Source organism: Nuphar pumila, chromosome 1, assembly GCF_984573655.1.
Source record: "Nuphar pumila chromosome 1, dmNupPumi1.hap1.1, whole genome shotgun sequence".
Classification (NCBI taxonomy): Eukaryota; Viridiplantae; Streptophyta; class Magnoliopsida; order Nymphaeales; family Nymphaeaceae; genus Nuphar; species Nuphar pumila.
Window position 1 is genome coordinate 176,403,326 of NC_143249.1, and position 144,179 is coordinate 176,547,504.

Here is a 144,179-nt window from a genome sequence, read left to right on the forward strand (position 1 = left end):
CCAGTTCTAGACTCATCAATCAAAACAATATCATCAGCAAACAACATACACCACGGTACATTTTCTTGGATTGATCTCGTAAGCTCATCCATCACTATCGCAAATAGGAAAGGGCTTAAAGCAGATCCTTGATGTAACCCAACCGTTATCGGAAAATTGGTTGTCACCCCTCCACAAGTGCGGACATTGGTTACTACTCCTTCATACATATCTTTAATTATACTAATGTACTTGAGAGAAACACCTTTCTTCATCATTGTCCACCAGAGAACGTCCCTAAGTACTCTATCGTATGCCTTCTCTAAATCAATAAAAACCATATGCAAATCTTTGTTCCTCTCTCTATATCTTTCAATAAGTTGTCTAAGAAGATGTATAGCTTCCATAGTTGATCTTCCAGGCATAAAACCAAATTGATTCTCCGATATCATGACAACCTTCCTCAACCTAGACTCAATCACCCTCTCCCAAAGTTTCATAGTATGACTCATGAGTTTTATACCACGATAGTTTGTGCAATCTTGTATATCACCCTTATTCTTATATAAAGGCACCAAAGTACTCTTCCTCCACTCATTAGGCATCTTATTTGTTCGCCAAATCAAGTTAAAAAGATTTGTCAACCATTCTAAACCTTTCTCTCCCAAGCATTTCCAAGCCTCGATAGGTATACCATCTGGGCCAACTGCCCTTCTTGATTTCATTTTCTTCAAAGCCTCTGCAATTTCTTTCTTTTGAATCTTGCGCATGAAGTCACGATTTATCTCATGAAAAGGAATGGAGAAGTCTCCAAGATCTTGAGCATGACTATCATTAAATAGCTTATCAAAATAATCTTTCCATCTTTCCTTAATCTCCTCATCTTTGACTAAAACCCTTTGCGTTTCATCTTTGATACATCTAACCATACCCAAATCCTTCGATTTCCTATCTCTCATCTTTGCAAGCCTATAAATATCCTTCTCGCCTTCTTTGGTATCCAACTTGTCATAAACCTCCTTATATACCTTAGCCCTCGCGTTTCGAACAACTTTTTTAGCTTCCTTCTTTGCTATCATATACTTCTCCAAATTCTCATTATCACGACTCTTACTTAGATTTCTATAACACTCTCTTTTAACCTTAATAGCTAATTTGACATCCTCGTTCCACCATGATGTATCCTTACCTAGTGGTGCACCGCCTTTAGACTCACCCAATACCTCCTTAGCTACTTTTCTCATACCACCCGCTATCTTATTCCACATTGATTCTGAATCCTCCTCGAGACACCAATCAACTTCCTTAACTACCTGCTCTACAAACATTCCTTGTTTAGCTCCTTTCAGTGCCCACCACTTAATTCTAGGATCTATCCTATGTCTATCCCTTTTGCGGCATTGTCTAATTCTAAGATCTAAAATTAAGACTCTATGTTGTGTAGCTACACTTTCTCCTGGTATAACCTTACAATCGATGCAACAACCCCTATCTCTCTTTCTAAGTAGGAAAAAATCTATTTGACTCGTATTAACCCCACTTTTAAATGTTACTAGGTGAGACTCCCTCTTCCTAAACCAAGTGTTTGCTAAGATCATATCATAGGACAAACAAAAATCTAAAATCCTTTCTCCACTTTCATTTCTTTCTCCTATACCATAGCCTCCATGGATATTCTCAAATCCATCCCTACTAATGCCTACATGTCCATTAAGGTCACCGCCGATGAAAAGCTTTTCTCCATAAGATGTCTCTTGTACTACTCCATCTAAATCTTCCCAAAATTGATGCTTAATGGAATCATCTAAACCTACTTGAGGTGCATAAACACTAATAATATTAATAATATCCGTACCTAATACTAATTTAATAAGTAAAATTCTATCACCCTTCCTACGGACCTCAACTACATTATCTATAAACTGACGACTCATAACAATCCCTACTCCATTCCTATTCCTATTTATTCCTGTATACCAAATCTTATATCCCCAATGTTCTATCACTTTAGCTTTCTCACCTACCCATTTGGTCTCTTGAAGACATAAAATATCAATCTTTCTCCTACACATAACATCTACTAACTCTACCAACTTACCAGTTAAAGACCCTATGTTCCAAGTGGCTAACCTAATTTTATGGTCTTGGACTAACTTCTTTACCCCCACCCGTCCAACAAAGTGAGGGAACCCTTGCCTATTTGACACCACACCCGGGCGCCGGTGTGACGCGTCGCTTCTGGGCGACGACCTAGCAACCCTTGCACATTTATCACTGCCTCCGGGCCTAGAGAGTACAGCGCGTCGCTCAGTAGGGAACGCCCCAACGAAATTCTCATATTGGTTCATTTTCATAGGATATGACAAAGTTTTTATGCTGGCTGTCACAGGCCTACCGCAACCCTCCTCCTTTATCCGGGCTTGGGACCGGCAGTGTATAACTACACAGGCGGAGTTACCCAATGGGCTTGATCTACCTAATTTAATTGCTTTAGTAATATGAGAGCTAAAGTTAATAGTTGCATTAATTGTATTGAAACTAATACATAATTGTAAATTTTATGATATTTTATTAATTTATTGCTTTTGACATTAATTTGTTAAAACTAGTTTTTAAAATAACTTACAAATAGGTTTGGGCGGGTTGGATCAGCCTGCTAAACATTGGCCCATTGGGCCAATGGGCCAGGTCATGGGTTGCCTTTCAAACCCGAGCCCATTAAAAGCGGGGCTAAAACCTGGCCTGTTAATAAATGGGCTGGGACAGGTCACGCTAAAAAGCCAATGGGACAAACTCCAAATGGGCTTGGGCCAGGTCGGGCCGGCCCGATGCCTGACCCTACTACCAAGCTACCAGGAGAATCTATTCACCAACCAAAAATTTGAGACCTGAATTTTTGTTATTTTCACAAAAATGTAAACTGCAGCATTTTAACCAATCTCAAGTTTTTGTGCCAATATGACCATTTCCAATGTCACAAATATCGGTATTGGGATTTTCTTGGCAAGGAAAAATCCCAAGAAAATATTTATACAAACAACACATAAAAACTGGAAACTATATAAACATAAAGAAAATGAAAATTTGAAAACTACAAAAATGTGTAAATATTAAGATAGATACACTGAAGATCCCCCCCCCCAAAAAAAATACACATTTTTTTAAAGTGACTGATATTCGTGCCCTATTAGTTCCTAACTGGGGATGCTCAAATCTAGATCCACATTGATCCAATTTGGGTTGGTTTTAGGTTGAACCCACGTAGGTTGGATTTGGGCAAATAATGATCCCATACCAAGTATGTCATGGTTGGTATGGTATGGGTAGGTAGGTTAGATGTCCTTACTGATTTTGACAAATGCACATGCCCTGTAGGGTCAGTTTGACTGTCTGGACCCCAAACTAAACTTGGATGGGCCACTTGGTCTGGGCCCAAGTTCATTCAATCTGGGCCAAGCTTTAGCAAATTTTAAAAGGTGAGTTTGTTGAAGAACCCTTAGTCTTGGTCTGGACCAGCTTAGGCAGGGTGAAGTTTGGTTCCTATATAAAATAAACAAGCAAGTTTTTGACTTCTACAACTTGTAATCAAAGGGAATCTAATTGGTCCTCGTCCTTGTGATGGATCCACACTATCTTTTGTTGCATAGTCAATCGAGTTGTGTTAGGGATTAGGATGTGGTTTCCATGATCCAATCCAGTGATATGACCAGGGACCGGGATGGTTGATGGGCCAGGTCTTACCTGACCAAGCCCCATACCAATCTGACAGTGTTAGGGTCTGGGCCTAACTAAAGGAGGTTGATTAGTTAATCGGGTCAGACCCACAAGATTTGTATAGTAATTTGTCCCGAGATACAATTATATTCTTTCAATTTCACATATAAAATATTACAAAATAGAGGTTTTAGCAGGTGTGCTGGTGTGGTTCTTAGTATTCGGACCTGGATCCAGACCAAATATGCCTTGGATTCTACTCATGATCTTAATCTGAGAAATGTTTTGGATTGGAGGTCTGACAATTTCTGGTCCATTTTCTCAAAATCAAAAGACCTAGTTGTAGAGTCATGCAAATAACGTCGGATCCGGGTCCACTCAGGATCCCATATATTTTTTAAACTTTCTATAATAAGAAAATCCAGAGATGGGTGTGCATGTACTCGACTTTTCTGAATATTTTATAGTCAAACTAGAGTATTGCTGCCAATGAGTCAGGTATTGCGATCGGACTCAACACACAATCCGATACTTGTAGGGTCCTGGACCTATTAAGGCATGTCTGATTAGCTAATTGGATTGGAACCACAATATAATATAATAATAGACCTGGATCTGAATTTCGAAATTTATAAGCCATTCAGAGTCAAATCCGAGATTCGACAAAGATCCAGCATTTTACATATGAAATATTCAACAGTTTGATAATTTATCGATTTGCCTCTTACCACCTGAATATAGATTGTCTGCGTAAAGACAATAAACATTTACAACCTACAATTCAACATTAATGGCCTATTAGCTCAGTTGGTTAGAGCGTCGTGCTAATAACGCGAAGGTCGCAGGTTCGAAACCTGCATGGGCCAAAACTCATAGCTCATTTTTTGTTTTTTCTTCTTATTACCTTTGTGAGTTTTTACGTCATCCTTGAGTTTTTTTTATCACCCAGCCTTAAAATAAGATTCAGATGAACACTTGAGTTGGATACGGATATATACATCTCATTTTATCATGTCAGGATGTGTTTGGGTAGATACAATTCAGGCAGGATTTGAAATGAGTTTTTTTTAATCTCACTTAATTATTTCTGCCCAAACCGCCCATCACCTCTGCTTTTGAAAATTTCATTGTTTATTTTTGTATAAATGAATTTACTAAAATTAATTTTTTAATTAATGGTGTTTTGATGGCACGTTTTATAAAATTGTAACTAAATAATTGCATTCATAGCTGGCCAGTTTGAAAATGAGACTTTCATCACTTGTTAGTTTAAAATGCAAGTTGGCTACTACCGCAAGTAGAGTTAAAAAAAACCTTTAACCTGAGAATATTCCCCACCTGTTGTTAACTCCTTAGAAACCCTTTGATTTTTGCTGTGGTGACAAGACATGATTGGAACTTGACTTATGGGTTGATTTTGGTTCAACATATCATTGCTCCGATCATAATTAGTTACTACTTATGAAGCTCTATTTTTTAATTCCATTAATTAGAGTGCATCAGATACGTTTACATTTGCACATATGATAGCACCAAAATGTTCTGCAGATGCAAACAGATCAAATAGGTGCCCAGTCAATGGTTGGTTGTCACCTGAATGTGAATTTTAAATAAGTTCATATCCAAACAAGATCCAATAAAAAAGAGTTGAATTCAAATTCACATTTTAAGTAGTGATACTGGTTGAAGTAAAAAGAAAAGGATTGAAAACAAGCATTTTACACAAACAAAAAAACAGATTGGATTGTGTCAAAATCTGAACATAAATTGACAAAAGACTCTGTGGCTCAAAAAGGTCCAAACAGATAAACCAGAATCCGATCCAAATACAGATTCAGATCGTATTACATATCCGAGAAAATTACATAGGATCCGAATTGCACACCATATTGAAACCCTAATATCATGCACATGAACACATACAACAGCATCGCTTGGAGATTCCCTGTGATAGCACACTAGCATTTACTTGTGTTGAGAACCCTTCATCCCTCAAAGGTTCACTATAAGACTAGCATTTAACAACAATTTAAGAATCACTTATACACCCTTTATCGAAAGTCTTGGATCCAACTAATCCATTGATACAAATAGTTCATACGCAAAAAGTTATTTGGGTCCTGTGGGATTGACAAGACTAAGTTTTGCATATGAGATATCCATCCTAATCACTATGAACATGTTGGCCCAATTGACAAATACAGCTGCAAAGATAAGCGACACTCATTCATAGTCGGGTCAAATGAGATAACTGGACGGTTAGGTTGCATTATAATAATTGAGGGATCTAGGTTCGAATCCCATGGAGATAATCCCCAGGTTGCATAACAGAAAAAGAAAAAAAAACACCTAAACTTTGTGTATTAATAAAAAACACACCTATCTTTTCAATTTTGTTAAAAACACACCAAAACTATTTTAGGGTTAATTAGACAAACCCAGGGTTCCTTCTGTCAATTTTGTTAAAAATACACCTAAACTTTAAGTGTGCTTTCGAAAACTTTTTCCATAAAAAATTTATTGTTTTGAGGGTAAATCAGTAACTTTATTCTATTAACTCAACTTGGGTTAACAAGGAAATAGTGTTTTTAGTCAATGGAGCATAAATTTAGGTGTGTTTTCCAACAATAACAAAAACTTAAGTGCTTTTTTGAAAATTTTCCAGAAAGACAAAAGATCATTCATAATCTGCATCAGTATCAAAAGACAGTTTGCGTACACGACCGTCATAACTCTACCTGTTTACTTGCATAATCTGCATCAGTATCAAATGTTTTCCAACAATGGTGCTTGAGCAGCACTCAGTACATATTAAATCTACCCAACACGGGAAAAAAATTTATTAGAAGAAATAGCTTGATAAGTAGCTCGAATAGGTACCCAGATCTACCCAATTCGGGAAGGCACCCTTCAGTTTCCTTGTATCATCAACCAAGTACTGGTCTAGTACGGCAAGATCTACCCTCAGATTTTCTGAACTGTTAGCCTGCAACACATCATCGGATCAACAAAGTAACTCAGAGAGAGAGAGAGAGAGAGAGAAACTCTGGGGTCACCTCCAACCAGAAGGTCCAGTTTTCTTGACCTCTACCACTCAGTCTACAGATGTAAGATGGAGGTCCACCATTTATTCTCTCTGGATCTGCATAGATTTCTAGTGGTCATGTCATGAATAATCGCATTTTCATTAGCAGGTAGGAGAGTAAACAAGCAAATATAAACTCACCAGGTACTCCATTGTCAGCAAACGACCACCTTGATAATGGACCGGTGATATTGAGGACAGTAACCCAAACCTCCTCTAGAGACCTGGAACATAAACAGAAAGACAGAAACACTGTCATTGTCAATACTCTGAATGACTCAGTGCCAATGAAGATAACATTGCACTTACCCCAAATAGAGTTCAAGGTAGATTCTGCGCGATACAGGACCAGACTTTTCTGTTGGTTTGTTGCTGAATAAATAGGGCAAATGCGTGTAGTGCTTAAAGATATTCTCTCCGTTTGCATGAAATTTTAGATTTCCAGAAAATAAATAGGAGACAGGAAAAAGTGTCTGCAAAAGAATAAAAGGGGAAGAAAACAAGTTTTAATCCATTTGTCTTGTATAAATTTATAGGTGAACATTTTCTTCAGTGTCTTACACTGGCTTATTCTTTTAACAAATTTTTACAACTCATGTTCGCCCAAAGCTCTGAAAAGTAAAAAAAGAGTGATTCATGTAAGCCTACTTGACTATTTAGTTAATAAAACTGAAAATAGTTTTGTTACTGGGGGCAAACCAATACCAATAAAGCATACTATGGACATGAATTAGAGAAATATGAAACTCCAATATCTCAAAACATTTTTGTCTACATACATTTACACGGAAAGAAGCAACTTAATTAAATCTTTTTGTTTGATGTGCATATTTTTCCTCTAGTAAGTCATGTAAGGGACTTCTCTCTACAAGTTGTAGAAACAATTAATATTGGCAAATATGTTGTTTCCAGGGAGCACAAAGAATTAGAAGCTATATACTGTTGTAGGTCTTGGCTGCACTGGTCTCTGTATAATGAATATAGCATATACTAATCTGATCCACGCTATTTGTTGCACTTTGTTTCTTCCATGTGCACAATATCTTTTTCCTTCACCTCTCCCAGGGATAAAAACACGTTGCATATTATGTGCCATTATTTGTTCCAACTTCCAAGATATGAAGAAAAAGAAGCAAACCAACCATCAATAAAAGGTACAAATAAATAAACATCATTTGTGACGTGACAATTTATTGATGAAGAGAAAGCCAACATCAGCAACACATCTTTTAAAAAGAAATTAAAAGAGTGAACGTCAGCACAAAACTATTAGAAAATGTAACCATTATTAACAAATAACAGTTAGACTTGTGGCTTCATATCTCTCTGCATCCCACAATTTATGCATTTCTATTAATGGATTCATAATATTGGCTTCTCAATTATCCGGTAAATGAAGTAGGCTCAAGTAGCATACCACGAATTCACTTTGATCAGATGGAGAGGAATTTTCAGCAGAAAGTGCTGATCCGATCTTTAATACATCTGCTGCTTCAGGTGAATATTTGAAAAGGAAATTCAATGAATTGGAATCTACCACAGCGAAGTCATAGCTGGAGTCCACTATTTTATGTGCATCTGCCATTTCCAATCAACAAATTAATCAACAGCTAAGATGATTGCAAAAATTGTAAGAAGTCCAAAATACCAATTCATACAATCAAAACTGGTGAGTAAAAAGTTGATCTACCGATATAGATGATGCATTCTTGAAAAAAGACTTAAGCATCACATAGGAAATCCCAAGCATTTATGATGCATCCTCATTATTGTTATTATTATGTTCATGAAGAAACAAGATAACTGAGACTTGGCATCACATATATTGCTTTGCTGGTCACCCTTAATTCCAAACTTTTTAACTATGTCAGTATTAAAAAAAGGAACAATTAATTCCGGAAGATTAATACTACAGTTAGCAGACATCTGAGTAGCACTTGTTGGTGAATGATCTGATTCTGACACTATTTTCCTTTTTGCCAGGTTTTGGTTTCTACACATCATTTAGGATTCAAGAGAATGGGTGGTTTTCTTTACAAAAAGAGTTGCGTAAGCAAAAAACCTTTCATGTCAAGAATATATGTGAGAACTTCAAGAAAAGCCAAAGAAGCATCACAATTCTTCTTATCTTTCCTTCCCACAATAATCTGAAGCAGAGACAGAAACAACTAGAAATCAATTTTTCAAGGAGGCCACACTTTCCACTAATGTGCCATTGCGTTACCACTTCTATGGGAAACATGATCCCATTGCCAACTGACAGAAAACATGGCACCCAGAATTGCAAGAAAAAAAATAATTCTTGAATATAGAATGTTTTGAAGTGGACAAACTGAGAAGCTTGATCAGATGCATGAACACCAAAAGACCACATAACCGTTTCATATTATAACAGATGCATCTTGCACCGTTAACTACATAACATCGCAGACTCACATTAAGCAGTTTTTTTTTTTTAAGTTGTAGAGAAAAGAAAAAAATGGGATTGACACCATCAAATTATCTTTTATACATTAAAACAAAACCAGAACTCAGTCAAGTTGTTTCATCAATTTATAAGAAGCATTTAGACATGGAATATAAGCATGCATATTTTTATGGATTCAACAGGTATTCTAAGACAACAATATTTCTGAAGTTGATAAATTTATCAAGGATATGCATATAGTGGAAGCCACAATGGAAGAGCGATGTACCTGACAAACCTCAAAGACATTAATATAAAAAATTACGAATATCAATGAAGCAGCTTAAAACTAATCTTTTGACATTTAAATCAACAGACTTGCCAAAATTCATTAGAAAGTCAAAAAAATTAGACTAGAAAACATATGGTAACAGAGAAAGAAAAAGAGATGGGCATAACTAGCAATAACTTATTTTCATCAGTTATGATTTTATTGTAAGTTGAAAACATCCAGACAAACAGGAATGGCTAATACAATATTATTATGTAGCAGAAAATACCTGCAGTTCTATATGTATGCTGAAGCACAACTCTTTTTGGTGCATTGGTACTGTAAGGAAAGAACTGAGATGACAATGCCATGGCAGCAACACTAAAGTGCAAGAAGCACTGGATGATGAATGATCTGGTTAACCAATGGCCAACAACAGGGATTAATGGACCCATGCACCACCCAGTAACAAGTCCAACCGTAGCCGCAACTACAATATCTGGAATGAAAAATCCTGCAAGCAAATATTCCACAGCTATCATTATACAACTAGTGAGCACTCCTCAAATATATTGGAAACAACAAAGATTGCATGCATATACTAATGCAGTAGTGACGAAGTTCAGCAGCAATGACATTTTTTCGTTACATAAATAGACCATCACATGATCCAGACAAGCTATCACCAAGGAATGGATTCCATCAACCAAAAGTTATTTATTGAAACATAATTGATAAGTTCTCAATGCACCTGTGAGTGCAAATTATCACCATTAATTTAAGGAATGCCACAACTGACCGTATGGAGGAGGAAGAGAACCCATCATGCCCATCTTCTCAACCATGAATTGAACAAGAAATCCACCAAAATATACACCATATAAGAGCAATGGAATCAAGGGAATAACATACCCTGCCACTGACCTGACAAACAGCAAAGAATAGTTTACGATAAGTTCTAGTAAATGTGATTTTAATTGATTAAAAAGAATGTACCTTCAATTTGCAACTCAAATAAAAGAAACACCAAGCATAACAAAGAAAAACAATCTTCTTGGGCTATATCACAAGTTTTCATTTTCTTATGAATTTGATCTTGAATGCTATAATCGGCGTTCAACCTTTTCGATGCAATCCAAAAGTCCTCTATTGACTTCCCTGTCCATTTTAAATGTAAGAGAGTATTTAAATGCAGGATTTAAATAATATACTGCAACATTAAGAGGTTGATGAAGTTGTCCAATCCACCTATGATCAATGATGTTCCATATAAGTATAAATAATTTTTTTCTTCTCCTTCAAATTATCTCTAATGGCGTATAGTTATTTTTAACAACTTCATGCATGAATCCCCAAATTCACTTCTAAATACAATATCTACAATTTCTCTGGGCCTTTTTTTTTGTGCATGGGGATATGCATTCCACTCCTATGATGAAAACATTTTTTTTAGTGTAGCTCAATTCTTTACTACACTTTGCACTGTCAAAAAATTCGTAGCAAATCTAATATCTGCACTACGAATCAACTTAGCACCACCATCGTACTTTCTCGTTAGGCTCAAAACCCATGCATGATTGTAAATAAATTTAGTAATTTCTTGGCATCATTCAACTGTCTGCTTTATCTCATCCATGTTGTCGATGTCCTCAAACATGAGGTCTATGCAATGGGTAGCACACGGGGTCCAAAAGAATGACCCAAAATTTTCTGCCAATTTTTTACGTGTTGCCCTATAATTTGCTGCATTATCAGTAATAAATTGCACAATATTTTGAGGTTCAACCTCTTGCATAACCTGATAAAAAACTCTGAGCAATACATTTGTTGTCTTAGGCATATCAAACAAATCAATTGACTTCAAAACATAGTTTCTTTGAAAATAGACAAAGAAATTTATCAAGGTCATTGACTTTCTGTCTATCCACGCATCTGCCATTATGCTACACCCAGTTTCTCGCCATGACTACCTTATCTCATCACAATATGCCTTCACTTCTTTCACATTAGTATCTAAAATTTTCTCTCAAAGCATGATATAAAGGCATTTTATATCCAGGCCCAATACGAGTTATGACATCTGCCATAGCCTGAAAATGAAAAAAATACAAACATCATTGAACCATCTCTCAACCATGACATGCGCCTACTCGACTAAATGTTGAGAAGTCATAACAGTACAAATGTCGGGTTGAGCCCCAAGGGCAGTCCTAAGAGGGAAAAAACTCCTCTATCTCCTCTCGACGAACTCCCTTATCTTTTTTTTTGTGCCCATGACGACACTACTACTGGCACCAACCACGCATTTTTCCTTCACTGCAGAACTTCTTACTTCTGATCATATGCTAGGGCTTGTAGGATCAAAAGTAAGGAGCTCATCTTCGTAATACACATCCTCCCAGGGCTCCACGTACCCTATTTTTGCTTCATTCATCTCTCTTGTCTTTTTCCTCTCAGACCATCAAGTAATTGTTGGCATTGCCATTTCACAACATCCGGTAATTTTTTTGATGTGTATGCGGCAACATTATCATGTGTCCTGGCTAAATGATGCTTCAAACAAGAGATATCATTCGAAAACCAATTTTGGCAGTAGTTGCACTTGATTTTTAATCGGTTTTCAGTCATTACTTTAGTGCCCCATTGGCATGCCAGATCCTTTGATGTCATCTTTCCCAAAAAAAACTCAATAAGAAGCAAATAATAAAGATATTTTATCTTAACCCACTTCCTTGAATGAAAAAAATGGTGAAAATGCACTCTTACTTGAGAAAATTGCAAAAGCCCTATCCCTTGCACACGAATCGACCCTCAAATCGATCTCACGACTCCTAGAGTGTGTGGGTTCTCCTCTAACAACTTCTAGGCAAATGGAGAAGCCCGACCCTCAAGAGGCCTTTAAAACCCAAAACTTAAAAGTTTCGGGTCTTTTTAAAGTAAGCCACACTTATATCGTACGATACCCCCTGTATCGTACGATATGACACAATGCATGGGTGTATCATACGATACACTCATATCGCAATGCGAGTGTGTATCGGATTGTATTTCCAAAAAGAACCAATACGTATCGTACTGTATCGTACGATAGAGTATGATACTTACAAAACTGCCTCTAACAACCACTACCAGTAGAAACCACTTGAATGTCAGCTCGGTTCCAAATATTCCATCACGACAATACGCAACAACTTCAATGGCAGTCATAGTGACCTTTTTTATTTTTTTAAATAGGTAAGCTGGGGGATAGCCCATGTGGGATTTGAACCCAAGAGCCCTTGGTTATGATAGTGCAACCTTACATCCAGCTATCTCATTCGACCCTAGTTATCATGACATTTTCTTTTATCTCATCTATATTCTCTTCCTTAGAAATCATGACAAGCATTATTTTTCTCCAAGTCAGTTCAGTCATTATTAGTCATAATTGAGTCAGCACTCCCATATATAATAGGGATGGTGCTCAGCTTACACCCTAAGCAACCATGGCAATTCGAAAAAAAAAGCAAACCCTGGAGCATTCTTGCTTGAGTTACCTGCAATCATTTTCCATTTAAAGGTGCAATCCCTGCCAGAAATAGAAGCCTTTGCAATCAGAATGTCTTAGGTGAAATTATGTGCCTTTGCTAAAAGCCAGACAATCCTTAAAACCAAACTTGCCCAAAGAGCAAGAAGTTCACAGTCACATTCATTCATTAGACACTTGATCAAGAGAGGAGAATGTGATGCGAAAGTAGGATTGACAACACAAAGAATAAGATCCACAGTCTCATCATTGAGTGAAACTTTTTACTCATTAGTTCAACAATGCCCCTAACAAGTGAACAGTGAAGCAATGTAATGCATAAAATATAGATATAAATTAGCTTTTTAGTACAATAAGATACAGAAATCATTGAACAGGATCTATAAGAAGGGTTAGATAAAAAAGGGAAAAACTCTGGCATTTCCATTTATCAAAATAACTATTGACACCCACATTCTAATAGCCTCTTAGAAATTAGAATCAATGCCTTGAAGAGAAATCAAGAAAGTACCTCAATGAACCTTGCCCAAAATTTCTGATAGATACGTGATGTGAAATCCAAGCCATGAACATAAACATAGATACTATGAATGTCAAAAAGCCACCAAGAAGTCCAAAAGCTTGATAGGCCTGCAAATGAAGTTCACAATGTAATAAGTATGCCCAGAGGATTTAATCTAGAAATGCTATGGAAGGGTGTAGGAGAGTAAGAAAATTGCTTCAGAAAATTCTTGAAAGGATCATAGCCATAAAATATATGTTGCATATTAAAATAACCAACCAACCAAAGATAACTTGAGATTTTAAGTCAAGATTTACTGCTAGACTGCAAAAACTATCTACACTTGTTATAAGGCAATATTAAATGCATTCACTAAACATTTAGAGAGAACAAAGCATATCACCACAAAAACTGACAAACTAGTCAATGCAGACAACTAACTCCGGTAACACTGGTGCCAAGGATACTATGATTTGAAAAGATAATAAGGCAGGAAAACAACATCGGATCCTCCCTGAAACTCCTGACAAGTGTATGTTACTGCTGGTAATGCTCCTCTTGGTCTAATGTCTGTAACTTGTGCAAGAGAAGCATACAGAGTGGTTCTCTCTCTCTCTCTCTCTCTCTCTCTCTCTCTCTCTCTCTCTCTCTCTCTCTCTCTGTGTGTGTGTGTGTAAGATCGTGTATTTTTGGTACTTAGACATTTCTTTAGATTTTCGAAAATTTGTCCAGTCTGGGAGAAAAATCGTTTGAGGCTCGATTTTTAGACTGATACCTTTGAGTCCGGGTTTGACCCAGGTCTCATCGACAAGGTCGAGGGGAGCCAATCAAAACGTGGTAGAGAGTTTTATTTTCGACCTTTAAATTCAAGCGAAATTTGGGTTAATTTCGGATGGAATTAGGAATTTCATATGCGTGTTATATGTCGTTGGACGCGTCTCGGAATTCTGAGCGCAACGGTACTTTATTTTCCTCGATTCGGGATATAGTTGACCCGGAAATCGTGTTTTTTCTGAAAAAGGGAGCGATTTGTCGAAATGGATCCAGGATTGGATCGGACTGGATCCGAGGCCTACGATCCGAATTTTCATGGGTTTGGATCTTATGTAGGTCCTACTTAAATCTGGGTTTGATCTAAGCCTTGATCCATTTTCATTTTGGGTATGGGTTTGGATCTTGGATCCGGATCCAAATACATGCCCAATGTCTTTCCTAGCTTTAAATTCAGTTTAAAGTTTTATTTTGGGGTTAATTATAGTTAAAAAGCCTCTAGGGTTAATTTGGTTATTTTTGTAAAGTTATAAATAATTTTAATTAATTAATAATTAATAATTAATTAATATCAATTCCGAAATTTAATTGTTGGGCTGAGTGGGACTCTCTCTAAAAGAGTCCTTAAGCTTACCTAAGAGAGAGTTTTAGGAAAGTTAAAGTTTATAAAAGAAAGGAACAGTCAACATTAGGAAGAGTTTAAAAAAATTTGGAAACCCACTATAGAGAGGGAGTTTCCAGATTTTGGGGACTCTCTCAAGATAGAGAGAGAGAGCTGGAGGAAGGGGGGGCGTCACCCCCTCTCTCTCATGCTTTATTTAGTGAAAAAAAAGGAAGAAAAAGAAAGAGAGAAAGAGGGAAAGAGAGAAAGAGAGAGGAGGAGGAAGAAGCTTCAGTCCCAAGCCTATTCCACCATTGTTTTCACATTTCATCTCAAGGTACGGGTTTCTCTTTTGTTTCGGATGAGAAAAAGAACATGGATTGGATTTCCATGTGATGTTTTTGAGAAAAGTTCATGGGAAAAGAGTAAATCTATTTATTTACTCTAAAATACATGGATGAGGTTTTGTAAATCCTCTTTCATGGAGGTATTTTTTATTTTACACACCTAGCAACGAAGAAATTTCTGTGCATGACATATTTACACCAAAACAGAATTTTATTTTATGGTAAATACAGTTTATTAGGTGTTTTGTTCATGGTATATTTGTTTTTTCATGAATACTCTATTGAAGGAACATTAGATGTTGCGGTTTTGGGTTCATGCACGCATGTCATATTGAGAAATTTCGATTATGCATGTGTTTTTGTCCTTAGCCTAAGAGTAAATATACATGCATGAAGTATATCTATTTTAGAAATTAAAGTTGTAGGTTCATGCAGGCTGAATATGCATATTATGTGAGTTTGCAGCATGTTTTGAATCTCCAGCATTTTAAATTTGTTCGCAGGCACGTGCTAGCCTGTTTGTAACAGGCCCGATTTCTTTGTGCCGCGCGGCCCAGCCAAGTGGGCTCGGCTGGGCAGCAGGCTAATGCAGTCAGCTGTTGGGGCAGGTCTGGTCAGCAAGCCAGCCGAGTGCAGCTCGGCCAGCCTGGCGTGACCAGACCTGTGTGATCTGCCAGGCCGCAGGTCCAGCTGATTACATTCAGCTGGCCCGGCCTGTCATGCTTTTAGAGCCCAGCCGAGCGGCTCGGTTGGGCAGCCAAAAAAAAGAAGTTTTTTTTTGTGTAGGCTGGCTGTCAGACAAGCCGAATTCGGCTGGCCTGACAAGCCAAGCCTAGTGGGCAACCGAGCCCAGCCGAGTAGTCAGCTGGGCATGTTTTGAAAAAAAAAGAGTTTAATAAATATTTTTTTATTTCATGTTGGGGCCCAGCCGACCTACAGTCGTCTGAGCCATGGGCGTCAGCCCCCAGCCGACTGGGTCGGCTGGGCTAAGGCACTGACCCAGCCGACAGGGTCAGCTGGGTGGGGTTTTGCTGCGTGCCAGACCCAGCCGATGACCAGTCGGCTGGGTCATGTGTTCTAAAAAAAAATATATATATATATATGACGAAACATGTGTTGTGGGTTTTGAATTTTTAAAAACTTTTGCAAGGGTAGGTATTCTAAACACATGTTAAGGATATATACAGGTTTCATATGTGACTGTATGCTAAATGTGTGCATAAGTGAGGGTTGAATTAGCTCCTGAAACTTGCAGTTATACTTGAAAAAATTTCCAGATTTGCTATCCATGTAAAGAATAATATGGTTTACTTTCCGGTATTCGATACACTATGTTGAATCAAAGCATTATTGCAAGACCCCATCCTATGCATGTGTATACCTTAATTTGATGTGTTTGGCACTTGCGCCATTACTTGAATATTCACATGTTTAAATTAAATGGGTATTTCATGAAAGCGTGCATGCAACATGAAACATGTGAATTAAGGCATGCATTGGTTATGAGTGTGTATTGAATGGAAGCATGCACATCTCAAAAGGTTTTTTGCATACATGAGTGTGTGTTGGAAAGCATATATGTCACATGAACATGTAAGACAAAGCATGCATTTACATGAATGCTTATACTAAATGAAAGCATGCATTGGACATAGACATGTGTATGGAATGAATGAATGAAATTAAAACGAAGTTGTGAACTCATGCACATGTATAATATTGTTTCATGCACCTCTTTAGATTGTCATAAATGAATGTGCATTGGAAAGCATTGAAAGAATGCATATTGGCATGTGATTGATGATTTTTGCTTGTGAATGCATTGATGGTCAATTGGATCATCAGGGGCTGGGTGAGCTTCGAGAACAGGTTGCACTTTGTTTTAGTTATTTTGATGCATTGCAAAAAAAATCAAATGTGATATTGTTATTTTATTTCATTGTTCTATTGTTGCCACGGGCTGTGGTCCCGTGGAGAGCTTGGCATGCTGATTTGCAAGCTTATGTTATTAATTCTGCATGTTGATTTGCAAATGTAAAAGAGATGAATTAATAACAAGATAAAAGAAAGTAAAGAACAATGTAATTTATGTTTCCTGGATGACCCTTTTTTAGTGTGAGAATCTTGGATGTTGCGGTTTGGGAAAACCGTGAGGATACAAAAACTCCTTGTACGTTGTTGTTGCTCCTGAACCCGATATTGAGGAGACTCCGCACTTTGCCTGGGGTAGTGTGTTTGACACAGTTGTTGTTTTGCTATACCAAGAAAGTGGCGTCAGTGGATGTTGTTTTTCATGGTGTCCCCGACATTGGATGTTGTTTTTCAATGTTCCGATAGATGGTGATGTTTCCTGATATCGATCAAGGGCTAACTTTGAAACCCAGTAATAAAATACAAATTATGTGCTAAGCTACCCTGGAAATCTATCTTGACCTCGAAGATTTTTACCCGTTTAATGTATCCGCGGGCAACGGTAATTAAAAAGAGGAACTTAAATTGTATGCATTTAATAGGGCATGTATATAGAAAAAAAAACTTAAATGAAAGATAATAAAGGGTTCATGCATTGCAAATAAATCATGCATATTCCTGCTATGCATTAGATCATGCATGCTTACTTGTTCTCTTAGTTGTTGTATGTTGATGAATGCATGATGTTGTTCCCTAATGCATGTTAAATGCCCTTATTGCTTAAATTGTGATCCATGTTGTGTAGTTAATGTTCCCTCATGCTTAATGTTTATTTCATTTTTGCATGAATGATTAATTGTCTTATGAATTGGTTATAACTGTATCCCTCTAAAATATTACATGAATCTTATTTATATTCTTTATTCTTATTTGATTCACTAAAGGGACCTGTACGCAGGATTTTTCGGATTTTGACACCCTACTTTTATGGTTTTTTGCAGCCGCAGGTGATCAGTGAAGTCGATTAATTTCTGAGAGTATACGAGGGTCACACTTGCTTCAGACTGTTTCACTTGTGGACAGAGTGACTCTACTTTTTGTTTCTTTTAGTTCTTTTTATTTCCTGCAGTTGTTACTTCACTCTTGACTCGAATATGAGACTCTATTGATTCATTAATAAAGAGTTTTGTTTGTTTGGTTATAAATGATAAATGTAAGTTCGTTTATGGTGTGTGGTTATCCAGCTGAAATTAGAACTGTAAGGACCTCAGGTCTCTGGGAAGATTTCCGCAACTAAAAAAAAATCGTATTTTCAAGTGGGATGAGTTGGGGTCGTTACTCTCTCTCTCTCTCTCTCTCTCTTAAAGGTGCACTAGTGGAGACAAGGATTTGTGATAGGTTCTGTCCTTAAAGAATGTACGAAACTGGAGATGGACCACCAATTCATGGAAAGTGGGAGTACAATTCAGTTGTGAAACCCCACTCAGAGGATAATGAAATTGTTGGCGATATTCGGGATACGATTTTGCTCAATCAGTGGATGTGGCAATAAACAAACCAAAGATTTGAATCCAATGGGAACACCTATTGTTGTGGCAGTTGTGGTATAAGCATGCATATCAACATCAAAGCCCACAGCAAAAAAATATGATGAACAAAAAAAGAGACCCAGGAAAACCTATACCGATTATGGCATAAACAATGCATGGATATCCAAAAGTATTAACATTATTAAATACTATTCATTTGGGTACTGTTGGGACGTCGTTTATATTTATCTCGAATAACTTCCTGTCCATTTGGCTGACTTATTTTTACTTTTTCATTATACATCTCACACCAAAATAAATAAAAACCACCCATTTTGAAAAAACAAGGAAGCGGCATTATTTTTTTTTCATTTCAGTTTATTTTCTTTTTGGCCCTGGCTCTTGCCCATCACCACTCCTCCCCTACCCATCCACACCACCTGTCTCCAGCAACCATCACTTTCTTCTTCCTACAGCACCACTTCCTGACTCTCTCCTACCTCCTATTGCCATTGTCCTCCACCCACCACTGCCACCATATTCACCACCTGCCATCTTTTTCCTTTTGCCCTACCTCTTCACCCTCTCTCCGCCCACCATTGCCATTGTATCCTCTATCATCAGCTTCTTCTTATCTCACCTTGACCCTCTCCACAATCTGCACTTCTCCCAATGCCATCATCTCCCTCTCTCTTAACCAACCAGCCACCACTTTTTCTTCTTCTTGCCCTACTGCCTAACTCCTCCCCACCCACCACTTGTTAAGATATATATATATATATATATATATATATATATATATATATATATATATATATATATATATATATAAACCGAAATACCCATCATGGGTATTTCGGTCTTTTCACTAATAATAGGTGTCAGCCCACTAGGGGCTGATATTTTCATTTTCTTTTTGTATTTTATTTCTTTCTTTTTATCTTTTTTATTTTGTCTTTTTTCAACGTATGATAGGACAGCTCCACAGCTGTTGGAGCTGCCCCCTGCCCCAACAGCCATATGGAGCTGGCCCCTTTAGTCTCCATTTGTATTATAAATAGGCCTTTTGTGGCCTTGTATTCTTAACTCTTTTAAGAGTGTCGCCATCCAATAACAAATTTTATTTGACCCTTGTGTGGGTGGTTTGATTATTCAATCAAGTATTCTACTTGATTGAAGTATGTTCTTGCATGTTTATTGTGTTGAATCCATTTCATTACATGATATTAGAGCTTTGGTGCTCTAAAAGCATTTTTTTAAGAGGAAGATCGTGATAGCATCAAGAGGAGGATCGTAAGCTCGGCGAATACAACAAATCATGGATTGTTGCACGGAAAGCGCGCCATCTCTCAAGCAAATCTTGTATTGCATTCTCTCTCTCTCTCTCTCTCTCTATATATATATATATATATTGTTAAAATGTATCTAATATATATATATATACTGTATATTACATCAATACCCGATAGGGGTATTTTTGTAATTTCACATAGTTGTTTTAGAAAACAACTATTTTTCTTTTTTGAATAAATGTAATTTTATTTTATTTTTTTTAATTCTTTTTTTATTTTATTTAAGGACCTAAAGGGGCTCCAACCTTAGAGTCGTTGGGAGCCCCCAACGGTCACATTTGTGACCGTTGGGGGCTCTTGGGGGCTCCCAACGACTCTATGGGAGCCCCCTTTTGGCTCTCCTTTTGAGGCCTTTTGGCCACCCCTTTGCTCCTCTCCTTTTTGTATAAATAGGGGTGAACCCCTTGTATATTCTTCATTCTTGAGAGCTTTCTCTCTTCTCAATAAGAAGCTTTTTATATTGTTGCCTTCTTAAAGGCTTGTGCTTGTATTGTCCCTTTGTGGACTTGTGATATTGTCTTTTTTATTCATTGTTGTAAGTGCTTGTATGCACTTTTTATATTTCCGCAATATCTCATTACATGGTATCAGAGCCACTCGATTCTTGAAGGAAAGGTGTGGTTCGTGTATCTCATATTTTGTGGATATCTTCTCACTTCTTGGCAACATCATGGAGACAAAGATTGACCTATCTTTCAAGCTCAATGGAAATAATTATATGATGTGGGCATCAGCAATGGAAAATAATCTCAAAGGAAAGAAGCTTTGGGGTTTTGTCATGGGTACCGTTCCGGAACCTAAGCTTATGCTCACTAAGGAAGAAGAAGGTCAAGAAAAGGCTCTTGAAGGAGATGCTCGCCTCAAGGCCATTGAAAGTCATAAAAAAGAAGTGGAAGATTGGGAAAGCAATCACGCAAAAATCCTTGCGTGGTTTATGAACAATGTTGAGCTTAAGGTATGTGCTAATATAGCTAAATTTCGTAGAGCCAATGAGGCTTGGTCCTTTATGAAGGGTATGTATACCCAAAAGGATCTTGCAAGAGCATACTTCTTGCAAGAAAAGATTAGAACCACCAAGCAAGGTGATTCTAGCATTCAAGACTATTATAGTGCTCTAAACCCACTATGGGATGAATTGGCTCTCTTGGAGCCAAAATGGGTTTCTATGAAAGATATTGATATAAGGCAAAAACAAATGGAACAAGAGCGATTGTTTCAATTTCTTTTTGGGCTACGTCCCGAATTTGAGCAAGTGAGATCTTCACTTCTCCATAGATCTATTTTTCCTCCTATTGAGGATGCTATTGCCGAAATCACTCAAGAGGAGACAAGGCTTGACATGAGTAAGCATGTTGATGAAGTCCTTGCCGTATCAAAACCGAGTAACAATGTTAGAACCTATAAGCCTCCTCATTTTGGAAAACAAGAAAACTATAATGGAGGAAGAAAATTGATTGTTTGTCATTATTGCAATGAGCCGGGTCACATTAGACCCGCTTGTCCAAAGCTTATTGGAACCTTCAAGCCTAAAGTGGCCTCTCTTGAAGAAACCACCACCAAAGAAGATGAAGGCAAGAACAATGACATCAAAGAAACTCTTGGACAAATATCTATGGCTCTCCAACAAATGCTAAAAGTTTCTTCCTCCACATCGGGTGCGGCTATTGCTTCAACATCATCACTCGGTACGTATTCTTGGATCCTTGACTCCGGAGCTTCTTTTCATATGACCCCTCATGAAAATGCACTTATTGATGTTTGCACCAATTCAAAGGACTCTTGTGTCTCTACGGCCGATGGAACTTTTTTTAAAATTTCAAGTATTGGCTCTTTTAAAGATTCACAAAATTTTTGTGTTCCAAAAGTAAGAGTTGTTCCCAAACTAAATTTAAACCTATTTTCGGTTTCTCAAATTGCCGACCATGGATGTGAAATATCTTTCTCATCTAATGGTTGCTTTGTGCAGGATCTCCGGTCCGGGAAGCGGATTGGGCAAGGCCATAGAAAGGGAGACCTCTATTATATGGACCATCTTGATCTCCCTACAAACTATTTGTGTTTTTATGTCCAAGAAAAAAACATGGAAACTTGGCATAAAAGACTTGGTCATCCAAGTTATTCCAAAATGTATCTCTTTCCTTTTGGAAACAAATTTTGTAAGGAAAAAGAAATTAATTGCAAAGATTGCATTTTTGGAAAAATGAAGTCTATTTCATTTCCAACTAGAACTTTTCTTTCATCAAGGCCTTTTGAATTGGTGCATTCGGATGTTTGGGGGCCTTCTCCGGTTATATCTAAAGGGGGCTATTCATATTATGTTACGTTTATTGATGACTTTACTCGGTATGTTTGGATTTATTTCCTTAGTCATAAGTCGGAAGTATTTACTTTCTTTAAAGATTTTCATAAAAAAGTTCAAAATCAATTTCAAAGTAACATATCTATTTTAAGATCCGATTCCGGTGGCGAATACTTATCTCACGAATTCCAAAACTATTTAACCCAAAATGGCATTTGCCATCAAAAGTCATGTCCTAGGACTCCCCAACAAAATGGCCTAGCGGAAAGGAAACATAGGCACATTAAAGAAACCGCTAGAACATTACTTGTTTCTAGGAATATTCCAAAGAAGTTTTGGGCCGAAGCCGTTCTAACCTCAACCTATCTAATCAATAGAATGCCCTCTTCTAAGTTAAAAAATGCTTCTCCCTATGAAAAACTCTTTAAATTTTCACCCGATTTCAACCGTCTTCGTATTTTTGGTTGCAAATGTTTTGTCTTATTACATAAGAGGGATAAGTTATCTCCAAAAGCAATTGAATGTGTTTTTCTAGGATATGGTGAAAATAAAAAAGGGTATAGATGTTATGATTTTAAGAATGATAAACTATATGTTTCAAAAGATGTAACATTTCTAGAAGAAGAAAACGGTTTTGATAAAATAGAAGAAACAAATGAAATTGATTATATATTCTTATATGATCTTATTGATGACATACAAGAAGATTTTCTTGAAAACATAGACGATACTCGTGAGGTATCCCCTCTTGACATAACACCCTCAAATGATAGTGATTCAAATATAAATGTTCATGATAGTGATACCAATATAAATGTTTACTCAAGAAGAAATCAAGAAAATCCTATTAGTGCCCTCGAAAAATACTCTCAAATTTCTGAATCCACTGAGGAACCACAAGTTAGGCATTCTTCTAGAATATCAATACCCCCAAATAGGTTTGTATCCTATGATTCATTAACCCCCAACTATCGGGCATGTTTAATAACCTTACATTCTTACTTTGAACCGGCCCACTATAATCAAGCTAAATCTATACCTCATTGGGTTGAAGCAATGCAAGTTGAACTAAATGCTTTAAAAAAGGCCAATACTTGGGAAATAGTTAATCTACCCTCACACAAAAAACCTATTGGTTGTCGCTGGGTCTTCAAAGTTAAAACTAAAAGCGATGGCTCTTTAGAACGATATAAAGCTAGATTAGTTGCTAAGGGATACTCCCAAGAATATGGCATTGATTACGAAGAAACATTCGCTCCCGTAGCTCGAATGACTAGTGTAAGGACCTTAATAGCTGTCGCATCAACCAAAAATGGCCTATTTATCAACTTGACGTAAAAAATGCTTTTTTAAATGAAAGTTTAAGTGAAGAAGTTTATATGGATCCGCCACTCGGAATAAATATTAAGCAAGGTCAAACACTTCGGCTTTTGAAGGCATTGTATGGTCTTAAACAAGCTCCTAAGGCTTGGTATGATTGTTTCAGTGATATCATGATAAAGTTAGGATTTCACTCTTGTTATACTGACACTGCTCTTTTTGTTAAACATGCAGGTTCTAGTATCGTAATTTTGTTGCTTTATGTTAATGATATGATTATCACTGGGAATGATCAAAGTAGTATTATTAATGTTAAAAATATGTTAAAAGATAATTTTGATATGTCTGACTTAGGTTTTCTCAGATATTTTCTTGGAATTGAGGTTGCATATTCTCCTAGAGGATATATTTTGTCACAGATGAAGCTTGCTGCAGATATATATTCTAAGTCTGGGATTTCTAATGATAAGAAAGTAGAGACTCCCGAGGTTATTAATGCCAAATTGCGGTTGGAGGATGGGGTTCTTCTGGAAGATCCCACACCTTACAGACAACTCATTCGGTCTCTTACCTATTTAACCATCACCAGACCAGATATCACTCATGTGGTTCACTCAGTTAGCCAATTTCAGCATGCTCCTACAACTGTGCATATGAGTGTTGTTCTCCGAATCATCCGCTACATTCGAAATACCATCAATAAAGGGTTATTTTTATCCTCCTCTTCTTCCTTGAATCTTCTTGCTTATACTGATGCAGATTGGGGAGGTAATCCCAATGATCGAGTCTCAACTACTGGTTTTTGTGTCTTTTTAGAGGACTCTTTGATTGCCTGGCGATGCAAGAAGCAGCATGAAGTTTCACTATCATCCACTGAAGCTGAGTACCGGGCTATGGCAACCACGACAATGGAACTTGTATGGCTTCGCAGTCTACTTAAAGACATGGGAGTTGATATTACCGAAGCCTCAAAACTATGTTGCGACAACAAGAGTGCCATCTATATTGCGAGCAATCATACTTTTCATGAGCGTACAAAACATATCGAAATGGATTGTCACTATGTTCGTGACGAATTCTTACGAGGAACTATTGCTCTTCCATATGTCACTTCAGAATATCAGTTGGCGGACTTCTTCACTAAAGCTCTTCCGGCTCCTCGCTTCATGTTTCTTCTTGGCAAACTTTTCGTCATTTCCCCGTAAAGTTTGAGGGGGGGGGTGTTAAAATGTATCTAATATATATATATATATACTGTATATTACATCAATACCCGATAGGGGTATTTTTGTAATTTCACATAGTTGTTTTAGAAAACAACTATTTTTCTTTTTTGAATAAATGTAATTTTATTATTTTTTTAATTCTTTTTTTATTTTATTTAAGGACCTAAAGGGGCTCCAACCTTAGAGTCGTTGGAGCCCCCAACGGTCACAAATGTGACCATTGGGGGCTCCCAACGACTCTATGGGAGCCCCTTTTTGGCTCTCCTTTTGAGGCCTTTTGGCCACCCCTTTACTCCTCTCCTTTTTCTATAAATAGGAGTGAACCCCTTGTATATTCTTCATTCTTGAGAGCTTTCTCTCTTCTCAATAAGAGGCTTTTTATATTGTTGCCTTCTTAAAGGCTTGTGCTTGCATTGTCCCTTTGTGGACTTGTGATATTGTCTCTTTTATTCATTGTTGTAAGTGCTTGTATGCACTCTTTATATTTCCGCAATATCTCATATATATATATATATATATTCTTCCCTGTAAAGAAATGAAGAACGAAAGAGAAGTAATAGTCTCCATTCTTATACGCCTAAATGATACAAACTATGTGATGTGGGCATCCATAGCAAAACAAAAAATATGGGAAAAATGACTATGGGATTTGGTGGACGGTACCAAAAAAGTGCCTAAACTTATTCTCACTAAAATTGAGAATGGGAAAGAAGTTGCTCTTCAAGGAGAGGAAATGTCTAAAACTGTTTCCGATTATAAAAAAAGATGGAAAGAATGGAGGATGGATCATTCCAAGATAATTGGATGGCTCATCAATAAGGTGAACATCCACAAGTATTCTAGTTTGACGAAATTTGATTTCGCTACTGATGCGTGAAAATATCTTAAAGACATGTATAGTCTTAAAGATATTGCTCACATATGTAATGTTCAAAACAAGGTAAGAACCATGACTCAAGGAAAGATGATCATTAGAGAATACTACAATGCACTCTCTCTTCTTTGAGATGAATTGGCTCTTCTTGAGCCAAAATGGCATTGCCGACAAGATGTAGAACTCCGTAAAAACTGTAGCACTTCTACCAATTTATTAATGGGCTTAGGCCCAAATTTGAAGGAACCAAGTTCGCTCTCCTTCATAGAGGAGGTGTACCATCCTTAGTAGAAACTCTTGAGGAATTGACTATGGAAGAAAATAGATTAAAGAAGCCTTTCGCTTCAAAAGATGAAGAATTTATGCTTGCTATGTCAAAGCCCCGTAATCATACTAGAAGCTATAAACCTCCTCATTTTTTAAAAAATGAGAATGGAAGAAACCCCAACAACTATGAAAGAAACGAAAAGAGAGGTGACCATGAATACAAAAAAGGTGAAAAAATCATATGTTATCATTGCTATGAACTAGGACACGTCAAGCCATTTTGTCCCAAAAGAAAGAAGGATGATCATAGAGAAGACAAAAGAGTTACTTCGGTTGAAAGGAGTGATATAGACAACTCCAAATGTATTGGCTCACTATCTTTGGCTCAACTAATGGAGGCACTACAAACAATGCTGAAAACTCAAACTTCTTCTTTCTAGGGAGCGGTCGTATCTACAAGTAGTAACCCTAGTAAGACTTCTTGGATCCTATATTCTGGTGCTTCTTTTCATGACTCCAAATAAATCCATATAGTCTGAATGTAATTCTAACCCAAATGACTCTTATATTTCAACCGTCGATGGAACGTCCTTGAAAATCAAAAGTTTGGGGATTTTTCAAAAAACACCAATCTTTCACATACAAAATATTAGAGTAGTACCAAAATTAAATTTAAATCTTTTATCGGATTCTCAAATTACGGACCATGGTTGCAAAGTATTGTTTTTATCTAATGATTGTTTAATACACAATCTCCAGACCGAAAAGCGGATTGGGCGAGGTCATACAAGAGGAGATCTCTATATAATCGACAATCTTGAGTTATCAAAACAAACTTTTTATAATTTTGTTGAAAAGAAAAATATAGAAAATTGGCACAAAAGACTAGGACATCCTAGCATGACCAAATTACACTTGTTTCCATTTCTTTCAAGTTATAAAGAAAGAGATTTTGTGTGTGAAGATTGCATTCTTGGTAAAATGAAGTCTCTGCCCTTTGGACCAAGACACTTTATAACTAAAAATTTATTTGAGTTAGTGCATTCGGATGTATAGGGATCGGCTCCAGTTATATCTAAAGGAGGTGTATCCTATTATGTTGTGTTTGTAGATGACTATAGTAGATATTCTTGAATATTTTTTCTAAAACAAAAATTAAAAGTATTTGATTGTTTTAAAAAAATTCATTGTTATATAAAAAATCAATTTAAAACTAATATTCAAATCTTTAGAACCGATTCTGAAGGAGAATTTGTGTCAAAAAAGTTCGAAAATTATCTTGGCCTACATAGGATTGTTCATCAAAAATCATATTCATACACTCCTCAACAAAATGGACTAGCCGAGAGGAAACATAGACACATTATTGAGACCACTAGAACACTTCTTGTGTCTAGAAATGTTCCAAAAGGTTTTGGGGCAGAAGTCACCCTTACGGCAATCTATTTGATAAATAGAATGCCTTTAAAAAACATTGAAAATATCTCTCTTATTGAAAAACTATTTAAAACATCTTCCGATTATAAAAGGTTAAGGGTCTTTGGATGCAAATGTTTTGTCCTTACCAATAAGGACAAACTTTCTCCAAAAGCAATCCGTTGTATTTTTTTAGGCTATGCCGAAAACCAAAAGGGATATAGATGTTATGACATTGAAAGAAACAAATTGTATGTTTCTCGAAATGCCACTTTTCTTGAAAATGAAATTGGTTTTAGCAAAGAAAAAATCCAAGAAAGTTGTGACTATTCATTTCCTTTTGACCTTGTCAATGAACATGAAAGGTGCATGAGCGTGAAAATGAAGACACTCATGATGCGAATGGAAATGAGGATCTTAACAATATAGATATATCTCATAATAACATATAAACCTATACTCGACGTACCGAAAGTCATCCACCATGTGCTTTAGAAAGGTATTCCCAAAATCAAGATGTAGATTCTTCTTAGAAAATCCATAAGAATTTCAAAAACTCCTAATAGATTTTTATATTCCGATTCCTTTGAACCAAGGTATAGATTATGCTTAATGGCTACACACTCATACTCAGAACCAACATCTTACCATGAGGCTAAAAAACATCAAAAATGGATTAAAGCAATGAATGATAAATTAAAAGCTTTGGAAAAGATAAAAACTTGAAAAATTCAAACATTGCCCAAAGGAAATAAGACCATAGGATGTAGATGGGTCTACAAGATAAAAACTAAATGAGATGAAACATTAGAAAGATACAAAGTTAGGTTAGTAGCCAAGGGATATAGTCAAGAATATGGAATAGACTACGACGAGACATTTGCTCCAATTGCTCAAATGACCACTGTGAGAATTCTCATTTATATATCTTCAATTAAAAAATGACCTATCTTTCAAATGAACGTAAAAAATATCTTTTTGAATGGTAATCTGAATGAGGAGGTCTACATGGATCCTCCACCAGGTTTGAATTTAGCACATAGAAAAACACTTTTGTTACAAAAAGCCTTGTATAGCTTAAAACAAACTCCCAAAGCTTGGTATGATAGGTTTAGTAGAGTAATGACACAACTTCATTTTAAATCTTGTTTCATTAACACTGCGTTATTTGTTAAGTCTTTCAATGCAGGAATGGTAATATTACTACTCTATGTAAATGATATGATAATCACATGAGGTGACAAACAGGGAGTTAACCATATCAAAGATATGCTTAAAGACAATTTTGATATGACAGATCTTGGTTTTTTACGATATTTTCTTAGAATAGAAGTAGCTTATTCACCTCGTGGTTATTTTTTGTCACAAACTAAGTAAGCAGCAGAGATCATTGAACGATCAGGACTCTCGGATGAAAAACGGGTTAATATTCTGGAGGTGATAAATACCAAAATGAAGAAAGATGATGGAGAACCTCTGCAAGATCCAACTCCATACAGACAAATGATTGGAGTTTTGTCTTATCTCTCTATTACCCATCCTGATATCTCTCATGCTATTCATTTTGTTAGTCAATTTCAGCATGCTCTCACTACAGTGCATATGAGTGTTGTAATGAGAATTGTTAGATATATTAATAATTTCATTAATTATGGATTGTTTTTATTGTTTTTTTCCTCATTAGAAGACATTGCATATTCTGATTCTAACTGGGGAGGGGATGTAAATGATAGACGTTCAACCACTGGTTTATGTGTATTCATAGGTGATTCCCTAATTTCATGGCGATGCAAGAAGCAATAAAAGGTATTGCTTTCCTCCACTGAAGTTAAGTAGCGTGCCATGGCATCGACCACATCTGAGTTAGTATGGTTGCGACAACTACTAAAGGACCTAGGAATTCACATCGCAGAACCCTCCAGACTATGTTGTGACAACAAGAGCGCAATCTACATTGCAAGCAATCATACATTTTATGAGAGGACAAAACATATTGAAATGGATTGTCACTATATTCATGAAGAATTTTTGAAGAAGACCATCACACTTCCTTACGTTCCCTCGGAGTACCTGTTAAAACATATGTAATAATACCATAATACCCGATAGGGGTATTATGGTCATTTCACAAAGTACCCCATAGGGGTACTTATTTTGTTTCTCGTATTTCACTATTTTTTATTTTTCTTTTTAATTTTATTTTTGTATTTTTTGGATACCGAAAAGGGGCCCCACAATGGAGTCGTTGGGGCCCCCAACGGTCACATATGTGACCGTTGGGGGCTCCCAACGACTCTATTGGGAGCCCTTTTGGTCTCCTCTTCTTATAAATAGGGGGAACCCCCCCCATGTATGTGGTATTGCTCTTGAGAGCTCCTCTTCAATAATAGTGATATTATTTTTCATGTGTGTAGCCTTTTTATAAGGCCCTTTGTATATCCCTTAGTGGATTTTCTCTCTTATGCTTATTGCACTTGTCCGTGTGGAACATAGTGAATGCTTTAGCATTCTTGGTTACTTCCGCTTATTTCATTACATGGTATCAGAGCCATAAGATCTTCTAAAGGTAAAATCTTGTCTCTCTCTACTTCCTTTCTTTCTCACATCTTCCTTGTGTAGCAATGGAAGTCAAGATCGATCTATCATTCAAACTCAATGGAAAAAATTACATGATGTGGGCATCCGCAATGGAGAATAATCTCAAAGGCAAGAAGCTTTGGGGTTATGTAATGGGAACCGTTCCGGAACCCCAACTTAAGCTCACAAAGATGGAAGGAGATCAAGAGAAAGCACTTGAAGGCGATGCTCGTCTCAAGGCCATTGAAGATTATAATCATCAAATGGAAGATTGGGAGAGCAACCATGCAAAAATCCTAGCATGGTTTATGAATAATGTCGAACTTAAGGTATGTGCAAATATTGCAAAATTCCGCCGGGCAAATGAAGCTTGGTTTTTTATGAAGGGTATGTTTACCCAAAAGGATCTTGCAAGAGCTTATTTCTTGCAAGAAAAAGTAAGAACCACAAAACAAGGTGACATGAGCATACAAGATTACTATAGTGCTCTAAATCCTTTGTGGGATGAATTGGCTCTTTTAGAGCCTAAATGGGTATCTATGGAGGATGTGGTTCTAAGACAAAAACAAATGGAACAAGATAGATTGTTTCAATTTTTATTTGGGCTTCGTCCCGAATTTGAACAAGTGAGATCCTCACTTCTCCATAGATCCACGTTTCCTCCCTTAGAAGAAGCTATTGCCGAGATTACTCAAGAAGAGACTAGGCATAGCATGGGAAAAAGCATAGAGGAAGTGCTTGCCGTATCTAAACCCGACAATCATGTTAAAACATACAAACCACCTCATTTTGGTAAGCAAGGGAGTGGTGGAAGAAAAATGATTATATGTCACCATTGTTATGAGCCGGGACATATTAAACCCGTTTGCCCAAAGCTAAATGGGGCATTCAAGCCAAAGGTGGCTTCCGTTGAAGAATCCACCACCAAAGAAGATGACGGCAAGAACGGGGATCTCAAAGACACTCTTGGACAAATCTCCTTGGCTCTTCAACAAATTTTAAAGGTCACTTCTTCCACCTCCGGTGCCGCCATTGCCTCATCATCACCTCCCGGTACGTACTCTTGGATTTTAGATTCCGGAGCTTCTTTTCACATGACCCCTCATGAAAATGCATTAACCAATGTGCACACCAATTCAAAAATGTCTTGTGTCTCTACGGCCGATGGAACTTTTCTCAAAATAAATGGTGTTGGAACTCTTGATTCTAAAAATGTTCAAAATTTCCTTGTTCCAAAAGTTAGAATAGTTCCAAAATTAAATCTTAACCTCTTTTCCGTTTCTCAAATAGCCGACCATGGATGTGAAATATCTTTCTCATCCCAAGGGTGCTTTGTGCAGGATCTCCGGTCCGGGAAGCGGATTGGGCAAGGCCATAGGAAGGGAGACCTTTATTTTATGGATAATTTAATACTTCCAAATACCTCATTTTGTACTTATGTCCAAGACAAAAATATTGAAACTTGGCATAAAAGGCTTGGACATCCAAGTTACTCTAAAATGTATCTTTTTCCTTTTGGACACAAGTTTTGTAAAGAAAAAGATATCAATTGCAAAGATTGCATTTTTGGCAAAATGAAGTCTACTCCTTTTCCTATTAGATCATTTGTGACAACAAGACCTTTTGAATTGGTGCATTCCGATGTTTGGGGGCCATCTCCGGTTCTATCTAAAGGTGGTTATTCATATTATGTTACTTTTATTGATGATTATACTAGATATGTATGGATTTATTTTCTTTACTTTAAATCGGAAGTTTTTAACTTCTTTAAAGAATTCCATGCAAAAATTCAAAATCAATTTCAAAGTCAAATATCCATTCTTAGATCCGATTCGGGTGGAGAGTACTTATCAAATGATTTTCAAGCATATCTAAAACAACATGGCATTTGTCATAAAAAATCTTGCCCAAGAACTCCTCAACAAAACGGTCTAGCGGAAAGAAAACATAGGCATATTTTGGAAACCACTAGATCCTTACTCATTTCTAAAAATATTCCTAAAAATTTTTGGGCCGAAGCCGTGTTAACCTCCACCTATTTAATTAATAGGATGCCATCTTCAAAATTGAATAATGTCTCTCCTTATGAAAAACTTTTTAATATGACACCCGACTACAATCGTCTTCGGATTTTTGGGTGTAAATGCTTTGTTCTTTTACATAAAAGAGATAAATTGTCACCTAAAGCAATAGAATGTGTATTTTTAGGATATGGTGAAAATCAAAAAGGCTATAGATGCTTTGATCATAAAAACAATAAGTTATTTGTCTCCAAAGATGTAACCTTTTTAGAAGATGAAAATGGATTTGACATATTGGAAAAATCAAATGAAATTGATTATATGTTTATCAATGATCTTTTAGAAGATTCAAATGATGACTCTTTGAGTCATCCGCAATTTTAGAAAATACTCATGATTCTCATGATGATGATGTATCACCAACTAATGGTGATAATCTCCAAGTATACACTCGGCGTGAGGAAGCCCAACCTATTAGTGCTTTAGAAAAATTCTTGCGGCTTAATGAACCCCTAGAAGAAATCTCCCTTAGGCGTTCTTCTAGAGAATCAATTCCACCTAATAGGTTTGTCTCATATGAAACTCTTTCACCTAAATATAGAGCTTGTCTAATAGCCTTGCATTCTTACTATGAACCCTCCCATTATAATCAAGCAAAAAGTATACCTCATTGGGTTGAAGCAATGAAAGTTGAACTAGATGCTTTAAATAAAGCTAAAACTTGGGAAATAGTTCACCTTCCTCCAAATAAGAAAGCTATAGGATGTCGATGGGTCTACAAAGTCAAAACAAAAAGTGATGGTTCCCTAGAGCGCTATAAAGCTAGATTAGTTGCTAAGGGATACTCACAAGAATATGGCATCGATTATGAGGAGACTTTTGCTCCCGTGGCTCGCATGACAAGCGTTAGAACTTTAATTGCGGTAGCATCATCCAAGAAATGGCCTATATTCCAATTAGATGTTAAAAATGCCTTTCTTAATGGTCAGTTGAATGAAGAAGTATATATGGACCCTCCGCCGGGAATCGGTGTTAACCAAGGTCAAACCCTTCGGTTATTAAAAGCCTTATATGGTCTTAAACAAGCCCCTAAGGCTTGGTATGATAGATTTAGTGCTATCATGTTACAATTGGGATTTCGCTCATGTTATACTGACACTGCTCTTTTTGTTAAAAATGCAGGTAATAGTATCATCATTCTTCTGCTTTATGTTGATGATATGATCATCACTGGCAATGATGAAAGCGGTATTCTTAAAGTTAAAAATATGTTAAAACATAATTTTGATATGTCTGATCTGGGTTTTCTCAGGTACTTTCTTGGTATAGAAGTTGCATACTCTCCTCGAGGGTATATACTGTCACAGATGAAGCTTGCTGCCGACATATGTTCCAAATCTGGGATTTCAGATGATAAAAAGGTGGAGACTCCCGAGGTTATCAATGCTAAACTACGACTGGAGGATGGAGTTCTGCTGGACGATCCTACGCCCTACAGGCAACTCATAGGCTCCCTCACCTATCTGACTATCACCAGGCCTGATATTGCTCATGCTGTGCACTCTGCAAGCCAATTTCAGCATGCTCCTACATCTGTGCATATGAGTGCTGTGCTCCGGATCATTCGATATATTAAAAATACTTTGACTAAAGGGCTATTCCTATCCTCAATCTCTTCCTTAGATTTACTAGCTTATACTGATGCTGACTGGGGAGGAAACCCAAATGATCGAATCTCAACTACTGGCTTTTGTGTGTTCCTAGGAGATTCGCTAATTGCTTGGAGGTGCAAGAAACAGCAGAAAGTCTCATTGTCCTCTACTGAAGCAGAATACAGGGCTATGGCAACCACTACAATGGAGCTGGTGTGGCTTCGAAGTCTTCTTCAAGATATGGGAGTCGAAATTACCGGGGCTTCGAAGCTTTGTTGCGACAACAAAAGTGCTATCTACATTGCCAGCAACCACACTTTCCATGAGAGGACGAAACATATTGAAATGGACTGTCATTATGTACGTGATGAATATCTTCGTGGGACAGTAACACTGCCATATGTCACTTCAGAATATCAACTTGCCGACTTCTTCACCAAAGCCCTGCCTGCTCCTCGCTTCTTGTTCCTCCTTGGCAAACTTTCGGTCATTCCCCCGTAAAGTTTGAGGGGGGGTGTTAAAACATATGTAATAATACCATAATACCCGATAGGGGTATTATGGTCATTTCACAAAGTACCCCATAGGGGTACTTATTTTGTTTCTCGTATTTCACTATTTTTTATTTTTCTTTTTAATTTTATTTTTGTATTTTTTGGATACCGAAAAGGGGCCCCACAATGGAGTCGTTGGGGCCCCCAACGGTCACATATGTGACCGTTGGGGGCTCCCAACGACTCTATTGGGAGCCCCTTTGGTCTCCTCTTCTTATAAATAGGGGGAACCCCCCATGTATGTGGTATTGCTCTTGAGAGCTCCTCTTCAATAATAGTGATATTATTTTTCATGTGTGTAGCCTTTTTATAAGGCCCTTTGTATATCCCTTAGTGGATTTTCTCTCTTGTGCTTGTTGCACTTGTCCGTGTGGGACATAGTGAATGCTTTAGCATTCTTGGTTATTTCCGCTTATTTCATTACAGTACCAACTAGCGGACTTCTTCACTAAAGTGCTTACGTCACCTCGATTTCATTTTCTACGTGGCAAACTCTCGGTTGTTCAACCATGAGTTTGAGGGGGAGGTTAAGATATATATATATAAACCAAAATACCCATCAGGAGTATTTTGGTCTTTTCACTATAATAGGCGTCAGCCTATGTCACATAGGTGCAGGTGCGGCGATGCGGAACTTTAAAAAAACTTGGGTGCGGGGAGGATATATATATATATATATAACAATTTTAAGTTAACACCATGTGTATTTGTGTGTATTTATGTATTTATATAATATAATATAGATAAAAATGGACATAGGACACGACACAAATTTTAATTTTTTAATCGATAGAAAACATTTTATATTATAATGTTAAAATGCAATTTTTATTGAAATAATACTTTAAAAACATTAAAATAATATTTAAATAGTACTAAAATATTATATGTACGTGTCTGTGCCCACATGTTAGAGCATGTCCGCTCATGTCAGCCAGGACAAGCCACCAAAATGGTGTCCCCATGACGAAGTTAATAGATGCAAATGTGGTAATCTACCTAGATAAGTAGATTCCAGAAATACAAATGGAAGGGTTGGTTGTTGTCGTTGTTGGGAAGACAATAAAAGAGACTTGGATCCTCTCTCATTTCTTCATGTCTGTCTGTCTGTAAGGTGCATATGCGTGTAACATTGTCATCAATACTGATTTGACAATATATCTTCAAAGCAATCTCTCAATCCTCTCTCATTTCTTCATGTCTGTCTGTCTGTAAGGTGCATATGCGTGTAACATTGTCATCAATACTGATTTGACAATATATCTTCAAAGCAATCTCTCAAAATACTTGTGTTTTCTCATAAATCTCAAGAAAATATATGCAAGAGAAATATTGAGAAAAAACAAAAATTCAAAGATATTATTTATCAGTCTTTCCTGAAAAAAGGTTGTCAAAAAACGGCATCAACTGTTGGAACATGGCTGATCAAGGACCAAGTCCACAATCTATGATGAGAGCCATGGATCCATAACACATAAGAGTGTTGTGTCTTAGTATGTCACAGTTGTACTATATGCCATTCTAATTTTATTTCAGTCCCATACAGTTATGTATTTTGTAATCTGCCATATGTATCTTAACCTATAAAGGCATCTCAATGCAAAACCCAACCCTAGGACATTAAGGATTCTTGGACTTTGCTGCAATCATCTCTTTATCCCGCTTATTCTCATCTTATTATTTCCAATGTTTACATACAACATAGAAATAAGAAATTAATAAAAAGATTTTTAATAAAAAATGTCAGAAAACGTCTCAATGTTTTCACAAGATATTGCCTAGTCTTTCCAATGTTTCAAAGAACAAATTTATCTTACCCATCAAGAACAATCCAAGCAACACATAAAAAACTTCAACAGACAAATAGCAAATTTATCTTACCCATCAAGAACAATCCAAGCAAAACCTTCAGTGGTTTATCAAAGAGGACACCATTAAATGAATGAGCATGAATATGGCAGTAAATGAGAATGGAAAATTTTCATACCAAAGTTAGGGAAGAATAATAGCCAAATGCTCCCCAAAAACGGATCTCATTTGATAGGTCCTGGAATGTCCAAAAAAATATCAGCCACCAGAATGTCACTTGGAACATCAACCTCTCTCTCTCTCTCTTGCTATATATATATATATATATATATATATATATGAAAGCTACTGACAGAAAACAAAACAATAAAGTACTAATCCGTTGGAAGATGATGCCACCAAGCAAAAGAACAAAACAGAGCATCATCAAACACAGATGCATTTCAGTGTTGTTCGCTAGTGCTGCTGCTGTTCTTTATCCTACCTTATCAAATTCATTTGTTATCTGCAGGAACAATAGAGATTCTACCTCCTTGTAAATATGAAGAATTACTGGCCTTTGATAATTAATCAAACTGTTGCTTAATTCCAGTGTTAAGGTAATCACAGTACAGGCAGGGGTGGCTCAAGAGAAGTTGAGGCCCTAGGCATATTTCATTGGAGGCCCATATTTCTCCATATTTTTTATTCATTGGAGGCAATGTTTCATTGGAGGCGCTCAGCATGTGAAATATAAGCGTTATATTTTTTTTTCATTTGAGGCCCTAGGCGGTGGCCTCAAATATCAAAGAGGCCAGCCGGCCCTGAGTACAGGACCTAGTTTCTATAGAGAATATTGGATTCAGGCTACCATCATGCAGCTTCTAACTGGCCCGACTTTGGCATTAGTCATTGCCCTAAAAGAATGCTATTATCAGCTAATAAATATGACCCCAAAAAATGGTAAAATAAATTATACACGTACATAAGACTTCCAGAAAATGGTGCAAACAGAAAATAGTTTTTCAGATTTCAGATTTAACATTTTGATCAAAAGCATTCATCTAAAGACTTAGATGATTGATCTAAATTCAACAAACAAGTTCAAAGATGACCCATCACTTAAGATAGTGTCTCCTTCATGTCTGAATGAAGGTAAATATTATCTTTGGGTGTTTACTGTATTTTTCCATTTCCTTGTTCAGGAGAAGAATTGTGGCCTTAGGCTACGTTTATTCATATATCAATTTACACAGGCAATCATAGGCATAATATTAAGCATTTCCAAGTACCTCCTACGAATAGGTTTCAACAACGGATTTGGAGATTAGAGCTTTTCCTGTATTCATCCACTAAAAAGATTTTAAGTAGTTGAAAAATCAATTTTGGATTATTAATCATTTTTATAGTAAAAAAAATCATTCGAATGGGGAGATTAGGAATATTCAAGGTTCAGGTACAGTAACTAAGGGGCCTTTTGAATGCCCAAGACTTTTTCTCCTCAAAGGAGATTTACCCATGAATTTCTAACAAGAGTCACATCTCTAGAATTGAGACAATTTTACTGAGTAAAATGGAATGGGCCACATGCTTTTTGGGACATTTTTACCAGGGAGGATTTCCTCATTCTTGATGTGCATGAGAGCTAAGCATGGGGCTATACTTTTCCTGGTAAAGTTTCTCTTTCTTTTTTTTTGAGCAATGAAAAATCCCCACGGGAGTCTATGAATTCATAATCAGGATGAGTTGATCCCCATCAACCACTATTTCCTGAATGATGGAACTTGTCTACAGATGTCAAATTCAGCGTCTCATCTATTAAATAACAATTTTCACAATGTGGTGCCAATTGGTTTGAGCCACAAATATTTACATTAATTCATCATGCTTATGAAGAGAATCAGAAACATATATTGTTATACGAATATCCAGTAACACTCAAGAATCTTCCTGGAAGTGAAGTAGATACCCTTTCTGATGAATTTGAAGCTGACACAGCTTGTGGAAATGAGTGATCATTTGAGATAATCCTTGGAATCAGCAAACCAATAAGTGAACTAGGAATGAACATCAAGAATGCCAACCAAGGATGAGCAAACCTACATGACATGATACTATTTGTTATTAGCCAAGCATGGATTATTCTTTGCATTAGTAGATTTCAATTTATGAGGCACCAATTTACATAGACAAAGACACGAATTGCACACTCAAATTCATCACATGTACAGAGATAGAGAGAGAAAGAGCAATATAAACAAACTAAAAATGAAATTAATCATTTTATACTTTTACATATTGATGTCACACTTAAGTACCTATTCAATTAGCAACTCAACATGAACAAAAGATGCAAAAATTAATAGAGTGAAAGTATGGGGATGTCACTTTCCTACAGTAGACACTGACTCGAGGTGCATTACACTATTGCTTCTTTAAGGTGGTGAAAGTCCCCCGATTATGGTGCAAGGGTTGCACCCTGCCTTTGGGATTCAAAGAGCTAGCCTTCTAATGCTGCATTGCTTTGGGTTGCATGAAAGAGCTAGCCTTCTACTGCTGCACTTCTTTGGGCTTACACTGCCCTTGGAAGGGTAAATATATTATGCCAAGAAACACTTGATATGTCTTGTGAATGATAGCAAGTTAGAGGAAAAAAGTTAAACCCCTCTACTACAGCTTAAGAGGTAGAACCAATGTTGTTAAAAGCACACTTCCAGGCATGCTTTTTGCACCTCAAAGTGAAGCACTGCAGTTTTTGTGGCCCTCTGTGCAGATTTTGCATATCCATTTTGCCAATAGGGCTGCGTTAAATCTCTGTAAGTTATGTATGCCCAGCCCGCCGATGTCAAGTGGTTGGGACACGGTCCCCCTGTTAAAATGTATCTCTCTTTATGTAAATATTTACATATATATATAAAGAGAGATACATATACATATATACATCATGTATATATGTATATGTATCTATCTTTATATATATATGTAAATATATATGTTTCCTTTTTCTTGTAAAACCCGCAAGGGTATTTTAGTCATTTCTCTTTTGCGCATATTCATAATTATGAATATGTTGTAATTCTTTTTGTATTTTTTACTTTTCTTCTTTTCTTTTTTTCTTTTCATTTTTTTGTCTTTATTTTTTGTTGACTCAAAGTCAACTTGGAGGGCTCAACACTAGCTGTTGAGCCTCTCCAACGGTTAGAATTCTAACAGTTGGAGGGGCTCCAACAGCTAGTGAAGCCCCTCCAAGGCTCCTTTTCCTCTTATAAATAGGGGAGTTCCCCCTTTGTAAAATGCACTTCTTTGAGCTTTTGTTCTCCATTCTTCTCAATAAAATTCTTTATATTTTGTATGCCTTTGTGCATTTGAGTTTCTTTATTGTACCTTTGTGTACATTTGTTCTAAGTGTTCTTGTGCATTTGTGCACATTGGTGGTGTTGTGCTTATCGCACACTTTATCTCATTTTTGAGATATTTTCACACCCCCAACCCACTTTTGCTTTTGAGCGGTCATCTAGTTTGCCATTCCATATGAACCGCTGAAAATGGTGTTAATAAGCTTTTCCACATTGGTTGGGATTTTGAAGATTTGTAGAAATTCAGTGTTTGACAAAGGCAGGATTAATAACTACATGCAGTTTACATGAAGGCAATTATGTTACTGAGCAAATTGGCCTGCAGTAAGGTCCACTTTCACTTTGAACCAGTAAGTTTTGACTTGCTAGTGCACAAATACAGGACATACCAAACTCGTGAGAGGCATCTCCATAAAACAAACTATTGCAAACCAAAATGGCCAAAAATAAACTAGTCAAATATAGTAGTTAACTATCAGGGGAAAAAGCTGACAGGAACCAAAGAAATTTATACCAAAACATGGAGGAAAGAGAGAGATATACCAGCTCATTGCATAACCAGAGAAAAGCAACCTGCATATGGCAAAGATCACAGGTACAATAACTGCCAGAAGAATCCCACAAGCATGAAATAACACCCCTACAAGCAGGAGAGAAAAAGTGAAATCAAGGTTAACTGCACATTAAATGATAAAACAAGTGTATAAAGCACAAACACACATAAAGCAAGCAGACTGGAAGATCTCCATTGTCCTGGACTGGACAAGTACGTAGAGATCTTCACGGAACCGGCTTGCAAGTAGACTGCAAGCCACGAGCGCAGAATCCTCCTACAAGAGCAAAGCGAAGCGAGATTGACTGCAAAAAAAAGCTTCTGGCATGGACACTAGGATATGGTAAATGAGCTGTAGAGTAAGCACTACATAGTGCAGTGCACTTGGCCAGCCCTGTTGAGCGCTATCATTCAGAGTCAATATCTATGATCTTTTAAAACTTTTTTCCTGCAATATGCATTCAATGGATCCACTTAAGTGAAATAAAATGTTCTACAAGAAAAAGGAGTGCAGCAAAGAGATGCCCAAGAGGCAATAAAATATAAAACTCAACAAACTAAAAGGCAAGACTTTATTGGAAATCCAAATAAGTGATATGAGAAGTGGAAGCTAGAAGCAAGGCATTTTAAATTTTCTAAGAAACAAGAAGTGAAATTTGATTCTGAACTTAGAAGAAATGAAAATTGAACCAAAAGCTACAAGGGAATCAAAATGGAAGTAGAATAAGAATTGACTTGGAAACAAAAAGAGAATCGAATGAGAAACAAAATGAAAAAACAAATGAGAAACTAAACAAGAATGAAACTGAAAGTAAAAATGAAATCTAATGGGAATAAATATATTAACCAATTAGAACATATAATCTACTTTGTTATTGAGATATAAAATTACACACTATAATATTAAAAGTATAAAACTTAAAACTAAATGGTATATGAAACTATAATACCATAGAATACTAGCTTTCGGCTTTTGAATGACAAAAGAGTCATCTAGTTCTGTGCTACATTTACTCTTCATGACTGCATTTCATCCTTAAAATATTTAATCATATTTAGGTGAAACATTAGCATTGATGAAGTTGGTAGGGTTTTACATAAAAGAATGAATCCGAAAATCATTGGATGCCTAGAGGAGGAAAGAAAGAAAAGAATATAAAACCAAAAAAATTGATTTTATAATCTAATAGTTAACTCTTTTTAATTAAAATTGCTATTTAGCCTTTTCTTAACATGTTCTAACATTTTCTTTAACAAACTAAAAATAAAAAGGTCGATTCTTGAAAATCATGGTTTCCAATTTGGGAGAAATGCATAGGAAACACAGGTTAAGCACAAAAGGAAGCATGATACCAGATTTCAGAAGCGAGGAGTTCAACACCAATGTACCATGCTTTTGGGGAAGTGCACTTCCAGCCTTTATATGATGCTTTCGGTAACTATAGGACAAAACTTTGAAACTACAATAACTACCATCTATGACACATAGGTGCAGGTGCAAAGAGTGTGACACGGCAATTTAAAAAAACTTGGGTGCAGGTATGTGTGTATCGTGATCCACTGTCAAACGCCGAACCTATTCCAACAGCTCAAGTTTTTAAAAGTTTTAAATATTAATTTTTTTAAGCTTGGACCATTTTAGACCTATGTCATATAGGTGCCAGAGCAAGTGCGACACAAGTGCTCTGGGGGTGCAGAAGCACCTATGTTATATACATTACCAAGGGTCATAGATTTCGATCATTTGTGTTCACATACCTTTAAACAAACTGCAAAAAGCAGAAAAGCAACCTTCAATGCTCGTATCTCGAACAAAAAGGGAAAAGGGCACCAAAAAAAAGATAATCATTGGAAGACTATGCAGTACCAGAGCTGTCTTTGCCGAATAAAATACCTGTACAGAAAGCAAGTTATCTACCATATTAGAATTGAATAAAAAAACCTGAGAACAAAAAAGCACATAATTTTAGACTTGAGAATTTAAGCTATACAAAGGAAAAATTAGCTTGCTTAGAAATACATGACAAATAATCATGTACCATACATAAGAACACAACATCCTTACAATATCATTAGGCCACTGAAGAAGGAACATTTATACATGTAATTGAACAAACAAGTTGAACACTTTGCACCAAGTAAAGCTTAGAAGCCAAGATGTGGTTTTAATTGACATCAACAGGTGCATTATTATTAATATTATTAAACTTAATGAATTCATTTCTTTTCATGTTTAGTTGGGCATTCATGAATATACAAGACAATGATATCTTATAAGCCTCATAAAAATACAACATGTGTTTCTACATAAAACTCTTGCCTATAACAAGTCTAACCTCAAAAGTCAGGTTTATAGATTACTAATTTTGCAGTTATAGATTTGACCCAGTTGAGAGCATGCTGAGAGCACAAGTAGGAATCAATTTCAACACTCAAATGTAAGAATCCATCTACTGTAATCCATGATGAACACTGCCAAATACCTTTTTGATATCAAATTCCAAAATGGAAGACATGAAAATACTGCTCGTCTGTAGCAGACCTACAAAAGGGAGCTAGCAATCTGGACTGCATGGAAGAGGCTCCTAAGACATAGCATGGAAGAGCAACGATATTAAGAAGTAACTGTTAAAATAGGTTACATACATACATACATACATATATATATAAATTTATTTATATTTATTAAATATACAGTTGTAATTTGTAATGCCCCTAAAGGGCATTTTTGTCTTTTCTACCTCATGTAATAGACACTGTTCATTAGGAACAGTTTTTTCTATTTTTATTATTTTTGTTTTTTTTTGTCCTTTGTATTGAGCATGGGCTCTATGGTCAAAAGTGTTAAAATATGTATATATAAATATGTATATATATAAGTATATATATTATATATACATATACTTGTGTATATATATATATATACAAATGTATATATATAAGTATATATATACATATTTATATATACTTATATCTTTTTCTTTCTTTATATATCCAAAAATCCGATAGGAGTATTTTGGTAATTTCCCTGTATCTTTTATTTTTAGGTTTTTCTTTCTTGTATTTCTTTTTCTATTTTCTTTTCATTTTTCTTTTATTTTTTAATAATGTAAAAGGACCACATGGGGCCCCACCCATCTAGTCATTCGGGGCCCAACGGTCATTAATGTGACCATTGGGGCTCCCAACGACTAGAAGGGAGCCCCATGTGGTCCCTTCACTCCTTTTCTTTTTCCTCTATAAATAAGAGGGCTCACCCTCTTCTATTGTAAGGCTTTTCAGCCCTTTTAAGTTCTTTCTTCAATAACATTCTTGGCCTTTTAGGCACTTTACCCCTTAGTGGGTTATTTGTGCACTTTACGTGCTTGTGTTCTTGGCTGTTTGTTTGAGTTCTTTGGATTATTGGTGCTTCCGCTATTTTCATTACATGGTATCAGAGCATTTGCTGGATTTTCAATAATCTTGGAAGATCCTTGGAGCTATTTATATTTCTTATTTCTCTTCATCAATGGAGCATGAATCAAGAGTTGAGCTCTCCTTCAAACTCAATGGTGCAAACTACCTTATGTGGGCATCGGCTATGAAAAGTCATCTAAGAGGTAAGAAATTGTGGGGCTTTGTGATGGGTATCACTCTTGAACCCACTTTGAAACTCACAAAAATTGAAGGAGTTGAGAGAGCACTAGATGGAGAAGACCGCATCAAAGCCATTGAAGAGCACTAATCCAAAGTAAAGGATTGGGAAAGTAACCATGCCAAAATTTTGGCATAGTTCATAAACAATGTTGATATTAAAAATTGTGCCAACAATGCTAAATTTAGGAGAGCCAATGAAGCATGGTTCTTCCTTAAGGGTATTTATACCCAAAAAGATCTAGCTAGACAATTTTTTTATAAAGAAAAAATTAAATCTACTAGACAAGCGGACATGAGTGTCCGTGATTATTTTAGTGCTCTAACCCCTCTTTGGGATGAGCTTGCTCTTCTTGAGCCTAAATGGGTGGCTCCGGAAGACATTGAGTTAAGAAGAGAACAAATTGAAAATAAACATTTCTTTCAATTTCTACACAGCCTTAGGCTGGAATTTGAGCAAGTTCGGGCATCTCTTCTTCATAGAAGCAAAGCCCTACCTATTGAAGATGCGCTTGCCGAAGTATGCCAAGCGGAAACTCGTCTTGGCATAAGCTTCAAGAATGATGAAATTTTGGACGTCATTGGGCCGGGAACAAATGTAAAAGTATATAAACATCCACACTTTGCCAAAAATAATAGGTATAGAAAGGGTGTGATTTGTCACTATTGTAATGAACCGGGGCATATTAAACCGGTTTGTCCAAAGCTTAAAGGAAAGGTGGCCGCGGTTGGAGAAAGTTCTCCAAAGAAAGAAGAAGATGTTAATAGAGGAAATATTTAAGAGACCCTTAGCCATATTTCGAAAATCCTCCAACATCTTCTCAAAGCATCTTCAACATCAACTTCAGGAGCCACCATAGCTCATTCGTCATCACCTCCAGGTATGTGGATACTGGACTCCGGTGCTTCTTTTCATATGACATCCCATAAAAACTCTCTTTCTAATGTTTTTTTCGACCCCATATCTTCTTATGTTTCAACGACCGATGGGACATCTTTAAAAATTGAAGGTATTGGAACACTTGATTTGAAACCCTCTCAAAAAAAAAATCCTAAAGTAAAAGTTGTTCCAAAAGTTAACCTAAATTTTTTTTCGGTTTCTCAAATCACCAATCATGGTTGCCAAGTCTCTTTCTCACCGAAAGATTGCATTGTGCAGGATCTCCAGTCAGAGAAGTTGATTGGGCAAGGCCATAGGAGGGGCGATCTTTATTTTATGGATTTTTTTAATCTTCCATCCAAGTCATTTTGTAATTTTGTAAATGTCAAAAGTGTTGAAGTTTGGCATAAGAGACTTGGTCATCCGAACTTTTTAAAGATGTCACTTTTCTCCTTTTTGGACAATACTTGTAAAGACAAACACATGACTTGTAAAGATTGCATATTTGGGAAATCTAAAGCTATTTCATTTCCTCAAAGGAATTATGTTCCCACACGACCATTTGAACTTGTTCATTCCAATGTATGGGGTCCCTCTCCTATTGTATCTAAAAGAGGCTTTTCATATTATGTAGTCTTTGCTGATGATTTTACTAGATTTACATGAATTTTTTTCTTAAATCGCAAATCTGAAATTTTCTCGTGTTTTAAAGAATTTCATGCAATGGTTAAAAATCATTTTTTAGGAAACCTATCCATTCTTAGATCCGATTCGGGAGGAGAATATATGTCTAATGAATTTCAAAACTACTTGAAAGAAAACGGAATTTGTCACCAACATTCTTGTCCAAACACTCCGCAACAAAATGGTCTTGCGGAAAGAAAGCATAAACACATATTAGAAACAACAACTCTATTAATTTTAAAAAATATTCCAAAATCTTTTTCGGCTGAAGCTGCTCTAACTTTAACATATCTAATTAATAGAACACCCTCGTCCTCGTTGAAAATCTTTCTCCATTTGAAAACTTTACAATATGTCTCCCGACTATAAAAGACTAAGAATTTTTTGATGTAAGTGTTTTGTTCTAACTCACAAGAACGATAAGCTTTCTTCAGGAGCAATTGAATGCATCTTCTTAGGATATGAAGAAAAACAAAAAGATTACCGATGTTTTGACTTAGTAAATAACAAACTTTATATTTCAAAAGATGTCACTTTTATAGAAGAAGAAAATGGTTTTTCGCATAACCAAAATGAAAATGATGATTATTCCTTTCTATTTGACTTGTTACCTTAAGAAAAATGCATAGATAATCATGTTAAAACTATTGAACCTTTTGAAACTCTTGTTGAGGATCATGTTGATTCTCCAAACGATGAACAACATGAAAATATAAATGAAAATATATCAAGTCATACTCAAATTTATACTAGAAGAAACGAAAATAATCATCCTAGTGCCCTTGAAAAATTCTCTCAAAATGCATCATTAGAAGAATCCTCTCAAAGAAGATCAAATTGTATTTCCAAAATACCTAATAGATTTGTATCTTATGATTCTTTTTCTCCGAATTTTCGAGCTTGCTTATTAGTTATTCAATCTTTCCATGAACCGTCTCATTCCATGATGACAAACAATATGCTCATTGGAATGAAGCAATGGAACTTGAACTTGAACTTAATGCACTTAAAAAGGCACAAACTTGGAAAATTGTTGATCCCTCTAATGGCAAGAAACCCATTGGATGTAGATGGGTCTTTAAAGTAAAAACTAAAAGTGATGGTTCCTTAGAAAGATTTAAGGCTCGGTTAGTAGCCAAAGGATATGCCCAAGAGTATGGGGTGAATTATGATGAGACTTTTGCCGTTGTTGCTCGAATGACTAGTGTTCGAGCCCTTATTGTAATAGCTTCTATTAAAAAATTGGTCATTTTTCATCTTGATGTTAAGAATGTCTTTTTAAATGGAGACCTTGATGAAGAAGTTTATATAGAACCACCTCCTGGCATGAATTTGAATGGTAAAATTTTAAAATTAAAAAGGGCATTATATGGCCTCAAGCAAGCTCCTAAAGCTTGGTATGACAAATTTAGTCAAATTTGAGATTCATGTCTTGTTATACTGACACTGCTCTCTTTGTTAAGAAAACAGGTGATTCCATTGTTATCCTGCTTCTGTATGTTGATGATATGATCATCACTAGAAGTGACAAAAAGGGAGTAAATGATGTTAAATCTATGTTAAAGAAAACTTTTGATATGTCTGACTTGGGTTTTTTTGAGATATTTTTTAGGTATTGAAGTGGCATATTCTCCTCGAGGATACATACTATCTCAGATGAAACTAGAAGCAGAAATCTGTACCAAGTCGGGAGTTTCAGATAAAAAGAAAGTTGAAACTCCTGAAGTTATTAATGCAAAGTTGAGACTTGAGGATGGTGTCCTATTTAAATTATCCTACCCCCTATCAACAATTGATTGGATCTCTTTCTTACATATCCATCACTCGTCCGGATATAGCTCATGTGATTCATGCTACAAGCCAGTTTTAGCACGCTCCTACTACAGTTCATATGGCGGCCGTGATGCGAATTGTTAGATACATCAAGAACACTATTTTCAATGGGCTTTTCTTATCCTCTTCTTCATCTCTTGAATTAACTGTTTTTATTGATACAGACTGGGAAGGAAATCCTAATGATCGAATCTCAACCACTGGTTTTTGCATTTTTTTAGGTGAATCTCTTATCTCGTGGAGATGTAAGAAGCAGCAAAAAGTTTCACTATCATCAACTGAAGCTGAATATCGTGCCATGACGATGACAACTATGAAAATTGTATGGCTCAGAAGTCTCCTCTGTGATATGGGTGTTCTCATTTCCTCTTCCACCAAGATGTGTTGTAACAATAAAAGTGTAATTTACATCGCAAGCAACCACATCTTCCACGAGCGTATCAAGCATATTGAAATGGACTGCCACTATGTTGCGAGATGAATTTTTCAGAGAAACCATTGTTAAAATATATATATATATATATATATATATATATATATATATATATATATATTTATATATATATATATATATTTATATATATATATATATATATATTTATATATATATATGTAATACCCGATAGGGGTATTTTTGTCATTTCACAAGTACCCGATAGGGGTACTTGTTTTTCTTATTTTATTTTCCTCTTTATTTTTTGTAAATCATATTTTTTATTTTTTGTTTTTTTGCTCACACAAAAGGGGCCCCACCATGTAGTTGATGGGGCCCCCAACGACTACATGGGGAGCCCCCTAGGTGGCTCTCCTTTTAAGGCCTCTTGGCCCTCCCCCTCTCCTTCTTTTGTGTATAAATAGGGGTGAACCCCTCTTGTATTTCTCACTCTTGAGAGCTCTCTCTCTTTCAATAAGAGACATTTATATTTTTATGTTGTGTTGTCTCTTGTGGGTTTGGGTATTAGCCCTTGTTGTTTGTTCATTAGTGGATGTTGTAAGTGCTTAGTGCACTCTTTGCTTTTCCGCATATTTCATTACAACCATCACTTTGCCATATGTTACTTCAGAATATCAACTGGTTGACTTCTTCACCAAAGTGCTTCCAACTCGCGATTTATGTTTCTTCTTGGCAAACTTTCGGTCTTCTCCCTGTAAAGTTTGAGGAGGGGTGTTAAAATATGTATATATACATATACTTATATATATAGATATACATTTGTATATATATAAGTATATGTATACATATATATATTTATATATACTTATATCTTTTTCTTTCTTTATATATCCAAAAACCTGATAGGGGTATTTTGGTAATTTCTCTGTATCTTTTATTTTTAGGTTTTTCTTGTATTTCTTTTCTTTTTTTCTTTTCATTTTTCTTTTATTTTTAATAATATAAAAGGACCACATGGGGCCCCACCCATCTAGTTGTTCGAGCCCCAACGATCATTAATGTGACCGTTGGGGCTCCCAACGACTAGAAGGGAGCCCCATGTGGTCCCCTCACTCCTCTTCTTTTTCCTCTATAAATAAGAGTGCTCACCATCTTCTATTGTAAGGCTTTCAGCCCTTTTAAGTTCTTTCTTCAATAACATTCTTGGCCTTTTAGGCACTTTACCCCTTAGTGGGTTATTTTTGCACTTTACGTGCTTATGTTATTGGCTTTTTGTTTGAGTTCTTTGGATTATTGGTGCTTCCTCTATTTTCATTACAAAAAGACCATACAGCCGTTGGGAGCTCCCCAGTAGAGCCCATTGCTCTCTTGTGTGTATAAATAGGGGATGATCCCCTCTCTTGAAGTTAATGCTTTCTTAGCATTTTTCTTAATATATAATTGATCATTTTTATGTGCTCTTGTTCCTATTGTGAGCATTGTGCTTAGCCCTTTGTGGTTGTTTGTATCTTGCCCAATAGTGGCTTCTTGTGTGGTTGTGTACTCTTTATAGCCTCTTGTGACATCTCTCTTGTACACTTGAGTTTCATTACATGGTATCAGAGTCCATTGGGTTCTTTTGAACTCAGAGGCTTTGTTCGTGGTGATTGTGGATAGTGTTTTTTATGCTATCTCTTCTTCTTTATCCATTTCTCTTGTTGTTCGTCATGGAGCATAAATCAAGAGTCTAGCTCTCCTTCAAACTCAACGGATCCAACTACATGATGTGGTCTTCGACAATGAAAAATAACCTCATAGGCAATAAACTTTGGGATTTGTAATGGGCACTACTCCTGAACCATCTTTGAAGCTCACCAAAGTCGAAGAAGGTGTTCAAAAGGCCCTTGAAGGAGATGATCGCATTAAGGCTATCCATGAGCATCAATTAAAGGTAGAAGATTGGGAAAGCAACCATGATACTTAGCATGGTTTATGAACAATGTTGACATAAAAATATATTCCAACATTGCTAAGTTTAGAAAAGAAAATGGGGCATGGCTTTTTTTTAACAGTATGTATACCAGAGTTGCCAGTCGGGAAAGCAAGAGCAGGAAGCGATGCAGCAAGTGGGAGCAAGAAGTGATGCGGGAGCAGGAAGCGAGGCGGGAAGAGAGGCACTTCCAAAATTTTAGGAAGCGGGAAGCGCGGAACGACTTAGAAGAGAACCATGAATTGTCTCGAAAGTGACCTAGGAAGCGAACCGAAAGCAACATAGGATGCAAGGGGGAAGCAAATAAAAAATAAAAAAATGAGAGGAAGCGAGGGGGGAGCACTCTTTCCAAAAAAAAAAAATTTGCGCTTCCCTGTGCGTTTCAGAAACACTACATTTTGAGCTTCCGAAGTGCGCTTCCACATATTGAATGGTGCTTCCGGTAACTATGATGTATACCCAAAAAGACCTTGCTAGACAATATTTTTTTACAAGACAAGATTAGAACCACTAAACAATGGGACACGAATGTCCATGATTATTTTAGTAATTTATCTCCTCTTTGGAACAAATTAGCTCTTCTTGAGCCAAAATGATTGGTCACCGAAGATATTGAACTTAAAAGAGAGTAAGTTGAGAGAGAACACTTCCAATTTCTTCATAGCCTAAGACCGGAATTTGAACAAGTTAGGTCATCTTTCCTTTATAGGACTTTGGCAATGCCTCTTGAAGATGCCCTTGTCGAGATATGCCTAGAGGAGACTCGCTTGGCATGACTACTAAGGATGAAGATGTTTTTGTCGTTACTAAGCCAAGTAACAATGTAAAGGCTTAAGCCCCCTCACTTTATAAGAAAAAGTAACTATAATAGTGGATATAAGAAGGGTGTCATTTGTCATTATTGTAATTAATCAAGATATATTAAACCGGTTTGCCCAAAGCTTAAGGCAAAATTGCTCCTGTTAGAGAAATCACACCCAAGAAGGAAGAATCTAGCAATAATGGAGGATATATTAAAGACACTTTTAGTCAAATATCAGAGGCACTACATTAGTTTCTTAAATCATTTTTTACTTTGGGTGCCATCATTGCATCTTCTTCATCTCCTCTAGGTATATGGATTTTTGACTCAGGTGCTTCCTTTCGTATAATCCCTGATGAGAATGCCCTTTCTGAAGTTTGCACTAATTTTACTTTATCTTATGTCTTAACCACCGATGAAACCTTTTTAAAAATAAATAGTATTGAAACTCTTGATTCAAAATATTCTCACAAATTTCTTGCTCCAAAAATAAGTGTTGATGGATGTAAAGTTTTTTTCTCATCTAAAGATTGCACTTAGCAGGATCTCCAGTCAGGGAAGCTGATTGGGCAAGGCCATAGAAGAGGCGATCTTTACTAAATGGACTTGACTTGAAGATGGCGTACAGCTTAAAGATCCTACTCATCATCGCCAATTGATTGGGTCTCTCACCTACCATTCTATCACATGACCTAATATCACTCATGCGGTCCATGCGGCAAGTTCCAGCATGCTCCCAACACAGTGCACATGGGCACAGTTATGAGGACTACTCAATATATTAAAAACGCAATCTCAAAAGGACTTTTATTATTCTCCTCTTCATCCTTAGATTTAACTGCTTACACTGATGCTGACTGGGGTGGTAATCCAAATAATAGAATATCAAGTACTCGTTTTTGTGTTTTCTTAGAAGATTCCTTAATTTTTTGAAGGTGCAATAAACAACAAAAAGCCTCATTGTCTTTAACCGAAGCAGAATATTGAGCAATAACTACGACAACAATGGAGCTGGTATGGCTAAAGACTCTTCTCCAGGACATAGGAGTTTCCATCTTCAAACCTTCGAAGATGTGTTGTGACAACAAAAATGCAATTTACAATGAGAGCAACCAGACCTTCCATGAAAGAACAAAGCACATTGAGATGGATTGTCACTATGTTCATAATGAATTCTTGAGAGGAACTATTGATTTGTCGTATGTCACATCAGAATATCAACTTACAGATTTTTTTACCAAAGCTTTTGTTGTACCTCATTTCTTGTTTCTTCTCAACAACTTTCGGTGATCACACCATAAGTTTGAGGGAGGGTGTTAAAATAGGTTATATATATAGTATTGTAATTTGTAATGCCCCTCAAGGGCATTTTGGTCTTTTCTACCTCATGTAATAGACATTGTTCATTAGGAACAGCTTTTTCTACTTTTATTATTTTTTTTCCTTCTTTGTATTGAGCATGGGCTCTATGGTCAAAAGATCATAGAGTCGTTGGGAGCTACCCAACGGTAATATTGGGAGCTCCCCAATAGAGCCCATTGCTCTCTTTTGTGTAGGGATGCACACGAGCCAGGTTTGAGCCGAGCTTGGGCTAGCTTGACTCCACTCAAGAAGAAGTACAAGTTGTTCAAGCTCGGGTCGAGCCTATGCCGGGGATCGGCTTGAGCTGAACACGTTCATAAACAATTTTCAAAGTTTTTTTCAAATTTGTGTCAAAAGCACTTTTTGAAACAAAGGAGAGTGGCGGGATTTGAACCCATGCCACTTTCAAAAGAGTCCAAAGACTAAACCACTAAAGTAACACCTCTTTTGTTTACATGTTAAGAAAAATAATATACATATATAAAATCTAATTTCTTTATATAACTACGTGAACCGAGCTTAATCGGGTTTATCGAGCCTATCTGAGCTGGACTACCTGTTCAAGCTCGGCTCGTTTACGTGTACCGAGCCTAAACTCTTGTTCAAGTTTGGCTGATTTATTTTTCGAACGAGCTCGAGCTAGCTCGGCTCGTTGTGCATCCCTACTTGTGTGTATAAAGAGGGGATGATCCCTTAGTGGCTTCTTACTTGTGTTGTTGCGCACTCTTTATAGCCCCTTGTGGCATCTCTCTTGTGCAGTTAAGTTTCATTACAGTAACATCCTTTTATATTCTTAGATTAGTCTTCACTTTTTTTTAATTCTGATTTCCAAAATGCATTAGGTGCTTGGACAAACTGAAGAAAGAAAGAGGAACCCAATTGGATCTTCAAGCAGTGCTCATCACACTTGACATATACCTTTGGTTTTCAGGTGATTATTCTGAATTTGTTACTCTGAAATTCATCCTTTCATTACCTGTTATGTGGCTTTTGTGTTCCAACGTCCATGCCGTTGGGATGAAAAGAATGATGGTGGGGTCACCACTGGGCGAGGTACCCATTCGATGAAACCATGACAGAGGTTTTCCATTAGCAGGATCAATGTTGGAAGGAAGGAACTCAGAGATCGAAATGAAGGCTGCTGTGAGATTATGAGAAAAAGAGAGTCGGAAAGGATCAAAAGCTCCACTGTTTGCAGGATGAAGGGATGGAAGGGGATAGGGAAGGAAAAAGGAGGTTAGAGAAAATTGAAGGGCATAATTGTATAGAAAAATAAATGGATCCAAAAGTTGTATTATTTGCTGATACTAAACGTGTGCAACAAGTAAACTAATGAAATATATGGATTTGAAGGTTAAGATATCTATACAGCACAGCAGTGGAAGGGGAGAATTTGTGGAAATGAAAACCAGAACGGGCATAAAACATGTAATATCTACTATTGCAAAAATGTCACCAAGTCCACAGAGTATCAAAACAGAACAAATATCTCCTACTCAAGAAAAAGGAAAAAGAAGCAGATAACCTCATTCAAACAAGTGAATGCGCACCCACACAAACAATTGAATACAAAAAAAAGGAAAGAACGAAACATACCATGAACCACGATAAATAGTCGAAAAAAACAGCTCTCTCATCCATAGTTTCATTTGCAGCAACTTTAAGAAGTCCCCTCTGCATGGCATTTTGCAGTGCTGAAGAACTTGCAAATGCCTTTACTAAACTGAACAAATTTTCTCCACGTGCTTGGATGCTTCCAGGACTGTTACAAGAATATTCAGATGATAGACATCTTATTCAGACTTCAAGAGAGAAGAATTCAGACTTCAAGAGAGGAGAAGAAAACCAACATCAAATGTTTTCAATTATTTAAAACAATATCTACCAAAAAGTAGCACTTATGATGCATACAATAGTCTTTCAATTGTATCATAAGAAGTATGATAGAAATAACCACCAAGGACAAATATGATATCCAGCCCTGGAATGTCCCCATAATCCTCCGCAAATATTCTGTAATCTGTATCTCCAGGAATTACGGGAAAGACATCCTGCACAAAAATTTAAAAAACCATCTACAAGATGTTTATCTAGCGGCAAATGACAAATAATCTAACACAATAAAATTTCAAACCATTGTAGAATGATCATACGGAAGAGTTTAATGTGAAACCTGTGCAGAACTATGTGCCATAGGATATATTGCAGACTGAGCATAAACCGAAGATGCCCATGATCCAGGTCCGGACTGGCAGACCAAATCTGTATGCACAACAAGCATTTAGTGCAGGAAGCAACACAACAAAAGAGCTATTGGTTCACACTTAAAAAGCTTTTTGCATTCCATCAAAATGATCTTGCTTCTTTAAGCACCATAGAGGGAAAACAAGCTCTAAAAAGACATGATGAAAAGAAATGCTAGCACCAAATAAGAATTGTAGAAGCACAAGATTAGAGCAGGACACAATGGGACAAATGGGCCAAACAGAGTTGGTAGTAGCTCTGTTGCAAAATGAAGTCATTTTGCTTTTAAGCACTAATTTATTTTCCCTAGTGGCAACACTAGTGAACAGGGAAGTTTGGAATGGAATATTAGCTCTCTTGATTAATCTACAATCTTATTGCAAAACAGTCCAATATGAATTGCAAAGACATTAAGGATATGTTTGGGAGCCTTGTGTTGGGATGGAAGCATGGTTTCCATGTCTTGCCAACACATGGGTTTCATGGTATTGCCAACTCCACAAGATGTTTGGGAGCTCATTGTAATATCTCGCAAATTTTGCCTAATTATAAAATTTAATAAATGTATTTTTTATTAAATAAATATATTTTTATTATTTAAATTGATATCATATATATAATGTATATATATGTGGCTAATGTTAAATGAATCCTAATATGGATCTTGGACCCTTTGGGCTGAGATCCAAGATCCATGTGATGTTAAATGGATCCTAATATGGATCTTGAACCTTATGGGCCAAGATCCATGAGTAGTTGGATAGATAAGCTTTTAAAAAAATATTATAATATTAATAAGATAATATATATTATATATTTAAGAGTTTTATTATGGAAGGACTTTTATTTCCTTATGGAAATAAAAGACCTATTTTAGATAGGGACGTCTCTCTATAAGAGGAGTCCCTTTTGATTTAAATGACTCATACCAGCCCTCTCTCTCTCTATACCTTTTAAGAGAGAGGGAGAAGGCTCAACAGAAAAATAAAAAAAAAGGGAGAGAAGAGAAAGAGGTTGTACTGTGGGTCAGAGAGAGAGAGAGAAGACCCTCTCCAACGTCTCCTCTTTCCTCTAAGTTTTTGCCAATCTTCAAGCAAAGGTATGGATTCTTCTCTGATTCTGATGGTCGAGGGATTTAGCATGGACCGAATCATGCATGAGTAATAAGAGGACCCAATCTGTGTTTATTTATAGACAGACTTTGATCCTCTGAATCTTGATTCATTGATTTTTCGACCAATCAGTACCGATTGGGTTTAACAATACCTAAAAAGATTAAATTCCTTTATGATTCATTGATGTGATTAAATTCTGTTTAAGTTGGACATACTTATATGTCTGCGTTTTCGGTTCTTGAACAAGGTTCACAATGGATTTATAGGCTTTTAAATCTGCGTTTTAATGGATTTAGGTGTAAAATAAAAATCTGTGTTTCTTTTGCAGAACCAGTCTGGAATCTGAATTTCTGGTTGGATTTAATTCAAAGTATGTGTTGTTAATAATGCAAACTCTGAGTTGTTGGTTGATGAAAATTCTGTATACAGTCAGATTTTCTTTTTGAAACAGATAGATATAGATCATAAACCTGATTGTAAATCTAATCATAAAGCTGTAATATGTCAAACCAGAAGTTAGGTGATCAGTTTTGTTGATACAGCCAGATTTGACCATACACGTTTTCAGTGATGGACAGTGTTTTACATGGGCTGTTGAAGATGCTTACAGCATGTTATAGGCTGGGTTTCACAGGCCTACTTTGTTAAAAATATTGATACAACCTGATTTTTTTTACTAGTCTTGGATTCAATAAAGAATCTTGAGTTTTTTTTCTTTAGTGGGTTGGCAAAGGCTGGGGTTGGATTTAATCACATCTAAGTCTGTCCTTGGATCAAACCTTGAATAGATATTTATGTTGAACAGATTGTTTTTGTGAACCCAAAACCGATTCTTGGTCTGAACCAAGAATCGATCTGGCGGATTCAAGGAAAGTTCTTGGACTGATTCCAAGAGCCGACCACCTGTAATACAATCTTACTCTGTGCTGGACCAGTGAGTCGATTTTGTGGGATTCACTCAGATTCTTGGATTAATCCAAGAATTTGCGGTGGATATTCAGGTTAGATTTTAAAAAGAAAAATCCAAGTCTTACTGATATCCTGATTGGGTGGGTCTGTTGCAGTCAATGCATTCTGGAATCTTTTGTCATCTGATTTTTTATCCAAGGAATGATCATGCATGCCATATCTAATTTTCTGTTTTAGTCTGGGTTGCATGCACAAATTCAATTATATGCTTACTATGTTTTAAATCTGATTTTAGTATTGTGTCGGTCATGCCTTAAGAAATCTGATATGGTAGTTGTCGCTTGGCATTATTGATTTTGCTTTTATGTATGGGATTTGCTTCCTTAAATTTGAGTAATTGTTTTGTTAAATGAATTAGAAATCAGATTTGAAAGGTTGTTTGAAAAACTAAAATTTTACTTATGTTGTCCCAAATATCTGATTTCTATTGGAACAATGAAATATGGTCGGTCATGGATATTTAAATGAATCTGAACCTAATAAGTACTGAAATTAGTCCAAAAAGTTTGGATTCTAGACCAATATGATATATCTAATGTGCATGATAAAGTTTGTCTTTGTTTACTAGCCATGAATTTCCTTTGGTGTCATGTCTTGTGAACCGTAAATACTAAATTGTATTCGTCCATGGGTGGTTGTTATTCACTGAAAAAATTACAATGTTATTTAAAATCACATTAAATTATGTAGTGGTTGTATGTAAACCACATATGGGCCTTTGGAAGCTAGAAGCATGTGTTGATCATGCAGTAATGCAGTAGTAAATTGTAAAATGCAATGCAAAACTATTTAGGTATTGTTTTTTAATTAATTATACTGTTGAAATTGACTGAGCAAAGGCCTGAATCTGTTATTGCATGATGATTTGCATAATTGTTCTTGTATAAAGAACTTTTAATTGATTAAGTATGGTAAAAGAGACCAAACAATGTAATAAATTTTCTTCCTTGGTGGCTCTCTGAAACAATGGGAACCTCAAATGACGGTCATAGGAGACCGTGAGGATACTAAACATCGTGTGCATTGTTTTTTCCTAAGAACCTGATGTGTGGTTCGTGTTCCTGACTACGATTGTATGGAACTCCCGTCACTTTGCCTAGGAGTGGTGTTGTTAGACTCAGCAATAGTTATTGGTATACTGAGAAAGTGGCGTTAATGGATGTTGATTTTTTTGTCATCCCAGCATTAGGTGATGATTCCTAATGTTCTGAATGATGGTAGTGATTTCTAACGTCGGTCGAGAAACATGTGTAGTACCCAGTAAATAAAATATAAATTGTGTGTTAAGATACCACTGAGAACTACCTTGAAACACGGTAATTTGTCTCGTTTTGAGTATTTACGGGTTTTATATAAGTGATAACTAAATTATGTGCATTAAGTAGGAATATGCATGCAAAAGAAATATTGATAATTAAAGTTAAAAAGTCATTCATGCAGGTTGATTCATGCATCCTTAAATATTTAGTTTAGCATCAAATTCTTGGGTGCTTGAATTGAACTGTTTGTGCTGAAAGCTTGTTCTGAATATGTCTTGTTTGTCGAGCCCTCTTAAACTTTTGTTTAGTTTGATTAATGTTATTTTCCTTGTTGTTGGATTTCGAAAGGGTGTCGTACGAGAACTTCAGTACTTATCCGTTTTTAAAAAAACGTTTTCATGTATTGAGACATAGTGATGGAGGGACCAGCTTGCTGGAGAGAGCAAAGGTTATGATGTCGTGGCCCGGGTTCTCATTGTTTTGGAGAGTTTTTTTTTTAGGGAAAATGTGAACCCTAAATGAGGACCATTTAATTAAAATAAATTCAATTTAAGTTCATGGTTTACTTTATTCTATGTTTGAATGATTGTTCAGTTATGTATATTAAATCTATAATGTGCCCCAGGTCCCTGGGATATTTTCTGCAATGTTTCTAAATTATTTATTTATATAAAAAATTTCCACAAAATTTCAAGGGTCAGTTTGGGGTCGTTACACTCATCATGAGTTTCAAGTGGCTTTCACATTTCTATAAATTGGAATTGGCTTCCAAACAAGGGGTGCATTTTGGAGTCAAAGAGAGAGAGCAAAATTTTGGAGTCAAAGAGAGAGAGGAAGAGAGACTTGAGGAAGAAAACTTCATTCATAAGCAAAAATGAGAGAGAATACATTTTAAGGGGACAACTCCTCTTGGTTACACTCCATGACAAAAATTGTTGACACATAACCACTAACTACATGCTAAAGTACAGAAATGCCCCTCATAAAATAATCTATGTACATAATAAGAGAAGAAAGCACAGAAAAAGTAATATATATGATACAAAGCATATTACATTTCTCAACGCTCCCCCTCAAACTTGAGATGATGCTAAGGGAATCATCCCCCAAGTTTGGAAAGAAAGGGCTGAAAGTGTGAATGAACTAAACTCTTGGTAATCACATCAACCACTTGTTCCTTTAAGCTCACATGTTCTAAAGACATAATCTCATCTTCATATGCCTTCCTTGTAAAGTGACAATCAATTTCAATGTGCTTTGACCTCTCATGAAATTCAGTATTTTTAGCAATATGAATGGCACTCATATTGTCACAATACAAGGAAGTTCTTCCACAAACTTTCACACCAAGATCCTTAAGAAGCCATCTTATCCAAATGATTTCTGCAGAAACCTGTGCCATGGCTTTGTACTTCACCTCAGTTGTGGACAAAGCAACGCGTTGTTGCTTCTTGCTCTTCCAAGATATCAGAGAACTGCCAAGAAAAACACAAAATGTCGTAGTGGAAAGACAATCTCTAGTCAATCCTCTAAAGTCTAAATAACAATATGCTCTAATGTCAGTGGAGGACAAGGCCGAAAAGAACATGTCAAAACGCAGTGTCTCTCACATACCTAATTATTATGAGCAATGTTGGAAGATGATCAAAAGTAGTACTCATAAACTGACTGACTACATGAATCACATATGTGATGCCAAGTCTAGTAATAGTCAGATATATCAAACTACCCACGAGTTGTCTATAAAGCACATAATCTTCAAGTTTATTTCCATCCGACGCTCTCAACTTGGCATTTGCCTCTATAGGGGTTGCAACTCTCTTGCATTCATCTGATAACTTTTTCTTCATCACTAGATCGACAGATAGAGTCCTCTCTTTGAGTATGTAACTTCCACACCTAGGAAATACTTCAAATTTCCTAGATCCTTCATCTATAATATTGCAACTAAACTTTTCTTAGTGTCCACAATCTTTTGCACATCATCACCAGTGATGATCATGTCATCAACATATAAGAGCAATATACATTTCTCATGCTTAGAAGAGGATACGAACAAGGTAGTCATGATAACTCTGCTCAAAACCAAGGGACTTTACAACATTACTAAACTTCTCAAACCATGAATGTGTAGTGCTTGCTTGAGCCCATACAGAGCTCTCCTCAATCTGCATACTCATCCTTGAGGATCTGAATACCCTTGAGGCAACTCCATATAAACCTCCTCCAAGTCTCCATTCAGAAAAGCATTTTTCACATCAAGTTGCCAAAGATTTCACTGACGAATTGCAGCAATCGTAAGTAAAGTCCTAATAGTTGTCATGTGGGCCACCAGTGCAAAGGTTCCAACCTATAAGGTCCCATACATTCATTCTTTCAAAAGCTTCCAACTTCTCCACCATTGGCATGTGGTATTTCATGAGAATACACCTTATTTCAGCAAGGTTGAAGTTTGAACCTAATGAAAAGGACTTTGGTGACTTCTCTTTCCTAATACCTTTTCCCAAGTCAAAGGGGGCAGAGAGGAACAGGATAGTTCATGTAAGATTTGAGTTTTTAAAAAAAAAAAATGTATTATTCAGATGCAGGTTGGATCGAACCCAGATCCGGGCCACAGCCACACATGGCGTGGCCTACTTAAACCCCCGTAGGGGGGGGGGGGGGGGGGGCGGGGTCTCTTTATAAAATCGGAAACCCCCTCCCGTTCCTCGACTCTCCCCTTGCTCACCTTTGAGCTCTCGCGATCCTTACTGGACCTCGTAGGAGCATCGTCAGAGGCGATGCTCTCTCTCTAAATCTCATCTTTCCCCCTCTTGCCTCTTTTCCCTTTGTCTTCCTGTCACCGGTGCACACGGACCATCACCACCTCGCCGACAGGAGGGCGCCGCCCTCCTGCCCCCCCCCCCCCCCCCTCTCCCCTCCCCCATTTCTCCCTCTTATTGGCTCCCCTTCGAAGGCCTCTCTCATCGAGGTCGAGTGTTGTGGCGGTTGTTGGAGCAAGGTCAAGGACCCCTTCACCTTCGTGTGGACCATCGGCTCACCCAAGCCATCCTCATTGCTCCATTCTTCCCCCTCTGTTTTCCTCCCTATTTTTTTTCGACAGACCCACCTGCTATGGGCCGCCCTGACCCTCCAGCTCGGTTTCCGGTTCTCTCAACTGGAGGACCAAGACTAGGCTCGGTCCTAACTGGTTTGGGGGCCAGACCCGGCTTGAACTGGTAGTCGAGCCCTCTGTTTCCCCGAAGGCAGCAGCAGTCGAACGGATGTTGCTCCCTCTCTCTTCTTTGTGTGTTTTTCAGCAGGCCGAAAGTGGGCACGCACCCCCTTGTCGCACCCTTCTCAGCCAAGCTGAGCCCCGACAGGGCTAGCCCCAACCGCACCCCTCTCAGCCGAGCTGAGCCCCGACAAGGCCAACCCCTGTCAAACCCTCTCCCATGGGTCGCGTAGCCAGCCGAGCTCAACTCAGTCTCCACTTTCAGACCGAGCCGGCTCAATTAGCAAACTGAGCCTGGCTCAGTCGAGCTTTACCCCCCGCCTCTTGTACCGAGCTCAACTCGATCTGATCGGCTCGAACTAGGTTCGGGTTTGACCCCCTACGATGCAATCATCGTCACGATAAGGTTTTAATATCATTCTTTATGCAGCGCAACATAATCTTTTTAGCGCTCCACATCAGCATAATGGACACGACATGCTTACCAAGGCACGAGCCTTTAAAAACCTACGCTCGAAATCGTCAGCGAGACCGACCATCTTCGAGGTAAGAGAAAGTTGCATACGAGGACAAATGATAGAACACTTCTAACTTATACGTATATATATGCTTTTAATTCAAGGACACAGTTTTGCATATTCTTGTCCATTTAAAATTATGTCATTTACTTTGACGTAGCGTTGTTATGTGCACAGGCTACTACTTACATAATTTATTTAGCCGATGTACGGTTTCATATATCATGCACTGCTTACGCAATTTATTTAGCCGATGTACGATTTCGTACATCGTGCATTGCTTACGCAGTTTATTTAGCTCAATGTGTGGTTTCGCACATCGGCTCTTGCTTCATGTTATTTACTTTGCCGCTGCACTGTAATGTGCACAGGCTTATGCTTTAATATATATATATATATATATATATATATATATATATATATATATATATATATATATATATATATATATATATATGTATGTATATATATATATATATAACTTTATAAAGTATACAGTTTTGTGTACTCCTGTCTACCTTATATTATGCCTGCATGTATTTAAAGATGCAGATTTGCACATCATCGCCAAGTCTTTATTTAAAAAAAAAAGATTTCACATGCGAGATTTCAAAGCTCGCATTATTCGTTGTCTCGAAAAGCAAAACAAGTAATTGGTGTTTGCGTTTTCACAACTGAGTTTTTCCTTAAAACCTGTGTAACCAAAAGGCATCGACTACGTAGCCCTAGGTGGTACGTATGTTCGGTCCTTCATTTTGGTATCCGAAATGACTCGAATATTCCTGACCTAAAGTACGAGAATTTAAAATTTGTAAATGATGTTGGGGTTTCTTTTTAAGAAATTGTTATCTCTCTCATCGTAGCGGTACTATCAAACATGCACGGCATGTTAGTCCTACGATGATGGGATGAGAGGTTTATGGTAACCTCGTAGCATGAAAATACGTAATGATTAAAAAAAAATCTCATAAATGGTGATGATCGCCTTCACAGGCAAAATATTCGATTTTGTTTAAAATACCAGAGCATTTAGAATGGGTCGTTAGTTAAAACAGAACCTAACATACTCATTCGTCTCTTTAGTTCCGTCAAGGGAGATGATGAGATGATACAAAAACTCTGATGGACAGGTTGTTAACAACTACGCTCCTCGAGTAGTAATTGACTCGGTGTCCCCGGTCATCGGAGTTAAAGGGACGGGGCCACCAAAAATTATCCTAGGTGGTAGATCTCATGGACTTCTGCAGAAGTTGAATGCATCCCTTGCCACAAATGCCTCTAAAAAATTCTCTCTTGGTCACTGGTCGTCCCCTTAGGAACGGACTCAGCTAGTTGTCCGAGTTATCAAAATACATACAATAACAAACCCCCGAGCAGTCTCAGTTGTTTCTACGTTTCTCCTGTATATACCCTCAGGACAGTTAATATCGAAACAAGATTATCATGCTCATTTTACTTATTCTGATTTGCACATCACGAAAAGAACAATGAATATGTTAGTCTTGTTCTTAATTTTGATATCTATGCACCTACCAGATCCTTATAAGTCTGACTCATTTTATGGGTACAGGTGATGATTAGGTCAAAACGGCAGGCGATGGAGCGATGACGTGACGATATCAAGATCTCACTCTTTCTCTGACGTTTCGTTCTTGAGCATGTTTTATAATTTTGCATAAGAATTTCCTTTGGAAATTCCTCTTTTGTACAAACTTTAAATTATCAAAAACCTTGTTTTAAATCTATGTGGTTTCAATGCTTATATGAAGATCAAATCTATGTGTAAAGGAAGGTTCGTTGGTGATGCGCCCAAGGTTTGTTGACTTGTTATTTCAAACACTATTTTTCGCTGAACTGCCATTTTAAACTTTGAAAAATGATTGATTACAAAGCTTTCAAATTTTTCCTAAAAAGTTACAAGTTCGGGATTTGGGGCCGTTTCAGTTCGGGGGTGATAACAAAAGAGGAAGGGGATAGATTTGGTGTATCCTACTCTAGAAAGCAAGACAATATGGTAAAAATACTGTTTTTTAATCATATAGAATATAAAGAAACAGGAAGTCTAGAGGCCAATTTTGATTCCCTTCCAAACGATTCAGAGCACACTAGTCAAGAGCCTTCTTCTTCTACACCTTCTCTACCTTAGGTATGTTGTAGTTCTAGAGTTTTGTTCCTCCTACTTGTTTTGTATCATATGAGTCTTTTTCTCCTCAGCATCATGTTTTTTTTACTTTAATTCACTCTTATGTTGAGCTTAATTCCTATGTAGAGACAGCCTTAAAAGAGTGGTTGTCCATACACGCTTCTCCACTGGATCATAACACTTATATCCCCCTTGTCCAGGAGAAAACACCAAAAAGCAACACTTTACTAGGCAATAAAACAAAGCAAGTGCACCCAAAGACTTTTATCATGATATAATTAGGTATAGATTCATATAACCTTTGGAATGGAGATATACCTCTAAGCACACTTGATGGCATACGATTGATCTGGTATACCGTTATACAAACTGCATCTGCCCAATATTCTTTAGGTGCCCTTCCATCAAAAAGTAATACCCTAGTAACCTCCAAAATATGTATGTTCTTCTTCTCTGCCACGCCATATTGCTCTGGTGTGTAGGGACAAGTCTTTTGATGTTCAACTACCTTGTCCCGCAAGAAACTCTCAAATATGTCACTAGTATACTTTCCACTAGAGTCAGTACGAATAGCTTTAATTGCAGTAGAGAATTGATTTTTAATCATTGCACAAAACTTCTTGAAAATGTCAAAAAGTTCATTTATATTTCTCATAAAGTAAATCCAAGTAAACCTGGTACAATCATCTATAAAAGTAACAAAATATGATGAAGTACCCTTAGACAAGACAAGGAGATGGTCCCCGTACATCTGAGTGTACAAGTTCAAATGGATTCTTTGATTCTCTCTCTTAAACCAAATGACAAGACATGATCCTTTGCCAATCTATAACTCTCACAATCTTGAACATGGCCAAAAACTACAAACTTAAAAGGTCTTAAACATCCCGAGTTAACTAAGTACTGCAACCTAGAGCTGGAGATATGTCAAAGTCTCTCATGCCACAAAAATGACTCATCCAGACTAGCTTCTCTTAGATCAACTTCACACCTCCTTCGATTGCTCATATCCAACCAATCCAGATAATACAGGTCACCCTTCTTAAGGCCAAATTCAATCCTCCTCCTTGATAGTTGATTTTGCACAAAACAGTCAATAGGAGAGAAGATAACATTAGAGCTAAATTTGGTTATTTGGGCAACAAAAATAAAATTCATGTCTAAGGGTGGGACATGATAAACTCATGAGATATTAAGATTGCTTCCAGGAAAAAAGCTAAAAAAGACTACCAAATTTATAAATGGACATGGAAGACCCATCAGCAGTACGAAAGACACCACTGCAGGGATGACAATTGGTTAGAATGGACTCATGGTTTGTTATATGACAGGATGCCCCTGAGTTTATCAACCAACCATGGGGACTACCAAGAATACCTGCAAAAAGATTGCCATGTGTTTCTCTTTGTGACTGAGTTTTGGCATTGGATGTGGTTGTTGGGCTGAATTTGAGCAACTTTTGTGACATCGATAGGCCTATTTTGATATTGTTTTTTGTGCACTTGGGTATTGTGGTATCGGTTGAGATAGTTACTTGAAGTGTTGTTGTATACAATATTTTCATCATCGTTCTTGTTGTGTTTTGTACTTTTGTGCATCCTTGAGGAGTTGTGGGCGTCTTCTTGTAGAAATTGTGGTGTGAACTACATATTGTGGTTCTTGTTTGGTGTCTGGTTGTTGTGCTAGTTGCTCTTTTTTTAGTGTAGTCATTACCTTGTAGTTTGGAGGTTGGTCAGCATAAAGGACTATTAGGCTGAGTCTGCAAGGAAGTTAGGGCCTTGAGACAAAAGGATACTTTACCCCTTGTGACCAATGCACATCCTATTCCTTCTAATAGGAAGCTTTTCAGATTCTTCGTTTGCTGCCCAATCAAATGCTTTAGAGAAGATTCAGCATCTTCTGGCTCAGACTGATGTTTCAGTTTCTTCTTCTTCTATTTTGTCTATCACTTTTGGTATTGCTTTTGTTGGTTCTTCGAATAGTTCCTTGGGATGGTTAACAAACTCAGGTGCATCATGTTATATGACTGTGCAATAGTCTATTCTAAGTTTTTAACCAATTGTTATCATTGCAGTGGATCATTTTGCATTGCAGATGGATCCGCTATGTGAGTTTCAAAAGTTGGATCTATCACTCCCACCTTTTTTCATGGGAGCAACTTGAACATCTCTCAAGTTTTTTATGTCCCTTCTTTAGCTATGAATCTTATTTATGTTGGCCAAAATACTAAACATAAATGCAATGTAATCTTTTCTCCTATGGATTGTGTTGTGCATGATCAACTTTCGATAAGGAGGATTGGGATTGACCATAGAAGAGGGGACTTGTATTTACCTAGATTCATTAGATTTGAATTCTCAAAAGAGGCTTGGAAGTGGCTTAGGAGCAGCAGTTTTGAATGAGTCTATGTTGTGGCATCAGCAGTTTGGTCATATTTCTAGTTCTAGACTTCATTATCTTGTTTCTTCCAATAGCTTTGGTGGGTCTAAAGTCTTTGTTTCAGATCATGTGAAGGAGTGTGAGAATTGTAGGCTAGCAAAAGTCATGCTTTGCCCTTTGAATCTAAAGAGATAGAGTCAGGTAGAGCCTTTGATATTGTTCGGTCCCTCATCAGTTTTGTGGAAGGGTGGTTATGCCTATTTTGTCACTTTTATCGATGATTATACACGATTTACTTGGATTTACTTTATGAATAACATAAGTGAGATATTTGAGATCTTTAAGAAGTTTTGTGCTATGATTGAGACTTAGTTTTCTGCTAAGGTTAGAATCCTTCGCTCAGATTTATGGGGAGAATATATTAGTTATGTATTTCAAAAAGAAAGAAGGCAGACACTTAGCTTGTTATCTACCAAATAAAAAAGAAGTCGATGCCCAAGCACCCAGTTCCCAGGGTTAGAGTATGTTGTATTTGTAATGAAGTGCTGAATAAGAAAAAGTGATATCTCCAAGGGCAAATAAGAAAGCACGCACATACACAAGTAGCCACTAATGGGCAAGATTACACCAAACCACAAAAGTGGCAAAACACACAAGAGAAGAGGAAAAAATATATTCCACTCAAGAGAGGCTTCAAAGAAAGCACACATTGCATAGGGAAGAACCCCTTTATTTATAGGCAAAAGAGAAGGCCCTTGGAAGGGCTCCTAAGGGACGTTGGAGCCCTTCCAATGGCCATAAATGTGACCATTGGAAGCTCCAACGTCCCTTAAGGGGGGCCTTCCCAAGGTGAAAAAAAGGAAAAAGGAAAAAGAAAAGAAGAAAAGAAAGTAAAAAAATACATTGTGCGTAAAATAGTAAAATGACTACTTTACCCCTAGTGGGTATTACAAAGGGAATACATACATATATATATATTATGACACATAGACATATATATGTAGATCATATATGTGTATATGTCATAATCCATATATGTAACATATTTTATCACCCCCCCCTCAAACACACGGGGAGATCGCCAAGAGTTTGCTAAGGAGAAAGTAAAAACGAGGCGATGGCAAAGCTTTGGTAAAGAAGTTCGCCAATTGGTATTCGGTAGGAATATATGGAAGTTGAATGGTGCCCCGTAGGAACTCATCACGAACATAATGACAGTCCATCTCAATGTGCTTTATTCGTTCATGAAAGGTGTGATTGCTGGCAATGTAGATAGAACTTTTGTTGTCGCAACACAGCTTCGAATGAGTTGAGAATGAGACGCCCATATCCTTAAGCAAACTTCTTAACCATACAATCTCAGTGGTGGTAGTGGTCATCGCACGATACTCCGCTTCGGTAGAAGAGATAGATATTTTTTGTTGCTTCTTACACCTCCATGAAATAAGTGACTCTCCAAGAAACACACAATAACCTGTTGTGGAAATACGATCATCGGGGTTACCCCCCAATCAGAGTCAGTATAAGCAAGTAAAGTAAGAGGTGAAGAGGAGGGTAAGAATAATCCTTTAGTTATGGTGTTTTTCAACTATCTAATAATTCTTATGACTGCGGCCATGTGAATGGTAGAAGGTGCAATCTGAAATTGGCTTGCACTATGAACCGCATGAGAAATATCGGGCCTGATGATAGATAAATATGTTAGTGACCCAATTAACTGATGATAAGGAGTGGGATCTGCTAAAGGAGTGTCATCACTGGCTCTCATCTTGGCGTTGAGCACTTCTGGAGTATCCACCTTCTTGTCATCGGTTAGCCCAGACCGAGCAATAATGTCAAAGGCAAGCTTCATTTGAGAGAGGACATACCCCTTGGGGGAGTATGCAACTTCAATTCCTAAAAAGTACCTTAGAAAACCAAGGTCAGACATATCAAAAAAAAAAATTTAACATTTTTAATAAATTCAATACCCTTTTTATCATTTCCTATGATGATCATGTCATCCACATATAGTAACAAAATTGTTATATATTAAATTAGTATTAGGTACGGATATTATTAATATTATTAGTGTTTATGCACCTCAAGTAGGTTTAGATGATTCCATTAAGCATCAATTTTGGGAAGATTTAGATGGAGTAGTACAAGAGACATCTTATGGAGAAAAGCTTTTCATCGGCGGTGACCTTAATGGACATGTAGGCATTAGTAGGGATGGATTTGAGAATATCCATGGAGGCTATGGTATAGGAGAAAGAAATGAAAGTGGAGAAAGGATTTTAGATTTTTGTTTGTCCTATGATATGATCTTAGCAAACACCTGGTTTAGGAAGAGGGAGTCTCACCTAGTAACATTTAAAAGTGGGGTTAATACGAGTCAGATAGATTTTTTCCTACTTAGAAAGAGAGATAGGGGTTGTTGCATCGATTGTAAGGTTATACCAGGAGAAAGTGTAGCTACACAACATAGAGTCTTAATTTTAGATCTTAGAATTAGACAATGCCGCAAAAGGGATAGACATAGGATAGATCCTAGAATTAAGTGGTGGGCACTGAAAGGAGCTAAACAAGGAATGTTTGTAGAGCAGGTAGTTAAGGAAGTTGATTGGTGTCTCGAGAAGGATTCAGAATCAATGTGGAATAAGATAGCGGGTGGTATGAGAAAAGTAGCTAAGGAGGTATTGGGTGAGTCTAAAGGCGGTGCACCACTAGGTAAGGATACATCATGGTGGAATGAGGATGTCAAATTAGCTATTAAGGTTAAAAAAGAGTGTTATAGAAATCTAAGTAAGAGTCGTGATAATGAGAATTTGGAGAAGTATATGATAGCAAAGAAGGAAGCTAAAAAAGTTGTTCGAAACGCGAGGGCTAAGGTATATAAGGAGGTTTATGACAAGTTGGATACCAAAGAAGGCGAGAAGGATATTTATAGGCTTGCAAAGATGAGAGATAGGAAATTGAAGGATTTGGGTATGGTTAGATGTATCAAAGATGAAACGCAAAGGGTTTTAGTCAAAGATGAGGAGATTAAGGAGAGATAGAAAGATTATTTTGATAAGCTATTTAATGATAGTCATGCTCAAGATCTTGGAGACTTCTCCATTCCTTTTCATGAGATAAATCGTGACTTCATGCGCAAGATTCAAAAGAAAGAAATTGCAGAGGCTTTAAAGAAAATGAAATCAAGAAGGGCAGTTGGCCCAGATGGTATACCTATCGAGGCTTGGAAATGCTTGGGAGAGTAAGGTTTAGAATGGTTGACAAATCTTTTTAACTTGATTTGGCGAACAAATAAGATGCCTAATGAGTGGAGGAAGAGTATTTTGGTGCCTTTATATAAGAATAAGGGTGATATACAAGATTGCACAAACTATCGTGGTATAAAACTCATGAGTCATACTATGAAACTTTGGGAGAGGGTGATTGAGTCTAGGTTGAGGAAGGTTGTCATGATATCGGAGAATCAATTTGGTTTTATGCCTGGAAGATCAACTATGGAAGCTATACATCTTCTTAGACAACTTATTGAAAGATATAGAGAGAGGAACACAGATTTGCATATGGTTTTTATTGATTTAGAGAAGGCATACGATAGAGTACCTAGGGACGTTCTCTGGTGGACAATGATGAAGAAAGGTGTTTCTCTCAAGTACATTAGTATAATTAAAGATATGTATGAAGGAGTAGTAACCAATGTCCGCACTTGTGGAGGGGTGTCAACCAATTTTCCGATAACGGTTGGGTTACATCAAGGATCTGCTTTTAGCCCTTTCCTATTTGCGATAGTGATGGATGAGCTTACGAGATCAATTCAAGAAAATGTACCGTGGTGTATGTTGTTTGCTGATGATATTGTTTTGATTGATGAGTCTAGAGCTGGGGTTAATGCTAAGTTAGAATTATGGAGACAGACATTGGAAGCTAGAGGTTTTAAGTTGAGTAAGAGTAAGACTGAATATATGGAATGTCGGTTTAGTAAGCAACGAAGTAGTGATGGGAGTGTAGTGAAGCTTGGTGAGCAAGATATACCGGTGAATGATTATTTCAAATATTTGGGATCCATCATTCAAAAGTATGGAGAAATTGATGGAGATGTAAATCATAAGATAAAGGTTGGGTGGATGAAATGGAAAAGTGCTACTGGAGTGCTGTGCGATCGTAGAATGCCATTGCGGTTGAAGGGAAAGTTTTATAGGACGACTATTAGACCCGCTTTACTATATGGTACGGAATGTTGGGCTGCCAAGAGACATCATATTCAAAAAATGAGTGTAGCTGAGATGCGGATGCTTAGATGGATGTGTGGAAATACAATAAAAGATAAGATTCGGAACGAAGAGATACGTAAGAAGGTAGGTGTTGCACCCATTGAAAATAAGATGCGAGAGAATCGTTTACGGTGGTTTGGACATATTCGGCGAAGGCCTAATGATGCTCCAGTTAGAAGGTTGGAGAAATGGGAAAATATATTAGTTAAAAGAGGTCGGGGTAGGCCTAGGAAGACTTGGATGGAGATGATAGGAAAGGATATGAATGCTTTGAACCTCACCGAGGACATGGCATTGGATAGAAATGATTGGAGGAAAAGGATTCATGTGGAAGACCCAAAATGAATTTCTTTTTTGGTTCATATCGCTGACCCCAATTGTTTTGGGATGAAGGCGTAGTTGTTGTTGTTGTTGTATTTATCAGAGTTTTTAACAAACAAAGCAGTATCAGTATAATAAGAAGAAAAACCATTATCGAGAACTACTTTGCTAAAGAGATCATACCACGCTTTTGGTGCTTGTTTAAGACCATAGAGAGCTTTGTTTAACTTTAGGATATTCTCTTGGCCAATTTCAAGACCTGGCGGAGAATCCATAAGGACTTCTTCACATAGAGTTTCATTTAAAAAAGCATTTTTAACATCAAGTTGATATATATATAGGCCATTGTTTAATAAAAGCTAAGGCAATTACTATTCACACACTAGTCATTCTAGCTACTGGGACAAATGTTTCTTCATAATCAATCTCATATTTTTGGGTGTAGCCTTTTGCAACCAACCGAGCTTTGTATCTTTCTAGAGATCCATCGCATTTGGTTTTGACTTTATATACCCATCTACACCCAATTGCCTTTTTTTCAAAGGGTTGGCGAATAATGCTCCAAGTTTGGGCTTTGTTAAGAGCTTCTAATTCAATTTTCATAGCTTCAATCCAATGTGGATGATCCTTCGCTTCTTTAAATGAGGTGGGCTCATGATGGGAGTGTATCAACATGAGACAAGTCCTATAGTTAAGTGAAAAAGATTCATAGGACACAAATTTTTGTGGTGGACTACTATTACGAGAGGATCTCCTAAGTTGATTGTCTTCAACAGGTTATTCTAAAGAGAAGTCTTGGGAATATCTTTCAAGGGCAGATTGATGTTCATTTCCTAGCCGTCGGGTATATACATTAATATCATTAAGGTTCTCATTTTGAGAATCATCACCATGTTGTGGCATATCATTGTGATGTAAAATGTCATCACAAGAATTATGGCAAACAATTGCATCTTGGGACTTAGTTCTAGGAGCTAAGTCAAATAAGAATGAATAATCAATGTCTTCTTTAGATGTGTGAATATCAAAACCATTTTGTTCTTCAAGAAAGTTTACATTTCTTAATATATGAGTTTATTGTTTTGTATATCATAGCACCTATAGCCTTTTTTTATTTTCACCATAGCCAATGAACACACATTCAAGAGCTTTTGGTGATAATTTGTCTTGTCCTTGAACAAGCACAAAGCATTTACATCCAAAGATCCTTAGTCTATTAAAATCTGGAGTAATTTTGAATAATTTTTCAAAGGGTGATACATTTTTTAAAGAAAAGGGCATACGATTTATAAGATATGTTGCGGTAAGAAGAGTTTCGGCCCAAAGATTTTTAGGAACATTTTTAGAGATAAGAAGTGTTCTTGTAGTTTCAATTAAATGTCTATGTTTTCTTTCCGCAAGACCATTTTTTTTGCGGAGTCTTATGACAAGATTGTTGGTGTAGAATTCCATTTAAGTTGAGGTAATTTTGAAATTCTTTGGACATGTACTCACCTCCAGAATCGGATCTAACTATGGCTATATTGTTTTGAAATTAATTTGAATAAGAACATGGAATTCTTTAAAATTAGTGAAGACATCGGATTTGTTTTTAATAATATATACCCATGTATATCTAGTAAAGTCATCAATAAAAACAACGTAGTAAGAATATCCTCCTTTGGACATAACGGGTGTCGGCCCCCATACATCGGAATGTACAAGTTCAAAAGGTCTTTTTGACACAAAATTACTATGTGAATACGGAAGCGAATGAATTTTTCCAAGAATATAATCATTGCATGTAAATGTATTTATACTACAAAATTTTTCCAAAAAAGGAAAGAGATACAACTTAAAGATACTAGGATGTCCAAGCCTCTAGTGCCAAGTCTCAATATCTTTAGATTGAACATGATTACAAAAAGATTTGGATGGCAAAGACAAAAAATCCATATAATAAAGATCCCCTCTTCTATGGCCTTGCCCAATCCGCTTCCCGGACCGGAGATCCTGCACATAGCAATGGGTAGGTAAAAAAGAGACATTACATTCAAAATCGGTAATTTGAGAAATCGAAAAAAGATTTAGGTAAGTTTTGGAATAATTCAAATTTTGGGAACAAAAAATTCTTTGTTTTGATCATAAGTTTTCTCAAGGTTTCCAATGCCTTCAACATCTAAAGATGTTCCATCGGCGATGGAAACATATGATTTGAATTTAATAAGACTTGGTTTTGACAAAAGTGATGCATTCGGAGTCATATGAAAGGAGGCACCCGAGTCAAGAATCCAAGAGGTCATACCTGGAAAGGACGAGATGGCGGCACCGAAAGTGAAAGGTGCAGAGGATGATGCAGAGGAATTCATCTTTATGAATTGTTGTAGAGTTTCAGTAAGATGAGCAATGGACTCCTTTATGTCTCCATCCTTCTTTGAATCTTCATTTGTGTTTGGAGGAATTTCCCCAACGGAAGCCACCTTCTTCTTGAACTTGGGGCAATCCGAACGAATATGGCCCGCTTCATTACAATTATGACAAATAATTTTTCTTTCTCCACCACCATTATATTTTGAAAAATGGGGTGGTTTATATGATCTTACATTGTTGTCGGGTCTAGACACGGCATGAACTTCATCAACATCTTTTTTCAAGGCCAAACGAGTCTCTTCTTGACATAAATCGACCAAAATGTCACTTAAAAGAGTAGAAGCCCTATGAATGAGGGATCATCTTAGTTGCTCAAATTCGGGACGAAGCCCATGAATAAATTGAAAAAATCTTTCTTTTTTCATTTGCTCTTGCCTCATGGCAATAGCACTACCTTCTCATTGCGGTTTGAGAAAAACAAGTTCATCCCATAAAGAAGATAGAGCACTATAATAGTCCCTAATACTCACATCACCTTGCTTGGTTTCTCTTACTTTTTCTTGTAGGAAGAAGTGTCTAGCAAGGTCTCTTTGAGTGTACATGCCTTTCATAAAGAACCAAGCTTCATTGGCCTTCTTGAACTTTGCTAGATTTGCACAAATTTTTAATTCAACATTATTCATGAACCATGCTAAAATTTTAGCATGCTCACTTTCCCAATCTTCCATTTTTGAAGAGAAGTCAAGAATGGCTTTCTCTTTTTCTTCTTCATTCAATGCTTTTTCCTCATTGCCTTCAAACTTGGTTAATTTCAATTGTGGTTCCGGAATGGTTCCACACACATAACCCCAAAGCTTTTTACTTTTGAGGTTATTTTCCATAACGGCCGCCCACATACGATAATTGGTCCCATTCAATTTGAATGAGAGGTCAATTTTGGCATCTTTGTCGGCCATTTATAGAAAAATAGTTTGAAAGCAAGAGAGAGGAGAGATATTACTTGACAAAAGAGGATCCGATGAAGCTTTCACAACCAAGGCTTTGATATCATGTAATGAAGTGCCGAATAAGAAAAAGTGATATCTCCAAGGGCAAATAAGAAAGCACGCACATACACAAGTAGCCACTAATGAGCAAGATTACACCAAACCACAAAAGTGGCAAAACACACAAGAGAAGAGGGAAAAAATATATTTCACTCAAGAGAGGCTTCAAAGGAAGCATACATTACATGGGGGAGAACCCCTTTATTTATAGGCAAAAGAGAGGGCCCTCGGAAGGGCTCCTAAGGGACGTTGGAGCCCTTCCAATGGTCATAAATGTGACCGTTGGAAGCTCCAACGTCCCTTAAGGGGGGCCTTCCCAAGGTGAAAAAAAAAACGGAAAAAGGAAAAAGAAAAGAAAGTAAACAAATACATTGTGTGAAATAGTAAAATGACTACTTTACCCCTAGTGGGTATTACAAAGGGAGAATATATATATATATATATATATATATAGAGAGAGAGAGAGAGATTATGACACATAGACATATATATGTAAATCATATGTGTATGTGTCATAATCCATATATATATATATATAACATATTTTAACAGTATTCCCCTAATATGATCCTGCCAAAATCAGAACTTACTGGATAAAAAACCAATCTGTTCCAATAACATGCAGGTCCTATGTATCTATGTCATAAAGACAAGTATGTCTGTGTAAACGTGATACTGCTTGGACAAAATTTTGAAAAGTACGACAGCAAGATGCACAAGTGTGTGCATATATATATATATATATATATATATATATATATATATATATATATATATATATATATATATATATATATATATATAATTTATTTATTTAAACTTAAAAAGCTTTTATCTCTTGTCTTATGAGAATAATTTTTTATCAAATATTAATACAATATGGTTACTATAAAATATTTTATATTGCCCAGTTATAAGGGCACTTTGTAAAGTTTAATAAATGAGATGAGAGTTCTCTCATTTTATTATAATATGTGATAAACGACCTCTCTCTCTCAACTCATACACCTACAACAGTATTTGAATTTTAAATGGTCATATGTAGTCAAAGTATATGACATGAGTCATGGGCGTGTGTCATAACGTACATGGCGTTGTACACCATGTGGCACGGTGTCATGCGTGATATGCCCATGTTTTGGTGTCATTGTGGCATAGCTATGTATAGATACAATAGACTCAACCAGACCTAAGTTCATTGCCATTTCCAGAACTGAACTTGGACAGGGTTGATACCAATGAGCCACACTAAACCTTCTCAGTGAAGCTATGTCACATGGGTACGAGTACGGGTGCGGAGGGTACAATACGGCACTTTCAAAAAGTGTGGGTACGAGGACACGGCTATATATACATAGAGAGAGAGAGTGTATGTGGGAGAAATGGTTTTATGGGATTCAATCCAAGATCCATGTTTGTAAACATAAAAAATTAATTTTATTGATGTTTTCTATAAATATGAGAAGTAGACTGATATTTTTTATAAAGGAAAGGTTTAGCTGATATTTTCAATAAAGAAGGGGAGGAAAGGTAAAATGATAATATTTTAAAAAATAAAAAGGGGGTGGGGTATAAAAAAAGAAGAGGGGGAGAGGGCAATGAACCCATCTCTCTCTCTCTCTCTCTCTCTCTCTCTCTCTCTCTCTCTCTCTCTCTCTCTCTGAAACCGAAGGAGAAAGAGGAGCCCGAAATATGAAGAGAAGAAGAAGAAAGAAGCGGAACAAGTACTTCACATAGCCTCTCTCTCTCACCTTCTTCTTCCTTCTTCCTTCTTTCTCTCTTCCTCCTCTTATTCTTCTAGCTTTTTTTGGGACGGGTCTTTGTTGGATGAAACCAGAGATAGAGGAGGGAAACAAGACCAGAGAGAGGAAAATCAAGAGAGGAGGGAAAACGAAACCAAAGAGGGCGGTAAGACGAGAGGGAGAATCGAGAGAGAGCGAAACGATACTAGAGAGAGAGAGGGGGGTTGTGTGTTATCGTGGTGAGGGTGGGACCAAAATGGACCCACCCCTTTGACCTTCATTTGACCAAGGTCAAAAACCTTAAAAATAAGAGTTTTGGGTCAGGTATGGGTTGAACCCAACCCGGATCAGGGTGGAACCTGACCCAGGGCATACCCGCACTGAGTCTGGTACCAGTACCCGTGTCGCGGTTACGGCAGGTACTATGGTGTATTTGTGTGACAGCCGTGAAAAGATCTAACTTGGGCCCATGTTCAACAAGACATTGTTCAACCAGGTCTGACCCTGAATCATCACCAGGCCTAGCCAGGGTCAAGATGCATATATATATATACATATATATATATATATATAATGATTTCTTGCTTCACTTTCAACCAATTTCTATGCATTGTGACACTTTGGGTGCTATCCTAACTGATTATATAGGTTAATCATTTTTTACCAACTGCCATGCAATGTGATAACTTGAGTGAGATTCAAACATATTTTCAACCAACTACCATGCATTGGATGCTTGGAATGCTATTCCCATTAGCAAACCACCAAAATCTCATAGCAGGCCAAGACATGTAGATTGTTATGTTTGATAGAAGCTCTTGGAAAGCACCATCTCACTTCTACATATGCTAGGTTAGATAGTGCTAATCTGTGAGTGCAGTAAGACACGCTCTATTTATAAATATATATATATGGAAGTTGATATATAATTATATACTTTTCTTCCTTCGACCATACATAGGCTTAAGAGGCAATTTTTTCATTTATCTTACTCTAAAGGAGTCATTGTATCCCTAAAAGCAGTTTAGGTATATATTATTTTTCTCTATATACCTCATCAGATATAGATCCTATATGGTCCAAGACCATGATAATATGGAATTTTCTCAACTAAATAGTTATCGTTCTTTGCTTTTGCAACAATGGCATGGTATATTTCATACAAAGCCCACATTTCAAATACCTCACTCTAAGCATAACCACATGAACATATGTGAGCATATTCCCAAGCAATAACCATAAACCCCCTCCAATAAGAAAATATGGGGATCAAATTTGTACATCCAACATGGGACCCACTACCTACACCTATGGTACCCGGACCAAAGTTACCGGAAGCGCCCCTATAGAAGGGGAAGCGCGCTTCCCCGATACGTGCTTCGGAAGCGCAAAACGTCGCGCTTCCGAAACGCATGGGGAAGCGCACATTTCAAATGGGAAGCGCTTACCCCTTTAATGGGGTGCGCGTACCCCTTTAATGGGGTGCGCGTACCCCATTAAAGAGGTACGAAGGGGCGAATTTACATATTTGTCTTTTTTTTAACTTTTTTCCACAAAAAATTAAAAGAACGAGTTTTTTAAAAAGGGCAAAAAAGAGATTTTGAAAAACCCGTGAAAACAAAACCCGAAAGGGCTTTAGGGTTTTTTCACGCAGCTCAATCCGAGTCTCCTCCCTTCTTCTCTCCTCTCTCTGGCAACCGATCGGCGGAACCCAGAATCCAGCGACCTTCACCGACATCCGGTGACCTCCACGGCGATGAATCCATTCAGGTACGTACTCTCCTCTCTCCATCTCTTCTCTCTGTATCTCCCACGACCTCTCTCTTTCCATCTCTTCCCTCCATCTCTCTCCATCTCTTCTCTCTATATCTCCCACGACCTCTCTCTTTCCATCTCTTCCCTCCATCTCTGTTCTCCCTTTCGTTTCCAGGGAACAAGCAATCCTTCTGCAGTCATACAATATGACATTTAGGTTATGAATAGCATGACGAAATGGGAATATGTTTTACACTCTTTGTCGATTCTGCAGAATTGCTTATTCATGTGCATTCTGTTGGAAACAATTTATTCTATCTATGTTTATCATTATTTATTGGGTTGCTTATAACTTACTGTTGCCTTGTAACCGTAACCTTGATCTTCTGAAAATGGAAAGCTTATCAGTTTTATTTTCTGAAAGTTTTGGTCCTTGGAGATCGGATTCTCTACCTAGGGTTTGGGACATCATTGTCTAACTTAATTTTATTTTGGTGCACTTTCTGGAAATCTGAGATTTGTGTGGCTACTCAGAGGGCGTTAAGGTGGGGAAATAAGGTCAGTCAATGAGTTTAGACTTTAGACCTGTTTCGACCCATCCAAATTGTTTCCCCCAAATGGTGGGCCCGTATTTCGCGTTGATGAAGAGTTTTCAAGTGAGGGTGGGGAAATAAGATCAGTCAATGAGTTTAGACTTTAGACCTGTTTCGACCCATCCAAATTGTTTCCCCCAAATGGTGGGCCCGTATTTCGCGTTGATGAAGAGTTTTCAAGTGATATAGGGCTGGTGTCTGACCTGTGTGAGGTTCAACTCGTGAGTAGAGGTTTGTGTTGCAGGTTTGATCCCTTTATTCTCTCTAGAAGGTACATTTAGGGAATAGGGGATTGTTAGAGACTATTTATTTCATTTTCCTGTTGCAATAACATGGTGGTATTTATCTTTTGTGTTATCAATACGATGGTGATTTATATTTTTATGTGAGTCCAATGAAAGAAAAGAACAATATATTGGTTGAGAAGCATTTCACATTTTGTGTTTTAACTGAGTTTATTTGGTCATCTTTCTTATTTCATATGGAAGTTGCACGAAATCTAATGGTATAGTTGTATGACTGGTAGGGATCTGAGTCCTCACGCAGTGGTACTTTGAAGTTCAAAAAAAAATTGTTTTAATATTTGGGTTTATTACATGGTATAAGTAGTCCCACGCTTCCCGCTTCCTAAAATTTTAAAAGTGCCTCGCTTCCCGATCCCGCTTCCCGTATCGCTTCCCGCTTCCCGCTCCCGCTTCCTCGACTGGTAACTCTGACCTGGACACTCCATTTTGCCCTCCGTACCTGTGTCGACAGGCGTCGACACCCGGACACATCGTTTTACCCTCCGTACATACAAGTTTGTATTTAATTTATAAATATATTTTCAGTTTATAACTTTATATTTTCAGTATATAATATATATTTTAGATATAGCATATATATTTAGATTATATTCAGTTTATTTCGTATTTATGTGATATTTAATATATATATATATAGCCAGGTCCCCGTACCTACATTTTTTGGAATTGTCGTGTTGTACCCTCCACACCCATACCTGTACCCATAACCGCACCCATACCCGTGCCCAGGTGACATAGACCTACACCAGGTCGCCACCATAGGCATAACTGCACCTTGTTTGATCATTACATGGTTCACAAAAAGACAAACCATCACATTCTATAATATCTTAGCTTAAAAGTCATAATCCACTGATATTATTAGAAGCATAAAAACTCAATGTGTTGAAAAAATATGTCTAAGCCATCCTAACTTCCTAAGTAGAGTTGAGTTTCTTAATTCTTTTTTGGTTAGTTGAAATTCAATGCAAACACTGGTTTGATAGACAACTACCATTATCCAGCCAGGGTAATGCCAAGTCATGAACTAGTTTCATATATTCAAACGACCAAAATCTTGCAGCTCCCTCGTGATATAAAGAAAGAAGCATTCTGAACATTTACAATGTTAAAAGGAGAAATTTTACAGCAAAATATATCTTACACAACAAAAATTTACATAAAAAACCATGAACATACCAAACCCGCCAGTACCAGATGCTTCAATATTAACAAAAGCTCCTACTGAATTGCGCCATTTGTGGGTCTTTGTGAAACCATGAGAACCCTATATTTGAATTAAATAATGTGTAAGAAAAGAGTATGCATTTGTCTAAACAACAAAACAATTTGACTAAGAAACTTTGTGTGCTGAATAAAGCATACATGGAACCAATTGTTTCTCTTCCAAGCTAAGTGATAGATGCCTTAAAAGTTTCTAATATGTATTCATTTGAACATCAGAGAGAGAGAGAGAGAGTCTCACTCCACAACATAAAGTTTGCATCTTAAAATTGGATTCGTAATTCCATTAAAATTGAAAAAAACAAAAAAACATCAGTTGCTTATGGGGACTCTGATATGCATCTCTCTTACCAAAAGAAAAAGTTCCTCAGCACCATTAAAAAGAAAAATAATAGGTTTAGGTGGAATCCAACTTGAATCAACAATTAGCCGTGCTAGTTCCAGCAATGAAGCTACAAAAAGAAGTCATTTTCCCCACCATTCAGCAAGAACATGACCGAATGAAGCAAAATCAAGAACCAAGATCTAGACAACTTATTTATCCCTCAACCTACCAACACAAGATGCACAATCACCAGCACCAGGGGAACCAAGTGGGCCATCAAAGTGAGCATTAACTAAAACTGATGGATCAGTATCTTTAAAGTATGTTGATGCAACTCTGTGAATGTCAAACAAGAAAATGAGATAGTAGATGAAGCAACAGGAAACCTTATTTAAACGCTGCAAATAAGTACCAAAGACATGCATATTTACCCAAACAAAAGGGTATAGTGAAAAGAAGGGAGGAGGAGAATGAAAAAGAAAAGCAAAAATCAAAAAAAAGATCTGAACAATATTTACACTAAGCACAAACATATATCCGTTACATGCGTTCCAAAATCCAAACCCAATGGATATCATGTTACCAAGACCTCCAACCAAAAATATGATAAATAGGAATGTGCAATTAGATTTCCAACAACATTCAAGACCAATCATGGATGATGGAATAATCTTATATTCAAGAAATTGCACTATTAATACAGTGACATGAAATGAGAAAGTGTTTCCCATTTATCCTTGCCAACAGAAGCAAATCAGTTCTAACTGGCCACCACATCATTCAACCATCTCAATGCCAACCATTAACCCCCACGTTGTCTACCATTGAGCATCCAACAAAGAACATAGTGTATGAGAAGTCAAACATTGGAGAACTGTACCTTTAAGCATCCTTGTTATTGTGGAAATATATGTAGCAGGCTTATACAAACAAAACATGGCTCTCTCTAACTAATGCAACTTAACCTACAAAAGAACTAAGTTTATTGACTTATTCACACTATATATGGGGTAATAGAGAACACTACAGACCACAGTAAAAATTACCAACATATGGTACAGAAATTAAAATGCAAAAACTACAAAATGGATCCACACAAGTTCCTACGATAAGACTATCAATAACATCAAAATTGAAATGCATCAGTTTCCAGGTCAAATTTTGACTATCCATGCTAATGAACTCCACAAGCCCCAATTGCTGTTCAGTTCAATAATCTTCTAATGAACACCACAGACTCCAAATTCCTTTATCAAGGTGGGACAATAAATAAATAAAAAAAGGTTTCGGAAGAAAAAGAGGGGAAATAATGGATAAAAGAGAGAATGTAGATATTGGAAGGTGTCTCGTATGCTACAGAATAAATAAGTCAAGAGAACATGTAGTTTAAAAGCTACTCTGTTTCACAGTAATAAGGGTTGGAGTGGAGGTTTTGGAATAGGGTCGAGTCAAAATCCTCTTAGAGCAGTTGTTCAGAAAAAAGATGTTGAGGGAGCATTTGGGGAAGTTGAGCGGGTAGTTTAGGCTTGTACTCCTTTGTATATGCACCTAAAGACAAAGTTGGCAAATACCTTCTATTGCAGGAGGCATTCGACAATTCCAGGAACAAAAGGCCCCCATTTTTTCAACTCCCAAACTCCCTCCAGTGCCAAGCTCCCAAACAGAGCCTTACTGTCACAAATCTTGCCATATTGGCTATAGAAAGCATTCCTACTGCATATACCATCATATGCAACAACTTAGTTTATGTCGAAGAGATTGAATATTCTCTATTTTACATCTTTCTATATTGCCTATAGAAAACATAGCTACTGCATATACAGTCCATTTAGTAACTTAGTTTCAGTTGCCGCAACAACATAAAACTGACACAAAATGCAGTCTGCTTTTATAGCTGAAATAACTATTTGGTGATGCTAACTACAGCAACATGAATTTCTCACAAAAAACAAGTTCATGCACAATAATATCATGATAAGAAAACTTGTTACATCAAGCCAAATGAATGGGCATGGAAATCCAGACTCAAAATACAGGGGTTCTATCAACTATTATTCAGACAAAAAAAAACTAAAACATCCCATTCCAATTAGAAAGCTCACTCAATTTGAAACTCAATCTTAACAGTTAGCCTATTTTAATTTAAAGCATCATTTGTGAAACTAAATGGCAAGAATAAAAACATGCAAAATACATATAAAAACTGAGAACAGATTGTGCAAAGATTAACTCAACAAAGATACTCACCTCATAACAATGTTCGTGTGGTTTCTATATCCGAAAGTTATGCTATGACCCAAAATAACCATACTGAAAGAACCACCAACAACTGTTTCATCGATCTCAATGCTGAAGTACATGAAGAGACAGTGTGAGTCATATACATGTGAAACCAGTTTTCAAGAAATCTCTCAGCCACCATCCAAAAGTTTGCAGTTTATATTGAACACTATGTTGCATCTTAAGTTAATTAAGCAAATGCCCATACTAAAAGTGCTTAAAGAAAACACCCCTTCTCTAACAGTGATCTAGAAGCATACCTCATTGCGAAAGGATATCATATAGTATACAAAGTTACAAACGTACATTCACTCATATATACAGCAATTTTCCAATTGGCATCTAAGTCTTCAAAATAATTCAAATATTCACCAATTTTTAGAATATTTCAATAAATGCACCTACACTTTGTTATGGCTAATAAAAACCCATGAACTACTTTGCATTAAATTTGCAACAAAAATCTCAAAAATGACCTTTAAGTATCTATTAATAACTTTTTTTGTTTTCTCCTCTGTTGAGAATAGGTGGTTTTAAGTAAAGTTATTTTACATTAAGATGCTATTTGTAATTTAGTTTTAGAATGGGGCTTTATTGTAATTATGTCTTTAAGCCTCTCTCTATTTAACATAGAGAGAGGCCCTAATATCGAAGTTTTTTGAGGTTTTCTGTGCAGCCGTCTCTCTCTCTCTCTCTCTCTCTCTCTCTCTCTCTCTCTCTCTCTCTCTCTCTTCTCTCTCTAGGACTCGGGTCAGATTTCTACATGGTATCACAGCCATCGCCGATCGTGGGAGCGTGATCGAGTGTGATCAAAGCTCGGCGTGGGAGCGTGATCGTGGGAGCGTGATCGTGGGAGCCTCATCGACTGTTACGTGGGAGTGTGATCGAGTTTGATCAAGGCTCCCACGATCGTGGAGGCCATCGTGATCGTGCTCAAACTCCGATCCAATGAGTAAAAGAAATCAATAGAGCGATCAGGTCAGCGATGTAATTTTTTTTTTTGATCTGATGACAGATTTGGTCGTGTTGTGGGTTCGTGGATGCTTGTTGTGGGTTCGTCGCCTCGTGTTTTATTGTTTCGTGACTACCTACTGCCTCGGTGGTAGTTCCTGCCGTCAGTCTCGTGACTATCTGTTGAGAATGTGATTGTTGTTGGTAAGTCTACATATGGTTGGGGCCCTGTTTTGGTTATTTTGATATAGTTGCTGTGGGGAGATTGACTGTTGTTGGTACAATTTCCACTGAAAAAGGTCGTGGCTTCCTGCTTATTTTGGGTAGCAATCCAACACGCGGTGGTGTTGCTCGAAAAAAAAATGAATGACTTAGTGCCGAACTGTATATGTCTGGGGAGCTGCCCCTGTTATGAGAAAAAAAATTACTGCTGCATATGCAGAAGTCATGTTAGTAGTGAGTCACTGAAGTGCTGAATCATTTTTCTGTTTGTGGGCTGTTGCTCACTACTATCGTGGGGTTTTTTTTTGTTGTTCGTGAGTGAACAACTGCTGATTGGAATTTCAGTTGGCGTGTGAGTGTAACACACGGTTGTTTTCCCTGTTTAGTTTGGAGATTATCCTGTGTTTCTTGGAATTTCAGTTGGCGTGTGAGTGTAACACACGGTTGTTTCCCCTGTTTAGTTTGGACATTGTCCAGTTTTTCTTTAACCAGAAGTATGGCTGAAACTTCGAAATGTGATTCAAAATTGGAGCATATTGGAGAATATAAGGCATTTGCCAATCCATTTTCGTACGGTTCATCTGTAAGGCTAAATAAAACTAACTATGCCAGGTGGTCCAGAACATTTATGATGTCGGTATCTGGACATCGTAGAAAACATATCTTGTTGGAAAATGAACCCACTGAAAAGGTGGGAAAATATGTTACCTGGGATGAAGATAATGACATAGTTATGTCATGGATTATGAATAGTGTCGAACCCCATATTGCAGATGGTTTAATTTATTATAATACAGCCAAACAGATGTGGGACAATCTTCGAGATACATACTCACAAGAGACTAATGTGAGTCGTATCCTACAAGTCGAACAGGAAATATACAATTTACAGCAGGGAGATCAAACCTTGGCCCAGAACTATGCCTCCGTAAAAGCTGTGTTTGAAAGACTTAATGCTCATAGACCTCTCTGTTGTTCGAAACAAAAAGATCATCAAGAACAAACTATGGTTGCTAGGTTTCTTACAGGTTTATCTTCAGAATTTTCTGTTGCAAAAGTCCAAATGTTGACTGGTTCGGATGTACCTACTCTTGCTAAGGCATATAACCGTCTAAGCAGACTTGCGATATCTCTTCCACATTCTCAGCCTGTGACTCAGTCATCAGCCTTAGTTGTCTCATATGGTTATGGACGTGAAAATCTTCAGAACATCAGAGGACGAGGTCGCGGACGAGGTGTGGGAGGCAGAGGAAAGCTTCAATGTACATTCTGTGGAAAATCTGGACATTTAGAAGATCGTTGTTGGGATAAGCAAGGCCGACCAACCTCCTCTTCATCAAAGTCATATGCTCCTAGAGCTAATACTACTTCTCTCGAGGCAACAAAGGCACAAGAAAATATCTCTGCAAGTGAGTAGTATAACCCTCAGTCGTGCTGAATATGATGAACTGATAGCTCTTCGTCCTTTGAGTTCTACCTCTCCTGTTGCTGGTGTTGCCTATTCAACAGGAAATCTTCTTCATCCGACTGACAGTAAGTGGATTATTGATTCCGGTGCATCCAGACATTTGTGTGGAAATTCACTTGCTTTTTCAGATCTAAAGGATATTAAGGCTCAGCTTGGAGTCTCATTAGCCGATGGGAGTACCTCCCCGGTTGTTGGTCAGGGAAATATTTCTATATCCTCCTCATTACAGTTGAAAAATGCTCTTCATGCTCCAAAATTTCCTCAAAGTTTACTTTCTGTTAGTTGTCTTGTAAAAGAACAAAACTGTAGAGTAATATTTGATCCAATGGGTTGTCATTTTCAGGATTTGCTGACGGGGAAGAAGATTGGTGGAGGCTATGAAGAAAAAGGAATCTACTACTTACATCATCCAATGGGTATTGTTCATGCTGCAGTGGAACATTCATTTAGTCCTGTTCAGTGGCATCGTCGTCTTGGTTATCCTTCATTGTCAAAGCTTCGTTCGGTCTTTCCTCAGATTCCCTCCACCACATCATTTCAGTGTGAAGCATGTCAGCTGGGCAAGCATCATCGAAGTTCGTTTCCTTCGAGTCAGAGTCAGTCTAGTAATAAAGTCTTTGAACTTCTTCATGCAGATGTATGGGGTCCTAGTAAGATTCCTACTAGGACTCAGTGTCGATACTATTTAGTTATTGTTGATGATTTCTCTAAGTTATCATGGGTGTTTTTAATAAAGGAACGATCTGATGTTCCAAATATTATCAAATCTTTAATTCTTGAAATAAAAACTCAGTTTGAATCTAGTGTCAAGATTGTTCGCACTGATAATGCTCTCGAGTTTAAATCAAAAAGTTTGTTACAATTTTACCAAGATAATGGCATCCAACCAGAAACTTCCTGTGCCTATTCATCTCAACAAAATGGGGTGGCTGAGCGAAAACATCGTCACCTACTTGATGTTGCCAGGACCATTATGATCCAATCAAATGTTCCTGCGTTATACTAGGGAGATGCAATTACAATTGCTTGCTATCTGATCAACCGCATGCCTTCCTCTTCTGTGGGTGATCAAATTCCAATTCATATCCTAAAACCAAATACCCCTCTCTTCTCCCTCTCGCCCAAAGTGTTTGGATGTGTTTGTTTTGTACACAAACTTGGCCCTGACCGTGATAAATTAGCTGCTCAAGCTACAAAATGCATATTTATTGGTTACCCCAAAAATCAAAAGGGATATCGATGTTATGATCCTACTTCTCGCCGAGAGTATGTCAGTGCGGATGTATCTTTCTTGGAATCCACTCCATATTACTCTAATACTGGTTCCCCGTTGCAGGTTGATCCAGCTGAGTCATGTCCATTACCTATACTTCCTTTTCTCTTGGAATTTGTGCCCTCATTCCCGAACCACACTTCATCCTCTTCCAGATTTCATAATCCTCCATTGGTATATGTGCGTAGAGATCCACCTCCGCAAGTGCCTCCATCTTCCTCTTCCCCTGAGGTAAGTTCTACTGACAATATTGATCTTCATGATGATGATAACAGGCCGATTGCTCTACGAAAGGGGACACGACAATGTACTTTATATCCCATGTCTCATTTTGTCTCAGAAGCCAGAATTGGAAATCAGTTGAAATCTTTTATTTCAGCTTTATCTGTTGAAGTTATTCCTCCGAACTATCAGCAGGCAGAGCTTGATACTCGTTGGAAGATGGCTATGCAAGAAGAAATGGATGCCTTAATATCTCAGCATACTTGGGATCTAGTTGATTCCCCAGCAGATGCTGACATTGTTGGATGTAAATGGGTATATACGATAAAGTACAAATCTGATGGTTCAATTGAACGGTACAAGGCCAGATTAGTAGCCAAAGGGTATACTCAGACATATGGTATTGATTTCTTTGAAACTTTTTCTCCTGTTGCACGGATGGGTACCATTCGTCTTTTTCTCTCAGTAGCTGTGCAACATGGTTGGAACCTGTACCAATTAGATGTGAAAAATGCATTTCTATATGGGGACCTATCTGAGACTGTTTACATGCAACAACCTCCAGGATTCGAGGTTGAGGGGGAGTGTCAGAAGGTGTGTAGATTGAAAAAGGCAATTTATGGCTTGAAACAAAGTCCTCGTGCATGGTTTCAGAAGTTGTTTGAAGTGATGTTAGGTTTTGGCTTTAATAGGTCAGTAGCAGATCATACACTATTCATAAAGAAAACTAGCTCTGGCATAGTCGTTATGGTGGTATATGTGGATGACATCATTCTTACAGGTGATGATGTGAAAGCTATTGAAGCCACAAAGGCTCATCTTCAAAAACACTTTGTTACAAAAGACCTTGGTTCACTCAGGTATTTTCTGGGTATAGAAGTTGCCAGGAGCAGTGAAGGGATGGTTTTGTCTCAACGAAAGTATGTTCTTGACTTATTAAAGGAAACAGGAATGTTGGGAGCTAAACCAGCAAATATTCCCATGGACCATAAAGTTCAGTTGTTTGAAGAAGGGTCAAAACTGGTTGATAGCAAAAGCTATCGCTCCCTAGTTGGGAAACTACTGTATGTAACTGTGACCAGACCTGATATTGCTTTAGCAGTAAGTAAAGTCAGTCAGTTTATGGACAAACCAACTGAGGTACACTGGAATGCAGCTATTATGATTCTCAGATATCTAAAATCTTCTCCTGGAAAGGGGTTATTGTTCAAGAAAGGTGGAACTCTTGATATAGTGGCCTATTCTGATGCTGACTATGCAGGATCTGTAGTAGATAGAAAATCTACCACAGGATTTTGTGTGTTCCTGGGAGACAACTTGATCTCTTGGAGAAGTAAGAAGCAAAATGTGGTTTCTAGGTCGAGTGCAGAATCAGAATATCGGGCTATGGCCCAAACAGCTGCTGAATTGATGTGGGTTCGTACTGTTCTTCTTGATCTCCAGGTGAAGGTTTCCTCTCCCATGACCATGATGTGCGATAACAAAGCTGCAACATATATAGCGAACAATCCTGTATTTCATGAGAGAACAAAGCACATTGAGGTTGATTGCCACTATGTAAGGGATATGGTTCAAGCGGGTCATATCACTACCCAATATCTAAAGTCGGAAGACCAAGTTGCAGATATGTTCACAAAACCTCTTGCCAGACCAAATTTTTTAAAATGTTGTGACAAGCTGAGCATGATTGATATCTATGCTCCAGCTTGAGGGGGAGTGTTGAGAATAGGTGGTTTTAAGTAAAGTTATTTTACATTAAGATGCTATTTGTAATTTAGTTTTAGAATGGGGCTTTATTGTAATTATGTCTTTAAGCCTCTCTCTATTTAACATAGAGAGAGGCCCTAATATCGAAGTTTTTTGAGGTTTTCTGTGCAGCCGTCTCTCTCTCTCTCTCTCTCTCTCTCTCTCTCTCTCTCTCTCTCTCTCTTCTCTCTCTAGGACTCGGGTCAGATTTCTACATCCTCCAAAGTTCGGTCTCTCTTTTCTGGAAGTTAAACCAACTTGTAGCAACAAGGAGACAACAACAACAACTACGCCTTCATCCCAAAACAATTGGGGTCGGCGATATGAACCAAAAAAGAAAATCATTTTGGGTCTTCCACATGAATCCTTCTCCTCCAATCATTTCTATACAATGCCATGTCCTCGGTGAGGTTCAAAGCATTCATATCCTTTCCTATCATCTCCATCCAAGTCTTCTTAGGCCTACCCCGACCTCTTTTAACTAATATATTTTCTCATTTCTCCATCCTTCTAACTGGAGCATCATTAGGCCTTTGCCGAATATGTCCAAACCACCGTAAACGATTTTCTCTCATCTTATTTTCAATGGATGCACTGCCTACCTTCTTACGTATCTCGTTTTGAATCTTATCTTTTATTGTATTTCCACACATCCATCTAAGCATACGCATCTCAACTGCACTCATTTTTTGAATATGATGTTTCTTGGCAGTCCAACATTCTGTACCATATAGTAAAGCGGGCCTAATTGTCGTCCTAAAAAACTTTCCCTTCAACTGCAATGGCATTCTACGATCGCACAACACTCCAGTTGCACTTTTCCATTTCATCCACCCAACCTTTATCCTATGATTTACATCTCCATCAATTTCTCCATACTTTTGAATGATAGATCCCAAATATTTGAAACAGTCATCCACCGATATTTCTTGCTCACCAAGCTTCACTACACTCCCATCACTACCTCGTTGCTTACTAAACTGATATTCCATATATTTTGTCTTGCTCTTACTCAACTTAAAACCTCTTGCTTCCAATGTCTGTCTCCATAATTCTAACTTAACATTAACCCCAGCTCTAGACTCATCAATCAAAACAATATCATCAGTAAACAACATACACCACGGCACATTTTCTTGAATTGATCTCGTAAGCTCATCCATCACTATAGCAAATAAGAAAGGGCTTAATGCAGATCCTTGATGTAACCCAACCGTTATAGGAAAATTGGTTGTCACCCCTCCACAAGTGCGGACATTGGTTATTACTCCTTCGTACATATCTTTAATTATACTAATGTACTTGAGAGAAACACCGTTCTTCATCATTGTCCACCAGAAAACATCCCTAGGTACTGTATCGTATGCCTTCTCCAAATCAATAAAAACCATATGCAAATCTTTGATCCTTTCTCTATATCTCTCAATAAGTTGTCTAAGAAGATGTATAGCTTCCATAGTTGATCTTTCAAGCATAAAACCAAATTGATTCTCCGATATCATGACAACCTTCCTCAACCTATACTCAATCACCCTCTCCCAAAGTTCCATAATATGACTCATGAGTTTTATACCACGATAGTTTGTGCAATCTTGTATATCACCCTTATTCTTATATAGAGGTACCAAGTACTCTTCCTCCACTCATTAGACATCTTATTTGTCTGCCAAATCTTATTAAAAAGATTTGTCAACCATTCTAAACCTTTCTCACCCAAGCATTTTCAAGCCTCGATAGGTATACCATCTGGGAAAACTGCCCTTCTTGATTTCATTTTCTTGAAAGCCTCTGCAATTTCTTTCTTTTGAATCTTGCGCATGAAGTCACGATTCATCTCATGAAAATGAATGGAGAAGTCCCCAAGATCCTGAGCATGACTTCCATTAAATAGCTTATCAAAATAATCTTTCCATCTTTGACTAAAACCCTTTGTGTTTCATCTTTGATACATCTAACCATACCCAGATCCCTCGATTTCCTATCTCTCATCTTTGCAAGCCTATAAATATCCTTCTCGCCCTCTTTGGTATCCAACTTGTCATAAACCTCCTTATATACCTTATCCCTCGCGTTTCGAACTACTTTTTTAGCTTCCTTCTTTGCTATCATATACTTCTCCAAATTCTCATTATCACGACTCTTACTTAGATTTCTATAACACTCTCTTTTAACCTTAATAGCTAATTTGACATCCTCGTTCCACCATGATGTATCCTTACCTAGCGGTGCACCGCCTTTAGACTCACCAAATACCTCCTTAGCAACCTTTCTCATGCCACCCGCTATCTTATTACGCATTGATTCTGAATCCTCCTCGAGACACCAATCAGCTTCCTTAACTACCTGCTCTACAAACATTCCTTGTTTAGCTCCTTTCAGTGCCCACCACTTAATTCTAGGATTTATCCTATGTCTATCCCTTTGCGGCATTTTCTAATTCTAAGATCTAAAATTAAGACTCTATGCTACGTAGCTATACTTTCTCCCGGTATAACATTACAATCGATGCAACAACCCATATCTCTCTTTCTAAGTAGAAAAAAATCTATCTGACTCGTATTAACCCCACTTTTAAATGTTACTAGGTGAGACTCCCTCTTCCTAAACCAAGTGTTTGCTAAGATCATATCATAGGACAAACCAAAATCTAAAATCCTTTCTCCACTTTCGTTTCTTTCTCCTATACCATAGCCTCCATTGATACTCTCAAATCCATCCCTACTAATGCCTACATGCCCATTAAGGTCACCGCCGATGAAAAGCTTTTCTCCATAAGATATCCCTTGTACTACTCCATCTAAATCTTCTCAAAATTGATGCTTAATGGAATCATCTAAACCTACTTGAGGTGCATAAACACTAATAATATTAATAATATCCGTACCTAATACTAATTTAATAAGTAAAATCCTATCACCCTTCTTACGGACCTCAACTACATTATCTATAAACTCACAACTAATAACAATCCCTACTCCATTCCTATTCCTATTTATTACTGTATACCAAATCTTATATCCCTAAGGTTCTATCACTTTTACTTTCTCACCTACCCATTTGGTCTCTTGTAGACATAAAATATCCATCTTTCTCCTACACATAACATCTACTAACTCTACTAACTTACCAGTTAAAGACCCTATGTTCCAAGTGGCTAACCTAATTTTATGGTCTTGAACTATCTTCTTTACTCCCACCCGTCCAACAAAGTGAGGGAACCCTTGCCTATTTGACACCACACCCGGGCGCCGGTGTGACGCATCGCTTCTGGGCGACGACCTAGCAAACCTTGCCCATTTATCACTGCTTCCGGGCCTATAGAGTACAGCGCGTCGCTCAGTAGGGAACGCCCCAACGAAATTCTCATATTGGTTCATATTCATAGGGTGTGAAGCGCGTGCGTTTACATAGAAAACAACCCTTTATTGGTGGTCGCAACAACCGATAAAGGGTTTTTTTCTACCAGACCCTTTAGCGGCGATCAGAAACCACCACTAACGGGTCTTTTTTTATGTGTGCCCTGCAACCGCGCATCCAACCCTCATTCGACGCCCAGCCCATCCGACATTACTCTCCTCCATATATACATATATATAAATATAGAGAGAGAGAGTCACTATAATATGAGAACTATTATGCGAACCAGGACATATAATATGAGTCACCATGCCAAACACATCTACATGGTTGGATTTGCAAAAGAGTGTTGGAAATGCCCATGTCACACAGCAGCTCTCGTATTTCTAGTGACTATAATATATATATATATATAAGAAAATTGATTATGGTTCAGAAACATGATACCACACAGTGGTACACACTCTTGTTTGCATAGATCTAGCCACCAAATGTTAGGCCCAACCATATAGATGTGTTTAGCATGGTCTATTTTCTCAGTAGTTTTAATCATCTCCAATATGCCATAACATTCATCTTTCAAGACAGTGAAAAATCAATGGCTCACAATTCAATAAGATGAGGATGGTTCAAATATAGTATGCATACACACATGCACGCACACTTCTCCCCAGGAATATGTTACAGAAGAGGGATGTCTGTGACTATTCTTCATGCCGTTTCATTAAATGTATGGCAGGTCTTGCTAGCAATGACTATTAACAATGACACAAATGCCATAAAACTTCGATCCATGAGCACAACTACCAATAGATTTCAAAACCAAATTCCACCAGGATCAATAACACATAATTCAACAATAAAACGATGGAACTGTATTTAACACTATAGTCTGATGTTTAGTTCCATTTTAGAACAGCCATTTCTACAAGGAAAAATGCATTCAAGCAATCAATGATAATGTTGCCACTAAGATGGATTCAATGCATCACTTTATGTCAAGATCCCTATCCGAGGTCACTAAGATCCTTCAATGTGCTTAATCCTTATATGCAAAATTTAAAATCAGTAATTACAAGGAAATCATCAACTAACCTATAGAGGTTCTTCCACAACAAGGGTCAAAAATACAGTGTTTCGTACTCATTGAATAGCTCAGCAATTTCCATCGACAATCTCAAAACAAGAATTCACAAAATGCAGCATAACAATCAATTGACCTGTAATTTGGTCCCGCCCGACTGGCAATCACCTCCAACTGTGTCTTTATGTAGCGTGCAGCCTCTTGCAAGCCCGGGCTACCCTCCTGATCACCACAAGAAGGTTAAGAACTTGACCGAAACCAATACGCACAGAGACGCGCCCGCGCTCACACACACAATTCCAATTCTAGGGCTAGAATTACATGCAACTATCCACCTGACGACTCTGAATTTCCTCCGCGAGATACCGAACGTGTTCCATGGCCCTCGCCTCCGAGAACCTATCGAGCGGCGCATCGATCGGCAACGGCTTCACGTGCTTCATGTTGATAATGGAGTACGCCAGTGCGGACATCGCGCTGAACATGAAACCCAGGGCAAGCAGCAGCTTCACCGCCGAGGCGTCCTGCTGGCTCATCCTGATGCCGATCGCCATCAAAGAACTTGAAATCTAGGGCTTCGAAAGATCAATAAGGGAATGTATATAGACTGGATCACGTGGAAGACGAAGAAACGAACTCTAGGAACGAGATCGGAACGAATTCGATGCAGGGAAGAAACGAATGAAGAACCAGAGAGGCGTGAGAGAAAACTAGGGTTTCGGAGTGTCTGGAATCAGAGACTCTGAAGGAGGAGCAAGAAGAGGAGATGACGACGAAGACTTTTTGAATGCCGCCATCGTTTTTGACTCTCGAGTCCGTTGGAGTGCCACGCTATCGCAAGAATAGAAAATTGATTAGCAAGAAACAATTAGGCGGCTCCCGTCGAGCCCTTTTATAGCCTCCCTTTTTCCGCGTGTCACGTGCTAATCGAAGAGTTTTTTTTTTATAAGGTTTTTTTCCGCGTGTCACGTGCCTTGTGATTCATTTGCAAAATGGTTCCTTCCTCATATAATTTTGCAAACTCGTTCCTTCAGTTTTAACCATGGTTAGCTGTTCAAGCAAATGGATAAAATACCTCTTTTCTTTTTTTAAAGCCAAGCTGTGGTTGGCCAATTCCCTACCAGTTATACAACTTGGGTTTTGAACTTGCAACGTCCCAACATAACGTGCACTAGCTGTTCCTACTGGACAAGCGGAGCCCCATTGGTATCTTTTCTTGCTATGGTATCGCTAGGGGTGGCAATTTCTGACACGACCCGCCAACCCGCCTCTTAGGCGGGTTCGGGTTGGGCTTAAGCCAACCCGTTTAATAAACGGGTCGACCCGCGTAACCCGTTTATTAAACAGGTCGGGTTCGGGTTGGGGGTATGCCAACCTGGCTGACCCGTTTAATAAACGGGTTAGGCGGGTGGGTCGACCCGCCAACCCGTCTGCCCGACCCGCCAACCCGACCCATCAACCCAACCTGCCAACCCGATCCGTCAACCGCCAACCCGACCCGCGAACCTGAAAACCCGTTTACCCGACCTAACCCATTTATTAAATGGGTTGGCGGGTCGTGTCGGGTTACCCGTTTATTAAACGGGTCGGGTTCGTGTTTGCCACAGCTGACCCGTTTAATAAACGGGTCGGGTTCGGGTTGAGGTATGCTGACACGCCAACCCGACCCTATTGCCACCCCTAGGTATCGCCTCTTCATAGGGATCCGAGGAAAACGGGGCACCTCGCCTTGCCCTGTTTCCATCGAGGATTGAGGACATGAAACAGAAATGAAGGCGGAGATGTATTAAAATCAAAACCCGTGTAAGGATGGAAGTGAGGATGGACTTACACTTTTTTCTGCCTTGCCTTTCCTCTCTCTGTCCCATCTCTAATCCCTATTAATAGAAAGCTATAATACTTTTGTAGGAATGACAGTGGATTGAGAAAAAACAGGGCCCCACTCTCCCCCCGCCTTGCATAAGACGGAGATGAAGGTTAAAATCAAAACTCATGCAAATATAAAAGACAAAATTTTGAGATGGGGGCAGGGGTGGCTTGTCCCCCACCCTAGACCACTGCCATCCCTAACTCTTCCAAAGACATGCTTTATCCTAGGAGTGGCCAACGGGCTGGGCTGATTACCCGGCGGGTTCTTGGGTACCTAGCATGACTCGGGTCGAGCTTGGGCCTGAAAATGAGGATCCCGCTCAAAAAAAGTCAGGCGAACTCCGGCCGGATATCTGGACTTGGGTGTGGGTCCTGACCCCAGTCGAGCCTTTATTATAAGAGACAAAAATAAAAAATAAATAAATACTTTTTAAATTTTAAAAAGGTGTCTCAAAGCCAATTGCTTTTGGACACATGTCTCTCACTGTCTCCTTTCAAACTTTTCAGGTTCCAACGGGCCCCACGCCTTTCTTTAGACTAGAGAGGGAGGAACAACCTTCGTTCGCTTTTTCTTTCATTTTCATTAGATCCTCTCTCTCTCACTCTCAACAATCTTATGATGAAAGTGTCTTAAAAAAAAAGAAATTGACCCTCGATTGCTAGAGAATCCGTTCAAGATTTTATTCCTTGTTAATTGTTAGGACGTGATGCACATTTGTGATTGATTTAGTGTTCCATGAGATTTGTTTTTAATCTTTTGACTGTTTTATTTTATAATCTCTATTTTTTAATTTTTTTTTTTACTTATTTTGAAGCAAATGCCCCTTTCGTTTGTGCTCGTTTATTAATTTTATATTATGTCTTTTCAAATGGTTCAATTTCTAGTTTTGAATTTTGTTATCTTAGATATTTGAATTTTTAATCCCTTTTTGGTATATGATTTTTTTTTTTTTAATTTTTTGGATCTTATAACATTTGAATCTCTGAAAAACTTTTTAGTGTTTTTTATTTTGAATCCTTATACACTATAAAACTTTTATTTTCACCATTCCAATTTTTAGTTGTTTTCATTAATTCACTCACAGATTTACTAAACAACACGTTGCTGCGTTTTTTTTTTAATTTACAAACATTAGGTGCATTTTTAAAATTATAGTTGCTAATATAAAGATGGTTCTTTATTATCACAATGTAACAACTAACAAGTGAGCTGCAAGTAAGGGTGAGGTTGCCAATGGGGCTTGGCCAGTGGGATGGGGCCTAAGTCTCTAGGTAGGCAGCTTAGGTTCAAATCCGATGAGCATCACCGCCGAAAGCAAGGGGTAAGCCCATGTAGCTTTACGCTGTCAGAACAATGATCGTAAGTACGACAGCAGCATATGAGGGCGGGAGGGTGTTGTGTGTTCTCCCCCAAAGATGCATTGTTTGCTACAGTGCGTGTTCGGGGGTCCAAATGAGCACCATGTATATAAGCATGTGGGGCTTCTATCCCCGTGTGTGTCGGCATCACTTAGCATCGAAGTTCGGTGTGTGTGTCGGCATCTCTTCAAAAAGTCCAAACATTTTGTTCCACAGGAGCCCTAAGCAGTAAACTCCTATGCTGCCAGCGGATCACTCTTTGACAACGTACCATCTGCTGTAACAGGAGCTCTCTTTGACGACGCACCCTTTACCGTCGTCAGAGCACCCTTTGTCGTCATCTCGAGTCCAGGTTCCCGCCTTGGATTTTAGCTTGTATTACAACACATTGTCGCCTTCTCATTTCTGTCTTGTGTTACAAAACATTCTTGGGTTCGTTCCTATCTCGTGGAGATAACTATAAATCGATCGACTGGTTCGATGGGCGTCATAGGGGCATTTGTCGGCCATCTCTTTTTACAGACTTCTCTTTTTTTTCATTTTCGTTAGGCAGTATGAAAAAAAGGCAATGACGTACAAACATTCCAACAAGTGTCATTAAGGCGTCGTGAGTACTTTTTCATGTCATCATGCTATTGTTGAAGAACGTATGTCATCGTGAGTGTCATTAAGGCGTTGTTTTGTTATTGCAGGTGGATCTTGTCTTTTCGACGATTGAAAAATTAAAGATATTTATAAGACGTTGGGACCTGTTGACAAGAATGCTTGGTTACATATGCGAGGAAGGGCCTCTACCCCAACCGATATCGTCCATTCACTCAGTACATGCAATGTATCGCAAATCGCGGTCGTAGTAACATACTACCGATTTGTGAGATATTGTTTTGTTTGTTAATATTGATTTATAAGCTATTATGCTGAATTTCTGTATCGATTTGCAATATATTTTGTGATATGTATAACGATTTGTAAGATATTATGTGTTTTATAGTGTCAATTTGTAAGTTATTATGCTGAATTATCGTATCGATTTGTAATATATTTTACGATATGTATATCGATTTGTAAGATATTATGTGTTTCCTAGTATCAATTTGTAAGATATTTATAGAAAGAATTTTAAAACGTGTGTATGCGGAAATACATTGTTGTGCGCTTGCGGTGGCGATTTTCGTATTCAAATTGTTGCTCATTTAGCGATTTCTATTGAAATCGCTTCACAGCATTGTAAATATAATTAAATCGTTGTCACGTGAATCGCTATCATCAGCATACACATACGACAAATCATTTCTTATATTGGCATGGTAAATAACAACTTGGTGCATAGTATAAGCAAATAACATATCATTGTTGCTTTTATATTGTGATTCATTCAATCGTTTATTTGACTTGCTTAACCTTATCGGTATCCGTTGTTATATGCATATTGAATAAATCATAATAAACATATGCGCTGGCTAACGCAAATTGATATCTTGCTTATGATAGTGGTGAGCTTATCATCTGGTTGCAGTGAAGATGATCTATCTCAATCATTGAAAAGTTATGGAGAAGTGAACATATGTACTAATGACACACCTGAAGAAGTGAACATGTGCACTAACGATGCACATGATAAGAATGGTGCAGGCATTGGATTCACTCTTGACTTGAATGTTCCAATAGAAGAAATACAATTCGATAATAAGGTAGACGATCATGATAGTACACTTAATAAAGGTGCAAACACTTAGAATGTACATCATAGTACACTTGACTCTATTTTCATAGAAGTAATGCAGTTTAATAATGAAGAAGCTACATATAAATTTTACAATGATTATGCCTTAAAGCTTGGCTTCAGTGTTATACGGTATTCTTGGTCAAAAAATGTGCAAGGTGCCGTGGTGAGAAAGACATATGTTTGTTCTAAGGAAGGTTGGAAGAAAACAAGTGAAAATCTAACAAGGTGAAAGTCACATTCAAGATGTGGATGTCCAGTGAGAATGGTGTTAAGAAGACTCCTGAATGAGAAATATATAGTTCAAACTTTAATCAGTGATCATAATCATGATTTAGCAGCTTCATTTATGATTCCTATGTTAAGGTCACATCGTAAAGTAACTGAAGCGCATCCTGCAATTGCTGAAATATCTGATAGCGTCGGCATTGCACCAAGGAAAACATACAATTTATGCAAGCACATAGATAGTGGTCGCGAGAATGTGCCATTCACACTTATGGATCTAAGAAACCACTTGAGAAGGAAAAGGACAGATATCATAAAGAATGGAGAAATATGTTCTTTGGTTGATTACTTACAGAAGAAATCAAGCATTGGCCCTGGTTTCTTTAGTGCAATGCAACTGGATGAAGATGGATATGTTGTGAATACGTTTTGGGCAGATTCAAAGTCAAGAGTAGATTATGAATGCTTCAATGATGTGCTTGTTTTTTATGTGATAGTGAAGATTAATACTGAACAGTGGTCATTTGCGCAGTTTGTCGGAGTGAATCATCACTCACAAAGTTATATATTAGGCGATATTTTTTTGTATGACCAGACTAAGGAAAGCTTTAAGTGGTTGTTCAGAGTATTTACACAGGCAATGAATGAGAAGCAACATGAAGTTGTACTTATAGATGATGATCACGTAATTGCAGCTACAATGTCTCATATATGGTCAGATGCACATCATCGCCTATGTTTGTGGCACATCTTTCAAAATGCAGCAAAGAACATAGGACACATATTTAATCAGAAGATAGGGCTTGACAAAAAGTTTACAAGGTATATACTTGAGAGCATAGACGAAGTCACCTTTGTGTCTGATTGGAAGAAATGATTCAGGTGTACGACCTTGAAGATTGTATGTGGTTACAAAATTTATATGCAAAAAAGAAGAAGTGGCCATTGACATATGAAAGACAATACTTTTATGCAGGTATGATAAGCACACAAAGAGCTGAATCTATGCATGCCACATTGAAGAAAACTTTGTATTCATGTTTAACAATGTTTCGCTTTATGGAATAATATGAATTATTTTTAGGTAGTCTTAGACAGAATGAGCTTAGACAAGATGTAAAATGCTTTAATACACGCCTGTGAACACCCCAAATTTTTCAAAGACTTGCAAAATGACTCTTTTTGCCCCTAACTCCATCTTCTGAGAAATCAAAGCAAATTCTTCAGACTTTCTGGATTAAAAACCATATTGATCCATTCAAAATCGTTTTCAGGTTCAAATCCGATGCTTTAAATCCATATTTCCTCAAAAACCCGGATCCTAACTCATTTCTGAAGAAATTTTCTCAAAATGGCTTTAAAATTCTCAGAAAAATTCTCTTTTGTAAATATTTTTGCAAAAACACCAAAAAAATATAGTTTTAACCTTTGTTTTCTCGCAAATCTTAGGATTTTATTCTAAAAATACAAAATAATAGAAAAATAACACAAAAAAAACCAAAAATTTGGAAATTTTTTTAGAAAAACAAATGATTTTTGAGCCTTTTTGAAAAACAATTTTTACTAAAAACCTCGGGAACCCCCTTTTTTTGTAAAAATTTGAAAATCAAAGGGAGGGGGTCTTTTGCAAAAAAAACTTTTTAGGGTTTCTTCATAAGGAAAAGAGAAAAGGGAGCCGTCGGGATCACCTTCACTCTCGCCTCTCTCTTTCTCTCTCCTTCATCGCCCATCACACCTCCATCCTTCCATCACCGAGCTCCCCTTTTCATTTCCACCCTCCATCACCAACAAACCTCCATTCTCGACCCTTCTTCTCATCCCTACATAATCAACCGCAAATCCCCTTTCCATTTCACCCCGTTTTCACCCTACCACGGCACCTTCTCCTCTCAATCGATCGTCTTCACCTCTCTCCTTCCCTGTACGTAGTTTCTTCCTTCACTATCCGTTTTCTCACCACTCCATCTCGACACCTCTTCTCCCTCCTTCCTCCTTCTTCTCCATCCATTATCATCACTCCTCTCTCACGCACCCCCTTTCTTAGAAGTAGTTGTTTGCAATCTCCAGAATCTCAGCAGAAACGCGCAGAGCTACAGGAAGCCCTATAACTGGGCGCCGCCTTCATCCCAAAATCCCTGCAGCAGAAAAACTGGGAGGTAGGCCAAAGGAAGTAGGCATATCTGCAATTGCAAGACGCGCAGAGGAGATCTCACTCCCTCTCAGTCGACTCTATGTAAGCATCGTTGCTCTTCCATCACCTTCTTTGTCTTCTTTACCCTCTCAATTTCTCTCATCCACGCACCCTTGTGGGCTCGACTTGAGTATGGCAAGATCGGCCCACATATGTGCAAAATTAACAGGAATAACCCTATTCCAACACATTTTATCCTTCATCTTCTTCCATATTTCGTCATTTTATTTGATAGTACTTGGTAGGCCACGGTTTATTTTGTTTTGATCTCTTTTCACTAATTTTAATTTCAGATTTTATGTTGATTTCATGTTCTCCTATTGATGATCAGTTTACATTCCATGTCCTCTCGATTTTCAAATTTCTGTTTACCTGCTGATTGCTCCGGATTGAAAATAGAGTCGGATTTGATTTATTGGAAGCAAACCAAACCTTGATTCGTTCCTCTAAGAGCAGGATGCTAACCCATTTCTCGTATTTAATCTGAATCATATCTTTTCTTTAGTCTATTTTTAATGACCTTTTCATTAGTAACATTCCTCTGATTTCGGGATTTCGATTCCTTCTATATTTTTCCCTTTAAGCTTATCTCTTCTGATTTCCTTTCCCATCTTCTGGCCCCCTTTCTTGTTGAAGCTCGGCAGGTAATATGGATCTGCTCATAGCAGTCTCAATATGCTTTCAGTACGATAGTAAGGTGATCCTTCTGGCCACATTCTGTGATTGTGGGTTCGACGATTTAATCATGTGCACTGAATTCCATAAGTGAAATCACAACCCAAATTGACTTCGCTGAGAAATCCCAATTTACATTCACCATCATCCATTCGTTTGATCATTTTTTTATATATATTTATCAGGATAGATGTTATATGTTTGATTTTATTTAGTTATTCATCTGGTTTTATTCTTGTGGTTCAATGCCATCATTCTGTGCATCATGATGTGATCTTATTTTCGAGTTTCTTTTCTTTAGCTCAATCCCCTGTTTGCATCTAATCTCTTATTTTATCTGTATTTTGATTTCTTTTTTTTATTCTCAAATCTTCTATATGCATTTTGTTCATCCTCTTGGTTTCTGATTTTCTATTTCTATTTTATCTGTTGGTTCTAATTGTTTGTCATGCTTTGGTTTCCTATCCTCCATTTAAATTCCTGCTTCATGATGTTCACGGCATGTTTAGTATGGATATACAGAACCTATGTTATCACCTGGTTCGGTATCACCCCTACACCTTGCTAATTAACTTCAATTCGTAAATCTAATAAAGTGGTGGACTCCTGCAAAGTGATCAAGTATTCCTACATGATCATCAATACTGATGATAATGATAGTTGAAAGAAAATGGAGCTGACGCCAGTCATAATACAAAATGGGGTTTGAAGAAGAGAAGTCTGATGCCTTTTAATATTGTGTTTGAAACTTGCCTCTACAGATGTATCATATGAAGTTAGGCTCGCAGCTTTCGAAGGGCTTTTACGCTTCTTGAAATCAATAGAATCCAGAGACGCCTATGTTCATTATGGGGAGCAGATGGATGACATTTTCTCTTTTTTTTTATTTTATTTTATTTTGTTCTTAGCTAAATCTTCGTCTCACGTTGATACAGTTGTTAAATGTTAAAGGGAATCCTAAGTACATTTGCTGCACACTTGGGGTAATTTTCTGCTGGAACCATATGCAATTTTAGAAGTTAGATGAATTGTATTGCCAAGAAACCGTTGCTCTGTGCAAGATGAACCTCCAAATTGATGTCACAGCTCTTGGCAAAATTAATTGTGGAAACTGTCTGATATGTCAAGAAGCAGGAAATCTTAATATGCTGCATGGGAGTGTATGTGAAGAAATAGACAATGCTATTCAGAGGTAAGGCAATGTACTTCACCATCTGAGCCTGCAAAAGTGAGACAGGCAGCAACCGAAGTTTCGATGGCTTCTAGGCTTCTTGAAGAGACTGGCTGGATTGGTCTTTATGCTTCCTACTGCTTTGTACCACCGATTCCATTGTGTCATTTTTTTTTTTATTCCTGTAATCCTTGTTGTGCATACACTATTGATTCCCCTGCTAAATTATTATTTTTTTTCTTGCTTTCACATTCTTACTTTTTCATATTTCCCTGTAACAGACATTAGAAGTACTGTCTCAGTAATCATTGTGTTTGGCTATGTGCATATATTCATATATCGGATTCCAGAAGGTAGACCATTTTCCCTATCAATTGCGTCCAGGTATGTCAGAATATTTTCACTTGTGTAGTTTTTGCATTCAGATTTTGAGATAGTTGATTTACAATCGATGATTTCAACTGTAAAAGCCATTTGCTCATCATTGGTAACATCCAGTCCACATCATACACTCATTATTAAACAACTTTCCTTTCTTATGAGGTTGTTCATCTGTAGACCATCACCCTGAATATCATGTTATTACTTCACAGAAAATCGCCTTTTACAATTGCAGTTACAGTTATAGCCACACATATCATTTCGTTGCAATGTTTCTGCAAAATACACTATTCGTACATCTTCACCCTCACTACATCATATCATTCACAATCAATTTATTGTTTAATTCTTGAGAATATGATGTCAGAATTGATTTGCTTAAGGTATAAGTCTTATGTCTGAAATGGACCAAATAAATTTGCTATTTGAGTTTCAAAAGTCTGATGTCTAAGTTTGATGTGTTAATCTGTTCATTGTATTTGAAAGGATCAGTATTGGTACTTAAGTCACTGTAAATTCCTCTGTCACTTATTGTAACTTTATAAGTCCTGATGCTTTTGAGGACTTATCCTTGGGTGATAAGATTCCACACTATGATAATATTTTGAGGTTTGCTGTAGTAAAAGAAGACCATTGCTTTATGGCAATTGGAGGCTGTTGGAGCAGCAAAATTGATGGCGGTGATCCATCCTTGGATCATACTGCTTTGATTCAAACAGTTTTAAGGCATACTAAAGAAATTACCCAACATTACTTCTTGCATATTTTCCATATAGGTACCTTTGGTCAGATACATAGTACTCCATACATCCCATCCTGCTATACCTCTGTACCTATAAATATTCACAGCACCCACTGCGCTTTGTAGCAGTACAATGATGTTGTTACCTACCTTTGTAAAAACCTTCATCTTAATATATGTATAATACCTTCCACCCTCACTTCATCATTTCAGTTGTCCCCAACTACTTACAAGAGCATTTATCATCATAATGCTCTTTTTCACTCCATAGTATAAGCCTACTCACTATCCCCTGTAGGTTTGGCATGTACATTGTTTTCTCATCAATCCCGCACCACTTGCACATCACTACATTCATTTCCTCCTTTTTCTTTCATTACTTGCCACAACACATATATTATAGATATACACAGCTGGAATAATAGCTGCCCCATCCCTTATCATCACCTTTTCCAGCATATGCACACATCCCAACGGCAGTGTGCTACCATTTAGTCTTTTCAGTGCAATACTTGCATTCATCTCACAATTTTGTATATATATATATATATATATATGAACATCTATATATACATATATGCATATATGCATAGATGTGTATATAAGTATATACGTGTCATCTTCTATCTCATCTTGGCATATGAACATTTTTGTAAAGATACACACATGGTATATGTCATTTTCTTTTCTCCCATTTTTCATACTAACTCGGTTATTTTGCAGGAAATATGTGGATAAAGTCATTATTTGAAAATTTTAAATTTAATTTCACATATTGTAATAGCTAGATTTGAATGAAAGTTTACATTTTCCTGCTTTAGGTAGAATGAATGAGCATTGTAAAAATGCCATGAATTGCTTATTTCATGCATTTTTCCTTTATTTCTTAAATTCTCACAATGGTGAAACATGAATAGCACGTGCACCATTTCGTAAGAGGTAATGGATGTTAAGTTGATGATCCACATCAATGGTCATAGTCAGGATGTGGACAAAAACTTAGCATTTTTACCTTTTACAAAATAACACTGGATCCGCATTGGATCCACTTTCAAAATCATCATATTTTCTTTAAATATTTTCATCTTTTATTCAGAATTTAACTTAAAATTAATTCAAAATATATACCAATGGTCATAGTCAGGGTATATTGAGAGTTAATTTCATTTTAAATTCTATAAAAGCACCAAAAATGTATTTTATTTTTCACTTGAATTTAAATGTAGTTATTACATAATACATTCAATGACCATAGTCAGGGATGTATTATGTCTTCAACCTCATTTTAAATTCATTTAAAGAATGGAATAGCTTTTTAAAATTCCAATTTAAAAATTCTTCAAATTCATTCATCATTTATGATAGAATTGCATCATATTTTCAAAATTTCCTTTTTAAAATTCCAAGTGATTCTTCTTCTTCATTTCTCAAGATCAAATCTTATTCAAATCCAATTTTATCTCATTTCGAGATTCAAAAATCCAATTTCAAAGTCTAATTTGACTTTGAAACTCCAAAATCACTTTATATTCAAACTTCAAAATTCCAACTCAATTCAAAATCCAAATTTCAAAGTTCAATTTAACTTTGAAGTTTCTGATTCAAAATAAAGTTTTCTTCAAGTTTTAAAATCAAAGTTGAGATTGACTCTGAATCTAAAAATCCAAACATTCCTGAGTTCAATCTGGGTTTCTAAAACCCAGATCCATCTTTAAAAGTCCTATTTGGACTTTTTCATAACCCAAATCCAAAGTTAAATCCTAGTTTCAACTTGGATCCAGATTTCCAAGTATCAAACTCAATTCCCCTTTTTGGATCTCAGATTACAGATCCAAATTCCATTTAGGATCCAGACCCTCATTTCACTTTAGATCTTGAATTACAGATCTAAATTCCACTTAGGATCTAGATCCCCATTCTACTTTGGATCTCAGACTTCAGATCCGAATTCCATCTTAGGATCCAGAGTCCATCTCTACATTGGATCTTAGACTTCAGATCCAAATCTATCTTAGGATCCAGGACCCAATTCTTCATTGGATCTCAAATTCAGATCTAAATTCATCTTAGGATCCAGAACCCAATTCGACATTGGATTTTAGATTTCAGATCCAAATTCATCTTAGGATCCAGAGTCCAACCCTATCTTGGATCTCAGATTTCAGATCCAAAAATCATCTTGGATTCCAAATCTTGAATCTAATTTCATTCAATATTTCAAACCCAAATTCCACTTTGATTCCAATTCTTAGAAGCCAATTCCATTTCATTCCAGATTTCAAATCAAGTTCCCATTTCAGATCCTAAATTCAAAATTCAACTTTGAACTCTATTCAGAATCCAAATCTTGGATTCGGATTTCATCTTGAAATTTCAACTTTTAAATCAAATTCCATCTCTTAATGTTATTCAGATTTCCCAATTTCATCTTTTCTTCTGATTCAATTCCATGTCCATTTTCATTCAAAGTCCATTTATGACTTTGAAAATTTCATTTCTTCTCTTTTTATCTCAAAAATTCAAAATCACTTTCCAAAATCCAGATTTATTTTCCCGAGCTCTTGATTATTCTAAAAACTTAGAACTTTAATCTTAAGTTCTAAGTTAGAGAATCATTTCTTCACTTTATCAGATTCACTTGGAAATTCTCCAAAATATTTTCAAAAAGAGCATACATCTTTGCACATTTGCACAAGCATGATTCATTGTGCATTTTTAGACTTAGAATAAATACTTAGATACATTCTTCGCAAAAGCAAAAGGCATAAAATTCGACCCTTGGTTCGATTACCCCTGGTAAAGGCGCCAGGAACGGTCGAACCTCGTACCGACGAGCGGATCCCGTCTCCCAGTTTTCCCGCAAATATTTCAAAAACGGAGGCGAGTTATTTCAAAATTCTTCAAGATTAAGGTCAAGTGAGACCCGCAAAAGAGTTCATCTTCTCTTCTCTTCTTTCTTTTCTCTTCTCTCTTTCTTTCCGTTCTTTTATCTTTTCGCCCTTCAAAAGGGAGGAAAATAAGAGGTTGAAAAGGAAAAGAGAAGGAAGAGAGAGAATATTACGGGAGGAAAAATTTTGCGATGATCACAACGCCCTGCAACTTTAGGCATGAAAATATTGATGCGACCTGCAAATCTGTATACACTAACTATATTTGAATGGATTAAGAATGAGGTTATACAGGTCATGAATTGCAACATAGAAGGACGCATGCAAACAGAGAATATGCACAAATATCATATTGTATGAGAGGGCAAAAAGCATCCGAAAAGGAAAGAAGCACATGTTACGTACAAATATTGACAATGGAACAGTTGAATGTACATGCAAAATATATGAATTCAAAGGTATTTTATGTCGTCATGCATTAAAGACACTTAATCAGGAAAATATGCAAGAAATACCTTAGTCATATTTAATGCAAAGATGGACAAGACAAACAAAGATTGAATTGCTGGATAGTAATAATGTCATTCAATCTGGTATTAATGAGAAGTGTCACATAGCCTCCTATTACCAAGAACTATGTAGGTCACTTATGCATATTGCAGATTTGGCATCGAAAGTGAAGCCTATGCATGAGAAAAGTGTCAAGGGAGTTACTTGAAAACATGCAGTTAATTCACCATCAGTCTGTTGCAGCTCATGAAGACTAGTCCAAGAAAATGAGAGTGAATATCGAAAGTAAAATGCATGCTTCCCTTGACCCGCATGAGAAGTTGCACCGAAGCATAAACATCATCTTCAACAAGTCAGAAGTCAACGCTGTAGATTGTGATGAAAATTTCACCTAGCGAAGGGTATCAAAAGGAAACATGCTTCTGATCGCAGTCATCGGAGGACAAAGGGTGCACTAGAATTGGATGGCAAGAAAAGGTCTAAGAAACAACCAACCTATAAGCAAAAGCAACCAAACTCTTCACATGAACAGGTATGTAATACATTATATTGATTCTCATGTAAATTGCATTACGTGCAACTTATCAATATCTAACTTGTGTAATTTCTAATATGCAACAATACCCTACAGACGTGCACTACAACATTGGAACCTTTAATCCTCCCGACCAGTTGTTTCAGAATGATAGCTTCAGGTTTACAAGTCTTTCAGTATGTAATCAATGTTGGGAGGATGTTTGCATTTCTTGTGAAACTTAATATAGTGTCTTATATTGTTTTGTTTCATGACAGACTCAGTTAAATTCGAAAGTGAGCTATGGAATACAGGAATCGCATGTGAATTCTATTTAATAATATATCCTTCACATATATAAATCATTGTAATATGTATCATTCACATGTATAAATCATTGTAATATGTATCATTCACATGTATAAATCATTGTCTCATCTAGCCTACAAAACTACAATTTTGATACCGTAGGTAAATCGTCATTGTTCAGTGCTTATACCATTAGTGAAAATCGTTGTCTCATCTAGCCATCACATATACAAATCGTTATACATATATTATAGTTGAATCGTTGCACAAAAAATTATTTTGAAAATAAACTGTCTTAAAAGTAAAAAGTTGTTACATTTACTACCTGTGCATGATCGTTGTTAAATCGATGTAGCTTAATTTTTACACTATTAGTAAATTGCCTCTATGGTGATTTATTTGGTATATAAATCGTTATACCATCTAGTGTCCTATCACGATTTAGACAATGACGTCAATTTTGGTCATAACAGGATGAAAATTGCATTGTGAATGAGTATAAATCGCAGTAAAAGTGCATGGACAAATTGTTATCTCATCTAGCCATCACATATACACATCATTGTACATATATTGTAGTTGAATCATTGCGCAAAAAGTTGTTCTGCGAATAAACACTATTAAAAGTACCAAATAATTTATAAATCACTATAGAACATATCGTTGACATAGACAAAGCCCATAAAAGCAAATCACGATAGAATAAATCGCTTCCGCTTTATATTTGTGGTTGTACATGTCGTGATCAGACACTTTCTGTTTGATTCGTGATCTGTTATAAAAAGAATTATATAATCATAGAATGTTACGTTATATAATGAATTATAATTGGTTACAAGTCAATCTGTGTCAAGCAAATCGTGATGGCACGTAGCCTTCATACGTACAAATTGTAATGTCTGTTGTAAATCATTGTGTAAATCGCGATAGGAATACCGTAAAAACAAATCATAATTTCTATTGTACAAAACGTTAATAACTTTTACGATTTTTATTAATGAAGGCTGAATATTACAATGATTTGTTCATAATAGAATTGATATACGATGAAATAAGGGGTGACGATGCGTATAGTATTGGTTACTGTGTTGCTTAGAATATATATGACAAAATCGTATATAGTTTGTTTGAAACAAATATGCATGTGTTAACATACATACCCATAACATAAGTAAATATACAATTGATAGTGGTTTCATGCGTACAAAATTACTGATAGCGTTTTCTTTTGCAAATTAATCTTAGAGCTGGTTGATGTTATCTTGGAGCCCTTTACAGAGTTTTCAGACACCTTTTTTTGTAGATGTTCCACTGATATTAGCAGAATATTCAATAAATGATATTGCAATTTCTTTCTATAGTACAAAATGCAAATCGAATATATACCATAAAAGAGACAAATTTTGAAGAAGCTCATCACGAAGTTTAGTCAAAGCTCGTAAAAGCAAATTGTGATAGGACAAATCTTTTCTGCTTTATATCCGTGGCTATACATGTAATCAGACACTTCGTCTATGAAAAATAATTCTCGATCTGCTATAGAAAGAATTATATAATCATAAAATGTTACGTTAAATAATGAATTATAATTTGTTGCAAGTCAATCGGTATCAAGCAAATCATGATAGCCCATAGCCTTCATACGTACAAATCGTTTCAACCTTTTATCAATCATTGTGTAAATCGTGATAGCAAGACCGTAAAAGCAAATTATGATTTCCACTTTACACAACAATAATCGCTTTTACGATTTTCATTCACGAAGGCCAAACATTACAATGATTTGTTCAATGGCACTAGTATTTTATGCTTGTTAAAGAAAGAATATATTATCTAGGCCTAAAACTCGTTGTCTAGATTGTGCATCATCACCCACTCGACCTGTTTTCCATGTCGAAAACCCTAATATATTTAACCACTCTTCCTCTTTTCTTCGATAAACTTCATGAGAAATATGTTATAGTCGTGTGGGCTCCATTTTCTCTACTTATTGCAATCCATACCTTATGCAGCTTCGTCAGGTCTGCCTCGAAGCTTTCTGCACTAGCCCGCAGGCATGAACGCATGCGAAGGCTTATATGTGCTCAATCTAAAACAAACGAGAGGAACACGACTGTGGCGTATTTGTCATGAAGTATATCAAAGTTTATGCAGAATACAAGAATGACAAATATGTTGCAATCATGCGATTCCATCTTCTCTGCCTGTAGAAACATATCGGTGATGATGGGATCCCATACATTCTGCAGCTTCTTCAGCTTTGCTTCAAAACTTTCTGCACTATCAGGGTTTCCTTCTGCAAATTCATCTTGCAGCTGCTTGATGTTATCTTGAGGCTCTTTTTTGAGTTTTCGGGCACCTTTTTTTGTGGATGTTCCACTGACATTAGCAGAATATTCAACAAACGATCTGTCGCATTATATTGCAATTCGTTTCTACAGTACATAAAATAAATCAAACATACGACATAAAAGAGATAAACTTTAAAGAAACTCGTAACGCGGTTTAGAAAATAAATGCCTGATTCGCCGTTGTTGGTCGTGTAGTTGTCAAAGTCTCCTTCCTCGCCATCGATACCCCCTTTGCGATGAAACAGGTTATATGTTCAGCCCACGAACACGTTGTTTATAAAAAAAACGTTGGTTCATTTGTTTCGTACTCACGAAGTAAAGCGAAGCAACATCCTCCTGAACTTGTGCGATGTGTCATTCATTTATAAAGGAAACGTTGTTTCACAAACTGCTCCTTTTCAAAAATCGCACACAAAGTATATAATTGTATAAACAAATAAATTACAACAACAACAACTACGCCATCATCCCAAAACAATTAGGGTCAACGATATGAACCAAAAAAGAAAATCATTTTGGGTCTTCAATATGAATCCTTGTCCTCCAATCATTTATATCCAATGCCATGCCCTCGATGAGGTTCAAAGCATTCATATCATTTCCTATCATTTCCATCCAAGTCTTCTTAGGCCTACCCCGACCTCTTTTAACTAATATATTTTCCCATTTCTCCATCCTTCTAACTAGAGCATCATTAGGCCTTTGCCGAATATGTCCAAACCACTGTAAATGATTCTCTCTCATCTTATTTTCAATGGATGCAACGCCTACCTTCTTACGTATCTCCTCGTTTCTAATCTTATCTTTTATTGTATTTCCACACATCCATCTAAGCATACGCATCTCAACTATACTCATTTTTTGAATATGATGTCTCTTGACAGTCTAACATTATGTACCATATAGTAAAGCGGGCCTAATTGTCGTCCTATAAAACTTTCCCTTCAACCGCAATGGCATTCTACAATCGCACAACACTCCAGTTGCACTTTTCCATTTTATCCACCCAACCTTTATTCTATGATTTACATCTCCATCAATTTCTCCATACGTTTGAATGATAGATCTCAAATATTTGAAACAGTCATCCACCGATATTTCTTGCTCACCAAGCTTCACTACACTCCCATCACTACTTCGTTGCTTACTAAACTGACATTCCATATATTCTGTCTTACTCTTACTCATCTTAAATCATCTTGCTTCTAATGTCTGTCTCCATAATTTTAACTTAGTATTAACCCCGGCCTTAGACTCATCAATCAAAACAATATCATCAGCAAACAACATACACCATGACACATTTTCTTAAATTGATCTCGTACGCTCATCCATCACTATAGCAAATAGGAAAGGGCTTAATGCATATCCTTAATGTAACCCAACCGTTATAGAAAAATTGGTTGTCACCCCACCACAAGTGCGGACATTGGTTACTACTCCTTCGTACATATCTTTAATTATACTAATGTACTTGAGAGAAACACCTTTCTTCATCATTGTCCACCAGAGAACATCCCTAGGTACTCTATCGTATGCCTTCTTCAAATCAATAAAAACCATATACAAATCTTTGTTCCTCTCTCTATATCTCTCAATAAGTTGTCTAAAAAGACGCATAGCTTCCATAGTTGATCTTCCAGGCATAAAACCAAATTGATTCTTCGATATCATGACAATCTTCCTCAACCTATACTCAATCACTCAATCCCAAAACTTCAGAGTATGACTCATGAGTTTTATACCACGATAGTTTGTGCAATCTTGTATATCACCCTTATTCTTATATAGAGGCACCAAAGTACTCTTCCTCCACTCATTAGGCATCTTATTTGTCCGCTAAATCTTGTTAAAAAGATTTGTAAGTCATTCTAAACATTTCTCACCCAAGCATTTTCAAGCCTCTATAGGTATACCATCTGGGCCAACTGCCCTTCTTGATTTCATTTTCTTCAGTCTCTGCACATTCTTTCTTTTGAATCTTACGCATGTAGTCACGGTTCATCTCATGAAAAGGAATGAAGAAGTCTCCAAGATCCTAAGCATGACTTCCATTAATAGCTTATCAAAATAATATTTTCATCTCTCCTTAATCTCCTCATCTTTGACTAAAACCCTTTGTGTTTCATCTTTGATACATCTAACCATACTCAGATCCCTCGATTTCTTATCTCTCATCTTTGCAAGCCTATAAATATCTGCCTCGCCCTCTTTGGTATCAAACTTGTTATAAACCTCCTTACATACCTTATCCCTCGCGTTTCGGACTACTTTTTTAGCTTCCTTCTTATTTAAACAAATAAATTACATTGTGCATTAATTAAAATTTTCATTTTATTTGCAAATCACTATAGAAAATAAATTAAAAAATGTCATATCAATTTGTTTATTGTTTTGGTTTTACGCCTTTTATGAATTAGTAATTGTGTGTTACACTTATTAAAAAAGGATTTATACACTTATAGAATGTCACATTATAAAAAGGTAATTTAATTTCTTTCTATGAAGTTACCTCGATTTGTAGTTTACTAAGTCTAAACAACGCATCGATTTGTTTATTATTTTTCTTTGCCGCCTTTTATGAATCAATCATTGTGTAAATCACTTTCGGACATATCATTCACAAAGACAAAGCTCGTAAAGTGAAATCGCGATAAGATAAATCATTTCGTAAAGTAAAATCGCTTTAGGGTTTAGGGTTTAGGGTTTAGGGTTTAGGGATATATATCTACATATATAATTTTTAATTAATTTTATTTGGTTATCAAATGAAAACAAATTTTATTTATTTAAGACGATCCATTTGAAATTTAGATAGAACCAAAACTTAGAACCTAAACCCCAAACCCTAAATCCTAAACCCCTAAAACCTAAACATTAAAACGTACAACCCGTAAAAGCCAAAAACCTAAACCCTAAACCTAAACTCGTAAAAGCCAAAAATAGAAACCCTAAACCAGTACTTTACTAATTCTAAACGGGACGTCGATTCGTACCGTTAAAGCAATCATTGTATAAATCGTGATAGGACATATAGTTGACATAGATAAATCCCGTAAAAGCAAATCGTGATAGAACAAATCGGACACTTCCTCTATGAAAAACAATTTGTGATCTGTTATAGAAAGAATTATATAATCATAAAATGTTACGTTACATAATGAATTATAATTGGTTGCAAGGCAACCGATGTCAAACAAATTGCAATAGCACGTAGCCTTCATATATACAAATCGTTTCAACCTTATAATCAATTATTGTGCAAATCGCTTATGCAGAATATAACGACCATAATCATGTTGTTTTGCCTCAATCATTGTGCAAATCGCTTACATAGAAAAGAAAACTAACAACTAAAATTATCAATATGTGCTACAAAAAAAATGCAATCATTATCATCATTATTTATGAAGTTACCTCGATTTGTATCGTTGAAGTTATATCGATTAGTAATTAACTAAGTCTAAACATTATGTCAATTTGTTTATTGCTTTTCTTTTCCGTCTTTTATGAATCAATCATTATGTAAATCACTATAGGACAGATCGTTCACATAGAGAGAGTTTATAAAAGCAAATGGCTATAGGACATATCATTGACAATGGCGAAATCAAACACGTCATTTTTAAAGGAAACAACAGTTCGTTAGTTACTTACTGATGAAGCAAAGAAAAGTGACACCCTCCTAAACTTGTGCGACGTATCATTCATTTATGAATCAGAATTGTGTAAATCGTGATAGGACATATCGTTCACATAGACAAAGCTCATAAAAGTAAATCGCAATAGGATAAATATCGTTATACTATGAAACTTAAAGACTTGTGGTTGTAAGTCGATTTGTACTTTACTAAGTCTAAACATCATCTCGATTTGTTTATTGTTTTTCTTTTTCACCTTTTAAGAATCAGACATTGTGTAAATCACAATGGTATGTATCGTTCACTTAGAAAAAGCTCGTAAAGGCAAATCACAATAAGATATTCAAAAATATTTGGTTTGATTATTTGATGGTTTTGGGTGGGATGGTTGTACAGATCATGATGGAACACCTTCTATAAAAAACAAACAACGATCTTTTATAAAATTGGTTGAAAGACAATCAGAATCAAGCAAATCGCGATAGAAAGTAGTCTTTATATGTACAAATTATTTCAACCTTTTATCAATGTTTGTGCAAATCGTTTCAACCGTTTATTAATCATTGTGTAAATCGTGATAGGAACATAACTCGTAAAAGCAAATCATAATTTTTACAATACACAACGATAAACGCTTGTTCAATTTTTATTTACGAAGGTCGATCATTACAATGATTTGTTCAGTGACATTTGTGTGCTGCACTTATTAAAATATATTTATACACTTATAAAACGTTATGTTACAGAAAAGAATTATAGAATTATAATAAAGAATTATAAAATCTCAAAAAATAATTATTAGGACATTGATTTGTATTTATGAAGTTACCACGACAACGATATCGATATGTTTGTAAAAACCTAATATAGATCTGTGTAAAACCTTATTCTATGTAAAATCCTACCCGATCCAACCCAACCCATTGTCCAGGTTTAAAACCCTAATTTATTTAACCTCTCTTTCTCTTTTCTGGGGCAGTGTACCTTCTTCTTCTTTTTTCTCATCTGCCTTCTTCTTCTTCTTCTCATTCCTTGTATTTTTTTCTTCTTTTATTCTTCTGTATTTCTTCTACCTGTGTTTGATAGATGGGGTTCGAAGCTTACGCAGAATATAACGACTATAATCATTCTCAATTATTGTCGCCATACCGGAGCAAGCACATATATTATGCTTAATCTTCGATATACTTCAAGACAAGTATGCTAGAGTGGTGAGGGCTCCATACTTCTCTCTAAAGTAGTGCACAACAGTTCGCAGTTGAAAAAATATCTACCTAATGGTGTAGTGGGCTGCCATTACTAATGAGCTTGTTTGCTTGGAGAGAATGTATCCTCAACTGCCAAATGATGCAGTGCACAATAGTAGGTTGCATTAGAAGCACATCACTATTTGGACGTGGGTTTCATACTGGTGATGATATTTGTCTTCTTTGATGATGATGGCCATATATTGTATCTAACACTACAAGAAAAATTATGGATTAACGACGGACGTTATCCGTCGCTAATCCATCGCTAACATGTTTAGCGATGGATTAGCGACAGAAAGAGTCAGGCGCATAATCCTGGTCGCTAAATAGTGACAGAACTGATCTGTCGTTATTTCGTCACTAATTAGCAATGGATCATGTCCATTGTGAATCCGTCGCTAAATAAGTGACGTATTTAGTTTTGTGACGGATAATATCTATCACTAATCCGTCGCTATTTTAGCGACGAATAATATCCATCGCAAAAGTTAAAAAAATAATAATATAACACCAACTATTTCACCAGAAGGCAGTGATATTCATGATAAAATTTTCCATGTCTAATGATTGTCCATAGATAATCTAACATTGTTATGAAAATGAATCATGAATAGTTTTGTTCTTATAGGAGACACATGAAGAAATGTTACAATTCTTAACCTAACAATTACACATACAACTCTTGAAATACATTAGTTGAACACCAAGCACAAGTAATTTAATAAAAAAGCACGAAAAGACAATAGCATTAGGAAGTAACAATAGAAATTGTCAACTGCAAACCTAATATCAAGGAGCCTATTTGTGTCACGGGCCTATTTCTTTCAATGGGCCAGCGCGGCGCGATAGTCCTTCCTTACCACCGCAAGCCTACTCGTCAGCTCGCTTGCCGGTCGCGGAAGCTTATGATCAGAGTGCAAGAGAGCAAGAGAGAATAGAGGGAGAGAAGTTGCAATCACAAGAAGCAATCACAACGAGGGTGAACAAAAGAAAGCTCAACGCATTTAGTTCATTCACAGTTTTGCCCGCAGGCTATTACAGTTCAAGTATACGGGCTGCCCCTTCGGGGTATTAATTCACCTGAACCGGGCAGCTTACATCAGACTCAACAAAAGCAAAACAGACTCTAGCGCAACTGTACACTGTAAGTCGCAAGGGAACATGCTCCCCCCTTCAAATCATGCGCCGTCCTCGGCGCCATCTGTTTCGTGGTAAGCCCTGACTTCAGCCGGGTAGCGGCTGTTCATTCGAAATGCAGGCTCCCACGTTGGTTCCGCTGTTTCCTCCCACTGCACCAAGTATTTCTTCGCTTGTCCCAAGTAGTTGACCTTGTGGCGAAGGATCTGACTGAGGTGCTTCTCGGCCCGTTGTGCTGCCGGGGCCCTCTGCATGATGGGAGCGCGTTGCGGCACATTGCGTTCCGGGTCTCCATCATCTGGATGGAACTGCTTGAGGTTGCACACATGGAACACCGGGTGCACCTTGAAGTCTGGGGGCAACTCCAGCTTATATGCCAGCTTGCCCACCTTCTTTGTGATGGTGAAGGGTCCCTCATACTTTCTGAGTAGTCCGCGGTGCCGCCCGCGGAAGATGCGTGTGCGACCAGGATATAACTTCACCAACACTTGGTCCCCAACTTGGAACTCTGCGGGCCGACGGTGTTTGTCCGCCCACTTCTTCATTCTCTTCGCTGCTTTGTGTAAGAATGCCTTCGCCAACTCATTCTGCTCGTGCCAGTCGCGAACAAACTGATAGACGAAGGATGGCCTTCCTTTTTCTTGTGCGGCAAGAGTGTGCGGGGTCAGTGGCTGCTGCCCCGTGGCTATCTCAAACGGGCTGTGGCCTGAAGATTCGCTCTTCTGCAGATTATAACAAAATTGTGCCACATCAAGGAGCTTCACCCAATTTTTCTGATTGGCACTAACAAAGTGCCTAAGGTACTGCTCCAGTATCCCGTTGATGCGCTCTGTCTGCCCATCTATCTGCGGATGGAAGCTTGTTGAAAACAGCAAATCAGAGCCAAGTAACCGAAATACTTCACGCCAGAACTTGCCCGTGAAGCGAGCATCGCGATCGCTCACAATGCTCTTTGGTATGCCCCAGTGCTTCACCACATGCTTTACGAACAACTCTGCAGTCTTCTCTGCAGGGCACTCCTTGGAAGCTGAGATGAAGGTGGCATACTTTGAGAAACGATCCACCACGACTAAAATAGAACTGAGGCCCTCTACCTTTGGCAGACTAACGATGAAGTCCATAGAGATGCTTTCCCAAGGACGTTCTGGAATTGGTAGAGGCTCAAGGAGACCGGCAGCCTTCTGGTTTGTCCCCTTATCTTGCTGGCAGATGAGGCATGTCCGTACATACCCCTCAACATCGTCTCTCATCTGCGGCCAATAGTAGCCGCGCTCAAGGAGTGCTAAGGTCCTCTCCTGACCAGGATGGCCGGCCCATAGTGTATCATGGCACTCCTTGAGTAGCTCTCGGCGAAGGCTTCCCCACCGTGATACAAAGATGCATCCCCCTTTTGTTACCAGGATGCCATCCTGTAGCCAAAATCGTCGAGTCTTCCCTGCCTGCGCCAGAGAAACAAGGTGTTGTGCGGTCGGATCCTGCTGTGTACCCTCGCGGATGCGAATCAGCAATGCACCCTCCAAATGCACTTCAGAAGGCTCTGCGCGCGCAGCAGCTAATTCAGCCCTACGGCTCAAAGCATCCGCCACAACATTGGTTTTTCCAACCTTGTACTCTAAGGCAAAGTCGAACTCAGCCAAAAACATCTGCCATCGAGCTTGCTTGGGCGTCAACTTCTTTTGCGTCTGAAAATAGCTCGTGGCCACATTGTTCGTCTTGACGACGAACTCGGCACCCAAAAGGTAGTGCCGCCAGGTCCTGAGGCAATACACAATGGCGGTCATCTCACGTTCGTGCACTGTGTACCGCCTCTCTGCATCCTTCAGCTTACGACTCTCATATGCGATCGGATGCCCGTCTTGCATAATAACCCCGCCAATGGCAAAGTCTGAGGCATCAGTGTGGACTTCGAAGGGTCTCGAATGATCAGGCAGTCGCAGCACTGGCTCTCTCACTAAGGCTTTCTTCAAGCCCTCGAAGGCATCTTGGCACGCTCCTGTCCAGAGCCATACCCGATTCTTCTTCAACAAATCTGTGAGGGGCGCAGCAATGAGGGAATAACCTTCGATGAAACGCCGATAATAATTTGCCAAGCCGAGGAATGACCGCAATTCTGGCACTTTGCTTGGCGGAACCCATTCCTGGATGGCCCTTATCTTCTGCCCATCCATACGCAGCACACCACGCCCCACAACGTGGCCAAGGAAGCTGATCTCCTCCTGCCCGAAGAGACACTTTTCTCGTTTAACACAGAGGTCATTCTCCTTCAGCACCTGAAACACTGTTCGCAAGTGCCCGACATGTTCCTCCATGTTACTGCTGTAGATCACGATATCATCCAGATAGACTACCACAAACTTGTCTAAGTAAGGGTAGAAAATCTGGTTCATTAAAGTCGTGAACGTGGCTGGAGCATTTGTCAACCCGAATGGCATTACTAGAAATTCGTAAGCACCATAGCGGGTGACACAAGTTGTTTTCGGCTCATCACCTTCGGCAATCCTCACCTGCCAGTAACCCGATCGCAGATCTAGCTTGGAAAAGATACGGGCACTGCCTAGCTGATCGAACAAGTCTGCTATCAATGGCAATGGGTACTTGTTCTTCACCGTGACCTTGTTCAAGGCCCGGTAATCCACACATAACCGTTTAGAGCCATCATGTTTCATCTGAAAAAGGACCGGGGCACCAAATGGGGCTTTTGATGGACGAACAATGCCTGCGTCCAACATCTCGTCTAGCTGCCTGCGCAGCTCCTTCAACTCTGCTGGCCCCATACGGTATGGAACCATTGCGGGAGGCTTTGCTCCCGGGGTCAACTCAATCTTGTGGTCGACCTCGCGTCTTGGCGGAAGACGCTTTGGCAATTCCGGAGGCATCACCCCCCGAAACTCCTCCAATAGAGGGGCTAGGGTCGGCGGCACTGCTGCTTCTACCTTCCCTTCATCTGCACGCACTGCAACTAAGAATGTCTGCTCTCCATGCTTGACACCCTTCTTCAGTTGCATTGCTGATAACACTGAAGACTTGCCTTTCTGCGTAAGGCACTGCACTGTGTGGGACAGGTCTGATCCCATGATCGTCAACGTGTTAAACTTTGGCAGCATCATCACATTCTGGCTTCGCAGAAACTCCATACCCAGAATCACCTTGAAATCGTCCAGGGGCACCACAGAGAAGTTGGCTTTGCCGACCCAACTCCCCACTTGAGTAGCCACATCTCTTGCTTCACCAAGAATGGGCTTGGCCTCAGAGTTTACTGTTTTGATAGTCCTCTGCTTTGGCCCTGTTTTCAAGCCCAACCGCTCTGCCTCTTCCCGCGAGACAAAGTTGTGTGTGGCCCCGGAATCAACCATTGCCGAAGTAGACTTTCCATTCATAATGACTTCTACGTACATAAGTTCCTTACTGACCTGCATGTTCTTAGCTGCGCAACTTCTAGCTGCGTTAATCGATCGCATGGCGCCCATCCTCGGTTGCATGGTCTCAGTGTCACTGCCTTCAGTATCGCTGCATTCTTCCTGTGCAGCATTGGCTTGCCCGTCGTCCTTTACAAGGCGCTTTGGGCATTGCCGGGCGATATGTCTATCACCACAGAACCAACATGTCACAACCGCACCCTTGTTGTTGTTGTTATGCTTTGTGTAGTTCTGTTTCTTTTCGGATTGATGGCGTGTCGACGCCTCACCTTTATCGTTGCGCTGCTCATCCTTCTTGCCTCCGTGGTCAGGCTTCTTCCCAACTTTGGTTGATGGGGTGAAAGGTTTGCGCTGAGTATCAACTAAGCGCTCAGCCGGCACGTATGCATCTTCCAAAATACGGGGGTTGCTCCTTTCCACTTCGGACTGTGCCCATGGTTGAAGTCCCACAATGAACCAGTTGAGCATGTCGTCTTCTGGCATGTTAGGTATCTCCAGCATAAGCTTCTGGAACGTTCGGACATAGTCCTGCAACGAACCAGTATGTTTGAGTTCACGAACCATTCGGTAAGCCTGTCTCTGCGCATTTCTTGGCATGAAGTAGTTGCGCAACTCTACTTTGAAGTCGTCGAAGGTGTCTATCACACATTGACCCCTCTCCATGTCATTGCGCTTCCGCCTCCACCAAGCGATAGCATCACCATCAAGTAAGGCCGCTGCAGCCTTGATCCTCAGATCTTCAAGGGTCACATTTTGGATATCCAAGTAGTCTTCTACTTTGAACAAGAAGTTCTCAATGGCCTTGCTGTCGCGAGAACCATTGAATTTTGCGGGTCTAGGTACATCAATCATTGATGGTCTCTCACCATTTCCGCCATTCAGGGTCACCGTCCGCTGCAACGTACGGTTCCTCAACTCAAGATCGGTCACTGTAGTCGTCAACGAAGTGACCTGCCCCATTAGTAAGTTCACCTGCTCTTGCAGGCTCGCCACCACATCATTCAATCCATTGAATGATTCACATGCGCGTGAAATCGCTTCATCATGCGAAGTCACATCTTCCACCAACTTGTTAACAGTTGCAGCCAACTCTTCTTGGCCCCGAGGTGAACCCATCTCCTCAGCTTCGGCAACTGCCTTGCCTCTGGTGTTGCGCAAGTGTTGATAAGGCGCCACGATGTCTTGCTCACAAATCGCAGCATGTCGGCGTGTCTGTCGACACCGACTCCGGAGTCCCTTACCCAGCACGAGAACGGGCTCTGGTACCACTTGTCACGGGCCTATTTCCTTTAATAGGCCAGCGCGGCGCGATGGTCCTTCCTTACCACCGCAAGCCTACTCGTCAGCTCGCTTGCCGGTCGCGGAAGCTTATGATCAGAGTGCAAGAGAGCAAGAGAGAATAGAGGGAGAGAAGTTGCAATCACAAGAAGCAATCACAACGAGGGTGAACAAAAGAAAGCTCAACGCATTTAGTTCATTCACAATTTTGCCCGCAGGCTATTACAGTTCAAGTATACGGGCTGCCCCTTCGGGGTATTAATTCACCTGAACCGGGCAGCTTACATCAGACTCAACAAAAGCAAAACAGACTCTAGCGCAACTGTACACTGTAAGTCGCAAGGGAACAATTTGATTACCTTTAATTTCATTTGATCCAAGAAGGTTGAAGGGTTGATCCTGGTTAAGCTTTTCTTCATCAGAGGAGCGTCTAGATCTCCTCCTCCTAAATAGGAAGAATGCAAGAATCCCTCCAATAACTAAAAGAGTTATCACTACATGTTATAAATGTTCTCAATATATGCTTATACTGAAACCACAAAACTGTTACTGACTTTGATGAATGGCGCCTTGGTCTTCTCATTCCCTGTCATCATGGACTCCAAGAATTCCTTGTAATCTTGTGTCCACCTACGAATAGGCAGCTCTGTAATTCTCAAGGTTGTTTAATTGATTTGCTCTATGATGCCACTAACTGTATAACTCGCACCCGCTTCTTTTGTAGCAGATTTTTCAATGGTTCCCTATAAGGGATTATGAAGTATTAGCAAAAACATTTCACAATTATAAAATTGTTTAGTTAGTTTCACTCGGGAAGAGAACTTCCAAATGTGAAAAGCAAAAAAAAACTTCTCTACCTTGAAGCCTTTGTACCAAGGATCCATTGGTTGCATACATTCCACATTCAACAGTCGTTTCACATTAGCAACAATATCTCTTGGATTATAATTTGGGACATAAGAGCTCCACCCAGACCCAATCCCTTCACTTCCATTAACCAAAACAATGGGTATGATAGGCATGTACCTAAATATCACATTAAAAGAAAGACTTCATATAATTTCATGCAAAATTTAAGAACTAGATGTGCAGGATGTGGGGCATGCTCAAGTAACTACCATTTGGGTTCAATTGTCTGTCCATCTTCTTTGAGGTAAGCAAGAAGAATATCATCATCTTTAGGGAATAAGAAGCGTGTCAAAGACAACAGACAGGTGAAGATATATCTTGCACTAGCATGATCTTTGCCTCCCTAATTTAATAAAGGAAAAGATTTAGTTCTCAAATTTAAAAAACAAGAACAAGAGAGAGCAAAATGAAACAAAAAAGGATTACCCACTTGATTTCTGGTACCAAACTGTCCAAGTGGAAGCAAAAGGTTCATATTGTTGCTTCCCACATAATCATGAGCCATACCAATAATGGTACTAGCAAGACTCAGAAGCTCAAAACGAAAGTGGTAAGAGAAGCAACAGAATGAAATAAATGAGAAAAATTTAAAAAGCAAATGAAAGCAATCAAGCCTTAATGACTACAAGAGAGTAGCCATTTTTTTACAGAAATGAATGGTCTGTATTGATAATTCAAAATGAATTCGATTAATGCTTTTGTTGACACATCCATTAGTAACAACCAAAGAATGCAACGCCTCACAAAGGCAATAAAATGAAAGAGAAACAACAAACATATTGAAAATCATTAAAATAACAATAATGACAAGAGAAAATGGAGACTATGTCCCCAAGATGGAAAGCTCTGAGCCAAAGAGAGGATGTAAAATCTAAACCTAAACTGTCTAACCATAGAGATTTTCAAGACATAAAATGGCAAAGAAATTTATAGATTTCAGAAAAAGTATGAATTTGGATTGAATCGTGCAATGAAAATGAATTGTTAAAAGGATAAAGAGTTAAAGCTATAACCGAAAAATCTAGGCTCAAATTTTAGCAGCTCCATCGATCTCTCAAAATCGTGATTACTCTCAGAAATCCAACAACAATTGAGGCAGAATCCTCTCCAAGCGAGTTGCTTCGACTTTTTCGGCACCTTCAGCTTCAGCAATAATAGCAGCACGCTGTACAACCTTTGTGCAACAAAACCCACTTTCAAAATTTCGCAACATGAACGACTTCAAGCAGATTTCAGTTAATAATGAGCAACAACAATTAGGAAATCGTGCTTGATCAGAACTACATATCGGCGACAAACGTCCTAAAAAGCTCACAACTCAACTTCAAAGCATTTGAATTTGTTGCATCGAAGAGTTGAAAACAGAGAAAAAGAAGTGCTCGTCAGAATGCAGTCTATGATAAACAAATACGATATATTTGCACCCAATGCAACACAAATTGTAGGAGATCAAACTGAAGCTCTAAGAAGCGAGGATTGCACACCTGTGGTCGGTCTGCTCCTCTTCGCTGACGTCTCGCCTGCGGCCTTCAAAAGGAGAAGGGTTCCATGTTTCAGTAGAAAGTGGGGATTCTTATGAACTGAAAAGAATGGTGTAACAAGCCATACCTCGTTCTTAAAGTCATCCAGACCTTCGGCTCTCTCGCGTTCGGAAGCGGCGGATCTCCATCAGAATCAAACAGGGGATAGAGGGGAGAGAAGGAGATATAGAGAGAGGGGCTATCGTGAGAGAGGAAGGAAAGAACAAAAATGAAAGGGGTGGGGGAGAGAGAGTTAGGGCTTTTACGGGGGAATGGGGGAGAGAGCGAGTGAGGGAAAATTTTGCGCTCGTCGGTTTAAATCCAAAAGTAGCAACTAAAAAATACATCGCTATTTCATCGTTAATTAGCAACGGATTCGCGACGAAAAAATTTTGTCGCTCATCCGTCGCAAAGTTGCGACATAAATTTTTCATCAAAAATTTCCATTGCTAATTAATGTTTTTTTGTATTGGGATTTAGTGACAGAAAAATTATGTCGTGAATCTGTCACTAAGTAGCGACAAATTCATGACAAAAAACTTTTCATCGCTAAGTTGCAACAGAGTTTGAGACATAATTTTTTTGTCGTGAATCTGTCGCTAATTAACGATAGATTCGTGGTAGAATTTTTTCTGTCGCTAATTCCACAAATATTTTGAATGTCAACGATTGATAGTTTTCTCTCGCTGATCTATCGCAAATTTCCGATGGAAAAAATCAGTCACAAATTTTCGTCGCTAATTAATATTTTTCTTGTAGTGTAAGTCAAACCATTGGTCATGATGTATTGTAACTAAATACTAATATTTTTGTAAATGAATATGGTTGTTAATCATGTGGATTTGTAGTTATGAAGTTATCGCGACAACGATATGTCTTTGTTTATCTTTGTGAACGAAATCGATTTGTATTTAAGAAGTTAACTCAATTTGTATCGTTGAAGTTATCTCGATTTGTACTTTACTAATTCTAAACCTGACGTCAATTTGTATCGTTGAATCAGTCATTGTATAAATCACTATAGAACATATTGTACAATTTGTTATAGCACGTAGCCTTCTTACGTATAAATCATTTCAGCCTTAAATCAATTTTTGTGCACATAATCACGATAGGAAGACCGTAAAAGCAAATCATAATTTCCACTGTACACAATGCTAATCGCTTTTACGATTTTCATTTATGAAGGACAAACATAACAACGATTTGTTCGTATAGATAAAGTTCGTAAAAATAAATCACGATAGGACAAATACTGTTATTCTATGAAACTTAAAGAATATTGGTTGTAAGTTGATTTGTATTTATCAAGTTACTTAGATTTGTAGTTCACCAATAAACATCATATCAATTAGTTTTTCTTTATCTTTTTTGCCTTTTATCAGTCATTGTGTAAATCACAATAAGATAAATCCTTGTACATATACTGTATTTGAATCATCATACAAGACAGTGTCCTATAATGATTTATAAAATGATGTTTATGTTGGAGACAACGATTTTGATTTGCTACAAATAAGAGTTCAACTTATTGGCGTGTTTAGTAAAATTGAAATTTTATTTCAACCCAGAGAGATTTACATAATTTGTATACACAGTCTTACAAAATATGTATACAAAATTTGTATATAGGGTCCACAAAATCTGTCAGAAATCTTTGTACATCATATTACTCCTGCGGGGGTCGCGTCGTTCGTTGCCTTCTAGGTATTCTTGCCGACTGAGTTCTTTTCTCTTTCGCAATTAGAAACTCCATCAACTTTTTGCATAGTTCTGTGCGAAATTCAGGTATATCATCCTGCAACAAAAAGGTAATGTAACACCAATATATAAATTGAGTCCCCCAATAATAGAGGATAATAAAACATGTTTAAGTGTAGAGCATACAGTGTCGAAATCAAGTTCTCATCCACTTTATATTGCTTCAATATATTTCATTACAAATATGCCACAATCGACGCCATTATTTTGTAAATGTGCATCATGTACTGAGCGAAACCTCCACTCGCCAATGTCGACACCCAAAACGTCTTTGACGAATCTCTCTTATGGTTAATGTAGAAGCAAGTAAAATTTGGGCTACCGTATAAGATACAATACACCTATAGATGAAAACTTATCAAATGCATAATGTCACGTTGTACACCAGTATGAAAGACTAATGAGTTGTAACACCATAGTTGTTTTTTTCGTAAATCCATCACGTATAAGACTCAATGCTTAGAAGTTTGTCAGGGTGTAGGAATTAATATCTGAAAATTGATACAATATCTTACAAATTGATAGTACAAATCGTGTTAGGACTCTTATGCCTAAGCCTTGGACAAGAGGTTCCTTCACTTAGCTTTTCACTTGATCAAAAGTCTCCACCGTGATCATCGCTAGCCCAACATGGTAGTCCATCTTGAAATCCAATGGAGTATGGCATTTGGCGGATGAAACTCTGTTGAACAAAATAGTGATAATAGTAAGGTTAAAGAAAATAAATCAAAATTACTAATCCGTCCATTGCCAGAATATATGTTAACACGAAGCAACAAGAGTAAATCAAAAAAGAAAATAAACATATAAGAGAACTGATATACCGTGAAATAAGGGGTGACGACATGTCTAGTATTGGTTATTGCTTTGCTTTTAATATACATGACGAAATCGGATATAGTCTGTTTGCAACAAAAATGTATGTATTAACATAAATACCTATGACATACATAAATATATAACTGATAGTGGTTTCATACGTATAAAATTACTGATAATGTTTCCTTCTGCAAATTCATCTTGCAGCTGATTGATGTTATCTTGGAGCTCTTTGTTGAGTTTTTCGGCATCATTTTTTGTGGATGTTCCACTGACAGTAACAGAATATTCAATAAACGATATTGAAATTTCTTTCTATAGCACACAACATAAATCGAATATACGCTATAAAAGAGATAAATTTTGAAGAAACTCATCACGAGGTTCAGAAAATATATGCCTGATTCGCCATCGCTGGTCGTGTAGTTGTCGTCGTCTCCCTCCTCGCCATTGGTGGCCGTGTAGTTGTCATCGTCTTCTTCCTTGACATCGATACCCCTTTTGCGATGAAGCAGGTTATATGTTTGATTCATGAACACGTCGTTTATAAAAGAAAGTTGGTTCATATGTTCTTTAATCATGAAGCAAAGCGAAATGACACCCTCCTGAACTTGTGTGATGTGTCATTCATATATAAAGGAAACGTTGTTTCACGTACCACCCATTTTTAAAAACTGTGCGCAAATAAATTGTATTGCGCATTAATTAAATTAAAAAATGTTTTTTCATCTGCCTTTTACAAAACTAGTAAACACAATGGGACGTATCAAGCAAATCGCGATAGCACATATCATTACAGTGAAATTGATTTGCAACTAAGTCTCGATTTATAGTTTACTAAGTTTAAATATCATGTAGATTTGTTTATTATTTTTCTTTTCCACCTTTTATGAATCAGTCATTATATAAATCATGATAGGACATATCGTTCACATTGACAAAGCTCATAACAACAAATCGTGATAGAACAAATATTGTTATATTATGAAACTTAAAATCTTTTGGTTATATGTCGATTTTTATTTATCAAGTTACCTAAATTTGCAGTTTACCAATAAACATCGTGTCAATTTATTTTTTCTCTCTTTTTTTCGCCTTTTAGAAGTCATTGTGTAAATTGCGATAGGACAAATCGTTCACATAAACAAAGCTCGTCAACACAAATTCTGATAGGACAAATCGTTACAGTGAAATTGATATGCAATTGTTACTTAAATCAGTATCAAGTTGTAAATCGATTTGTATTTATGAAGTTACCTCAGTTTTTATTTTATCTAGTCTAAACATCGTCTCAATTTGTTTAATGTTTTTCTTTTCCGCCTTTTATGAATCAGTCATTGTGTAAATCACGATAGGATATATCGTTCACATAGACAAAGCTTGTAACCGTAAATCCTGATTGTGTGATGGGTTTAGGTAGGGGTGATTGGATTGGGTTGGTTGTGAGACCCATTTAGCTCTCATAAAATTCAAACACAATCTACATCCTAAACCCTAAATCTCTAACCCCTAAACACCAAAACCTACATTCTAAACCCTAAACCGTAAACCTTATAACATAAAACCCTAAATTCAAAACACCAAACCCTAAAACCCTAAACCTGTAAAAACCAAAAACCTAAAACCTAAACCCCAAAACCTAAAACATAAACACTAAAACCTAAATCCTAAACCCTAAACCCTCAACTCTAAATTCTAAATCCCTAAACCCTAAATCCGTAAAACCATAAACCTGAAAACCTAAACCCCAAAGCCCAAACCCCTAAACCTAAACCCTAAAACCCTAAATCCTACAACATAAAACCCTAAACCCTAAACCGCTAAAATCTTAAACCCTAAACACCAAAACCTACATCCTAAACCCTAAAACCCTAAACACTAAAACCTATATCCTAAACCCTACACCTTAAACCCTAAACCCGTAAAACCCAAAAACCTTAAACCTAAAACCTAAACCCCAAACCCTAAACCCTAAAGCCTAAAACCTAAAACCCTAAACCCTAAACCCTAATCTCTACAACATAAAACACTAAAACCTTAATCCTAAACCCTAAACCCTTAAAACCTTAAACTTTAAATTCTAAAACCCTAAACCCTAAATTCTATAAAAAATGGGTGTAGAGATCATGATAGAATACCTTCTATAAAAATAAATCAAGATCTCTTATAGAACTGGTTGCACGCCAAATTGTATGAAGCAAATCGCAATAGCACGTAGCCTTTATACGTACAAATTGTTTTAGCCTTTTATCAATGTTTATGCAAATCATTTCAACTTTTTATCAATCAATGTGTAAATCGCAACAGGAACACAGCTCGTAAAAGCAAATCATAATTTTTACAGTACACATTGCTAAATGCATGTTTAATTTTTATTTACGAATGTCGGTAATTACAATGATTTGTTCAGTGGCAATTATGCGCTACACTTATTAAAATAGATTTATACACTTATAGAATGTCACGTTACAGAAAAGAATTATAGAATTACAACAAAAAATTATAGAATCTCAATAAATAATTATCAAAACATCGATTTGTATATATGAAGTTACCTCGATAACGATATGACTTTGTTTGTCTTTGTGAACAATATTGATATGTCTGTAAAACCCTATTCTATGCAAAACCCTACCGACCCGTTGTCCAGGTCTTAATTCCTAATCTATTTAACCTCTCTTCCTCTTTTATGCGGCAATGCAACTTCTTCTTCTTCTTCTTCTTCTTATTTCTCCTTCGCCTTCATCTTCTTCTTTTTCTTCTTTTCCTTTTTGTTCTTCTTTTTTGTATTTTTTTCTTCTTTTTTCTTATGTGTTTCTTCTACCTGTGCTTGATAGATGGGGTTTGATGTTGATAAGGTAGTTGTTTCACGCCATGAGAAAAGATCTGTATAATGTTGATGATGATTATGGTGGTTATCTTCTGTGTATGCATCGATATATTCATGACACATACGACTGTAGCATATTTGTCATGAAGTATATTGAAGCTTATGCAAAATATAATGACCATAATCATCCTCCATCATTGTCGTCATACCGGAGCAAACACATATATTCTGCATCGATATATTCATGCTTGTTCGAATCTATACCATATGCAGCTTCGTCAGCTCTGCCTCGAAGCTTTCTGCACTAGCAAGCTGGATTTCATGCGCACCTGGATTGCATTCGAAGCACATCACTATTTGAATGTGGGGGTAATGTTGATGATGATGTATGTTTTCTTTGACGATGATGGTCATGTATTGTATCTAAGTCAAACCATTGGTCATGATTTATCATTGAAGTTACCTCAATTTGTACTTTACTAAGTCTAAACTTTGTGTCGATTTGTTTATTGTTTTTTTCTTTTCGCCTTTTATGAATAAGTCATTGTGTGAATCGTGATAGGACATTGTTCACATATACAAAGCTCGTAAAATTAATTCACGATAGGACAATCGGTATCAAGCAAATCATGATAGCAAGTATCGTTATAGTGAAATCGATTTGCAACTAAGTCATGATTTGTAGTTTACTAAGTATAAACATCGTGTTGATTTGTTTATTTTTTTTTCACCTTTTATGAATTAGTCATTGTGTAAATCGTGATAGGACATATTGTTCACGTAGACATAGCTCATAAAAGCAAATCGTGATAGGAAAAATATTATTATATTATGAAACTTAAAGTGTTGTGATTATGAGTCAATTTGTATTTATCAAGTTACCTAAATTTGTACTTCACCAATAAACATCGTATAGATTTATTTTTTCTTTCTACTTTTCGCCTTTTATCAGTCAGTGTGTAAATTACGATAAGACAAATCACTGTACATACACTGTATCTGAATCGTTATACCAGATATTATCCTAGAGCAATTTACACAATGACGTCTGTATCGTTGAAGTTAACTCGATTTGTTCTTTACTAAGTCTAAACATCATGTCGATTTGTTTACTTTTTTTTCTGCCATTTATGAATCAATAATTGTGTAAATCACGATAGAACGTATCGTTCGCTTAGACAAAGCTCGTAAAGGCAAATCACAATAGGATATTCAAACAAATTTGGTTTGATTATTTGATGGGTTTTGATGGGATGGCTATACAGATCGTGATAAAATACCTTCTATAAAAAACAAATCATGATCTCTTATAGAACTAGTTGCAAGGCAATCAGAATCAAGCAAATTACGATAGTACATAGTCTTTATACATACAAATTATTTTAGTATTTTATCAATGTTTGTGTAAATCATGATATGAAGACAACTCATAAAAGCAATTCATAATTTGCGCAGTACACAATGCTAAATGCTTCTTCAAATTTTTTTTATGAAGGTTAAATATTACAATGATTTGCTCAGTGGCACATGTATGTTACGCTTATTAAAAAAAGAATTATACATTCATAGAATGTCACGTTATAAAAAAGAATTATAGAATTACAACAAATAAATATCTGGATAAAAAAATCATATAATGTTTATTCAGTGACATTTGACAACTCAGATGGACTATGACATACAAATCGTCTCTTTCTTTTTTTTGGTGGACTCTCTTTCCTCGATGGCCTCTTGGTTTCTTTGATCTTATTATAAACATTAGTCATCATCTCTACCGGTGTATCATATTGTGAACGCATTTGTCTTCCCAAATTTCTCACTTGCTTTTGTAACTCCTTATTCTCCCTCTCCAACATCTTTAACCTTGTGGCAAAGACTATCTTTTTTTTTGTGAGTTGTGTTCACTCCTTTTTGTGTACTGCAATTGAGAGAATCATTGTTATAACCAAAGGGACACGATGGACATATTTTTTATGCTAAGAGACGACATGATGGGGGACAGAAGGGACGCATGGTTCCCAACATTTTCACGTTGCTTATTCACAATCTCCAGATTTTGACACATGGGTTCCCAATATTTTTTGAAATAATTGAGGTCATATTGTCATTCTTTATAATCATTTGCTATGACACAAACACCTCCTTTGTTCTATCTATCCAATTGTTCCCTGAAGCATTCGTGTCAATTCACGTTCTGGGATCCACCACTTTTCATCTTCCTTCTCGCTTCCATTGGCTGCTTTAGAATAGACTTTCCCAAGCCAGCTTGTAGGAGAACTCGACTACCATGCTGCAATCGACCTCATAATTGCTAAACAACCAAATATCGCAGTCAGACAGTCTCGCAGCCTGAGCAACAACCTCTTGGTCCTCGTCCTCCCCATCTCCATACGGTCTCCACACAACCTGTACATTGAAGATTATGGTTTAGGTATAGACATAATTAATCATGCCAGTGAATACTAAATATTAAAATGATTTATAATAATGAGTTTTAAATATATTACAACGATTGTTGCTAATGAGAGCTTTGTATTAAAATGATTTACACTAATGAATGCTACATAATACAATGATTTACAATAACGAAAGTTAAATGCTAAAATGATAATGCTTTGTACTAAAAAAAATAATCCTGCAACGATTATTACTTAAGAATGCTAACGTATACAATGATTTACACACGATAATGATTTATACTAAGAAATACAAAATCCTGCAACGATCATTACTTAAGAATGCTAACGATTATAATGATTTATACTAATGAAAGTTAAATGCTAAAGCGATAACAATTTGAACTAAGGAATACAAAATCCTGCAGCGATCATTACTTAAGAATATTTAACATTAGAACAATTTCTACTAACGAAGTCAAAATCCTACATCGATGATTACTTAAGAATGTTAAACATTTCAACGATTTATACTAATGAATGATAAATGCTGAAATGATTATAAACAATTTTAAATCATTTACCTCATTTAATTGCAGACCATCTAAAATGAACTTAGCATTATCTTCCTTGACATTTATTCTAGCCCACATGCCGATCTTTATAAAACCATAAATTGCAGGGCCACACTAAAGACGCAAGGCGACAATATGCTCCCACAACCAGGCCTACAAAATCAATATATTAGTAAGACTATAACCTTCAATGATCTCAGTCTACAACTATAAAATATATAATAAACAATTACATGAACAATTGGCCAAAACCCTACGACGGTTTTTATACCCTTACTCGCACGGTAAAGTTGATTGTACAAGTGTACGAGCATAGTAGCACCCCATGCATTGCGACGCCCCCAGAATTCCCGACTTGTAAAATCCTTTAAAATCCTTAAAAAAAAAAATTTTTGAAAACAAATGCGCAAGTGCGGAAGTACCAAAAAGGAAACAAGCGGCGAACTCCAGGGCGGGTCGCAGGAGTGAAACAACATTGATTTTGAAACAACTTTTATTATCATTTTACAAATTTACAAAGGGTACAACCAATCCGTTTACAAAAACACTGCAAAGATCCTCAAAGTGCTAGAAGTGTGGGTTCAGGTCCGTTGCCGCACATCGAGCACCATCGCACGCTTAAGCAAACACCTGTATCCCCAGAAAACGGGGTCAGTACTCTTTCGAGCTGGTGAGACAAGCCAATCACAATATACCAATATGTGAAAGTCGTGAGCACAGTCAATCATGAAACACATGACATGCTTATATACAATAATTGAACAATTACAACATGAGCAAGTATGAAGCAGCGATAAAACTATACATGGAGCAATAAGTAGTAACAACTAGCATGCGACAATGCAATTAGACAAATCATAAGGAAAGGACTGCGAACACATTTCATAGCATTTGTAACATGGTATGCATCACAAAGCAAAATCAACTAATGCAATAACACAAGAGAGCATGTGAAGCAGAACAGATAAGTATCGTGATTTGTGCATAGGTACAATTGTGCATATGTGCATCGTGCCTCAAGTAGGTGAACCAACAATGATGTGATACCAAATATCGTGCATTACGATGAGACAGTTAGAAACATTTTTCCACGAAAGGGCAGCTCTAGAAACCACTCAAGAGGCGAGCAAAAGCATATAGAACTTGTATCTTTATCATAAGCGAGCTCATCTCGCGAGGTGGGGCCATCACCCGCACCTGAACTCGCCAAGGAGTTCCAATGTCGCATAAGTCTCATAGACCATAATTCCATACTTGTGCCTCAAGATCCCTTCACACTTAGGGAAAATACACTTAGTTGGCAAAGTGATTCGTGCAATCAAATATAACGAGCACGACTATGTGACTACATTCATTTAATGGCATACGCTATAGGTTTCGCAAAAATCCTATTTTTATAAAAAGGCATTCGATAGGGCATCATTTGTAAATATTTTGCGTTCTTATGCAAAAGCGTACACATGCATAAATATATGCATTCACATTACCCATGCCGATGGGTTTCCATTTGACGTGCGCCAATAGTTCCTTAATTACGCCAAAACGCCTTATTTTAATTAAACGCATTGGGTACGGTGTCATAGCAAAACCTTTTGTGTTCTTTTGCGAAAGCGAACACACGTGCAAAAGGGTTAAGTCCATACAACATCACATCGATGAATTTACCATTTCGTAGCGCATATGTAGCTATGTATATTTTTATTTCTGCTTGGGACGATTGTGTGATTTTATTTATGACATGATAAGTCAATATCATGAAAGTGCCGGGTCATTGGGAACCCGTGTCGATGGGCACTCGTGCAGCCCCTAAAACTGCAATCTGGATCTTGCTAACCTGTCTACAACGTGCGGAAAAATGAAGGGAGATCCAGCTGTGGGCTGGAGCCGTCCAAAACAGGTTCACCAACCTAACCGCTACATCGGTGCCATAGGGCACCACGCACATGCAGCAGGCGCAGAGATGGGCAGCACTGCTGAACCATCAAAAAGAAGACAACAAGTTATGCTGTCACACGGTGCAGGGACCGAACAGAAGAAGAAAGACAGCAAGCTATGTTGTCCCGCAAACCGCGAGAGCCAAACACTAGGACTGTATAGGGGCTGGTCAAACGGATAGCAGCATAAATCTGGACTGTCGCAAACCATTGGGAGGTCTGAGTTGGGCATCTAGACCGGATGGGGCTCGGCTAAAAAAAAATCGGTCAAGGTATGGACCAGTTGGTCTAGACCATGAAGGGAGTGCTCAAGAATGAACACGGTCTGGACCGTGCATCCAGACCCAGGCTGGGCTCAGCCAGCACCGCAGGGAAAGGGGCGCAGACCCAGCTACCTGCACTCAACTGCAGCCTAACCGTTGCATGGCTGCAACCAGGTCCGAGTCAAAACCGAAAACCAACCGCGCAGGGCTTAATGCCCCAAACTGAAAAATGTGAAGGGCATGACAACCAACCGAACTGAGTTCAGGCCGTTGACAGGTCTGGACCATATTCGGTCCAGACCATGTCAGGCCTACGGTGGAAATCCAAAACCCATAGCCCCTAAATGGAGCTCGGCTCATGGGTTGCGAAGTGCTAAAAAGAGCACAAGGGCGAGAGAGGCCCTTACTAACCTGACTATGGTCGGCCAGGGGCACACAAGCTGGGCAAGTCCAGCTGAAACGGACTACAATCCATAGCCCATGGAGTCTATGGCCAATGAACAGAAAACGAAATAGCTGAAAACGGGAAAAAACAATGTGCATTCAATGGAAAACAAAGGCATAATGCGTGCAAGCATTCTCGTAAAATCCACCATTGTGAAACGAACCTACTACTACCTTGCACAGCGAAAACGCATGTTAACATGCTGAATTGAAAACCATATTCATGATGCATACAAGCTAGCTCAAAGAAATCGACAAATGTGAAAAACCCGAAATGCTCTCAAGTGAAAGCCTGCATTAAGGTTTGTGAAAAGGGAAACTCACCAAAATGCAAGAACGCATAGAAATTTGCTCAATCGAAACCCACAAATATGTTGCATGCAAGCCTACTCAATGGAATCGGCTAATGCAAAAATAAAAACTGAAATGCTCGACCGAACCACGCTTATGGACATGTGTTGGAGCGTCTCACCTTCGAGGCATTCTCAAAGGGGATGGAGATGCTGCTCACGGTGGAGAGAAAGAGATAAGAGAGGTGAGAGGGGAGAGCAAGAGAGGAGAGAGAGGAGGCCTCCAAGGAAAATCGCCCAAGTCCTCTCTCTCTTCCTTTTTGAAAGTTTAAGTACATAGGGTTTAAAGGAAAGAACAGTTGGGATTCATTTAAGGAGGATGGAGGGCTGGGGTGAAACACGCCCCTCCATGTCCAATGCATGTCTCCCTTTTGAAAATTTCAGAAAACCTTTCAAAAATGCCATTGAGTGGTTCCATAAAAGCCTTTATTGTTTTGAAGATTTACAAATGAGTGCCATTAGGTGCCGCCCAACCCATCCAACCGAATTTTAGCATTTGAAATAGTTCAAATTAATTACTAAAAAGCCATGGGGCTCCAGCCCCATGCCTCCTTCCTAGGGAAGTCGCCCCTCATGATGAAGCCTTATGCTTCATCATGAGTCTTGAAATGAAACAATGGCCAATCGTGGCCCTCTTTTTTCAAATCCATGCAAATCCTTTCAAAAATGCCACCCAGCTGGTCCACCATGATCAGAATCGTCCTCCTAGAGGGGCGTCACTTGGGTTTGGGCCACCTCTAGTCGATCCGGATCCGAATCCAAAATCGCCAATTGCAATACTTTTAAAATAATGCTTATTTAATGATTTCAAAATGAAATTCGACTTCAATAAACCATTTGGTTATTTTTAAATCCTCAATTAACATGGAATGATCGATGCCTCTTTGAAAAATTACTCTTTGTTTGCAAGGAATAGGCTTATTACGACCCACGTATAATCGTTGAGCAAATCTTCGTATGGGTCCCAAATTCGAGGACAAGCTATACAAACACAATATATATTTACTCTTAAATTTTCAGTGGTTAATTCGTCTAGAATTAGGCTCTTCTTACTTACACAGTGTATTTACGTGATTTTCGGGTCGCGCGCACAAAGTTAAAATACAAGGCATAGTCAATTTATATCAAATTATGTGATTCAACCTCGTAAATATATGAAAGCATACATATTAACTCAAAGCAAACAGTGAATTCCTCAGAAAATTTCACGGGTCTTACATCCTACCCTCCTTAAAAGGGATTTCGTCCGCGAAATCACAGAACAACAAGCAACAACAAAGTGATCAGATCTCCTCTGATAGCGCCTAGTCAGCCACAACTAAGTCTCTTGTAGACTTCTTGGGACAGAACTTGGCAATATGCTCTGGTTGTCCACACTTGAAACACTTGTCATCGTAACGAGGACAAATTCCAAAAGCGTGATCTTCGTCGCATCGTCGACACTTTCGCTAGACATTCGATCGCTAGTAGGTGGCGAGGACTCCACCCTACTAGGATTCTACTCACTCGTAATCGCGAAAACTTGAGTCTGTTGCTCGGCTTGGTCTTCATCCAACCGAGTAACTACCTCAATAGCCTCTTCGAGCGACTTTGGCCCGCTAGTGAACACTTTTGTTCTCAAAGTAGGTCTCAAACCACGAGCGAACTTCATTGCTCGATCATTCTCCATGACGTAAACATTCAGACAGTATCGTTCCAAACAACAAAACTTCGTAATATAGTCGGACAAAGTCATCGTTCCTTGTTGCAGATCCAGAAATTCCTGCATCTTCTTATTGCGTTCATGCTTCAGAAAATATGCTGAGTTAAAAACTTCGACAAACTCATCCCACGTAACATTCGTGTCTTTGAATCTGACCGAAGAGACAGTGTCCCACCACTTCTCAGCGTGGTCTTTCAAACGATACGTACTAAAATTCACCTTAAGTTCCTCTGGGACATCCAAAACACGAAAAATATGTTCTATCTCACGTATCCAAGATTCAGCAGCTTCAGGGTCTGTCCTACCCTCGAAAGCAGGAGGATCCATCTCCATGAATCGCTTATACGTAACCGTACTATTATTCTGCCCACTTTGGGCTACGTGCTGAAGATTCACACCCATCTGTTGCATCGCAACCACTTGTTGTTGCACAACCTCTACAAGGTTGTTCACAGTGCCCATAATATCGTTGCATCTAGTCTTCCAAGTCATCTATCATGACAAAAAGACACAATAATCAATTGATAGGTCTGACAACCGTGCTCGTGAAACAATAATCACAACAATCATACAAAGATCATAAGCATACATAATTCAGACAAAAACCACATCATAGCTCAATCGTGCAACAACAACACGGCATATAAGCACGTTCTAGGAACGATCTCAAGCGACACCATATAAGGTCGCTATCGCTAAAAAATCACCATTCTAGACGACAAATGTTAGAGAATCACCACTCTAACACAACAAAACACGAGAGTCATCATACTCATATCATCGGTAGGGAATCATCACCCTAGCGGCATCGTTAGAGAAACACCACTCTAACACAACAAAACGAGGAAAAACATCACTCACATGACATCGTCAATCATAACATCGTTAGGGAATCACCACCCTAGCGGTATCGTTAAAGAATCACTACTCTAACACAACAAAACAAAGAGAGTCATCTATACTCAACTAACATCGTTAATCTTATCATCGTTAGGGAATCACCACCCTAGCGACATCGTTAGAGAACCACCACTCTAACGGCATCATCAGAGAATCACCACTCTGATGGTATTACTGAAGAATCACCACTCCAGTAGCATCATTAGGAAATCAACATCCTAATGACATCATCAGAGAATCACCACTTTGATGGCACTGCTGGAGAATCACCACCCCAGCAACATCATTAGGAAATCACCATCCTAATGGCATCGTTAGTGAATCACCACGCTAACGGCATCGTCAGAGAATCACCACGCTGACGGCCTTGCTGGAGAATCACCACTCCAACAATCTCATTAGGAAATCACCATCCTAATGGTATCGTTAGCGAATCACCACGCTAATGGCATCGTCAGAGAATCACCACGCTGACGAGAGAATCACCACTCCAACAATCTTATTAGGAAATCATCATTCTAGTGGCATCGTTAGCAAATCACCACGCTAACGGCATCGTCAGAGAATCACCACGCTGGCGACCTTGCTGGAGAATCATCACTCCAACAATCTCATTAGAAAATCATCATCCTAATGGCATCGTTAGCGAATCACCATGCTAACAGCATCGTCAAAGAATCACCACGCTGACGGCCTTGCTGGAGAATCACCACTCCAACAATCTCATTAGGAAATCACCATCCTAATGGCATCGTTAGCGAATCACTATGCTACGACATCGTCAGAGAATCACCACACTGACGGCCTTGCTGGAGAATCACCACTCCAACAATCTCATTAGAAAATCACCATCCTAATGGCATCGTTAGTGAATCACCATCCTAATGGCATCGTTAGTGAATCACCATCCTAATCGTCAGAGAATCACCACGCTGACGGCCTTGCTAGAGAATCACCACTCCAACAATCTCATTAGGAAATCATCATCCTAATGACATTGTTAACGAATCACCATGCTAACGACATCGTCAGAGAATCACCACGCTGACGGCTTTACTGGAGAATCACCACTTCAACAATCTCATTAGAAAATCACCATCCTAATGGCATCGTTAGCGAATCACCATGCTAACGGCGCTATTGAAGAGTCACCACTTCAACAACACAGTTGACACTACCAGGAATCACCTTCTGAGCCAACGCACCACCATCCTCCAGACAGTGGTGGGGGAAACAAAAATTCCCGCAATGCTCTCTCATGAGCAACAACACCCCGATGGTCGGTGTTAAACTATCCCCATAACACGACCCTCTCAGGAGTCAATGCCTTCACCGGCAACAAAACGCAGCATGCCAAGCGCGTAACAACATATACGTTCTCATCACCAAGAACGACTGGGGATCAAAAGCATCCTCCAACGGGATACACAGAGGATCAACTGACACAGACATGGCTTCAACCTTCTGTCCAAAAAGGTCATACCCAGCAAGATACTCTTCGTCAACGACAGGGTTACGAACAGTTCAAACGAAGTTGGAAAAGAGGGAAAACATCCACTCAGAGCCTCACACAACGATTCTTATCGAAGCCATCTCATCTATAACACGATTAGGCTAAAGTTTGATAGTCGCTACGATATATCAATCGTCTCCACCAACATAATGTGGAACGAGAAGGGTGAACTACGCAAGTAGTCCCCTAGGTCTCAGTCAAGAACTCCAACTCTCACAAGAGTCTACTCGAATCAGCTTGGGAAACTAGATCCACAAGCGTAAACAAACCCTTTAGATTCCGACAATCGATGCATTACGCCAAAATACAAGGCTTATTCACGAAACTGTGTCTCACATCGGAAGACACACGAAAAACACATAATTTTTTATCTAATCATACATGATAAGCAATTTAAACAACAAAAACACAATTCTACTGAATTAGGCATACTTACAGTGCGATGGTCGATGCGTGCAGAGACTTGAACCACACTTCTGTAATACTTTTAAAACACTGCTTTGATACCAATTGAGACTCCCCCAGAATTCCCGACTTATAAAATCCTTAAAAAAAAAATTTGAAAACAAATAAGCAAGTGCGGAAGTACCAAAAAGGAAACAAGCGGCAAACTCCGGGGCGGGTCGAAGGAGTGAAACAACACTGATTTTGAAACAACTTTTATTATCATTTTATAAATTTACAAAGGGTAATTTCTCAAAGAGGCATTAAGCATTCCATGTTAATTGAGGATTTGAAAATAACCAAATGGTTTATTGAAGTCAAATTTCATTTTGAAATCATTAAATAAGCATTATTTTTAAAGTATTGCAATTGGCGATTTTGGATTCGGATCCGGATCGACTAGAGGTGGCCCAAACCCAAGTGGCGCCCCTCTAGGAGGACGATTCTGGTCATGGTGGACCAGCTGGTCAGCAGTTGACCAGCTAGGTGGCATTTTTGAAAGGATTTGCATGAATTTGAAAAAAAGTGCCACGATTGGCCATTGTTTCATTTTAAGACTCATGATGAAGCATAAGGCTTCATCATGAGGGGCGACTTCCCTAGGAAGGAGGCTTGGGGATGGCGCCCCATGGCTTTTTAGTAATTAATTTGAACTATTTCAAATGCTAAAATTCGGTTGGATGGGTTGGGCGGCACCTAATGGCACTCATTTGTAAATCTTCAAAACAATAAAGGCTTTTATGGAACCACTCAATGGCATTTTTGAAAGGTTTTCTGAAATTTTCAAAAGAGAGACATGCATTGGACATGGAGGGGCGTGTTTTACCCCAGCCTTCCATCCTCCTTAAATGAATCCCAGCCGTTCTTTCCTTTAAACCCTATGTACTTAAGCTTTCAAAAAGGAAGAGAGAGAGAGGACTTGGGCGATTTTCCTTAAAGGCCTCCTCTCTCTCCTCTCTTGCTCTCCCCTCTCACCTCCCTTGTCTCTTTCTCTCCACCGTGAGCAGCATCTCCATCCCCTTTGAGAAAGCCTCGAAGGTGAGAAGCTGAGTGAGAGAGAGGTTGTGAGTGTGAGTGAGTACCTAGTTGCAGCTCCAACCGTAGCACCATCTCCTCCATTGTCAAAGCCTCGAAGGTGAGACACTCCAAGACATGTCTATAAATGTGGTTCGGTTACAACAAATCCCTTTAAAATCCTTTTAAAGGGATTGGTTTATCTGAACTTTTATTTAAATTTAAAAGTTAAATTTAAATAAAATCCTTTTAAAGGGATTCAACTAACTTTTATTGTAAATTAATCGTGTTATAGACAATAACAGATAACTTATAATACAATAACAAATAACTTTAAAAGGAATGTACGCTTATATGAATTTACAGATAATTTATAAGTCAATAACAGATAACTTTTATTTAAATAATCGTGGATTTTGAACTTTTATTTTAAAGGGATATGATTTCATCTGAACTTTTATTTAAATTTATAAAATGATAATCGTGTTATAAACGAGATGGCTTTGACAATGTAAGACCCACAAAATTTTCTGAGGAATTTACTGGTTGCTTTGAGTTGATATGTATGCTTTCGTGTGTTTATGAGATTATAGCACATAATTTGATATAAATTGACTATGGTTTGTATTTTAGCTTTGCGCGCGCGACCCGAAAATCGCGTAAATAAACTGTGTAAGTAAGAGCGGCCCATTGGTGGGTCTGGACCAGTCGGTCAAGACTTGGGTTATTTCAGCCGCTATTGTGTGTGCGTGGTGCCCCATGGCACAGATATGGTAGGCTTTGGCGTGGGTCTGTTTTGGACAGACTCCCGCCCCGCAGCCGATTGTAGCCGCCTTGCTGTCGAGCTCGCTGCCATTTCCTTTTTGTGTTGGCAGCTGGAATATATATATATATATATATATATATATATATATATATATATATATATATATATATATATATATATATATATATATATATATATACCCATTTTGTTGATCCCTTAAGCATCGTTAGTGAGCCTTTGGGCTGCAGCCTATGGGGCTGCAAGTGCATATGTAGCACGGGGTCCAATACCCCAATAACTTTATGAAATTTGACTCGTTATGTCGCAAACGAGTAGTGCACGTTGACCAAAGCAAACTTATATAAATTCAGTTATGAATGCACAAAGAAATGGTAAATTCATCGAGGTGATGTTGTATGGACTTAGCCCTTTTGCACGTGTGTCCGCTTTCGCAAAATAACACAAAAGGTTTTGCTATGACACCTTACCCAATGCATTTAAGTAAAATAAGAAGTTTTGGCGTAATTAAGGAACTATTGGCACACATCAAATGAAAACCCATCATTACGGTTAATGTGAATGTATATCCTTATGCATGTGTACGCTTTTGCATAGAACACAAAATATTTACAATTGATGCCCTATCGAATGCCTTTTTATAAAAATAGGGTTTTTGCGAAATCTATGGCGTATGTCATTAAATGAATGTAGTCACATACTCGTGCTCGTTATATTTGATTGCACGAATCACTTTGCCAACTAAGTGTATTTTCCCTAAGTGTGAAGGGATCTTGAGGCACAAGTATGGAATTATGGTCTATGAGACTTATGCGACATTGGAACTCCTTGGCGAGTTTGGGTGCAGGTGATGGCCCCACCTCGCGAGATGAGCTCGCTTATGTTAAAGATACAAGTTCTATATGCTTTTGCTCGCCTCTTGAGTGGTTTCTAGAGCTGCCCTTTCGTGGCAAAATGTTTCTAATTGTCTCATCGTAATCCACGATGTTGGGTATCACATCATTGCTGGTTCACCTACTTGAGGCACGATGTACTTATGCACACTTGTATCTATGCACAAATCACGATACTTATCTGTTCTGCATCACATGCTCTCTTGTGTTATTGCATTAGTTGATTTTGTTATGTGATGCATACCATGTTACAAATGCTATGAAATGTGTTCGCAGTCCTTTCCTTATGATTTGTCTAATTGCATTGTCGCATGCTAGTTGTTACCACTTATTGCTCCATGTGTAGTTTTATCGCTGCTTCATACTTGCTTATGTTGTAACTGTCCAATTATTATATATAAGCATGCTATGTGTTTCATGATTGACTGTGTTGTCGACTTCCACATATGGATATATTGTGATTGGTTTGTCTCACCAGCTCGAAAGATTACTGACCCCATTTTATGGGGATACAGGTGTCTGCTTAGGCGTGCGATGGAGCTCAATGTGCGACAGCGGATGTGAACCCACACTTCTGAACCCTCGAGGATCTTGGCAATTGTTGTTTTGTAAAGGGATTGGTTGTACGAATTATAAATTTGTAAATAATAAAAGATGTTTCAAATCAGTGTTGTTTCACCCCTGCGACCCGCCCCGGAGTTTGCCGCTTGTTTCCTTTTTGGTACTTCCGCACTTGCGCATTTGTTTTCAAAAAAAAAAATTTGTTAAGGATTTTACAAGTCGGGAATTCTGGGGGCGTCACAAATTGGTATCAGAGCAGTGTTTTAAAAAGTATTACAGAAGTGTGGTTCAAGTCTTTGCACTCATCGACCATCGCACTGTAAGTATGCCTAATTCAGTAGAATTGTATCGCTGTGTTTGATTGCTTATCCTGTGTATTTAGATGATATTGTGTGTTTTTTGGGTGTCGTCCGATGCGAGACACAATTTCGTGTTTAAGCCTTGTGTAATTGGCTTAAGATATTGATTGTCGAAACCTAAAGGGTTCATTCGCGCTTGTGGATCTAGTTTCTCAAGCTAATTCGAGTAGACTCCTGTGAGAGTTGGAGTTCTTGACTGAGACCTAGGGGACTACTGGCGTAGTTCGCCCTTCTCGTTCCACATCGTGTTGGTGGAGACGATTGATAAACCATAGCGATGATCGAACTTTTATTCTAATCGTGTTATAGACGAGATGGCTTTGATAATGGAGAAGATGGTGCTTAAATTTTATTTAAATTTGTAAAATGATAATCGTGTAATAGACGATTATCATTTTACAAATTTAAATAAAAGTTCATCTGAACTTTGCATAACATGTTGTCTTGTTTTTGCCGGTTCAGCAGTGCTGCCCATCTCTGGGCCTGCTGCATGCGCGTGGTGCTCCATGGCAACGATGTAGCGGTTAGGTTGGTGGACCTGTTTTGGACGGCTCCAGCCCGCAGCTGGATCTCCCTTCGTTTTGCCGCACATTGTAGACAGGTTAACAAGATCCAGACTGCAGTTTTAGGGGGTGCACGAGTGCCCATCGACATGGGTTCCCAATGACCCGACACTTTCATGATATTGACTTATCATGTCATAAATAAAACCACACAATCGTCTCGAGCAGAAATAAAAATATACATAGCTACATATGCGCTACGAAATGGTAAATTCATCGATGCGATGTTGTATGGACTTAGCCCTTTTGCACGTGTGTCCGCTTTCGCAAAAGAACGCAAAAGATTTTGCTATGACACCGTACCCAATGCGTTTAAGTAAAATAAGGTGTTTTGGCATAATTAAGGAACTATTGGCGCACGTCAAATGAAAACCCATCGGCACGGGTAATGTGAATGCATATATTTATGCATGTGTACGCTTTTTCATAAGAACGCAAAATATTTACAATTGATGCCCTATCGAATGCCTTTTTATAAAAACAGGATTTTTGTGAAACCTATGGCGTATGCCATTAAATGAATGTAGTCACATAGTCGTGCTCGTTATATTTGAAATAGACATGTAACTTATCCTTTGCGTTTTCTTATAATTGCAACCACATGTAACTTATCCTTGAAATAGACAAATCAAAAAATAAAGTAAGTCCAAAAAAATAAAGAAAGAAACCTCACAACTCTTGGTCATCTCTTTCAAATGCACATGTAGCAGGTTGGCCTTCCCATTTATTATAAAAAGAATAAACTTTCATCGATATGGAATTGCTTTTACCAGAAATACATTGCCTCTAGTCCTCTAACAACATTCCTAGAAGAGGCGTGCACTTGTCCCTTGCAGTATAGTTTGAATCTCGTAATAGGACAACACTTTTATGACACTTAAGGCCCGTAATCCGCCCCACATCTTCTAGGGTCATGGTGATATCAAAAAAATCAAACTTAAATGTGTTCATCTTATTATTCCACTTATTTACCAGGTGGGTCATGGTGTTCCAGCATGTTTCAAAAGAATGTTGGTCCAGATGGTTACCGAAGTGCATATTTCACAATCGATCCTTCTGATATTCACTTAGCTGTCTATACCACGACAGAACTACAAGCCACTAACACCGCCCTCTGAGCTTTGCACCTAGTGCTCTACTTCTCTTGTGACCTCCTTATAACACAAAATAGCATATTATTCGTATTAAATCAGAACTAGTCTCATTTGTACTTCTACATGTCATTGTACGCAGTAATCACTATAAATAATAATCGTTGCACACTCGCTATCACAGTAATCGCTATACATAGTAATTGTTATCATAATAATCACTATACATAATCATACCTATAACAGTAAATCATTCATAGTAATTGCTATACATAGTAATCGCTACCACAGTAAATCATTCACAGTAATCGCTATACATAGTAATCGTTATCACATTAATCGTTATCACAGTAATCGCTATACATAATAATACCTATCACAGTAAATCATGACAAATATGATCGATTTACGTACCTTTGTCACACTTTTCTCCTCTTCATTCCCTCCCTCCATCCTCTGCCTTTCTTCTTCCTTCCTTCGCTCATTCGCCTCCCTCCTTTGTTTTTCAATTTCTTCCTTCCTTTTCATTTCCTTCTCTTACTCCTCCTGCTTTTTCCTTTCCTTTTTCTTCACTTCCTTCTCCTACTTCTTCTTTTCCCTTTCCTTCTCTTCCTCCTCCTGCTTTTTCCTTTCCCTTTCCTTCTCTTCCTCCTCCTGCTTCTTTCTTTTCCTTTCCTTATCTTCATCGTCCTCCTTTTCCTTCATTTGCTTTTCCTCTTCCATCTTCATCATTTGTCTTTCCTTCTCTTCCTCTTCCTTCTTCTTCTTCAATTGCTTTTCCTTCTCTTTCTCCTCCTTCTTTCTTTGTCTTTCCCTCTCCTCCGCCTTCTTCCTTTGCCTTTCCCTCTCTTCCTCCTTTTTTATTTGCCTTTTCTTCCTTTGCTTTTCCTTCTCTTCATCATCCTTCTTCTTCTTCATCATCTTTATTTCTTCCTCATGTTTCTTTTGATCTTCAGCCTCAATACCTGATGGATAATGCTCTGCATTATACAATTTCAACTCTTTGTCCCTGTCTTTATCATTCTCAATCTTCATTATATTTTGGTACCTTTTATAACGCTCATATAGATGTGACTAGTGGATAATTTTTCTAA

At 37.7% G+C, this 144,179-nt stretch overlaps 1 protein-coding gene and 1 non-coding gene across 6 annotated transcripts; one reads left to right on the plus strand and one right to left on the minus strand.

Moving 5' to 3' along the window:
• Positions 1-4,485: 4,485 nt before the first annotated feature.
• On the plus strand, positions 4,486-4,559 carry TRNAI-AAU (transfer RNA isoleucine (anticodon AAU)). Its single transcript has one exon. It is a non-coding gene; the product is annotated as a tRNA-Ile (tRNA).
• Positions 4,560-6,350: 1,791 nt separating this feature from the next.
• On the minus strand, positions 6,351-92,687 carry LOC149851374 (uncharacterized). 5 transcript variants are annotated; one of them, XM_090000429.1, is made up of 21 exons: positions 92,163-92,686; positions 91,964-92,049; positions 81,472-81,573; positions 79,454-79,560; positions 79,251-79,351; positions 78,855-78,942; positions 53,629-53,717; positions 53,367-53,506; positions 53,052-53,217; positions 41,657-41,792; positions 39,889-39,985; positions 37,959-38,088; positions 36,189-36,248; positions 13,494-13,612; positions 10,256-10,380; positions 9,746-9,970; positions 8,196-8,356; positions 7,088-7,251; positions 6,920-7,002; positions 6,750-6,835; positions 6,351-6,679 (listed from the first exon to the last, which is right to left on the minus strand). In XM_090000429.1, exons 1-21 carry the CDS (start codon positions 92,379-92,381, stop codon positions 6,536-6,538), a joined length of 2,628 nt encoding a protein of 875 aa, XP_089856555.1. In that variant the 5' UTR covers positions 92,382-92,686; the 3' UTR covers positions 6,351-6,535. The 5 variants fall into 5 exon arrangements, with proteins under 5 accessions (XP_089856555.1, XP_089856564.1, XP_089856572.1 ...); XM_090000438.1 differs by having other exon boundaries at positions 91,839-92,049; positions 92,149-92,291; XM_090000446.1 differs by having other exon boundaries at positions 91,839-92,049; positions 92,163-92,222.
• Between the last annotated feature and the right edge of the window lie 51,492 nt (positions 92,688-144,179).

Excerpts from the sequence above, each read along its gene's own strand:
- LOC149851374 (XM_090000429.1), bottom strand. The coding sequence starts at position 92,381 with ATGGCGATCGGCATCAGGATGAGCCAGCAGGACGCCTCGGCGGTGAAG. Across the intron at positions 81,574-91,963 it reads CGGGCGGGACCAAATTACAG|CATTGAGATCGATGAAACAG; the intron begins GTCAATTGATTG and ends CATGTACTTCAG. Across the intron at positions 13,613-36,188 it reads ATTATTCTTCCCTAACTTTG|GCCTATCAAGCTTTTGGACT; the intron begins GTATGAAAATTT and ends CTTCATTTGCAG.